This window comes from Peromyscus eremicus, unplaced genomic scaffold, assembly GCF_949786415.1.
Source record: "Peromyscus eremicus unplaced genomic scaffold, PerEre_H2_v1 PerEre#2#unplaced_218, whole genome shotgun sequence".
Lineage (NCBI taxonomy): Eukaryota > Metazoa > Chordata > Mammalia > Rodentia > Cricetidae > Peromyscus > Peromyscus eremicus.
In genome coordinates this window covers 43078-187256 of record NW_026734454.1, presented here as the reverse complement: position 1 = coordinate 187256, position 144179 = coordinate 43078, and the positions used below count along the sequence as shown (strand labels likewise).

Here is a 144179-nt window from a genome sequence, read left to right as displayed (position 1 = left end):
CAGAAAGCACTGACACCTGTACCTCATGATGACAGAGGAAAAGACATACAGTGGTACTATCACCAACCCTGCCCTAATAGAGAAAAAGGTCCTGTTCTCAGGAATCACCAAGTACAGTATTAGATGATGCTACCTGTGTCTAGAACTCTACAGTATACTGAGCCTATCAGCCTTGACCAGCCAGTTAGTGACATGGGAAGGGACTCTGACATTCCAGTGTTGGTCACGGTACAGTCTTGGAAGCTTCTTTCAATCCAAGGAAAGAGAACACATCATGAGTGTTCTTGTACCTTGAACTCACACCAAGACTATAAACACACAGCATGTCCATCCTGGGCCAACAAATGCTGACCTACAAGGGCTCATGTAGATGTTCCACTTACTGCAAGAATAAAAACCACAGTTGTTGTCAATGCCCAGTAATACCTTGTAGCTCCTAGTCACAGGTGAGGAAGTCCCAACCCTGAACCACCTATTTCAAGACTTGAAGGTCTTTCCAATAGCTCTCTACTAAGGAGAGCCACAGATGGAATTTGACTGAATGCAGCTGAATTCTCATTTGCCAGAGTGTGAGATAAGGGAAAACCTGAACCAGAGGATGGAAGAGGTCAGATTTAGGGTAAGAATGAACCCAATGCCCATCTTCCCAAGAGGAATACCCAGGAGTTTATCACCAGTGGCCCAAAAATGATCCGTCCTAGGCCAGTTGAGAGACTGATAGTCCAATGTCTCTCTGATATCCAAAGATGGAGAAACCGGTATCACTGTGTGCCCTGGACAAAAGCTTAGGCTGTGTTCTTTCAGTATGACTTCCTCTTGGGCTCTGTGAGCACTTGGAGGGCAGTAAAACTGCTGCTGTAGTGCACATTTCTCTCTCTCTCTCTCTCTCTCTCTCTCTCTCTCTCTCTCTCTCTCTCTCCTCCTAGAAAGATCTGCTGAGCTTTCAGTCATAGAAGATGAGCCCAGCAGATGTAGTCAGAATTCTGGACACACAGATGTCACTTGGAAACTCCAGATGGTGATTGACCATAATAAGGCTTGGATTCTTGGAGAGAGAAAGTTTGAAGAACAGAGTGATGGAAGTAGGAAAATAATAACAGATAAGGAAGTCCTCAGAAACAGCCCATGGTAAGATGGCTGAGGAAACTTCAGAAGCTATTTGAGTACCCTTCTTCTCTCTCACATAGTTCTTCATAAAGCCTTCTCAAATGGTTCAAATGGCATGCCTCTTCACTTATTCTCAGGTCAAGAAAAACAGCTGCTCATGAAATCCATAGAAAAGAGACACTACAGCCATGTGGCACACTGGGCATAACAACTCACAGGGGTGCAAAGAAAGCAGGGTCTGGGATAAGAATATCTCCTTAGAAACAGATATAATGAAATACTTGGGACATATGCACAGTGTGAGAGTTTTATAGGAAGTATATTTGATCCTGTTCACCACAAACTCTAGAGGACTTTTTATTTACTTTGATGAGACAGGGACTGATCTAGCCCAGGCTGACCTCAAACTCATTGCATAATAAGAACTTCCTTTAACTTCCTATACTCTTAGCTCTACTCCTGAATGAAGTTAAAAGACATGAGCCACAACATCATATTTATACAATACTGGGGATCAAACCCAGACACAAGTACTCTACCAACTGATCATTTTTCTGATTCAGTAAAGGAAATATACAGACAGACTTAAAGTATGATAATTTTTCATATTGACATTGATACGAAGAGGAAATTAAGAATGTGTTTGGGGTTCATTGACAAAAGGAAGAAATGCTCAGTAACACCTGTCTCTTTCTCCATGTGACAAACAAGACATGTGTGTCCTGGACCCATCCTGTGAGGTGATGCTAAGTTAGAGAATTTCTTCATGTGACACATTCCTAGCATGGGGTCATTACTGAAGAGGTTGAAATATTTTAAAACCCAGACATGGTGATGATGACAATAAACCCTTTTCTAGACAATGCAGAATAGTCGAACATCTGAGCCCACAGTGGTTGTGATGACATCTACAAGCCTCATGTTAGCTCAATGCAGAACAAATCTAGTATAGGGATGGGAGATGGGCACAAAGTCCCACCCATAGATGAAGAACTACTGGCATTTCATGCCTATTGGAAGAGGGAGAGTCAGTTTTCATTAATGTTGTGTGACCAAGACAATGGGAGGTACAAATTGAGCTGCATGAGAGAAAGAGAACAGAAATTTATGTGTATAAGGAAAAGCAGTGGACTTTCTACAACTCGCAGGTCACAGAAGGAATCAAAAAGCAAATCAGGTCAGTGAGCAGGGAACCAGCAAGATATGGTTAAGGGACAAGGGGAGGTTGGAAGGGTGGACTCCATCAAAACGCAATACACACTGCTAGGACAATTTCAAACAATTAATACATTAAGTCCATGGCCAGGTTTGGTGGCCTAAACCTTTAATCCAAACACTTGGGAAACAGAGGCAGGAGGATTTCTGTGAGTTCCAGCCCAGCCTGGCCTACATAATGAGCTCCAATGAGAGAGCCTGTCTCCAGTAAATAACAAAAGTTATTAAACCCATAAACATAAAAAATATAGAAGATGAAGAATGGATAAATAAAATGTGGTACATATACACAATGGAATACTACTCAGCAGAGAAAAACAATGACATAATGAGGTTTGCAGGCAAATGGATGGATCTAGAAAAAAATCATCCTGAGTGAGGTAACCCAGACTCAGAAAGACAAACATGGTATGTACTCACTCGTAAGTGGATACTAGATGTAAAACAAAGGATGACTAGACTGCTACTCACAACTCCAGGGAGGCTACCTAGCAAAGAGGACCCTAAGAAAGACACAGGGATCACCCAATGACAGAGAAATAGATGAGATCTACATGAGCAAACTGGACGTGAGGAGGGGTAATGAAGGGCAAAGGTTGGGGGAAAGAGAGCTTAGGGGAGTGGGAGATCCCAGATGGATCAAGAACAGAGAGGGAGAACAAGGAATAAGAGACCATGATAAATGAAGACCCCATGGGAATAGGAAGAAGCAGAGTGCTAGAGAGGTCCACAGAAACCCACAAAGATACCTCCACAATAGACTACTTGCAATGGTTGAGAGAAAGCCTGAACTGACTTACTCTGGTGATCGGATGGCCAAACACTCTGTCGTGGTAGAACTCTCATCCAATGACTGATAGAAGCAGATGCAGAGATCCACGGCCAGGCCCCAGGTGGAGCTCTGGGAGTCCAATCGGCAAGAAAGAGGAGGGATTGTATGAGCAAGTGATATTGAGAACGTTATTGGGAAAAGCACAGGGACAAATAGCCAAACTAGTAGAAACACATGAACTATGAACCAATAGCTGAGGAGCCCCCAACTGGATCAGGCCCTCTGGATAAGTGAGACAGTTGATTAGCTTGAACTGTTTGGGAGGCATCCAGGCAGTGGGACCAGGACCTGTCCTTAGTGCATGAGCTGGCTTTTTGGAGCCTGAGGCCTATGCTGGGACACTTTGCTCAGCCTAGGTGAAGGGAGGAAGGGACTGGACCTGCCTCGACTAAATCTACCAGGCTGAGCTGAATCTCCAGGGGAGTCCTTGTTCTGGAGGAGGTGGGAATGGGGGGTGGATTAGGGGGAGAGGGTGTGAGGAGGAAGGACAGGGGAATTCGTGGCTGATATGTAAAATTAAATTAAATTATAAAATTTAAAAAAAGAAAAATATAGAAGATTGAAAAAAATTAAAGATAAGAAATTTGCAATTGCAGGATAATGTGTGTGTGGCTCAGGAGTGTAGTATGTCTCAAGGGTAGTAGAATACTGGAGGCTTTGCCATCAATCCCTTGCACTAAAGAGAAGAGAAAATAAAATATTTTTACTGAGCTCTCTTTCTCTTCAACTAGGTGGCTGAACAGACACCAACATACAGGTCTTTGGTAAAGTCTTGATGGGCAAGACCATTACCCTCAAGGTCTGGCCCAGTGAGTTACTCCATCAAGAATGGCAAGGTTGAGATTCAAGACAATGGAGGCATCCCACCTGACCAGCAGCAGGTAGTATTGCTGCCAGCAGATAGAGGGTGGCTGCACCTTGGCCAACAACAAGGTCCAGAAAGAGTCTCACACTTCAACTGATGCTGTGCCTGTGTGGTGGCATCAAAAAGCCATTCCTTTGCCAGTTTCTCCACAAACACAACTGTAACAAGGCCATGCACTGCTGCTCACAAATGCTGTACATGCCTGCATCCCTGTGTGGTCAACTGCTTCAAAATGTGTGGCCACACCAACAGCCTGCACCTAAAGAATGTCAAATAATGCTGGGACCTTGTTTGGTCCAGGACCCATGGGGTATCATTGGATATTTTTTGCTTGGAGTAGAAGGGCTAAGGAAAGTGATGATGTCGAGATTGGACTAGTGACATGGATTAGTGTATGAGTGCTGCTGCCAACTTTAGTCCTGACTCTGATCTACATTGTGCAAGGAGAAATCTGCCTTCTACACTTGTCCTCTGTCCTCCACGAGTGTCTGCAGCACATTTCAATATACGCACATAAAGAAGAAAATAAGTGTAATTTATTATTATTAAGTGATTGTAATTAAATGAATGTGATTTAAAGTTGTAATAGAAGTACATACATCAAAAAGGAACAAACAACCAGAAATAGTGATGTACATTTGTAAGCCAGCACTTGAGGCTATGAAGAAGACAATTATAAAGTTTATTCCAGGCAGATGTACACAGTGAGACCTTCACAGAAACCTTCAAACATTTTGAATATGAAGAAGAATTTTACATAAAAAGTGTGAAAAGGAATAAAGCAAACCCACACATAAATTTGTATTTAATATGGGTAATGTTCATACATGTCTGCTACCACCTGGTCCCAACAAGGATGAGGATAGATGAGACAGACACTGATGGGATTATGGAAATGTCATCCATCAAAGAATTGACTGCAGAGAGCCGGGCAGTGGTGGCGCATGCCTTTAATCCCAGCACTCGGGAGGCAGAGCCAGGCGGATCTCTGTGAGTTCGAGGCCAGCCTGGTCTCCAAAGCGAGTTCCAGGAAAGGCGCAAAGCTACACAGAGAAACCCTGTCTCGAAAAATCAAAAAAAAAAAAAAAAAAGAATTGACTGCAGAGTCTACTAACTGACCTAGCCACAGCCTTGGGGAAGTCAGAGCCTGGTGCCTGAGGAGGGCACTTCCGCTTCCTTTGAGGCTACTGCAATACAACCAAATCATGGGGAGTGCCCAGCCTCCAGATGCCACACCCTGTGTTTCTTGTCTCTCCAGACAGTCTCTGTAGCTCTGCCCATAAGCACAGTTGCAGCCTCCAGGAGGAGATGCCATGACCTTCACCTTCACAGCCCTGATCTATATGGGTGAGATGTGGAAAGGTGGACCAGACACTGTGGGCTAAGAATAACGATGCCCCACAGCCCAGCATTGGTTCACTGGGTAACCGCAGGATCTCAGGAGGTTTTGAAGAGGGGAGGAACTGCTTAAGCTTCAGGGACAAACCTCTCACAGGGAACTCTCTTCCAGGATTGACTCTGGGCCTCAGGACCCCAGTGCTGGCAGGTGAGTGAGTGTCTGCAGCTGTCCTGACCTTCACTTCTCATCATTCCTGCAGCCATGCCTGGGCAGTGAGGATGGAGAACAACACATGTGTGCTGCCCCTGGGGATGGCTGGAGGGTTGGGGTTGGGTCTGCAATCAGATGATTATTGTCCTAGGTCCTAGCTGCTCTTTTCCTTGCAGGAGCCCTCCCTAAGCTTGTCCTCAGAGTACAGCCAGGCTCTGTGGTCTCTGAGAATATGACAGTGACCTTCTTGTGTGAGGGGACCACAGGAGCAAAAGAGTACAGTCTCTACAAAGATGGACACAAATATTTAAGACACACAGAGATTGCACAGACTCCTAAGGACAAGGCTGAATTCTCAATCTCAAAAATAGACCACAAACATGCAGGACGATATTGCTGTCACTACAGGACCTGTGATGGATTGTCAGAGTTCAGTGACTCCCTGGAGCTGGTGGTGACAGGTGAGAGGACTCAAAGGGTCTCTAGCCTGAGGCTTGACTGGCATGAAGTGGGTCTGATAACAGAATGGCTCCCACCTCACAACCCAGGAGAACAATGAGGCCTTGAGGACATTTAACTGATTCCTCCTTCTCTCCTAGGAGCCTACAGCAAACCCAGTCTGTCAGCCAAGCCTAGTCCTGTGGTGACTGAAGGAGGGAATGTCACCCTCCAGTGTGTCTCAGGGCAGTCATATCACAGTTTTGTTCTGATGAAGGAAGGACCACAGAAGCTCTCCTGGATGCTGGACTCACAGTATAACCGCCATACTAGACAGTTCCAGGCCCTGTTCTCTGTGGGCCCTGTGACCCCCAGTCAAAGGTGGACATTCAGATGCTACAGCTTTAAGAAGAACAGACCACAGGTGTGGTCAGAACCTAGTGACCCCCTGGAGCTCCTGGTCTCAGGTGAGGAACCCTAGCTTTTCCCTAGAATAACGTTGAAATTATGCATATGTTCAGGGAGGCCTTTGTGTGTGGTGTGTGTGAGGAACCATGGCTCCTGAGTCATTGACACAGTACATAGCAGACATAAGATACAGAATCCAAGGCAGAAAGTGACAGCAGCGTCCAGGAGGTCCAGGACAGAGATGAATCCTTATGGGGTCTTCTGTTTCTCTGGATCAACTCATTTAACATCCACAATAGCTCTGGGGACCCACCAGAAGAGAGGGGGAAGGGCTGCAGGAACTGGAGTCTTCAGGACATCAGGAGAACACGGCCCACGTAATCAAGTAAGCAGGGATCATGAGGGCTCACAGAGACTGAAACAGTGAGCGCAGAGCCTGCATGGGTCTGCCCTAGGTCCTCTGCACACAAGCTGTGGTTGTTTACATTGGATGTTTTGGCTTGGTTTGGTTTGGTTTGGTCTTTTAGAGTTCCACTATGTAGTGTTATCTGGTCTGGAACTCACTCGGTAGACCAGGATGGTCTTGAATTCACAGAGATCTACCTGCATCTCTTTCCTGAGTTCTGGGATTAAAGGCATGCACCACCACTGCCTGGCTAGCTTGGGGTTTCTGTTAGATTCATAACAATGGGAGTGGGGATGTCTCTGACTCTTTTGCCTGCACATGGGATCTTTTCCCTCCTACTGGGTTACCTTGTCCAGCCTTAATATGAGGGTGTGTGACTAGTCTTATTGCACGTTGTTATTCTGTGTTAAGTTGATAGCACCAGAAAACCTGTTCTTTCTGAAAGGAAACAGAGGAGCAGTGGATCTGGGGGAGAGGGCAGGTGGGGAGGCTGCTATCAGGATGTATTGTATCAGAGAAGAACAAATTAAAAAGAAAAAAGTGCCATCTGCCTGTGTGACTTTATCTGTGCCACATTCAGACAGACCCAACTTCTTCTCTCCTACTTCCTTGCAGGGACCCTCAACAAACCCACCATCAAGGCTGAGCCAGGCTCTGTGGTCACTTATGGAAGTGCTGTGACCATCTGGTGTGAGGGGACCATGGATGCAGAAATATGTGTTCTGCATAAAGAGGAAAGCCAGAAAACCTGGAGCACACAGACCCCAGAGAAGCCTGAGAACAAGGCCATGTTCTCCATCCCTTCTGTGACACAGCAACATGGGGGACAATATCACTGTTACTGTTACAGCTCAGCTGGCTGGTCAGAGTGCAGTGACACCCTGGAGATTGTGGTGACAGGTGAGGGGACAGTCAGCATCTCCATACTAGGCTCTGCTCTTATGTTTTTCCCCTCCCAAAGCCTAGCCCTGGAGCGCATTGTGGCTGTGTGATCCCATGCGATAGTCTGTTTCTCTCTCTCCTAGGAATCTACTACAAGAAACCCCACCTGACAGCCCTGCCTAGCCCTGTGATATCCTCAGGAGGGAATATAACTCTCAAGTGTATCTCATGGGTGGGATATGACAAGCTCATTCTCACCAAGGAAGATCAGAAGTTCCTCAGCTCTATGAACTCACAGTATATACACAGTATTAGGCAGTACCAAGCCTATTTCTTCATAGCTTCTATGACCCAAGATCAGATAGGGACATTCCAATGTTATGGCTACTACAATGATACCCCACAGTTATGGTCAGTACCTAGTGACCACTTGAAAATACACATCTCAGGTAAGTCATCCCCATCATTGATCAATCATTTCTTGACACCCTAAGCCCTTTGCCATGGACCTGTCCCACTGGGTAGTTGTTGGTAGATAGTGGTAGAGGAAAAGCCTAGTGGCTGAGCCAGAGGCCTACTCCTGGGGAGAAGCAGTGACATGTGCAGGGCAGGATGGAAGGGGATAAGTATTTGGTAAAACCAGCTCCTCAATCACTAACCTGTCACCTTCCCTCTAGGCCTGTCCAGGAAGCCCTCCTTGCTGACTCACCAAGGCTGTATCCTGGACCTTGGAAAGAGCCTCACCCTTCAGTGTTGCTCTGACATCAACTATGACATTTCTTCTGTACAAGGTAGGAGAAGACAACCTGACTGAGCACTGGAACCAACAAACCAAGACTGGCTTCTCTTTGTCCAACTTCACACTAGATTCTGTGAGCAGCTCTACTGGAGGCCAATACAGATGCTATGGTGCAAACAACCTTTCCTCTGAGTGGTCAGCCGCCAGTGACCCCCTGGACATCCTGATCACAGGTGAGGAACCAAGAAGTTTCAATCAGGTACTTAGCCTCTGCATAGGCTGTCATGGGGAAGTCTAATAGCTGATGCCTGGGATAAATGACAGAGCTCTTATTAGGGAACAGATGCAGATGTATGGGAGCAGGAAATGGGCTCAGGCAGAGAAAAGAGACAGAGTCCCAGGTGCTCAGGGCAGACCCAGGTGAGGTGTCAGCTCAGAACATTGAAGGCAGCCTCTCATCCTCCCTCTTCTCTTTAGGACAGCTTCCCTTCAGTGCTTCCCTCTCAGTGAAACCTAACTCCACAGTACACTCTGGAGACAATGTGACCCTGCTGTGTCTGTCAGTCAACATACAAAGTGGACACTTTCATTCTGTCCAAGGAGGGAGCAGACCACCAACCCCAGCGACTAAAATTAACGTTTCAAGTTTGAGAGTTCCAGGCAGAATTCTCCATGAGTGCTGTGACCTCTGAGCTCTCGGGCACCTACAGGTGCTATGGTTCTTGGGACTCATCTCTCTACCTGTTGACACAAGCCAGTGACCCTTTGGAGCTCACGGTCTCAGGTGAGGTGACCCTCAACTCTCAGGGTGACTTACAGTCCAAACCCTACGACAACCCTTGACTTGGGTGGGATTAAGGGGACAATAGGAAGGTTAGTCAGAAGGCATTTTCCCTGCCAGAGAAGTGGATGCCAGCAGTGGTCCTTCTACTAATGTCCACTTCATCCTCTATTGTAATCTTGGTTTGGCGTAGACAGCATGAGAGTTGTGGGGATGTTACAGAGCAGATGTAAAAGAGTGAGCAGAGGCAGGTCTCTCGGTTAGCATCTAACTTTCATCCTACACTTGTTCTTTTCCTAGAATCCATTAGACCTTCCAGCCTACCACCCTCAAGGCCTATGCCAACACCTGGTGAGTATCAAGCCCTTTGGTGCAGGGTGTATGCTCCATCTCCAGGGATCCTACTGGCTCATAGGCCATAAAAGTCCTCATGTCTCTGTCGCTTCAACTTCTGAGTGTGGGAGGCAAACAGATCCCCACAGAGACCCCAGAATCTCAGGGTTTAGTTTGTGCTATAGAAGGTGCCATCCAGAGAGAGAAAGATGTTTAGGCTCAGTCTGGAGGATGGACCAGGAGGGTAGGTAGAGAACAGGAAACCCGGACACTCACCTCCCCACCCCTCCACTAAGATCCTGAGAACACAACTCTCAGCCACGTGCAGTCAGGCCCCAGAAGGCTATATAAAGACCCTACTAGAGTGAGTGGCCCTGATGGACAATAGATACTTGTGGACTTGACACAGCTCTTTCTGGAGATGATAAATTGGGCAACTTCTTCCATTTCTGGACTGCTGCTTCTCTGCATATAAAAGGTAGAAGTGTGGCCCACTTTAAGTTGCTTCAGTGCTGGCCTTGGCAGTGACTTCTCCTGACAGAAGAATCCTCCAGAACCTTATTCTGCAGTGTATCTCTCCCACAGTGGCTATGGTATGTTAGGTACCATATGGTTATGGTATGGTTAAGTACACAGCCATGGCAGGGCATCCAGGCTATCTTCTTTCTAGATTGTGAGCATATTTCCAGTATTCTCCATGATTTCTGTGACCTCCTGTCTCAGTAGCACCTACAGGCATTACGGGATATGTCAACTCATCTCTGTACCTGTTGTCATGTGCCGTTATCCTTGTGGAGTTCATGATCCCAGTTGAGGTGGTCCAGGTATTTCTGAGATAAAGAGTTATATCAGCATTCTTCATTTAAAACAATTGTTGACGGGCTGGAGAGATGGCTCAGAGGTTAAGAGCACTGACTGTTCTTCCAGAGGTCCTGAGTTCAATTCCCAGCAACCACATGGTGGCTCATAACCACCTTTAATGAGATCTGGTGCCCTCTTCTAGCCTGCAGTCATACATGCTGTATACATAATAAATAAATAAATGTTTAATAAACAAAACAAAACAAAAAAAAACAATTGTTGACTAGGATTGGGTTACAAATGCTGCAGAGATTCAGTCAGATGGATACTCACCTTCATGATGGTGGAGGCCAACATGGATATTCCTAGGAATACTCACTACAGTCCCTGTTAATGGAATTCAAAAGGTATCACATAGTCTGAAAGAGCATCTTTTAGAGGCCACAGTCAGATATAGGCTACTAAGCAGAAACTGGTCCCCAGGGACAACCTCTGCTCATCACCCTTCAGTTGTCAGTATTCACAGACCCTTACTGTCAGGGCATGTATGACCCACAGTGTCTCCAGTGGAGGATGTAGCTTTGTTGTAATAAGTACAGGTCCTGCTATATTTCCCTTTTGTTCAAAACAGATCCACAGCCACAGCTCAACCTTATCAGATAGAATTTGTCATGAGAACCTGAAAATAACAATGATCACATTAAGCAAAATAAAATCCCGAAGTCTCAATCAAAACCTGCTCCTTTGTGGAGTCTGCAACATTTCACTTCAGGGTGAAATAGAGAAACTGAGACAAATGGATTCGCCTTCTTTTGAGAGGTGACAGCTAAGAAAGTCTTCTGCCTGCCCTTGGTGTGCTCATCTGAACAAGAAGTTTGGGGATAGAGCTGCCAGGGGCTGTACACAACTTCCCCTGACTCTCCTAAAGTGATGAAAGAGCTGCACCACACTCTCCTCACACTACAGCCATCCTGTTTGTCTCAGTAACTACTATTTGTAAAGATGACAAAAGTAATGTTTAGATATGTCAGTCTTGGCATCTATACTTAGTATGGGCTAGCCATGCCTTTAGGAGAAATACTAAGTGAAAGCCCAGTGGCTTCCCATCTACTATCTTTACTGGTTCACACACACACACACACACACACACACACACACACACACACACACACACATCTTCTTTTGAGAGCCAGGATTGCAAAACACTGCATGGCACTCCCCCACACCTTGGTCCTGCATTTTGGAAGTGATATGTGAAACAAAAGAGATGGATAACAATCTACATCAGAAGGATGTGCTCCTACCTGAACTGGACATAGAGAAATTTCTTGGTCTGATGTGGTGAGAAACATCTGGGAAAGTTTGTTAACAAGACACAGGATCTCAACCTTAGTAGAAACCATATCTCATCTCTGGGGCAATAAGGTAGTTCCTCCTCAACCACCCCTTCATGGTCTCTGGGTACTCAGAAGAGATCAGGGGAATGCTCAGGTCACAGGAGATATGGGAGAGTCTAAGTGTGACAATGGAAAAAACACTCGGCAAAAACACCCATTTAGGAAATCATCCCAGACTGAGGATGTGAGTCCACATAACCTCTGCTGAGTTCACCACAGACACCACACTCAGAATGGTCTGTGGCTGCTCAGTGCAGTGACTTGGGATCAGGGCCAGAAATGTTTTAATAATTTATTCTACTCTGAATTTGACGTTTTCACTGGTGTTTGCACAGTGGTGCTAAACAACAGTAACTAGTAAGAATAAGGGAGGGAACCCAGCTTTGCCAGGGGAAAGAGCTGTTCCAGAACTTCATGAGTTTATAGGATGAGAATGATGGGTATTTTACAGTAAATGAGCAGAATGCAGATGAAACACTCAGGTCTCCTAAGCATAAGCACATCTTACTCCTCTTCTTCTGTTCTCAGCATCAGTTGAGACTATCAGCCCATCCTAGGACATTCCCAATCTCAAGAGAGTTGCATAAAGAGAATTCAAAGTCATAGCACTGAAAACAGAGGGTCAAGTTCTGTCCAATGAAGACATGATCCCTAGCTGGACATTTAGTTATCTTTGGAACATTTAGTTATCTTGGGGAATTTTAGTTATCTTGAGAAAGTTTTGACTGTCCCTAACCTCTGTAACTTCTTTGTCCACAACCACAGCCTCAGAGAACCAGGATCACACACTGGAGAATCTCATCAGGATGGGGATGGCTGTCATGATCCTCATAGTCATTGGGATTCTCATTTTTGAGGGTTGGTAGAGCCATAGACAGGCCCAACATGTAGCTGGGATATAATCAGAAGACAAAGAAGTACATCTCACAAGGTTCCAGAGCATGGAAAATAAATCTGATGATCCAAGTTTTCTGTACAAAAGTCCATTTCTTATGTTGAGGAACTGTTGTGAGAAAATGTCCAGGGAGCAAACGTGATTTGGATGCAGAGAAAGGTGTGAGGGTTGTGATGAGATGCTTCCTAGGCAAAATCACATCCCTCCAACTACTATGGGCATTTGCTGACTGACCCAATTGTTTTCTGAATCTGTAAAGTGAGGGAATATCTGTCTCATCTGCTGGGCATGGGTCCTCAATTCTGTACATTTCCCCTTCCCTCTCATATGTCATTTTCCATTCTTATACATTGCCACATTCTCCATGGAAGGAGGCTCTGTCTGTTGGAAACAAGGTGCCTCAATACCAAAATGATAAGTAAAATCAGAGCCCAGAATTCAAAGTTACTCTGCCTATGATGCCCCAAAACTCTCTATGACCCTCCAACCTTTCAGTCTTCAACAGTTAACCCTCATACAGTTTCTCTTGAATATAAAGCCAGTGTTACCACACTGTTGGAATAAAGACTGTCTGTCAAGGTAGTATAGGCACAACTTTGAAAGCATATTCTTAACCCTGATATGTGGCATTTGCTGACAACTCTATATAACCCCATGAAAGACACCTTCACAACAGCAATGTAACATCACGGGTGTGATGGTGGGAGAGTTGCATGAAATTTATGTGTTTGTCATTTCATTCCCCACTGCCTATTTTTTTCGTATATGTAAGAGAAATTGGCATGCTGGTCAACCATCCCAGAATCAGCTTGCTAGGATGAGTTATCATACAATGACTCATAATTTATTCATAGACACCATGTGATATACAAACAACAATAGAGGTATCTCTCTCTCTCTCTCTCTCTCTCTCTCTCTCTCTCTCTCTCATATATTGAAATGCTCTTTTACTTTACTTCTGTTTCTGTACTAACTAAATCCTCAAGTGCAATGCTGGAAATGTGTGAAGAGAGGAGATTCTAGAACCTTCTTCAAGATTTAATACAAAATTTCTGCTTTGTTACCATTCACTATGATGCTACCTTTAGAGGTTTGGCACATGAAATAATTCTGATGCTGGAAGTTCTCTGTTCTAATTTCTTCAAAGTGTCTATGATGAATGGCTCTGGGACATTGACAAATGCTAACTCTTCCTCCAAAGCTGTCTCCATTATGTATGCTTCTAGTTTTAACCTTGTTATTATGATCAGTAACATCTGGTTTTCAACGCTGGATAGAATTTACAAGATTGGATAAATTTTACTTTTTCGTGAGGGGTTCTTTTCATTTTCTAATACATTCTCAATACTAGCTGCAGGATATGACCAAAGAATCTCATTTAGTAAATGTTTATCATGGTGTTAACATCATGGAATACTTAGTAAAGTCTCATGAATATGATGTCACAGATTATGTGCTCTTCAGGACTGTCTTTAAAAGCTGGATGGGGATGACATGCTGCGTTCCCTGTAGTAGACCCCTAAGAGGAAAGGAGCCAGTGTGTTAAATGAGCACTCAACTTGTACATTCACAGCCAGTGTTGGGCTGTAATAGTGGACACTCATAACTGAAGATGTCTTTTCTGAAAGGAAATCCTGAGAGTGGGAACCATGGGTGTTATTTCACCTGTCCCCACTAGATCCAAGGAATTTCTGAAAACAGAACAGCTAACAATGGTTTAGCTCCCTACATGGCGCCATTCAATAATTGGAATGGAAAAGGAGCATTGCTCCTATGTTCCAGTGGGGTCTATCTGCACCATAGATCTGAGCTACCAACGTTACAGAGATGATATTCCTGGAATTCTGTTGTCCTCTCACAAAAGATTGTCACTTCAGTCCCCCCCCCCAGGGAACCACAGAGCTTGTCTCAGTTCTGAGAATGAGTTTAGGGGGGTTTACTGCTTGCCCTCTGCCAAAGGACCTGGGTAACATTTCTAGGATCAGCCCACACTGGCTATGCACAATCTGTACTGCCCAGAAGTGGCTCCTGGTCAACAGTTAGAACAAAGCAACCTGGGACAACTAGAAATGCACTCACTCATCAATACCATGGTCCTGGAGTGTAGACTCAGCCCTAAAATAGGGTGCCCTATAAGATGTTTTTTCCTGAAGTCCAGTCAGGTTTCCTTCTTGTCTAGAGCCTCCTGGATTCTGCAGGTTTTTCTGATGGACCAGTGATAAACTATGGGCTGATTTATCTCACAGACCACAAAATCTTTTACCTCCTTCACATCTTATCTAGACAGTGCAGGCTTGTGAATGTAGAAGTCATGGTGTCTCTCCACGGAGCCACAATATTTGACTGGATGAACAGGCATACAAGAAAGTGAGAGAGGCTGCTGAAACTTGTCCTGTGGCTGTCCTTACAGCAGCCCCACAGGGAGGTACATTTCACTCCCTAGACATCTGGTTCTCATTTCCTTAGTGCTCTGATGAGTACCGCCTCCAGACTCCCTATTCATTTCCTCCAGAAATGCCATTTCCCTCATGGTTGCCCAAGATGCTGAGAATAAATGATGGTTGGTTGATAAGCCATAAAGAAGACCTTTACAGCACAACAAGGAACATGGTGGGAAGAAGAGCAGAAATATCACAAGTACCTGCATTACAAGTATTACAAGAAATATTACAGACATGGAAGAGAGTTGTGAAATTCTATCTTCTGAGAATGGCACAGCTATTACAAACATGAACCTAGAACTGCTGTGGTCACTTACTCTAACCCTGAATAAGACTGTCAACAACCAGTCATAGATGGGAACGTCTTTTGGAACCCTACCCCTGATGAACTATTGGCTACTGACAGATTTTGGGAAGTGTATAGTTTTTATCTTCAGTTGTGTACCCACCCATTGGTGAACGCACTACTTTCATGGATGGTTCTAAACATTTGGTTACACAAATGGATCTGAGAGTCACAAAACAAAACAAAAAGACAAGAATGCAGAAATTGATTTATAGAGAATAATAGAATTTGACAGAACTAGAAGAGAGAAAAGGGGGGAGTTACTTAGAATGCATTATATACAAGCCTGAAATGATAAAAGAACAAATTTAATTAATAAAACCATTAATGAGATATTGCAGAGAGAGGTCAGTACTTAAGAGCACTGGCATCTCTTGTAGAGGACCTCAGTTTCTTTCCACACATTGAATGAAAATAAATCTTACATTCAAGGAGACTGAAAACTTTTACTGGTCCTCACAGATGGAGTTAATAATATCACTCTGTGTTGGACACCTGATAAAGCAACTCATGCATGAGAGAGACTAATTCTCCCTCTTCTAATGGTCATTGGTTGACTGTAGTTCTCTGTCTACATGTGGAACACAATGAAGATACACCTTTTCACATTAATATGTTCACTGAGAGGGCATTGTTCAGGTCTTGTTTATTTCAGTGAAAAGTAAATTAGACATTTCTTTGGCCCTTTCCAGGAGAAACTGTTTTCAAGACTTCCTGATATTCTAGCTCTTACAATCTTCCTGTGCCTTCTTCTGTAATATTCCCTGGGCCTTAGACGCAGGACCTCTGATGTTGAAGTATCTTTTGGAGCCTATCCATAATTCATGGATTTTTGCTCTTGGGTCCCATTGTGGTTTTCTGTGATGGCCTCCATTTGCTGTAAGGACAGGCTTTCTTGATGAGGGTTTGATACTCTGAAACAATATACACACAAACAACATAAACAGACTGACTCAGCAGTGTCTATATTTGTGTAAACACGTGAACATATACATAATGACAATGAGAAGCAAATCAAAAGAGGTTATCAATCTGAGAGTGGGAGGCACATGAGACCTTGAAGGGAGGGGCTAGAGGAGTTAATAATATCACTCTGTGTTGGACACCTGATAAAGCAACTCATGCATGAGAGAGACTAATTCTCCCTCTTCTAATGGTCATTGGTTGACTGTAGTTCTCTGTCTACATGTGGAACACAATGTGTTCCTAGGAGGTGCTAGAGGGCAGAAATAGAGAGGGGGAACGACATAATCCTGTGTCAATTAAAAATGTATTTTAAGAAGGATTATAAAGACCATCCCCTCATCCACAATGGGCATTTCTTATCTCAGTTGACCCTATGGTAATTGCATCAGAGTTTGATGACGTCTATGAAATCAAAGAAATTGGCTTTCTCTTTGAAGGGAATCATATGAAGACAGGAAGGAGAGAATAACAGAAGCTGTTGGTAGGATAACTGACCTGATGAGTGGTGCTATGCATTTCTTTCATTTGGGTATAGCCATGGGAAGAGATTCATGGTAGATATCGTTGCACGTGCACATCATGGAAGAGGAAGAAGAAAGAATATAAAAGCCAAAATATTTGGATAATGGTGGCCAAATGTTATCTTCTTGGCATAACACAGCCATTGTAAATGTGAACTATGCAGCCTGCCCTGGTACTATAAAAGACTGATCCTGTCAGTGATCAATTGTGGGTCAGGTAAGGATTCATGTGTTTCTGCTCACATGTTATTGACTAGTGATGAATTCTGGGTGGAGATTGATTGTCTTCAGCTGTGTACTCACCAGTGAGCCCATCAAATTTCTTTAGTACAACACCCATTAGCTTAAAATCAGTGAGAAATAACAAGACAAAAAGACACAGATGGAGGAGTGGGATTTATAGGAATGATATGTGAACTGCTATAGACAGGAAAGAAATAGGGTGGGATGAGAATAATCAGAATACATTATATACACATATGACATTGTAAAAGAATACATGCATTTAATGAAAAAGAGAAATAACTAGGACAAATGTAGAACTTGCTACAGAAAGAGAAGTGTTGTGAATGGATCTAATATCTTTGCTTCACTCAAGTTGCTGAAAAGAAATTTCATCTTTTCCCATCTTCGCATGCCTTTGAGGTCAAAGTGATGATATTTAAAAGGTAAAGCTGTGAGGAGGTAGATCTGTGCCTGGAATGATGTTCTCTGAAGGGAAAGTCTTGGCTTCCATATGAATATCAATGATACTTGATGCCCAACTCAATCCAATCCCAGACATCAATGTGGCCATGAGACTGTCATGTGTGTTAAAATTAACACTCTCACACACTCCTAGACTATAAGTTAAATGCTCTCAGAAGTCAGTCTCCTGACAATACGTTAGCCTGGACTCTTTTTCTTAGTTAGGAACTGTGGTTTCTATAAATTCTCATTGTGATTAACTGCAAGTGTGCTTTCTTGTCACATACCTTTTCACATTTCCCAAATCCAGGTCTATGTTCATTGTGGGTTTTATAATTTGCTGAGAAGTGTGTGAGCAATAATTGAGGAAAAATTTAAAGGGCAGATTCCAAGTTAGAGCAGATGAACCTTCACACCCTCCAAGTCATGGTCCTGTAGCTAGAGATACAGCCTTGTCACCCAAGGAAACTGGGATACAAACACCCATCAATCTCAGCCTCAACACTTTGCAGGTAGCCAATAAAGTGAGGCAAGATAGGTTGTGGATATATACTTCTGTTTTTCTGAAGGAATAAAGCAATAAATGACTCTAAGCAACATTCTGTTATAGTCATATATCAATGTCTTGCTATGCCATCATCAGAAAAGCTTCCTTCTGAAGGAGATGGAGCTAATACAAGACCCAGAACTGGACAATGTGCACAGAGAGGCCTTGGAATCCTTAATAGAATATAGCAATCAAATCCCTCCCCTTTGGGTTCAAGGAACTCTAAGAGGAGAATGAAAGATTGGAAGAGCCAGAGGAGATGGAACAGGCTAAGAAAACACTGCCACTTAGACACAACAACCTAATGCAAATATGGACTCTCAGAAACTGTGTCAGCATGCACAGGGCCTACAAAAGTTTCAACCAGATCGCGTCCCAGTTCTGGGAGGGGATGTGGACACAGGACCACATCCTTCACCCAGAAGATATTTGGAATTGACAACCACTTGCATAAGATAAGTCGTTTTTTTCCAATGGAGTATCACGGTATATTAACCACACATAAGGGGAGACCGCATGCGAAGCAGTAGATTGGAAACACAAAGTACATTCAGTGGTATTTGTTTTTTTCTGAAGTTTATGTCATAATGTTTCTCTGGAGATGTTTTTATGTTTCATGTCCGTTGCTTACATATTATGATTTCCTGTTTTCTCTTTTTTTATATTTCTATGTGTGAAAATATGTGTGTCTCTGTGTTACTATGTATTTCTTATACTTATTCTTTGACACATATTTCTGTTTGTTTTAACCTATTATTGTTTGCTGTATTTATTTTTCTCACCTTATTTTACTATACTTACTTTGTAAAGGACTTTGTTTCCTAATGAGAGACAAAAAAACAAGATATGGTGTGGGATGGTTGGTGTGGGGTAGAGGAACTGGGAGAAGTTGGAGGAGAGAAAATCATAATTAGAATATACTGTATGAGAAAAGTCTATTTTCAATTTAAAAATGTAAAAATGAACAAAAAAGGTAAAAGCATATATGATAATTTAAATAAACTATTATCTGTACTATCAAAAACAAAAATCACAAGTCTCAGCTCTTTTTTGGTGCACACTTTTATTTATTTATTTATTTATTTATTTATTTATATCTAATTAAGCAGTTTTTTAATTCATTTTACATACCAATCACAGAACCCCTTCTCTTCCCTCCTCCTGCCCCTCAAGCTTTCCCCCACCCAAACCACCCCCCATTCCCTCTTCTAACAAGTTAAGGCCTCCCATGGCGAGTCAGCAGAGCCTGGTACATTCAGTAGAGGCAGGTCCAAGCTCCTTGCCCTGTATCAAGGCTGTGCAAGGTGTTCCACCACAGGTAGTATGCTCCAAAAAGCCAGTTCATGTACCAGAGATGGATCCTGGTCCCTACTGCCAGAGGGCTCCTTAAGCAGATCAAACTACACAACTATCTCGCTTATGCAGAGGTCCTAGTCCAGTCCCATGGATAATCCACAGCTGTTGATCTAAAGTTCATGAGTTCCCACTACTTTGGTTTAGTTGTTTCTTTAGATTTCCCCATCATGATCTTGATGCCCATTATGCATAAAATCCCTCTTCCCTCTCTTCTGCTGGACTCCTGGAGCTCAGCCTGGTGCTTAGCTATGGGTCTCTGCATCTGCTTCCATCAATTACCGGATGAAGATTCTATGATGATAGTTAGGATATTCACCAATCTGCTTACTGGGGTAAGCCAGTTCAGGCACCCTCTCCATTATTGCTAGTAGTCTAAGCTGGGGTCATCCTTGTGCATTTTTAGGAGCTTCCCTAGCACCTGGTTTCTCCCTATCCCCATGATAAGCCTCAGCTCTTGATGTGGATCTCCTTAGCAGAACACAACCTGCATAGGTTTTTAACAAGCTCTGCCTTTTAACAGGGAATTCACATGGCTGTAAGGATCCTGCCTATGTTTCCTGCAAATCTGTCCATGACACAGGTATCTGATGACAACCCCTGTGCACTCATTGACACCACATTTCATGGGAGCATCCAGAGCTTTAGGCAATCATAGGTGAAGCACATTGCCAGTTTAACCAGGTTCTCATCTGGCTGTAGCAACGACAGCACAGCCCTCATGGAGAATGAAGAAGGGGTCTGGGAAAAATGGAAGAAGATGCAGATTCAACCCAATGCTAGATCTGAGGACAGACCATGGCTGAGATCTTAATCAAGAAGCCACATCAATTTCAACCCAGAGCTCTGTTAACCTGTGCTCAGTATCATATTACTCAAGCAAAAGATGGATCTGGAGTTGGAAGGCTTGTATAGCTTAGAGTTAGTTTATTATGGACAACTGATTAACTTGATAAAATCATTCCATTAAAACTGAAGGGTAACTGGAGTGTTGGCAGATATTTCAAGTTAGTTTCATCACTAGAAAAAATAAAGTTCACCATTTTCATTCCTCAGCTCTCAATCTCTGAGACTGATACTGTTGACATCATACTCCACTGGAATGTAGTTTTTCCCTTGGTGTGTTCAACAAGGGGCATCTCAAAATCCAAAGACACATTATCCTCTCTAATTCTCAAGTCTAAAAACTTCATCAAACATTGTTCATTGGTTGTCCTTGTCTCTTTTACATAATACTACCGTGTAAGATATTACCATCTCTGGAGCTTATCTTTAATTATAAGAAACAAGTAATAGAAAACTCCTATAAAAGGCTTCCTTCATGAAATTTTAACTTCACATGACATAAAGATAATCTTCATGTTTCATGGTGAGACCCAGGATTCAGGACAGCTCACCTGTTTCAGGAAAGAGGGTCAGCCCTCACTGAACCCTCATGGACATATGCATGTCTATGTAGAGATTTTTCATTAGCCCCAACAAACAGAACCACCTAGGCTCCCATCTCCTGTATTACAATGAAATCCCCAAAACAGTGAGCATAAAATCATTTCTGGAGATGAACAGCTCCATGCCTACAAATCAGCTCTTGTGATGCCTGGTCTGTGGCCCTTGAAATCCATATATCGTAGCAAATTAATTACTATCACAAGTGCCTAACTTTCTTGTAGGGGAAAGCACTGTGTGCTTGCTAGATTTACATGATGTAATAATGTATTAAGGACGCATTACATCTTTTATTTTCTTAGGTGCTGGCAAAGTTATTTGTCTTGGTTTCCAAAGGGAACTCAGGGCCCACTCTGGGAGCAGGGCATGCTCTGTGATGAACAGCTAGAACTTAGGGCAATCAATGTTGCTGATATAACTTAGAACCAAATTAATGTGACATACTGTTGTTACTTCTACTTAAAATATTTAGTGTTCCCCAAAACAGTGAAATTTCTGCCAAAATATTCATTATTTGACTCTCTCCTGTTAAATAAGAGACCTTCAGAGAGAACTTGCAATGAGGTATAAAAATTCCAAAGTCAAGATTAGAAATTTTTTCAGGAGAATACAAAGGCCAGCTATGGTGGCTCATCTTGGCTAATAATTTGACTGGGTCTGGAATCAACTAAGAAAAAAAGCAGATGAGCATATCTAGAGGGGATATTTTTCAGAATTTTTAAATGTAGTTATTTAATATTACATATACTGGTGTTTTTTCTTCGATGTACATCTATCCTGGTGTCTGTGGAGGGAAGACAAGGGCATCAGATGCACTGGGACTCTTGTTGAGCGTGGTGAGATAAATAAAATGGTTGCTGGAAACTGAAACAGTATCCTCTGGAAGAGCAGCCAATGCATTTAACCACTGAGGCAGTTCTCCAGCCCTTGACCTGGTTTTTGAACTGTGGGAATATACTATAGGTATAAGTAGCAACTTCCCATGGCAGCCAGACAAAAAGGTGGTTATGAGGAAAACAAAGATAGTGAATATGGATGGAGAATGTCCTAGGACATGGCCTCTGATTCAGTGAAAATTAAGGCCCCCAAAGAATAATTCAGCCCGAGTCATACACTATCGTACCTGTGTGGAATCCATAAACCTCTGGTGTCTGGAGATTCTGGAAGTTACAATCATACATACCTTAGAGAAGGAAATTCAAGGTTTAGGGCAAGAAAGCTGAACATTAGGACAAAAACTACATTAATAATCCTTTTTATGACAGATCATATAAAGATCTATACCAATGTTTCCATCATACAAGTACTGTCTTGTTAGAGAGCAGTGGTACCTGTAGCTCATGATGACAGAGGAAAGGGCACTCAGTGGTCCATCACCAACCCTGCCCTAAAGAAAGGGTCCTCTTCTCAGGAGTCCCCATCACAGTCCAGTACCAGCTGATGTTGCCTCCTTCTCTAACTCTACAGTGCACTGAACCTGTCAGCATTGTCCAGCAAATTGGTGACTGTGAAGGGACTGGAACCCTCCAGTGCTGATCACAGTACAGTCTTGAAAGATTTATTCTGTGCCATGGAGGAGAACACATCATAAGTGTTCTTGTACCCTGAATGCACATCAAGTCCATAGACACACAGAGTGTTGATCCTGGGCCAACAAATGCCAACCCACAGGAGCTCCTGCAGGTGTTCCACTTACTGCAAGAATAAAACCACAGGTGAGGTCCATGCCCAGCAACACCCCTCAGCTTCTAGTCACAAGTGAGGAAGTCCTAACCCTGAACCAATTATTTCAAGAACTGTAGGTCTTTTCAATAGCTGTGTATTGTGGAGAGCCACAGATGAAATGTGACAGACCGGATCTGAGTTCTCCTCTGCCAGAGTGTGAGATAAGGGGAGGTCTGCATCAGAGGATGGGAAAGGGAAGATGTAGGGTAACAATGAACTCACTGCTCATCCTCCCAAGAAGGGTATCCAGGAATTCATCCCTACTGGCCAAGAAACCATCTGTTCTAGGCTATTTGAGAGACTGACAATCCAATGTCTCTCTGATTACAAAAATGGAAAAACAGATATCCCCGTGTTCTCTGAACAAAAGCTTAGACTGGGTTCTCTAAGTATGACTTCCATTGGGCTCTGTGAGCAGCTGGGGGTTGGGGATGGGCGAAAACAGTACAATGAATACAGCTATAGTGTTCTCTCGGCCCCCGGTGAGCTGCTGAACAATCTACCATGGAAGATGAGTCCGGCAGGTATAGTCAGAAGTCTACACTTGACACAGGTGCCACTGGAGGATTCCAGGAGGTGATAAGCACAGTAAGGGTTGGATTCCTGGAGGGAGAAAGTTAAAGAGGAGAGTGATGGGAGTGGGCGAGTGATATGAGACACAGAAACACGAGTCCTCAGAGGCTGGCAGTGGTGAAATTTTAGCTGAGAAAAATATAGAAAGGTCTTTGAACATCCTCCCCTCTCACACCTCTCTCTATACAACCTGCTCTGTTGGTGCAGCCAGGCCTGATGATGTCCTTAGGAAAGAACAGGACTCTGATCATTCCATCATGAAGCTGGGTGGGAATTTCTTCCCATCTAGTGATAGACTAAAAATCATGGACTACATATTAGCAGGAAATACATCCTGGCATGTAGATGGAATGATAGACATGATCAACACGAGCTTATTCCAGAAAACAAGGTTGGGTTAAAAATGTAAAACTTCAAACTCATGTGTGCATCCATGTTCATATGTGACAGGGTGTGGGTGGGTGTGCTTCATTCACAGGTAATAAATAATGGGAAATGCGTTCTCTCAAATTGAAAAACAATTTGATCAAAAGTCAATAATCAAGATCTGAACATACTGGGAAAAGAATATAAATCACTTACTGCCCAAAACAGAAAAACACTAGATAGATGCATTGTGACTGCGTAGGGAGTCAAACAAACACACAGCCTGCCACTTAGACTCTGCCCAGTACTGAGGTGGATTAGACAGAGTCTCCTGCATTCCACCATGAGCTGTTTGTGGAAAGCAACAGGAACTGTCCTCAACAGGGCAAACTCTGATGGACACCCAGGTTTACAGGACTCACAGAGTCTATCTGGCCATTGGTCAGTAACTGTGGTCCACGTGGAGTGCTGTGGATAGAGGCCACGGGGCAAAGTTGGAGAAGACTCATGACCCTGCATCCCAGGGAGTTCATATCCACCAGCAAACAAGATGCCTCTGTTGGTTTCACACAGGTCCATGGAGGACACAGGGTCACTCCAGGGAGAGTTTTGGCTTGTGCAGAGGCAGGGGAGATGATTTCTGGTGAACTGACTGACTTTTGCTTCAAAAATGCTTTTTTTAATTGTTATTCAGTTTACACCTTAGCAAGTCAACTTCCCCATGCCAAAATCTCTTGTCTGAATCTCCCCAAAGGAGACAAAAGTCAAAGCAATTAATTCTCAGTCCCAGGACCTGTCTAATTTCTGAGAACTCACAACCTAGTTATGCATAGGTTTGAACCTTTCAGGAAAAAGTCAGATAAGATTTACATACTTCAAACAGAGGGTAATAGACACAAAGGTAAGGATCACAAAATGCAGATCAAAGCCAAGGCGTTAAACTCCACAATACAAGCCAGCTGTAATGCTCTTCAGTAACTTCCCCTACATAACCAGGAGGGAGCAGCACCTATTTTCACTGACAATGATGCCTGTTGAGAGGTAGGTGTGAATAAGCTCACAGCAGTCAGTAAAACATTGACTGGTTCAAATGGCATGCCTCATCACTTATTCTCAGGTGAGTAAAAACAGCAGCCCATAAAATCAATACTAAAGAAACACTATAGCCATGTGAAATGCTGGATTGATAACTCATAGGGGTGCAAAAGACACAGGGGCTGGGATAGGAATATCCCCCTTAGAAATGGAGGAAAAAAGAAGAATTGAAGGGAAACATAAAAATGTATATAATAAAATACGTGTGACATATCCACAGTGTGGGAGCTTTACAGTAAATATACTGTCATTATTTCTTTGGAGATAATTACATGCATAAAATATATTTGATCATGTTCACCACATACTCTAGGGGACCTTTTCTATCCTTTGATGAGATAGGACCTGACATAGCCCAGGCTGACCCCAAACTCATTGCATAGTAAGAGTTTCCTTAAACTCCTATTAATCTTAGCTCTACCTCCTGAATGATGTAGTCAAAGACTTGAACCACAACATCAGATTTATGCAGTACTGGGGATTAAACCCAGACATCTAAGAATAGTCACATAAGCACTCTACTAATTGAGGATTTTTCTGATTTTGTAAAGGACATACACAGCAGACTTACAAAAAGGTGATTATTCATATTGACATTGATACAAAGAGGAAATTACAGATGTCTTTTGGGCTCAGCATCAAAAGAAGGAAATACTGAATGACATCTATATCATTCCATCTCCATATGATAAATAGGAGATGTGTGTGTCCTGGACCATCCTTTGAAGTGATGCTAAGTTACAGAATTTTCCCCATGTGACACAGTCCTAGCATAGGATCATTACTGAAGAGGAGGCTGAAAATTTTTAAGACCCATACATGGTAGATGATGACAATAATCTCTTTTCTAGACACTGCAGAACAGTTGAACATCTGAGTTCACAGTGGTTGTGATGACATCTACAAGCCCCATGTAAGCTCATTGCAGAACAAATCCAGTACAGGGATGTGAGCTGGGCACAAAGTCTCACCCAGAGATGAAGAGCTATTGGCATCTGAAACCTACTGGGAGTGAAAGAGTCAGTTTTCTTTAATGGTGTGGACCCTGGATATATGACCAAGACTATGGGAGCACAAATTGAGCTGCATGGGAGGAAGAGAACAGAAGATTAGGTGTGTAAGAAAAGGCAATGGATTTTCAACAACTAATGGGTCACAGAAGGAATCAAAGAGGAAATCAGGTCAGTGAGGAAGGAACCAGCAAGAGAGGATGAGGGAGAAGAGGAGGTGAGAAGATGGATTCCATCTAAACACAATACATACTGTTAGGACATTTTGAAATATTTAAGGTATTAAATCCATTGCTGGGTTTGATGTCTCACACCTTTAATCCAAACATTTAGAAAGCAGAGGCAGAAGGATTTCTGTGAGTTTCTTGCCCAACCTGGCCTACATAACCAGCTCAAAGAAAGCCAGGCATCCACTGAGAGCCTGTCTCAAATCAACAACAAAATAATTAAACCAATAAAGTATATGAAAAAGATAGATGCAAAAAAATTAAAGTAAGGTCAGAAATTTACAATTACAGGATAAGGTGGGTGTGGCTCAGGGGTGGATGGAGTATGGCACACGTGTAGTAGAATACTGACCTTCCTGTCATCAATTTCTAGTACCAAAAGTAAAAGGAAATATTTTTACTGAGCACCCACTCTTCAACTAGATGGCCAAACAGACAGCAACATACAGATTTTGCCAAGGTCCTGAAGGGCAAGACCATGACCCTAGAGGTCCAGCCCAAAGAATGTCTCCATCAAGAATGGCAAGGCCAACATCTAAGACAAGGAAGTCATCGCACCTGACCAGTAGCAACAGGTATTTGCTGCCATCAGAAAGAGGGTAGTTGTACCCTGGCCAACAGCAAGGTCAAGAAAGAGTTCCACCCTTCACCTGGTGCCATGCCCGTGTGGTGGCATCGAAAAGCCATCCCTTTGCCAGTCTCTCCATACACACAACTGTGACAAGGCCACGCACTGCTGCCCTCAAGTGCTGCACACACCCGTAGCCCTGTGTGGTCATCTGCCTCAAGAAGAAGAGGGGCCACACCAACAACCTGCACCACAAGTAAGTCAAATAATGCTGGGACCTTGTTTGGCCCAGGACTCCAGGGAGCCAATGACAATGTTTGAATTGAAGCAGAAGGACTAAGGAAAGTGATGATGCCAAGACGGGGCGATTGGCAAGGATCAGTGTATGAGTGTTGCTGCCAACCTTCAGCCCTGACTCTGATCCACACTGGGCAAGAAGAAATCTGTCTTCTGTACTTGTCCTCTGACCTCCATGCATCTGCTGTGGCACCTGTGAATGTACACACATAAAGAAGAAAATGAGGATAATTTATTATGACTAAATAAGTGTAATTTAAAGAAATAAGTGTAAATAAACAAATATATGTAATTTAAAGTTGTAGTGTAAAGTACATACATCAAAAAGAACAAAAGAAAAAAAAACAGAAATGGAGGTGCACATTTGTATCCTGGGACTTGAGACTATGAGGAAGAGGATTATGAACTTCATTCCATGCAGATGTACACAGAGAGACCTTTCACAGAAATATTCAAACATTTTGAATATGAAGTATTTCACATAAAAAATGTGAAAAGGAATAAAGGAAATCCATATGTAAATTTGTGTTTCTTATGTATAATATTCAGACTTGTCTGCTAATTTGTCAGTTCCAATTGGAACTGACAGAGATGAGGACAGATGAAACAGACAAAGAATTGATTGCAGTCTATTACCTGACCTAAACACAGCCTTGGGGAAGAGAGAGCCTGGCGCCTGAGGAGGGCACTTCCTCTTCCTGTGGGGCTGCTGAAGTACAACCATGTTATAGGGAGTGTCCTGCCTCCAAAGGCCACACCCTGTGTCTCCTGTCTCTCCAGACAGTCTCTGTAGCTCGGCCCATGAGCACAGTTGCAGCCTCCAGGAGGAGATGCCATGACCTTCACCGTCACAGCCCTGCTCTGTCTGGGTGAGATGTGCACAGGGGGAGGGGATACTGTGGTCTAGGATTGATGCTGCCCCACAGCCCAGCAATGGCCCATCGGGAAAATCCAGAGTCTTAGAAGGTTCTGCAGAGGGGAAGACCTGCTCAAGCTTCAGGGACAAACCTCTCACAGGGAACTCTTTTCCAGGACTGACTCTGGGCCTGGGAACCCCAGTGCTGGCAGGTGAGTGAGTGTCTGCAGATGTCCTGACCTTCACATCTCATCATTCCTGCAGCCATGCCTGGGCAGTGAGGATGGAAAACAACACATGTGTGCTGCCCCTGGGGATGGCTGGAGGGTTGGGGTTGGGTCTGCAATCTGAGGATGGCTGTCCTGAGTCCTAGCTGCTATTTTTCCTTGCAGGGGAGCCCCCTAAACCTATCCTCAGAGTACAGCCAGACTCTGGTTTACAAGCAGACTACAGTGACCTGCTTCTGTGAGGGGACCATAGGAGGCAGAGCATATAGACTCTACAAAGGAGAATATGAAAAAATAAGTCACACAGAGATTCCAGAGAATCCTAAGAAGAAGGCTGTCTTCACAATCTCAAAAATAGACCAGCGGCATGCAGGGCAATATCGCTGTCAATATGAGATCCATAGTGGATGGTGGTCAGAGTTCAGTGACTCCCTGGAGCTGGTGGTGACAGGTGAGAGGACACACAGGGTCCCCAGCCTCAGGCTTGACTGTCAAGAAGTGGGTCTATTAACAGAGCCACCACCACCACACAGCCCTGGAGGATAATGAAACCTGATATATTTAACTGACTCCTGTTCTTTTCATAGGAGCCTACAGTAAGCCCAGCCTGTCAGCCCAGCCCAGCCCTGTGGTGACTGAAGGAGGGAATGTCACCCTCCAGTGTGTCTCAGGGCAGTCATATCACAGTTTTGTTCTGGTTAAGGAAGGACCACAGAAGCTCTCCTGGACACTGGAATCACAGTATAACTACTCTACTAAAGAGATCTAGGCCCTGTTTTCTGTGGGCCCTGTGACATCAAGGCAAAGATGGACATTCAGATGCTACAGCTTTAACAGGGACAGCCCACAGGTGTCGTCAGAACCTAGTGACCCCCTGGAGCTCCTGTTCTCAGGTGAGGAACCCCAGCCTTTCCATAGAATGATGTTGAAATGATACAATACAGATGCTCAGGGAGGCCTTGGTGTGTGCTGTGTGTGAGGGGCCAGGGCTCCTGAGCCCATGACACAGAGCATGGGAGAGAGTGGGACACAAGATACAGAATCCAAGGCAGAGAGTGACAGCAAATCCCAGGAGGTCAGGACAGAGATGAATCCTTATGGGGCCTTCTGTTACTCTGGATCAGCTCATGCACCATCCACAACAGCTCGGGGAACCCCACAGAAGAGAGGGGGAAGGGGTGCAGAAGTCAGAGCACTCGGGACATCAGGAGGACATGGCCCACACAATCAACTAGGCAGGATTAATAGCAGATCACAGAGACAGAAGCAGCAACCAAGGAATCTACATGAGTCTCCCCTAGGCCATCTGCGCATATGCTGTGGTGGTTTACCTTGGATTTTTGTTTTGTTTTGTTTTTAGAGTTTCACTGTGTAGTCCTGTATGTCCTGGAACTCACTCTGTAGACCAGGCTGGCCTGGAACTCACAGAGATCTGCTTGAATCTCTTTTCTTAGTGACAGAATATAAATACATGCACCACCACCACCTGGCATGCATGGAGTTTCTGTTAGACTATAATATTAGGAGTAGGGATATTTCTGACTCTTTTGCCTGAACATGGGATCTTTCTCATCTTACTGGGTTCCCTTGTCCAGCCTTAATATGATGGTGTAACTAGTCTTATTGCATGCTGTTATGCCATATTCAGTTATTATCACTGGAAAACCTATTCTTTCTGAAAGGAAACAGAGGAGCAGTGGATCTGGAGGAGAAGGGAAGTGGGGAAGCTGCTGTTGGGATATATTGTATGAGAGAAAAAATAAAAAAATAATTAAGTGCCATCTACAAGTGTGACTTTCTCTGTGGCACTTTCACACAGACCCACCTTCTTCTATTCAATCTCCTTGCAGGGACCCTCCACAAACCCACCATCAAGGCTGATCCAGGCTCTGTGGTCATCTCAGGAAATCCCATGACCATCTGGTGTCAGGGGACCCTGGATGCAGAAATATGTTTTCTGCATAAAGAGGGAAGCCAAAAACTCTGGGGCATACAGACCCCAGAGAAGCCTGAGAACAAGGCCAAGTTCTACATCCCTTCTGTGACACAGCAACATGGGGGACAATATCGCTGTTATTGTTACAGCTCAGCTGGCTGGTCAGAGCACAGTGACACCTTGGAACTGGTGGTTACAGGTGAGGGGACAGTCAGGGTCTCAGCCCTAGGCTCTGCTCTCAGGAGTATTCCCCTCCTAAAGCCTAGTCCTGGAGAACACTGTGGCTGTGTGAGTCCATGTAACAGTCTGCCTCCTTCTCTCCTAGGAATCTACTACAATAAAACCAGCCTGACAGACCTGCCCAGCCCTGTGGTGACCTCAGGAGGAAACATGACTCTCCAGTGTGTCTCACAGGATGGATATGACAAGTTCATTCTCACCAAGGAAGATCAGAAGTTCCTCAGCTCTCAGAACTCACAGTATATACAAAGTGTTAAGCAGTATCAAGCCTTCTTCTTCGTAGATCATGTAACATCAGACCACAGAGGAACATTCAGATGTTATGGTTACTACAATCATACCCCTCAGTTGTGGTCAGTACCTAGTAAGCCCCTGGAAATACACATCTCAGGTGAGCCAGCCCCATCATTGACCAATCATTTTTTTGTCACCCTGGGCTTTTTGCTATGGACCTGTCCCACTGTGTAATTGCAGGTAAAGAGTGACAAAGAAAGAACCTGGTGGCTGAGACAGAGCCCCACCCCTAAAGGGAACCAGTGACATGTGCAGGGCAGGATGGGAGGGGATAACTGTTTAGTAAAGACCAACTCCTCAATCCCTAGCCACCTTCCTTCTAGGTCTGTCTAAGAAGCCGTCCTTGCTCACTCATCAAGGCCATATCCTGGACCCTGGCAACAGCCTCACCCTGCAGTGTTGCTCTGAGAACAACTATGACAGATTTGTTCTATACAAGTTGGGTGGAGCTGACTTCACCCAGTATGATGGCCAGTGGCCCCAGGCTGGTCTCTCCTTGGCCAACTTCACACTGGGCCCTGTGAGCAGCTCTACTGGAGGCCAATACAGATGCTATGGTGCATACAACCTCTCCTCTGAGTGGTCAGCCTCCAGTGATCCCCTGGATATCCTAATCACAGGTGAGGGGCTAAATAGATTCCCTCAGGTACCTAACCTGTGCATGGGTTCTCATGGGGGAGTTAAGATGGAGATGGCTGGGATGAAGGACAAAGACCTTATTTGAAAACAGATGCAGATATGGGGACCAAGAAAGGAGCTCAGTCAGAGAAAACAGACAGAATCCCAGGTGCTCAGGGCAGACCCAGGTGAGGTGTCAGCTCAGAACAATGAAGGCAGCCTCTCATCCTCCCTCTTCTCTTTAGGACAGCTTCCCTTCAGTGCTTCCCTCTCAGTGAAGCCTAACTCCACAGTACACTCTGGAGACAACGTGACCCTGCTGTGTCAGTCACCATACAAGGTGGACACTTTCATTCTGTCCAAGGAGGGAACAGCCCACCAACCCCAGCGACTAAAATCAAAGTCTGAAGCTTGGTATTTCCAGGCAGAATTCTCCATGAGTGCTGTGACCTCTGACCTCTCAGGCACCTACAGGTGCTATGGATCTCACAACTCATCTCCCTATCTGCTGACACAAGCCAGTGCCCCTGTGGAGCTCACTGTCTCAGGTGAGGTGATCCTGAACTCTCAGGGTGACTTAAAGTCCAAACACTAGGAGAGCCCTTGACTTGGATGGGATTAAAGGGACAATAGGAAGGTTAGTCAGAAGGCCCTTTTCCTGACAAAGAAGTGGATGCCAGCAGCAGAGTCTAGTAATGTCCACTCCACCCTCTATTGCAATCTAGCTTTGGGGTAGACAGCATGAGAGTTTTGTGGAAGTTTCAGGGAAGATGTAGAAGAGAGAGCAGAGGCAGGTTCCTGGGTTAGCATCGAAACCTCACCCTCCTCATGTAATTTTTCCTAAATCCAAGCTGAGCCTCCAGCACTTCAGCCTCAAGGCCTATGCCAACAGCTGGTGAGATCAGGCACCTCAGTGCAAGGAGTGTGCTCTATTCCCAGGCTGCCTGGCAGTTTTTAGCCCAGAAAACCCTCATTTCTCTGTCACTTCAGCTTGGGAGTGTGGGAAGCCAGCAGAGATCCCGGAAGCCCAGGGTTTAGTTTGTGCTACAGAAGGTGGCTTCCAGAGAGAGATGTTTAGGCTCAGCATGGAGGATTGGACAGCTGGGTAAGGTGGAGAACAGGAAACCCAGACACTCACCTCCCCCATCCAGCCACTAAGGTGGTGAGAACACACTCCTCAGCTGCATGGAGTCAGGCACCAGAGGCTATGTAAAAACTCTGTTGTCATGTGGTGTTCGGGTGGACAACAGCTAGTTATCGGCTTGATACAGCTGCTTCTAGAGATGCTGATTTGGACAAATGCTTCTGTTTCTGGACTGCTGATAATCTTAGTATAAAAGGGAGAAGTGTGGTCCACACCTTTAAATTTCTTTCAATGTTGTCCTTGGTTGTGACTTCTTCTAACAGAAGAATCATCCAGAACTTGATTCTGTGGTGGATCTGTCCCACAGTGATAGAGACATGTGCAAGGGTGAGGCACAGGGCCATGACAGGGAATTCAGGTTTCTTCTGTCCATATCATGGGGCATAGATCTAGTATTCTCTGTGAGTTCTGTGACCTCCACTCTCAGTGGCATCAGTAGGTGCTCTGGAGACCTCGACTCATCTCTTTATCTGTTGTCATGTGTCATTGCCATTGTGGACAGCTCTTGGTCGCAAGTAAGGTTATCCAGAGCATTCTGGGCTGAAGGGGTTATGCATCATCCTCCATTTACAACAATTATTAGTTGGATTGGGTCGTGAGTGCTGTAGGGGACCAGTCAGATAGATACTCACTTTCACGATAATGGAGGCCAACATGGATATTTCTAGGTGTGCTCACTACAGTCCCTGCTAATGGAACCCAGAAGGTTTCAAGTAGTCTGAAAGAGCATCTTGGGGAGGCCACAGACAAAAATAGGCTTCTAAGGAGAAACTAGTCCCCAGTGACAACCTCTGTCATCACCCTCCACTTATCATTATTCACAGACTCTTTCCCTCATGTGAATCCATGGCTTTCAGTTTCTCCATGGGAGGATGTAGCCTTCATGTAATAAATACAAATCTTGCTATACTCTCTTTCTATTCAAAACACATCCACATCTATAGCTCAAACTTACCAGACAAAATTCATCATGAGAACCTGAACATTACAATGATCACATTGAGCAAAATGAAATACAGCAGTCTCAATCAAAACATATTGTTTGTGAAGTGTGCAACATCTTACTTCAGGGTGAAATAGAGGAACTGAGACTGTATGGGTTCAGCTTTCTTTTGAGAGGTGACAGCTAAGAATATCCTGTGCCTGCCCTTGATGTGCTCATCTGAACAAGAGAAGGTTTAGGGATAGGACTTCTAGGGATGATCCACCACCACCCTTGAGTCTCCTAAAATGATTGGAGACATGTGTCACTCTCTCCTTACACGAAAGCTATCCTGTTTGTATCAATAACTATTATTTATAGAGATGACTAAAGTAATGGTTAGATCCGTCAGTCTTGGGATCTATACTTAGTGTGAGCTAGCCATGATATTGGGGGAACTATTAGGTGAAACCTCAGGGGCTTACCATTTCCTGCCTTTCCTGGTACACACGAACACACACACACACACACACACACACACACACACACACACACACATACACACCACAGACACACGGGGGGGGAGTCACTTCACACTTTCTTTTGAGAGCAGGACGGCAGAACATTCTGCATGACACTGCCCCTGCCCCACATCGTGATCATGCATTGCCCACATGATATGTGCAAGAAGAGATGGAGGACATTCTACATTAGAAGGACGTGCTCCTATCTGAAGTGGACATAGAGAAATTTCTTGGTCAAATATGGGGAGGAATAAATGGGAAATTTAGCAACAAGACACAGGTTCTTAACCTTAGCAGAAATCATACCTCATTTCTAAGACTGTAAAATTGTTTCTCCTCAACCACCACTATGTGTCCCTGGGTACTCAGAAGAGATATGGTGAATGCTGAGATCCAAGGAGAGATGGGAGTGTCTAAGTGTGACAATGGAATAAATACTCAGCAAAAAACCCATTTAGGAAATCATCCCAGACTAAGGATGTGAGTCCACACAACCTCTACAGAGTACACCAGAGACACAGACACCACACTCAGAATGGTCCTCTGACTGCTCAGTGCAGTGACTCAGGATCAATGCCTGTAATGTCTTGACAATTTATTCTACCCTGAATTTGCTGTTTGAAGTGGTGTTTTAACAGTGGTGCTGAAGTAACTAATAAGAATAAGAGAGGGAATCCAGCTATGCCAGGGAAAAGATTCATTCCAGAACTTTGTGTTCATTCCAGAACTCCATAGGATCAGAATGATGAGTATTTACAGTAAATAAGAAAGTAGAACTCAGAAGAAACAACCAGCATGCACACATCCTACTTCTCTTCTTTTGTTCTCTGGATTAGCTGAGATTATCAGTCATTCTAGAACATGCCCAAACACAAGAAAGTTGGAAGAAAAAAAAAGAGAACTCAAAGTCAGCACTGAAAACAGAGGGGCCAAGTTCTATCCAGTGAAGGCAGGGGCCCGGGTGGACATTTAGTTATCTTAGTTACATTTAGTTATCTTGAGTGTATTTTGACCATTACTAACCTCTGTAACTTCTTTGTCCACAACCACAGCCTCAGAGAACCAGGATTACACAGTGGAGAATCTCATCTGGATGGTATTTTCTGTCATGATCCTCATAGTCCTCGGGATTCTGGTCTTTGAGGCTTGGGACAGCCAGAGACAGACCCACCATGTAGCTGGGTTGTAATCAGAAGAGAAAGAAGTACATCTCTCAACATACTAAAGTATGAGAAATAAATCTTATGATCCAAGATTTCTATTAAAAAATCCAGTTCTTTTTTGAATTTTTTTTATTCATTTTACATACCAAATACAGATCCCCTCTCATCTCTCTTCCCCCTCCCCACCTTCTCCCCATGGCCAAAACCTTATCCCTGCCTCCAAAAGGCTAAGTTCTCCAGTGGGGAGACAGCTAAGCCTGGTACATTCAGTTGAGGCAGGAGGAAACCACTCCTGGATGCATCAAGGGTGAGCAAATTGTCCGACCATAGGTAATGGGATCTAGAAAGCCTGCTCATGCACTGGGGATAGATCCTGATTCCACTGCCAGGGGCTTCTCAAACAGACCCAGCCTCACATCTCTCTCCCATATGCAGAAAGTCTAGTCTCATCCCATGCAGGTTCTACAGCTGTTAGTCTAATGTTTGTGAGTTCCTATGAGCTTGATTTAGTTGTCTCTGTAGATTTTTCCATCATGATCTCGACACCCCTTATTCGTATAATCCCTCTTCCCTCTCTTCAACTGGACTCCCAGAGCTTAGCCTGGTTCTTGGTTGTGGATCTCTGCATCTGCTTCCATCAGTTACTGGAGGAAGGCTCTATGATGACAGTTAGGGTATTCACCAATCTGCTTACCAGTGTAGGCCAGTTCAGGCACCCTCACCACTATTGCTAGTAGTCTAAGCTGGGGTCATCCTTGTAGATTCCTGGGAATTTCCCTAGTACCAGGTTTCTCCTTTACTTCGTAATGTCTCCCTATATCAAAATATCTCTTGCATTGCTCTCCCACTCTGTCTCTCCCTAGCTCAACCATCTCATTCCCTCATGTTCTCATCCCCATCCCCACCCTTCTATTGCCCCCCCCATCACCAGTTTGCTCATGGAGATCGCTTCTTTTTCCCCTTCCCAGGGTGATCCATATATCCATCTTAGGGTTCCCCTTGTTTCCTAGCTTCTCTGGAGCTGTCGTTTTCTATTTAAAAAAAAAAAATTCTTACATTGAGGAACTGTTGTGAGAGAATGTCCAAGGAACAGCTGTGTTTTGGATATAGAGGAAAGTATGCATATTGTGATGAGTCCTTCCAAGTAAATAAATTTACATCTCCCCTGCTACTGTGGGCATTTGCTGACTGAGCCCACTATTTTCTGAATCTATAAAGTGAGAGAATATACTATCCCATCTGCAAGGCATGGGTCCTCATTTCTGTACAATTTTTTCTTTCCCTCCCTCTCATGTGTCGTTTTACATTTTTATACATTGCTTCATTCTCCATAGCAGGAGGCTCTTTGTTGGACTAGAAATAAGGAAGATACCAGTATAACAAAAATGATGAGTAAAATCAGGGCCCAGAATTCAAAGTTACTCTGCCTATGATGCCCCAAAACTTTCCCTATGACCATTCAACCTTTCAGTCTTCAACAAACATTCTTCATGGAGGTTCTCTTGAAATATAAACCCAATGTTAGCACTCTGGTGAAATAAGGACTATCTATATGTCAAGGTACTCTGGGAATGAGTTTGAAAATGTTTTTTAACACAAAGTCCTGATTTGTGGCATTTCCTGACCACTCTACATAACCCCATCAAAGACACCTTCACAACAGCAACGTAACATCACAGCTTTGTGGGTAAGGAGATTTGCATGAAATTGATTTGTTTTTTATTTCATTCTCCACTGCCTATTTTTCATACATGCAAAAGAAATTGGCATGCAGATAAATTATCCCAGAATCAACTTCTAGGATGACTTATCATACAATGACTCATAATTTCTACATAAACAATTAAATTATCTCAAACAATGAGAGTTGTATTTATTTCTCCATCTCTCTATTTTTGTTTATATTGAAATGCTCTTTTACTTATGTCTGTGTTTGTACTAGCTAAGTCTTCAAATACAAAGCTCAAAATGTGTGAAGAGAGGCGACTCTGTTACCTTCTTCAGGATTTAATGCAAAATTTCTGCTTTCTTGCCATTCAGTATGATGCTCTCTTTGGTGTTTTAGTACATGAAGTTATTCTGACTCTGGAGGTTCTCTGTTCCTAATTTCCTGTGAGTGTCCACAATGAATAGTTGTGGGACACTGACAAATGCTAATTCATTGTCAAAAACTGTCTCCCTTTTGTATATTTTTACTTTTAACCTTGTCACCATCATCAATACCAAATGGTTTTGAATGTTAAATACAATTTACATTACTGGGTATATTCTACTTTTCCATGAGGTGTTCTTTTCATTTTATAATACATTCTCATGGCTAATAGCAGGATACAGTCTGAATAATTCACATTTAATAATGTTTTTCACAGTGTTAACATTACAGAACACTTAGCAAAGTCTCATGAATATGATGTCATACTTTACTTGCTCTTCAGGACTGCCTTGCCATGGTGCATGAATGATATTTTTTATAGATTTTGCAGCTGTGTTCATGGGAAGTTTTAGCCTATAATTTATTTCATCTAATTTCTTTTTCTTGATTTACAGTTAGGTGATGTTGGCTTTAGAGCATGACTGATGTTACTCGTTCCATTCTATAGATCTGAAAGTCCAGTAATTTAGGTAGCTTGTACTCAATTTCTCCCTCTACCTGAGCAGATCTTTTTGCTTTGTTTTTCTTCTTTTGTTTGGGGTTTTTTGTTTTGTTTTATGTTTTGACAATGTCTCTCCACAGAGTCTTGACAGTCTTGGTTGGTCTTAAATTCATAGATATCCACCTTCCCTGCCTCCAAAGTGCTGGATGTAAAGGGGTGTGTAACCACAACTAGCAGCTGAGCAGACCCTGGGAGACTACACTTGTCCAGACCATCAGTATACCACCTTACTCTAACCTTATGGAAGACATTATCTGGCCCTGTCATACAGTCATATGATTCTTGTAGGCACATGGAGGGAGAAGATATGTCCCCCTCCTGAAACATGCTGACTAAAGTGAATCCAGCAATTGACGCTCTGATAGTATATTAGAGGTCAATGAAATGGGTATAAGAAGCCAAATGATACCACACAGCCCAGATGCTCTAGGTACTTTCTATGCAGTGCACATTACTAGTTCAGAGGAAGTCATGAAACATGGTCAAGGGACCAGATTGATGATGGAAGTGTGAGCAGAATCTGTTGTCTCTGCCTCAGAGAATAAATGGTTTTTCTAACTTCAACCATTACCAATACTCCCTAACACTTCAGACACTTCTGCATGAAGCTGTGGGAAGAGGAATGAGCAACACCAATGTGAACCAGAAGAGAAAGGGCCAGATGGATCCAACAGGATTACCCAGTATCTGTGAAATTACAGACCCTCCTCCTATACCTAAGTCAGCAAATTACATGCTGGCATCAGGGAATGGAAATGACCATGTCAGGAGTTCCAAACCTTGCTTCTATGTGTTATCCTCTGAGAGGGCTAGCATTTAGCATCGTTAATCATGGAAGTGCCCCACAGACATGAATACAGTCTAATCTGATCAAATCATGACTTCAGGTGAGGTGCCCTATTGTCCCAATAACTTTGGTCTACGTCAAGATGACGAAAACTAACCAATGCACTCTCCCACCCCAAGTCATATTCTCAGAAAAAGAAAACCATATTTGAACCCTCCCATGACACCAGACTAAATGATTCTCACACTAACACTGAAAGAGAGGTCATTGCCATCATTGTACCCCAAGGAAGTGCAGAGGGAAATTATTACCTGCTTCTGTCATTACCAGTAAATGACATTCTTTTTAAAATTTTTTATTAATTTTAAATACCAACCGCAGATCCCCCTCTCATCCCTCCTCCCACAGTCCCAGCCTTTACCTTGAACCACACCCCAACCCCTCCTCCAAAAGAGTAAAGTCTTCCATGGGTACATTCAGTTGAGACAGTTTCAAGCCCCTCCCCCTGCATCACGGCTGAGCAAGTCACCCCACCATAGGTAATGGGCTCTGAAAACCAGCTCACGCATCAGATATAAATCTTGATCCCACTGCCAGTGGCTCCTCAAACAGACTAAGCTAAACAATAGTCTCCCATATGCAGAGGGCCTATTCTGGTCCCATGAAGGTACCACAGCTGGTCTAAAGTTTATGACTTTCTGCTAGCCTGGTTCAGCAGTTGTCTCTGTAGATATCCCCATCAGGATCTTGACCCCTCTTGCTAATATAATCCCTCTATCCTAACCTAAAATGGACTCCTGAATGGAGATTGACCAGGTACTTGTGGAACTCTGCATCTACATGCATCAATTACTGGATAAAGGCTCTAGGTTCTCTGGAACTGTGTGTTGTAGTCTGGTTATCCTTTGTTTTACATCTAGTATTCAATTTTGAGTGAGTACATACTTGTCTTTTTTACTTCACTCAGAATGATATTTTCTAGTTCCATCAATTTGCCTGCATATTTCCTGATGTCATTGTTTTTTGCAACTGAGTAGTATTCCATTCTGTAAATGTACCACATTTTCTTTATCCATTCTTCAGTTGAGGGCATTTCAGTTGTTTCCAGGTTCTGGCTATTACAAATATTGCTGCCATGAACATCATTGAGCATGTGTCCTTGTGGTATGATTGAACATCCCTTGGGTATATGCCCAAGAGTGGTATCATTGGTTCTTGAGGTAGATTGATTTCCAATTTTCTGAGTAACCACCATACTATTTTCTAAAGTGGATGTACAAGTTTGCAATCCCACCAACAGTGGAGGAGTGTTCTCCTTGCTCCATATCCTCTCCAATATAATCTGTCATCAGTGTTTTTTATCTTAGCAGTACTGACAGGTGTAAGATGGTATCTCAGTGTCATTTTGATTTGCACTTCCCTGATAAATAAGGATGTTGAGCAGTTCCGTAAATGTCTTTCAGTCATTTGAGATTCTTCTGTTGAAAATTCTCTGTTTAGCTCTGTAGCTCATTTTTTGATTGGTTTGCTCAGTATATTAATGTTTAGTTTTTTGAGTTCTTTATATATTTTGGATATCAGCCCTCTGTCAGATGTGGGGTTGGTGAAGATCTTTTCCCATTCTGTAGGCTGTCATTTTTTCTTATTGACCATGTCCTTTGTCTTACAAAAGCTTTTCCGTTTCAGGAGATTGCATTTATTAATTGTTTTCAGTGTCTGTGCTACTGTTGTGATATTTAGGAAGTGGTCTCTTGTGGAAATGTGTTCAAGACTATTTCCTACTTTATCTTCTGTCAAGTATCAACTAGATTTATGCTGAGAACTTTGATCCACTTGAACTTGAGTTTTGTGCATGGAGGTAGATATGGATCTATTTGCAACCTTCTACATGTTGACATCCGGTTATACCAGCACCATTTGTTGAAGATGCTTTCTTTTATCTGTTGTACAGTTTTGGCTTCTTTGTCAAAAATCAGGTGTTCAAAAGTGTGTAGATTAATGTCAGGATCTTCAATTCATTTCCGTTCATCCACATGTCTATTTTTATGCCAATACCAAGCTGTTTTTATTACTATAGCTTTGTAGTAGAGGTTGAAGTCTGGGAAGGTGATGCCTCCAGAGGTTGCTTTATTATAGAGACTTGTTTTAGCTATCCTAGGTTTTTTGATTTTCCATATGAAATTGAGTATTGTTCTCCAGGTCTGTGAAGAATTGTGTTGGGATTTTGATGGGGATTGCATTGAATCTGTAGATTGCTTTTGGTAAGATTGTCATCTTCACTATGTTAATTCTACCTACCGATGAGCATGGGAGATTTTTCCATTTTCTGATATCTTCTTCAGTTTCTTTCTACAGAGACTTAAAGTTCTTGTCATACAGGTCCGTCACTTGTTTAGTTAGAGTTACCCAAAGTATTTTATATTATTTGTGGCTATTGTAAAGTGTGATGTTTCTCTGATTTCTTTCTCACCCCATTTGTCATTTGTATATAGAAGGGCTACTGATCTTTTTGTGTTAATATTGCATCCTGCCACATTACTCAAGGAGCTTATCAGCCTTAAAAGTTCCATGATAGAGTTTTTGGGGTCACTTATATATACTATCAGATTGTCTACAAACCGGGAGAGTTTCATTTCTTCCTTTCCAATTTGTATCCTCTTGATCTCCTTTTGTTGTCTTACTGCTCTAGCTAGAACTTCAAGTACTATATTGAATTGATATGGGGAGGGAGGTGGACAGCTTTGTCTTGTTCTTGATTTTAGTGGAATCACTTTGAGTTTCTCTCCATTAAATTGGATGTTGGCTATCAGCTTGTTGTAAATTGTCTTTATTATTTTTAAGTATGTTCCTTGTAATGACGATCTCTCTAAGACCTTTATCGTGAAGGGGTGTTAGATTTTGTCAAAGGCTTTTTCAGCATCTAATGAGATGATCATGTGGTTTTTTTCCTTTCAGTTTGTTTATATGGTGGATTACATTGACAGATTTTCATATGTTGCATATACAGCCTTCTCTGTACGTGCAGCCAGGCATGATGGTGTCCTTAGGAGAGAATAGAACCCTGCTCATTCCATTATGAAGCTGGGTGGAAAATTTCTTGCTCTTTAGTGATAGACAAAAAATCCTGAACTAAATTTAAGCAGGAAACATATCCTGGCATACGGATGTAGTGATAGACATGATCAACATGTGCATAATCCAGAATTCAAGTTTGGGTTAAAAGGTAATGTTTCAGACTCATGTGTGTGAGTACATGTGCATGTGTGGCAGGATGTGGATGTATGTGCTTCATTAACATGGAATAAATAATGAGAAATGTGTCCCCTTGAACTGAAAAATAATTTTATCAAAAGTAAATAATCAAGATCTGAACATATTTGGAAAAAGATAGAAAATCACTCACTGCCAAAAAGAGCAAAACACTAGATACAGTGTGACAGTATAGAGTCAAACAAACACAGAGCCTGCACTCAAGATCCAACCACTTAGATTCTCCCCAATATTGAGGTGGAATAAAGACAGAAACTTCCCTACATTCCAACACTCACGTTTATGAAAAGGAACAGGAACTATCCTCAGCTGGGCACACTCTCATGGACACACAGGTTTAAAGGACTCACCCAGCAGAGTCTATCTGGCCATGTGGTCAGTAACTGTGGTCCATGGAGTGCTATGGATGGAGGCCTTGGATCAAAGTTGGAGAAGAATCATGACCCCACATCCTGGGGAGTTCATATTTACCAGCAAGCAGGATGTCTCTGCTGGAACTCTACATCTAACCATCTGTGTCAGAGAGGACGTATGAGATGCCATGTGTGGATATCAGTCATCTAAGGTAAGTTCCTCACAAGAGCTCATCTCACCAAGACAAGTGTGGATGTTCAGTTTCTCACGGGACCATGGAAGAAACAGGGTCACACCAGGATGAATTTTAGATTTTTCCAGGGCATGGGAACCAGCTTCTGGTGAACTGACTGATGTTTGCTTCTCATAAGTTTTTTTTTTTATTGTTATACAATTTACACCTTAGCAAGTCAATTTCCCCATACCAAAACCTCTTATCTGAAGCTTCCTAAAGAAGACAAATGACAAAGCAATTCTCAGGCCCAAGATATCTCAGTTTTCTGAATCTTACTGCAACCAAGTCATGTATATAGGTTTGAACCTTTCAGGAAGAACTCAGATAAGAGTTACATACTTCAAACAGTGGGTATCCAACACAGAATAACAATTACAAAGGGCAGATCAAAGCCTAGTGCTAACACTCCAGAATACAGGCCAGCTGCAAGGCTCTGCAGGAACTCCTGCTACACAACCACCAGAGGGCAGCATGTCTTCTCACTGACAAAGATGCCTGAGGGCAGGCTTGTGTGAATGAGCTCACAACACTCAATGAAACCATGACTAGTTCAAATGGCATGCCCATCACTTCTTCTCAGGTCAGGAAAGACAGCTGCCATGAAATCAATAGGAAAGTGACATTCTAGCCATGTGACATGCTGGACATGACAACTCACAGGGGTGCAAATGATGCAGGTGCTAGGATAGGAATATCTCCTTAGAAATGGATGTAATGAAACACTTGGGACATATCCTTAGTGTGGGATCTTTATAGTAAATATATTTCATTATTTTTTAAGATAATTACACCCATGTAATGTGTTTGATCATGTTCACCATATACTCTAGGGGACTTTTCTTTCCCTTTTAGGTGATAGGGCCTGATATAGTCCAGGCTGACCCCAAAATCATTGCATAATAAGAATTTCCTTAAACTCCCAGTATCCTTAACTCTAACTCCTGAATGATGAAGTCAAAAGACATGAGCCACAATATCATATTTATACAGTACTGGGGATCTAAGAATGTTACACAAGTACTCTACCAACTGAGGTTTTTTTGATTTAGTAAAGGACATACATAGGCAGACTTACAAGATGGTAATTATTCATATTGACATTGATACAAGGAGGAAATGGAGGATGTCCTTTGGGCTCAGCAACAAAAGGGGAAAATACTCAGTGACCTCTATCTCATTCTCCATGTGTGTGTCCTGGACCCATCCCTTGAAGTGATGCTAATTTAGAGAATTTTCCCCATGTGACACATTAATAGCATGGGATCATTACTGAAGAGGAGGTTGAAAAATAAACTCTTTTCTGGACACTGCAACAGGGTTGAAAATCTGAGCTCATCTTGGTTGTGATGATATCTACAAGTCTACAAGCCCAATGTAAGCTGAATGCAGAACAAATCTAGTATGAGGATGGGAGATGGACACAAAGTCTCACCCACAGATGAAGAACTATTGGCATCTGATATCTACTGGGAGAAGGAGAGTCAGTTTTCTTTAATGGTGTGGACCCTGGTAATATGCCTAAGAATATGAGAAGCACAAATTGAGCTGCATGGGAGGAAGAGAACAGAAAGTTAGGTGTGTAAGGAAAGGCAGTAGATTTTCAACAACTAGCGGGTCACAGAAGGAATCAAAGAGAAAATCAGGTCAGTGAGGAAGGAACCAGCAAGGGAGGATGGGGGAGAAGAGGAGGAGCGGGAGGGTGGATTCCATCAAAACACAATACACATTGATATGATATTTTCAGACAATTAAAAAATTAAAACCCAAAAATGGATTATTAATGCAATATAGAAATGAAGGAGAGTGTAATGTAATGTTTTCACAATAAATAATTTTAAAATATATCAAAAAATTAAACTTATGACCAGGTTTGGTGGTCCACATCTTTAATCTAAACACTTGGGAAGCAGAGGCAGGAGGATTTCTGTGATTTCCCACTAATCCTGGTCTACATAACTTGCTCTAGGACAGCCAGGATTCCACAGAGAGAGCCTGTCTCATATCAACAACAAAAATAATTAAACCCATAAGCATAAGAAAAAGATAGCAGATGAAAAATTTTAAGATCAGAAAATGAAAATTGCAGGATAAAGTAGATGTGGCTCAGGGGTGGAGTATGGCTCAGGAGTAGGAGAACACTGGAGGTCCTGCCATCAATGTCTAGCACCAAAAGTAAAAGGAAATAAAGTATTTTAACTGAGCTCTCTTTCTCTTCAAATAGGTGACCAAACAAACACCAACAGGCAGATCATTGGCAAAGCCCTGAAGGGGAAGACCATCACCATCAAGGCTGAGCCCAGTCACTCCATGGAGAATGGCAAGGCCAAGATCCAAGACAAGGGAGGCATCACACCTGACCAGCAGCTGCTGGTATTTGCTACCAGCAGATAGATCATGGCTGAACCCTAGCCAATGGCAAAGTCCAGAAAGAGTCCAACTCTGCACCTGGTGCTGCCCCTTTGTGGTGGCATCATAGAGCCATCCCTTTGCCTGTTTCTGCAGAAGTACTACTGTGAAAAGGCCATGCACATCTGCCCAAGTGCTGCCCACACCTGCACCCTTGTGCGGTCAAATGCCTCAAGAAGAAGGGTGGCCACATCGACAGCCGGTGCCCCAAGAAAGTCAAATAAAATGGGTACTTGTTTGGCTTAGGAAGCCTGAGATCTGGTGATTTTTTTTAACTGAAGCAGAAGGACAAAGAAGTGATGATGCTAAGATTGGACCTAGTGACACAGAGCAGTGTGTAAGTGCTGCTACCAACCTTCAACCCTGACTCTGATCCGTACTGTGTAATGAGAAAACTGCCTTCTGTACTTGTCCTCTGACCTTCCTGTGTGTGCTGTGGCACATGTGAATGTACACACATAAAGAAAACGTAAGTGTGATCTAAAGAAATAAGTGTAAATAATGAATAAGTGTAATTTAAAGTTGTAATGGAAAGTACACACGTCAAAAAAGAACAAACAACCAGAAATAGAGGTACACATTTATAACCCAGCCCTTGAGACTGTGAGGAAGAGGATTATACATTTTAGTCCATAAAGATGTACACAATGAGACCCTTCACACAAACCTTCAAACATTCTGAACATCTATAAATATTTCAAATAAAAAAGTGAAAAGGAATAAAACAAACTCATACGCAAATTTATATTTCTGTTTTTTTTTCTTTTGAGACAGGAATTCTCTGTGTAGTTTTGGTGCCTTTCCTAGATCTCACTCTGTAGAGCAGACTGGCCTCGAACTCACAGAGATCTGCCTGGCTCTGCCTCCCAGTGCTGGGATTAAAGGTGAGTGCCACCACCACCTGGCAAAATTTATATTTCTTATGTGTGATATTCATACATGTCTGATACCACCTGGCCCTCACAAAGATTAGGACAAAATGAAATAGAAACTTATGGGGTTATGGAAATGGCATCCATCAAAGAATTGATTTCAGAGTCTACTACCTGACATAGCCACAGCCTTGGGGAAGTCAGAGCCTGTTGCCTGAGGAGGGCAGTTCCCCTTCCTGTGGGGTTGCTCCAGTATAAGTATGTCATGGGGAGTGTCCTGCATCCTGAGACCACAACCTATGTCTCCTGTCTCTCCAGACAATCTTCTGTAGCTCTGCCCACGAGCACAGTTGCAGCCTCCAGGAGGAGATGCCATGACCTTCAACTTCAAAACCCTGCTCTATCTGGGTAAGATGTGGAGATGGAGAGGGGATACTGTGGTCCAGGATTGATGCTGCCCCACAGCCTAGCACTGTCCCATCAGGAAACCCCAGGGTCTCAGGAGTTTCTGCAGAGGGAAGGAACTCCTCAAGCTTCAGGGACAAACCTCTCACAGGGAACTCTCTTCCAGGACTGACTCTGGGCCTGGGGACCCCAGTGCTGGCAGGTGAGTGAGTGTCTGCAGATGTCCCGACCTTCACTTCTCATCATTCCTGCAGCCATGCCTGGGCAGTGAGGATGGAGAACAACACGTGTGCTGCCCCTGGGGATGGCTGGAGGGTTGGGGTTGGAAGCTGCAGTCTGAAGATGGTTGTCCTGAGTCCTAGCTGCTCTTTTCCTTGCAGGGGCCGTCCCTAAGCCTGTCCTCACAGTACAACCAGACTCTGTGGTCTACAAGCAGACTACAGTAACCTTCTTGTGTGAGGGGACCAGAGGAGCCAAACAGTACATACTCTATAAAGAGGGACACGGATATCTACGGAGTACAGAGATTCCACAGAATCCTAAGAAAAAGGCTGAATTCTCAATCTCAAAAATAGACCGCAATCATGCAGGGCGATATCAATGTGGCTATCAGACTCAAGATGGATGGTCAGAGTTCAGTGACTCCCTGGAGCTGGTGGTGACAGGTGAGAGGACACACAAGGTCCCCAGCCTCAGCCTTGACTGTCAAGAAGTGGGTCTGTTCACAGGGTTAACCCCACCTAGAGCCAAGCAGGATAATGAGGTCTGATAGATTTAACTGATTTCTTCTTCTCTCCTAGGAGCACACAGTAAACCCAGCCTGTCAGCCCAGCCCAGCCCTGTGGTAACTGAGGGAGGACATGTAACCCTCCAGTGTGTCTCAAAGCAACGATACTACAGGTTCATTCTGACTGGGAAAGGAACACAGAATATCTCCCAAATGCTGGATTCAAAGTATAACTACTCTATTCAGCACTACAAGGCCCTGTACTCTGTGGGCCCTGTGACCTCCAACCAAAGGTGGACATTCCAATGCTACAGCAATTACCCGAGAAGCCCACTGGTGTGGTCAGAACCTAGTGACCCTCTGGAGCTCCTCTTCTCAGGTGAGGAACCTCAGTCTTTGCCTAGAATGATGCTGAAATGATAGAGATGCTCAGGGAGGCCTTAGTGAGTGGTGTGTGGTGTGTGACACGTGTGAGCAGTCAGGGCTCCTTAGCCCATTGACACAGAGCATGGTAGAGAGAGTGGGACACAAAATACAGAATCCAAGACAGAGAGTGACAGCAAAGCACAGGAGGTCCAACAGAGATGAATTTTTATGGGGTCTTCTCTTACTCTGGATCAGCTCATGTACCATCCACAAGAGCTTGGGGAAATCCACAGAAGAGAGGGAGGACGTGTTGTAGGAACCACAATGGTTAAGGACACCAGGAGAACATGGCCCACAGAATGAATTAAGCAGGGATCATAACAGCTCACAGAGTTGAAGCAGCAGCCTTGGAGGCTGCATGGGTCTGCCCTAGACCCTCTGCACACATGCTGTGGTGGTTTACCATGGGTTATATTTTGTTTTGTTTTTTAGAGTTTCACTGTGTTGCTCTGTCTGTCCTGGAACTCACTCTGTAAACCAGAATGGCCTTGAACACACAGAGATCTCCCTGCATCTGTCTCCCCAGTGCTGGCATTCAAGGCATGTGCCACCACAGCCTGGCTAGCTATGGTTTTTATTAGACTCATAGCAATGGGATGGGGAAATCTCTAATTCTTTGCCTGCATGTGGGATACTTCTCTTCCTATTGGATTGACTTGTGCAGCCTTAATATGAGGGTGTGTACCTAGTTTTATTGCATGCTGTTATGTATGTTTGGTTAATATCACTGGGAAGCCTCTTCTCTACTTAAAAGGAAACAGAAAAGCAGTGGATCTGGGCAAGAGGGGAGGTGAGAAGGCTGCTGTCGGGATGTATTGTATGACAGAAGAAAATTTAAAGAAAATAAAAGTGCCATCCACAAGTGAGACATTTTCTGTGCCACTGTCAGACACACCCACCTCCTCTCTCCTACTTCCTTGCAGGGACCCTCCAGAAACCCACCATCAAAGCTGAGCCAGGCTCTGTGGTCAGCTTAGGAAGTCACATGACCATCTGGTGTGAGGGGACCCTGGATGCAGAAATATATGTTCTGCATAAAGAGGGAAGCCAAAAACCCTGGGACATACAGACCCCAGAGAAGCCTGAGAACAAGGCCAAGTTCTCCATCCCTTCAGTGACACGGCAACATGTGGGACAATATCGCTGTTACTGTTACAGCTCAGCTGGCTGGACAGAGCACAGTGACACCCTGGAACTGGTGGTGACAGGTGAGGGGACAGTCAGGGTCTCAGCCCCAGGCTCTGCTCTCAGGAGTATTCCCCTCCCACAGCCTGGCCCTGGAGAACATGGATGCTGTGTGAGTACATGGAACAGGCTGCCTCCTTCTCTCCTAGGAATCCACTACAACAAACCCAGCCTGAGAGACCTGCCCAGCCATGTGGTGACTTTAGGAGGGAACATGACTCTCAAGTGTGTCTCACAGGATGGATATGACAAGTTCATTCTCACCAAGGAAGATCAGAAGTTCCTCAGCTCTCAGAACTCACACTTTATACCCAGTATCAGGCAGTGGCAAGCCTTGTTCTCTATAGATCATGTAACACCAGACCACAGAGGGACATTCAGATGTTATGGTTACTACAACCATACCCCACATTTGTGGTCAGTACCCAGTGAACTCCTGGAAATACATATCTCAGGTGAGTCAGCCCCACCATTGACCAATCCTGTCCCACTGGGTAGTTTCAGGTAGAGAGAGGTAGAGGAAGAGCCTGGCGGCTGAGCCAGAGCCCCACTCCTGGGGAGAAGCAGTGACGTGTGCAGGGCAGGATGGGAGGGGATAAGCGGTTGGTAAAAATCAGCTCCTCAATCACTAGCCTGTCACCTTCCCTCTAGGCCTGTCCAAGAAGCCCTCCTTGCTGACTCACCAAGGCCATATCCTGGACCCTGGGAAGAGCCTCACCCTGCAGTGTTGTTCTGACATCAACTATGACAGATTTGCTCTGTACAAGTTGGGGGGAGCTGACTTCACCCAGCATGTTTTCCAGTGGACCCAGAGTGGCCTCTCCTTGGTCAACTTCACACTGGGCCCTGTGAGCAGCTCTACTGGAGGCCAATACAGATGCTATGGTGCATACAACCTCTCCTCTGAGTGGTCTGCCTCCAGTGATGCCCTGGACATCCTGATCACAGGTGAGGGCTAAACAGATTCCCTCAGGTACCTAACCTGTGCATGGGCTCTCATGGGGGAGTTAAGATGGAGATGGCTGGAATGAGGGACAGGGATCTTATTCAGAAACAGATGTAGAGGCAGGAGAACAGGAGAGGGCCTAAGTCAGAGAAAAGAGACAGAATCCCAGGTGCTCAGAGCAGACCCAGGTGAAGTGTCAGCTCAGAACATTGAAGGCAGCCTCTCATCTTCCCTCTTCTCTTTAGGACAGCTTCCCTTCAGTCCTTCCCTCTCAGTGAAGCCTAACTCCACAGTACACTCTGGAGACAATGTGGCTCTGCTGTGTCAGTCAACACACAAAGTGGACACTTTCATTCTGTCCAAGGAGGGAGCAGCTCAACAACCCCAGCGACTAAAATCAAAGTCTGAAGCTTGGGACTTCCAGGCATAATTCTCCATGAGTGCTGTGACCTCTGACCTCTCGGGCATCTACAGGTGCTATGGATCTCAGGATTCATCTCCCTACCTGCTGACACAAGCCAGTGCCTCTGTGGAGCTCACAGTCTCAGGTAAAGTGACACTGAACTCTCAGAGTGACTTACAATTCAAACCCTAGAAGAGCCCTTGACTTGGATGGGATTAAGGGGACAATAGGAAGGTTAGTCAGAAGGCACTTTCTCTGCCACAGAAGTGGATGCCAGTAGCGGTCTTTCTAGTAATGTCCACTCCATCCTCTACTACAGTCTAGTTTGGGTAGACAGCATGAGAATTTTAGGGAGTTTACAGGGCAGATGTAGAAGAGCATGCAGAGGCAGGTCCCTGGTTAACATCTAAACCTCACACTCCTATTCTTCTTTTTCCTGGGATCCATTAGAGCCTCAATTCCACCACCCTCAAGACCTATGCTAACAGCTGGTGAGTATCAGGCACCTCAGTGTAGGGAGTATGCTCTATCCCCAGGCTGCCTGACAACTCTTAGCCCAGAAAAGTCCTCATGTCTCTGTCACTTCAGCTTGTGAGTGTGGGAGGCAAACAGAGATTCCCAACAGAGACACAAGAAGCCCAGGATTTAGTTTGTGCTACAGAAAGTGACATCCAGAGAGAGATTTTTAGGCTCAGCATGGAGGACTGAACAGCAGTGTATGGTGGAGAACAGGAAACCCAGACGCTCACTTCCCCATCCTGACACTAAGGTCTTGAGAACACACTCCTCAGCTCTATGGCGTCAGGCACCAGAAGGCTATGTAAAGACTCTGTTGTAATGTGGGATCCTGATGGACAACAGCTAATTATGAACTTCACACAGCTGCTTCTGTAAATGCTGACTTGGACAAATCCTTCTGTTTCTGGACTGCTGATAATCTTCATAAAAAAGGGAGAGTGTGGCCCACACTTTTAAATTTCTTTAAGTGTTGTCCGTGGCTGTAACTTCTGACAGAAGAATCCTCCAGAACTTGATTCTGCATTGGATCTGTCCCACAGTGGTAGGGACAGGTTCAAGGGTGAGGCACAGGGCCATGGCAGGGAATTCAGGTTTCTTCTGTCTATATCTTGGGGCATAGATCTAGTATTCTCCGTGAGTTCTGTGACCTCCGCACTCAGAGGCATCTACAGGTGCTCTGGATACCTCGACTCATCTCTTTATCTGTTGTCATGTGTCATTGCCCTTGTGGACAGCTCTTGGTCCCAGATGAAGTAATCCAGATCATTCTGAGCTGAAGGGGTTTCTCAATATTCTCCATCTACAACAATTATTGGTTGGGCTGGCCAGTGGTGGTGCACGCCATTAATCCCAGCAGTTGGGAGGCAGAGCCGGGTGGGTATCTGTGAGTCTGAGGCCAGCCTGTTCTACAGAGCAAGACCCAGGACAGGCACATACACAGAGAAACTCTGCCTTGAAAAAATTATTGCTTGGACTGGGTTATAACTGCTGCAGGGAATCATTCAGTTGGTATTCACCATCATGATGCTAGAGGCCAACATGAATATTTATAGGAATGTTCACTATTGTTCTTGCTAGTGGAATCCAGAAGGTTTCAGTTAGTCTGAAAGAACACCTTGGGGAGGCCATGGACAGATATAGGATACTAAGCAGAAACTGGTCCCCAGTGACAACCTCTGCTCACCACTCCACTTATCAGTATTCACAGACCCTTGTACTCGATGTACCCATAAGCCACTGTGTCTTCAGGGGATGAGGAAGCCTTGTTGCAGTAACTACAAGGCCTGCTGTACTCTCCTTCTGTTCAAAGCAGACTCACATCCGTAGCTCAACCATACAAGATGTAATTCATCATGATGATTTATTATGAAGTCTTCAGAATTTCTCTTCAGGGTGAAATAGAGGAACTGAGACTGTATGGGTTCAACCTTCTTTTGTGAGGTGACAGATATGAATGTCTTTTGCCTGCCCTTGGTGTGCTCATCTGAACAAGAGAAGGTTTAGGGATAGGACCTCCAGGTATGATCCACCACTGACCCTTAAGTCTCCTAAAGTGATTGAAGACATGAACCACTCTCTCCTCACACTATACCCTGTCTGTTTGTCTCAATAACTATTATGTGTAAAGATGACTAAAATAATGGTTAACTATGTCAGTCTTGGGATCTATGCTTAGTGTGAGCTATCCAAGCTATTGGGGAAACTATTAGGTGAAACCCCAATGGCTTACTATCTACTGCCTTTCCCGGTACACACACACATATGTACACACACACAGGCACACACACACACACACACACACACACACACACATGCACGCACACACACAAATACACACACAGAGTCACTTCACATCTTCGTTTGAGAGCCAGGACTGCAGAACACTCTGCATGACACGGCCCCACACCTTGATCCTGCATTTCTCACATGGTATGTAAGAGAAAAGAGATGTAGGACAATCTACATCAGTAGGATGTGATCTTAACTGAACTGGACATAGAGAAATCTCTTGGTCTGATGGGGCGAAGAACATCTGGGAAAGTTTAGCAACAGTAGTCTGTATCTCACCTCTGACTCTATATGGTAATTTCTCCTCAAGAACCCCTATGTGGTCCCTGGATACTCAGAAGGGATCTGGGGAATGCTCAGATCACAGGAGAGATAGAGGGGTCTAAGTATGACAATGGAACAAACACTCAGCAAAAACACCCCTTTAGGAAATCATCCCAGACTGAGGATGTGAGTCCACACAACCTCTGCTGAGTTCACCACAGACTCCACACTCAGAATGGCCTGTGGCTGCACAGTGCAGTGACTTAGGATCAAGGCCAATAGTGTTTTAATAATTTATTCTACTCTGAGTTGATATTTTCACTGATGTTTGAACAATGGTGCTAAAAAAATCTAGTAAGAATAGGGGAAGGAACCAGCTACACCAGGGGAAAGATTCATCCCAGATCTTCCTGAGCTCATAGAATGAGAATGGAGGGTATTTACAGTAAGTGAGAAAGTGAAACACTCAGGTCTCCTAAGCATGCACCCATCCTCTTCCTCTTCTTTTGTTCTTGGTATCATTTGAGACTATCAGTCCATCCTAGAACATGCCCAAACTCAAGACAGTTGAACAAAGAATTAAAATCATACCACTGAAAAAAGAAGGGCCAAGCTCCACCCATGGAAGGCGTGATCTCTGGTTAGATATTGAGTCATCTTGGGAACATTTAGCAATCTTGGGGGTACTTAGTTATCTCGAGGATATTTTGACTGTTCCTAACCCCTGTAACTTCTTTGTCCACAACCACAGCCTCAGAGAATCAGGATCACACAGTGGAGAATCTCATCAGGATGGGGATGGCTGTCATGATCCTCATAGTCATTGGGATTCTGGTCTTTGAGGGTTGGGGCAGCCAGAGACAGATCCACCATGCAGCTGAGAGGTAATAAGAAGAGAAAGAAGTACATCTTTCAAGGTTCCAGAGTCTGAGAAATAAATCTGATGATTCAAGCTTTCTGTAAGAAAATCCATTTCTTATGTGAAAGAATTGTACAGGATCTAAATGTGATTTGGATGAAGAGGAAGGTGTGAGTGTTGTGGTGAGATCATTCCTCAGCCAATTCATGTCCCTCCACCTGCTGTGGGCATTTGCTGACTGAACCAACACTTCTGAATCTATAAAGTGAGGGATTATGCTGTCCCATTAGTCTGGCTTATGTCCTCATTTCTGTGCATTTTTTTTCTTTCCCACCTTCTCATGTGTCATTTTCCATTTTTATACATTGCCACATTCTCCATGGAAGGAGGCTCTATCTCTTTGACAAAAACAAGAAAGGTGCCTCAATACCAAAATGATGAGTAAAATCAGAGCCAGGAATTCAAATTACTCTGCCTATGATGGCCCAAAACCGTCTCTGTGACTTCCCTTCCTTTCAGTCTTCAAAACCTATTCTTCATGGAGTTTCTTTTTAAATATAAAACAAATAATGCCACACTGGTAGAATAAGGATTGTCAAGGTAGTGTAGGCACAACAAAGAAAGTGTTTTCCTAACACGATTTCCTGATTTGTGGCATTTGCTGACCATTCTATATAACCCCATCAAAGACACCTTCACAACAGCAATGTAACATCACAGATGTGATGTTGAGAGAGTTGCATGAAGTTTATGTGTTTTTCATTTCATTCCCCACTGCCTATTTTCATATATGCAAAATAAATTAGCATGCTGATCAACCATCTCAGAACACCTGGCTAGGATGAATTATCATACAATGATTCATAAGTTCTACATAGAAAATCATGTTTTATCTTCAAACAATGATAAGGTGTTTATTTCTCTCTCTTCTTTTTACCTGTATTGAAATGCTCTTTTACTTTTCTGCCATTTCTGTACTAGCTAAGGCTCAAGTACAATGCTGGAAATGTGTGAAGAGAGGAGACTCTCTTACCTTCTTCAGGATTTAATGCAAAATTTCTGCTTTCTCACCATTCAGTATGATGATAACTTTGGTGTTTTGGCACATGAAATAATTCTGACACTGGAAGTTCTTTGTTCCTAATTTTTTCTAAGCGTCCATGATGAATGGCTGTGGGATATTGACAAATGCTGACTCTTCCTCAAAAGCTGTCCCCATCATGTATATTTTTAATTGTAACCTTGTTACTATCATCAATACCATATGGTTTTGAACGTTGAATGGGATTCCATGACTGGGTAAATTCTATGTTTTTGTGAGGTGTTCTTTTCATTTTATACTACATTCTCATGGCTAAAAACAGGATATGTTCTGAAGAATACACATTTAGTAAATGTTTATCACAGTGTTAGCATCATAGAATACTTAGCAAAATCTCATAAACATGATCTCACAGATTATGTGCCCTTTATGACTGTCTTTACATGGTGAGAAATAATAATTTCTGCATACTTTGCAGCTGTGTTCATGGGAGGTTTTAGCCTATAATTTGTTTCATCTAGTTTCTTTTCTTGATTTACACTTCAGTGATGCAGGCCATAGAGCATGTCTTAGGTTACATATTTCATTCTCTAAACCTGAGAGTCCAGATATTTGGGTAGGCTGTACTCAATTTGTCCCTCTACCTGATAAGATCATTTTGTTTTGTTTTTGTGTTGTTGTTGTTTTGAATCAAGGTCTCTCTACAAAGCCCTAGCTGTCCTGGAATTCACTATGTAGACCTGGTTGGTCGCAAACTCACAAATATCCACCTTCCCCTGCTTCTAAAGTGCTGAATTTAAAGTGATGTGCCACCACAACTAGCAGCTGAGCAGTCCAGAGGAGACTACACTTGTCCACACCATCAGTATACCACCTTATTCTGTCCTAATGAAAAACATTAACTGGACCTATCATACGTTCATATGACTCCAGTAGGCACATGGTAGAAGGAAACATTTACTGGTCCTGATTTATGATGTCTAGAGTGAACACTAGAAATGGTTTCTCTGATAGTTACTACATGGAGGTCAATGAAAGGGCTAAAAGGAGCTGGGATGCCACATGACACCACCCAGCCTAGATGTGCTAAGTCCTTTCCACTCTGTACACAACACTAGCTCACAGGAATTCATGCTGAGGTCTTTGATCTACTTGGACTTAAGTTTTGTGCATGGGGACAGATGTGGATCTATCTGCAGTCTTCTACATGTTGACATCCAGTTATGCCAGCACCATTTGTTGAAGATGCTTTCTTTTTTCCATTGTACAGTTTTGGCATCCTTGTCAAAAATTAGGTTTTCATACCTGTGCAGATTAATGTCAGTGTCTTCAATTCCATGCCATTAGTCCACATGTTGGTTTTTATGCCAGTACCAAGTTGTTTTATTACTGTATCTCTAGAGTAGAGCTTGAAGTCAAGGATCATGATGCCTCCAGAGGTTGTTGTGTTGTACAAAATTCTTTTAGTTATCCTGAGTTTTTTGCTTTTCCATATGAAGTTGAGGATTGTTCTTTCCAGGTCTGTGAAGATTTGTTTTGGGATTTTGATGGGGATTGCATTGAATCTGTAGATTGTTTTGGTAGGATTGCCATTTTTACTATGTTAATCCTGCCTATCCATGAGCATGGGAGATCTTTCCATCTTCTGACTTCTTCTTTAATTTCTTTCTTCAGTAAATTAAAGTTCTTGTCATACAGGTCCTTCACTTGCTTACTTAGAGTTACTCCAAGGTATTTTATATTATTTGTGGTTATTGTAAAGAGCGATGTTTCTCTGATTTCTTTCTCAGCCCTTTTACCATTTGTATATAGGAGAGCTACTGATTTTTTTAGTTAATCTTGTATCCTGCCACATTACTGAAGGAGTTTATCAGCTGTAGGAGTTCCCTGGTAGAATTTTTGGGGTCACTTATGTACACTACCATATTGTCTGCAAATAGTGAAAGTTTGACTTCTTCCTTTCCATTTTCTATCCCTTTGATCTCCTTTTATTGTCTTATTGCTCTAGCTAGAACTTCAAGTACTATACTGAATAAATATGGGGAGAGTGGGCAACCTTGTCTTGTCCCTGATTTTAGTGGAATCCCTTTGAGTTTCTCTCCAGTAATTTGATGTTGGCTGTCAGCCTGCTGTAAATTGCCTTTATTATGCTTAGGTATGTTCCTTATATTCATGATCTCTCTAGGACTTTTATCATTAAGGGGTGTTGGATTTTTTTTGTCAAAGGCTTTTTCAACATCTAATGAGATGATCGTGTGTTTTTTTGTCTTTCAGTTGGTTTATATGGTGTATTACATTGACAGATTTTCGTTTGTTGAACAATCCTTGCACCCCTGGGATGAAGCCAACTTGATGATGGTGGATAATTTTTTGATGTGTTCTTTGATTCTGTTTACCAATATTTTATTGAGTATTTTTGCATCAATATTCATGACAGAGATTGGTCTGTAATTCTCTTTCTGTGTTGCATCATTGTGTGATTTGTATATCAGGGTACCTGTAGCCGCATAAAAAGAATTTTGTAATGTTCCTTCTGTTCCTACTGTGCGGAAAAATTTGAAGAGTATTGGAATTAACTCTTCTTTGAAATTCTGGTAGAATTCTGCACTGAAACCATCTGGTCCTTGACATTTTTGGTTGGTAGACTTTTAATGACTGTTCATCAAAATCAACAAAATCAGAAATGAAAAGGGAGACATAAATACAGACAATGTAGAAATCCAGATAATCATCAGGTCGTACTTCAAAAACCTGTACTCTACAAAACTGGAAAATCTGAAAAAATGGACAGTTTTCTGGATAGGTACAATGTGACAAAGTTAAATCAAGGCCAGATAAACTATGTAAATAGGCCAATAAACCCTATTCATAAAACATGATGAAAGGAAGAAGTTCTATATGCTCAGAGGAGTGTATTTTCTGGCTGCTCTGTAATGTACAGGAATATAATTTGCAGACTTTCAAACTGAAGCTGGTAATAATATCCCTCTTCCCTTCTATCCTCTGATAGAAGCATGAGCAGGGACTATTGCCCCTGCTTGGGGGAAAAATGGTTGTCCTAACTTCAACCAGTACCAATACTTAGTTACACTTCAGACACTTCTGCATGAAGCTGTGGGAGGAGGAATGAGCAACACCAAAGTGAACCAGAGGAGAAGGGGCTGGATGGATCCAGCAAAGATGTCCAGTGTCTGTGAAATTACAGATCCTCCTCCTCCTATACCTAAGTCAGCAAACTATATGCTGGGATCAGGGAATGGAAGTGCCGTCTCAGGAGTCCCAAACTTTGCCCCATGTATCCTCTTAGAGGTGTAGCATTAGATTCTGATGTATCTTAGAATAATTAATCAAGAAAATGCCCTACAGTCATGACAAAAGTCTTATCCAATCAAAGTATATCCTCACTTGAGGATCCCTATTTCCCAAGTGACTTTAGTCTACTTCAAGATGAAAAAAATTAACCAATGCACTCTCTCACCCCAATACATATTCTCAGAAATAAGAATTCATAAATGAACTTTGGCTGTTACAGAGTTAGTTGATTCTCACACTAACCTGTAAGAGAAGTCATTGTCCTCATTGTACCCCAAAGAAGGGCAGAGGGATATTATTACCAGCTTCAGTTTGAAAGTCTGCAAATTATATTCCTGCACATTACAGAGCAGCCAGAAAATACGCTCCCCTGAGCATTATTGCTGATGGAATTGAGAACTGTCGTATCAGGAACTGTGGTCCAGAGAAAAAGGGAACAGAGGGAAAAATCCCAGTGAGGAGGTTTGGAAGAAGAGGAGGGAGTAGGAGGGACTTCCTGTGACAGAAAAGAAGTCAGAAGAATAAGGAAATTATCAGTTACAAACAACAAGCCCAGGCAAAGAGGGAAGTCAGCTTCCCCAGTGAGTCACCTAGAACTTGCAGAACTCTTTCTAAAACTTCTGTGTCACTATCTGTGATGGTCATGTTAGATACTCCAATCAACCTCAGGAGTGAAGAGCCTTCCTCGGTTTCTCCATCCTTCCATTCTCATTCTGATACCAACTTAAAACCAACATGAACTGTTTCTACCACTGTCCCCTGGACATCAGCACAGCTCAAGTGCAGTGAAGACTCAAGACATCTGTATGTTCTCTTAATCCTTCCACATTCAGCAGGACTCCAGGCCTCTTTCCCCCTTCATCTATTCCTTTAACCCTGCCATCCATCTTCAATCATTCTACTCTAGTCCTTAGCCTCATCTATGCAGAATCCTTACTAAGGGATCTGCTTCCTGCAGTATCACAGAAGCCCTTTCTGATGTTCAGAGTGAGCACAGGTAATCTCTCCCACAAACACCCATTTTTCCCTCAAGGCAAATTCAATAGAGGACACGAGATGCATCTGATACACACACACACACACACACACACACACACACACAGAGAGAGAGAGAGAGAGAGAGAGAGAGAGAGAGAGAGAGAGAGAGAGAGAGAAATATGACCTGTCTATCAGTAAAATGCCTGTAACACTCAAACTAGCTTTCCTCTGACAATCAGAAACTAGGCCATACTACTGCAGCCTCTGAACACTGATATTGGCAAAGAAATGTGCTTATGTTGACCCACTGAATGGCAATATATTAATGAGTTCAGGTCCTTATTAGGGGTACACTGGATTCTCACGTACAACTTACTACAATGATGGACATGTTGTCTGGGTTCAGATTACTACTAGAGATTAACAGAATTTAATGCAAATGAGTTCATTCAGCTTTCCATGACAATTGACATCCTACAGCAGCAACAACTCAAATATTCTGTTGCCTAGAAATTTCCCTTATTTAAAGAGGAAAGCACAGATCATATCCATTGCACAAGAGAGAGATGGAGTCACAGCACCCTATGAGAGTATCACTTCCCAGAATCGTTGTTGGTCTTCCTTTTTGGTTTTTTTATTAAGGAATATTTATTAGTTTTACATACCAACCATAGATCCCCCTCTCTTCCATCCTCCCACCTCTCTAGCTTTCCCTCCAAGCCCATCCCCCATTCCCTCCTCCAACAAGGTAAAGCCTCCCTCCCATGGGGAGTCAGCAGAGCCTGACATATTCAGTAGAGGCAGGACCAAGTACCTCCCCCTGCATCAAGGCTATGCAAGGTGTCTCACCATAGGTAGTGGACTCCAAAAAGCCAGCTCATGCACTAGGGATAGATCCTGATCCCACTGCTAGGGGCCCCTTAAACAGACCAAGCCCCACAACTTTCTCACTTATGCACAGGGCATAGTTCAGTCTCATGCAGGCTCCACAGCTGTTGATCTAATGTTCATGAGTTCCCACTAGTTTGGTTTGGTTGTCTCTGCAGGTTTCCCTATCATGATCGTGATGCCCCTTGCTCATAGAATCCCTCTTCTCTCTCTTTGATTGGACTCCTAGGGCTTGGCCTGGTGCTGGCTATGGATCTCTGCATTTGCTTCCATCAGTTACTGGATGAAGGCTCTATAATGACAGTTAGGGTATTTACCAATCTGATTACTGGGGTGAGCCAGTTCAGGCACCCTCTCCACTGTTGCTAGTAGTCTAGTGTGGGGTCATCCTTGTGGATTCCTGGATACTACCCCAGCACACAGTTTCTCCCTATTCTTATGATGTCTCCCTCCATCATGATATCTCTTTCATTGCTCTACCCCTCTGTCCCTGTTCCAGCTCAACCATTCCATTCCCTTATGTTCTCATCCCCCATCCCATACCCTCTATTGGTCCCCCTCATCCCAGTGTCACTTTTTAGAACCTCTGATGTCAAGTGATTTCTGTGCAACCAAATTTACTCACTTACTAGCATAGATGGATACATATTGCATTGCATAAAACTATGATCTAAGCAATCACTTTCACATAAGTATGAGTCTCCTACTTTCACTGGAAGAAGTTCCCTTGAGCTCTTCTCTGTCAGTCATTGCCTGGTCTCTGCTTCAGGGAAACCACTTTCTGATGGTACACTTTGAAAACTGCATATAATTTAGAAACATCAAAGTCCTAGCTATCCTGTCTCAGAAAAGGATTCCTATGTGACTGGTCCTGTTACTGAGTAAGAGGTCTTTAAGATTCAAGTGTGCTGTATTTGGTTAACAGTGTCATTCCATACATGCACACAACACATTTTCCCCATTTCCTACTTGATGCACACCTGAGTGACCTGATTTGACTACATTTATTGAAGCTATTGTAAAATTTGGAAGTATGAGATTCTGTAACTGGTGTTTTCAATTCCTTAAACCAAAGACCTAGGAGTAGAACTATCAATAATGGGATAAATGTGTTTAGCTTTCAAAGGAACTGTCTAACTGTCATCTATAATGATCATATCATTTTGTATCTCCTCCAGTGGTATATAATAATGCCCGTACCTCCATGTCTTTGCCAACACTTGCCATTATGGGTCTTAAACCTTATTATATTGAACAGAGATATAGTAGTATCTCATTGAAGTAATTTTCATGGACTTGAGCTTCTACACTCTACTCTCCCTATATGTCTGTCTGTCTGTCTATCTATCTCATCTCATCTCATCTCTTTTCTGCATTTTTATTATTATTAACAGAGTTTCTATTCATTTTACACAGCAACCACAGATCTTCCCTTCTCCTCTCTTAAAGCCCCCCAGCATTCCTCCCTAACCCCCTCCCCATTCCCAACTCCTCCAAGACAAGGTCTCCCATGGGGAGTCAGCAGAGTGTGGTACATTCGGTTGAGGCAAGTCCAAGCCCCTATCCCCTACACCAAGGCTGTGCAAGTTGTCCAACCACAGGCACTGGGCTCCAAAAAGCCCACTCATGTACCAAGGATGGATCCCCTTGCCTGAGGGCCCCCCAAATAATTCAAGCTAAACAACTATCTTGCCTATAGAGAGGGTCTAGTCCAGTGCCATGGGGACTCTACAGTTATTGGCCCATAGTTCAGGGGTTTCCACTAGTTTGGCTTGACATCTCTGTACATTTTCCCATCATGAAATCAATGTTCCTTGCTTATAGAATCCCTCCTGTCTCTCATATATTGGAATCCTGGAGCTCAGCCTGGTGCCCAGGTGGACCTCTGCACCTACTTCCATCAGTCAATGGATGAAGGCTCTATGATGATCATTAGGGTATTCTCTAATCTGTTTACTGAGGCAGACCAGTTCAGGCACACTCTCAACTACTGCTAGTAGTCTAAGGTGGGGTCATCCTTGTGGATTCCTGGGAAATTCCCTAGAACCCAGTTTCTCCTTATTTCCATGATGTCTTCATTTATCATGGTATTTCTTTCCTTGATCTCCCATTCTGTCCCTTTTCCAGCTCGAACCTCCCATTTCTGTGTGTTTTCATACCCCATTCCTTGCTTTCCATTACCCCCCTCACCCCAGTTTGGTCATGTAGATCTCATCTATTTCTCCTTCACCAGGCTATCTATGTGTTCCTCTTAGGGCCCTCCTTGTTAACTAGCTTCTATGGGGCTGTGGGTTGTACTCTGGTTATCCTTTGCTTTATATCTAGTATCCACTTATGAGTGAGTACATACCATGTTTGTCCTTCTGAGTCTGGGTTACTGTTGCTGGAGAATTTCTCTCCAGCTCCCGCCACCAAGACCCGCCAGTCCCAGAGCCCACTTATAAAATAAACACACAGACTCTTACATTATTTAAACTGCTTGGCCATTAGCTCAGGCCTGTTATTGTCTAGCTCTTACTCTTATATTTAGCCCATTTCTATTAATCTTTACTTTGCCACATGGCTCATGGCTTACTGGTACCTTACATCTTCCTTGTCCTGATGGCGGCTGGCAGTGTCTCCCTCTCAGCCTTCCACTTCCCTGAATTCTTTTCCTTGTCCCGCCTATACTTCCTGCCTAGCCAATGGCCAATCAGTGATTTATTTACTGACCAATCAGCAACACACTTGACATACAGACCATCCCACAGCACTTCCCCTTTTCTTTTCTTAAAAAGGAAGGTTTTAACTTTAACATAGTAAAATTACATATAACAAAACAATTATCAAGCAAGAATTACAGATACAATATTAAAGAAGAGATCCTATCTATCTTATATTTGTGAGTTTAAGGTTTTATATCTAACTTATCTTTTATTATAACTAAGGAAAATTGTAAGTATCTAGTCTTTAACCACATCAAAGACCTCAGAAGGATATAACACTGCCTGAGAAATGGGAGAAGGATGCAAGCAACTTTTGGGAGTCTTGCAGGGTAGACAGAGACAGCTGAGCCTGGACAGTCATGCAAAGTTTTCTTGTAAAGTTGGGGCATCTGTCTTCAGCCCACAGGCCTAGAGTCTCTTATTCACTTTTTTCTGTGTCTTGTAGAATGTCTGGCAGTTTTCTCTGCAAAGCAGGAACCTGAAGGACCGTTTTGTCAAGCAAAGTTCAGTGGTCACCTTTCTATGGGTCCTGCATGTCCAGTTGATCAAGCAGTCCAGGCAAGAACAGTTTCTTGCCCAAATGGCTATTTTTGTCAAGGTGAAGATAAACTCCATATGGAGTGTCTTCGATGCCCATCCTCCTCTCTGAAGTAAATCGGTGCTGTCAGGAGCAGACATGTCTCACTGTCCAAAAAGTCTAAACTTTTAAAACATTTTAAATGCCATATTCTGTAGGTCTTTGAAGTGTTTGAAGACTACCTATCTATCTGAAATATATCTATGTATACCTAGAAGACTTAACTAACATGGCTACAAATATTATCATAGATGACTAACTATTAATCTATTTTTTAATTATCCATTACAATTTTAAATGAGTTACATAAACATAATACCTCAAACAAGAATAGAAATATATATACAGTATAACAAAATTAAGTTTAAACTTGTATCAATAAACTAAAATCTATAGCGATGTAAAACATTTTAAACAAGTTGTTACTCTTTAAAAGTAGGTTCATTAATCTACCCTTTCATCCTATCATATCTAAACTATCCCCTTTTTTTCTTTAGAAAGAGATTGTATTTATAATCAACCTGCTTTAAATAAAAATATTGGTTTTTGTCTGTCCCACACCAGAGGGCTCTTCTGATTTGGGACATAAGAATCTCTTAACCATTTTTTTTTTGAGCAATATGTCTGGGTTTAGAGGGGGAGTGAGCCAATTCCATCTCTAAAGCCAGCTTGGTATATTTGGGAATTTGGGCGTAGCTTCTCTTACTACTTCCTGCTGGAGGGGGGCGCTGTATCTTATGGGGACACGAAGAAAATTTTAGGATCATGGAGTAGTCCATGAGGCTGTATCGTCTGAGCCAGTTGACTTGAAACCATTCTGGATGTTGAATCATCTGGGCCATGGTGTCATTGGAGACCTTTCAGGGGGTCTTGGCTGGTCAAATCTGATGTATCTTAATCTTGAACAAATCCATAGCCTCTGGCTTTCTGTGGGAACAAAAGAGACTCTTTTCCAAAGCAACATATCCTTATATCCAAATTTTGAAGTCAAGGTATCTTTAAAATATACATTTTGGCATAACTCAACAGCTTTTACAATCAAATGTTTTTCTGCAGTTAAAAATCCCAAAGACAACACAATCCAGATTCTCTGTGTAATATCCATTTTTACGTGGCTTATTTTTTATACTACCTTTACTGTCTCTTTAATGACTTTATTTTTTTTTAAACTATGTATTTGTTTCTATAACTCTATATATCACCTTTTTTGTCTCTTTCAAACCTACGTATCTTTTACACACATTGTAAACTATTACATCTGAATCTGTCTTATTGTGAATCTCTTGCCTTAAACTGCAGCAGCTGTGGCTGCTGGCTCCGCCCACCTCAGCTTCCCAACATGGCGGTGGTCCGCTTTCCGCCAGCTCTAGGAGCCGTAATTCTCAGAAATAGTGGGTCTACATTTTTACCAAAGTAGCGTGTAGCCCAGAAACCTCTTTTTTTGTTTTGTATTAGCAAAGGCTAAATCCACCACACAGTTTAATGTGCTACTTGCAGAGGCCTCATTCCCACCATACTGCAGGTCGAGTGCGCACGCTAGGAACCCGCCAGTAGCTCAAACCGGCAGCTGCCGCTTATTTGAGAGAGACAATTAGGAAGCTGTTTTTAGGTCCGTTTTAGAATCTTTTTTCTAAGTTTTTAGGTGGAAACTCTTGCCCCACGTTGGACGCCATTTGTTGCTGGAGAATTTCTCTCCAGCTCCCGCCACCAAGACCCGCCAGTCCCAGAGCCCACTTATAAAATAAACACACAGACTCTTACATTATTTAAACTGCTTGGCCATTAGCTCAGGCCTGTTATTGTCTAGCTCTTACTCTTATATTTAGCCCATTTCTATTAATCTTTACTTTGCCACATGGCTCATGGCTTACTGGTACCTTACATCTTCCTTGTCCTGATGGCGGCTGGCAGTGTCTCCCTCTCAGCCTTCCACTTCCCTGAATTCTTTTCCTTGTCCCGCCTATACTTCCTGCCTAGCCAATGGCCAATCAGTGATTTATTTACTGACCAATCAGCAACACACTTGACATACAGACCATCCCACAGCAGGTTACCTTGCTAAGGATGATACTTTCTAGTTCCATCATTTGCCTGTAAATTTCATGATATCATCATTTTTTTATTACCAAATAGTACTCCATTGTATATATCTGCCACATATAAAAAAATGGATATTTTCTTTATCCATTGTTTGGTTGAGGGGCATCTAGGTTGTTTCCAGGTTCTGGCTATTACAAAGAAAGTTGCTATGAATATAGTTGAGCATGTGTCCTTGTGATATGATTGAGCATTCCTTGGGTATATGCCCAAGAGTGGTATAGCTGGGTCTTGAGGTAGATTGATAACCAACTTTCTGAGAAATGCCCATAGTGATTTCCAAAGTAGCTGTACAAGTTCTCATTCTCACCAACAGTGTAGGAATGTTCCCCTTGCTTCACATCCTCCCAAAATGAGCTGTCTTTAGTGATATTGATCATAGCCATTCTGACAGGTGTAAGATGGTATCTCAGAGTCATTTTTGATTTGCCTGATGATTAAGGATGTTGAGCAATTCCTTAAATGTCTTTCAGCCATTTGGGATTCTTTTTTTTTTTTTTTTTTTTTTTTTTGGTTTTTCAAGACATGGTTTCTCTGTGTAGCTTTGCGCCTTTCCTGGAACTCGCTTTGTAGACCAGGCTGGCCTCACACAGAGATCTGCCTGGCTCTGCCTCTCGAGGGCTGGGATTAAAGGCGTGCGCCACCATCGCCCGGCCATTTGGGATTCTTATGTTGAGAATTCTCTGTTTAGATCTGTAGCCCATTTTTTAATTGAATTGTTTGGTATTTTGATGTCTAGTTACTTGAATTCTTTATATATTTTGGAGATTAGCCCTCTGTCACATGTGGGGTTGGTGAAGAACTTTTGCTATACTGTAGGCTGCCGTTTTGTCTTATTGACCATGTCCTTTGCCCTAAAAAAGCTTCTCAGTTTCAGGAGGTACCATTTATTAATTGTTGCCTCAGTGTCTGTGCTACTGGTGTTATATTTAAGAAGTAGTCTCCTGTGCCTATTCATTCCAAACTACTTCCTGCTTTCTCTTCTATCAGGATCAATGTAACTGGATTTATATTGAGGTCTTTGATACTTTGGACTTGAGTTTTGTGCATGGTAACAGATAAGGATCTATTTGCAGCCTTCTACATGTTGACATCCAGTTATACCAGCACTACTTGTTGAAGATGATTTCTTTTTTCCATTTTACATTTTTGGCTTCTTTGTCAAAAACCAGTTGTTCATAGGTTTATGGATTAACATAAAAGTCTTCAATTTGATTCTGTTGGTCCACATGTCAGTACCAAGGGGTTTTTAGTACTATAGCTCTGTAGTAGAGCTTGAGGTCAGGGATTGTTATGCCTCCAGAGATTGCTTTATTATACAGTATTCTTTTTCTATCCTGGCTTTTGTTTTTCCATATGAAGTTGAGTATTGTTCTTTCTAAGTCTGTGAAGATTTGTGTTGGGATTTTGATGGTGATTGCATTGAATCTGAAGATTACTATTGGTATGATTGCCATTTTTACTATGTGAATCCTGCCTATCCATGAGCATGGGAGATCTTTCCATTTTCTGATATCTTCTTCAATTTCTTCAATTTCTTTCTTCAGTGACTTAAAGTTCTTATCATACACATCTTTCACTTGTTTAGGTAGAGTTACCCCAAGGTATTTTATATTATTTGTGGCTATTGTAAAAGGTGATGTTTCTCTGATTTCTTTCTCAGCCCTTTTATCATTTGTATATTTGAGGACTATTGATTTTTTTTTTAGTTAATCGTGTATCCTGCCACATTACTGAAGGAGTTTATCAGCTGTAGGAGTTCCCTGGTAGAATTTTTGGGGTCACTTATGTATACTAGCATATCATCTGCAAATAGTAAAAGTTCGACTACTTCCTTTCTAATTTGTATCCCCTTGATCTTCTTTTGCTGTCTTATTGCTCTAGCTGGAACTTCAAGTACTATATTGAATAAATATGGAGAGAGTGGACAGCCTTGTCTTGTTCCTGAATTTAGTAGAATCACTTTGAGTTTCTCTCTATTTAATTTCATGTTGGCTATCGGCCTGCTGTAAATTGCCTTTACTATATTTAAGTGTGTTCCTTGTATTCCTGATCTCTCTAGAACCTTTATTGTGAACTGGTGTTGGATTTTGTCAAAGGCCTTTTCAGCATCTAATGAGATGATCATGTAGGTTTTTTCTTTCAGATTTTTTATATGGTGTATTACATTGACAGATTTTTGTATGTTGAACCATCCTTGCATCCCTGGGATGAAGCCTACTTGGTCATGTGGATGATTTTTTTGAGTGTTCTTGGATTCTGTTTGCCAATATTTTATTGAGTATTTTTGTATCAATGTTCATGAGGGAAATTGGTCTGTAATTCTCTTTCTTTGTTGCATCTTGATGTAGTTTGGGTATCAGGGTGACTGTAGCCTCATAGAAAGAGTTTGGTGATATTCCTTCTGTTTCTATTGTGTGGAACAATTTGAAGAGTATTGGTTAATTGGCTTTTCTTTGAAAATGTGGAAGAATTCTGCATTGAAACCATCTGGTCCTGGTCTTTTTTATGGTTGGGAGACTTTTAATGACTGTTTCTATTTCCTTAGAGGTTTAGGTCTATTTAAATAGTTTATGTGGTCTTGATTTAACTTTAGTATGTGGTACCTATCCAGGAAATTGTCCACTTCTTTAAGATTTTCTAATTTTATGGAGTACAGGTTTTTTTTAAGTATGATCTGATGATTCTATGGGATTCCTCATTTCTGTTGTTATGTCTCCCTTTTCATTTCTAATTTTGTTAATTTGGATGCTCTCTCTTTGCCTTTTGGTTAATTTGGATAAGGACTTGTTTTTTTGTTGGTTTTCTCAAAGAACCAAATCCTTGTTTCATTGATTCTTTTTATTGTTCTCTTTGTGTCTATATTATTGATTTCAGCCCTCAATTTGATTATTTTCTGGCATCTGTTCTTTCTGCATGAGTATGCTTTTTTGTTCTAGAGTTTTTAGGTGTGCTGTGAAGTCACTTGTGTGAGATTTCTCCATCTTCTTTATGTGGGCATTTAGTGCTATGAGTTTTCCTCTTAGCACTGCTTTCATAGTGTCCCATAAGTTTGTGTATGTAGAACATTTATTTTCACTGAATTCTATGAAGTCTTTAATTTCTTTCTTTATTTCTTCCTTGACCCATTGGTGATTCAGTTCGGCATTATTCAGTTTTCATGAGATTGTTGGTTTTCTGTAGTTTTTGTTGTTGTTGAAATCTAACTTTAAGCTATAGTAGTCCAATAAGATACTGGAGGTTATTCCAATTGTTTTGTGTCTGTTGAGATTTGCTTTATGACCAAGCATGTGGTCAGTTTTATAGAAGGTTCCGTGGAGTGCTGAGAAGAAGGTATGTTCTTTTTTGTTAGGGTGGAATATTCTGTAAATATCTATTAAGGCCATTTGAGTCATGATGTCTGTTAATTGTCTTATTTCTATGTTAAGTGTCTGTCTGGCAGACCTGTCCATTGGTGAGAGTGGGGTGTTGAAGTCTCCCACTACTATTGTGTGAGGTTTAAGGTGCAATTTAAGCTTTGTAATGTTTCTTTTACAAATGTGAGTGCCCTTGTATTTAGGGCATAACTGTTCAGAATTGAGACTTCATCTTGTCGGATTTTCCTGTGATAAATATGTAGTGTCCTTCCCAAACTCTTTAGATTTTTTTTTTAGTTTGAAGTCTATTTTATTGGAGATTAGGATAGCTATACCAGCTTGCATCTTAAGTCCATTTGATTGCAAACTCTTTTCCCAGCCTTTTACTGCGAGGTAGTGTCTGTCCTTGAAGTTGAGATGTGTTTCTTGTATGCAGCAAAAGGATGGAACCTGTTTTCATATCCATTCTGGTAGCCTGTGCCTTTTTATAGGTGAATTGAGTCCATTGATATTGATGGGTATTGATGACCAGTGATTGTTAACTCCTGTTATTGTTTGGTGGTAGTGTTGCATGTTTCCCTTCTTTGGTATTTGCTGGTGTGGGATTATCTCTTGCCTGTGTTTTCATGGGTGTATTTAAGTTCTTTAAGTTGGAATTTTCCTTCTAGTGCTTTCTGTAGGGCTGGATATGTGGATAGATATTGTTTAAATATGCTTTTACCATGGAATATTTTGTTTACACCATCTATGGCAATTGAGATTTTTGCTGGGTATACTAGTCTGGGTTGGCATCCATGGTCTATTAGTGTCTGCATAACATCTGTCCAGGACCTTCTGACTTTTAGAGTCTCCATTGAAAAGTCAGTTGTTATTCTGATTGGTCTGCCTTTATATGTTACTTGGCCTTTTTCCTTTGCAGCTCTTAATATTTTTTCTTTATTCTGTATGTTTGGTGGTTTGATTATTATGTTGTGAAGGGACTTCTATTTGGATCCAGACTATTTGGTATTCTGTAAGCTTCTTGTATCTTTATAAAAATTTCCTTCTTTAGGTTGGGAAAGTTTTCATCTATGATTTTTTTAATATATTTTCTGTGTCTCTGTGTTGGTATTCTTCTCCTTCTTTTATCCCTATTATTCTTAGGTTTGGTCTTTTCATGGTGTCCCAAATTTCCTAGATGTTTTGTGTTATGACTTTTCTGGCTTTAGTGTTTTCTTTGACTGACCAATTTATTTCTGCTATTGTATCTTCAATTCCAGAGATTCTCTCTTCCATCTCTTGCATTCTGTTGGCTATGCTTGCATTTGTAATCCCTGTTCGTTTACTCAGATTTTCCATTTCCGGCATTCCCTCAGTTTGTGTCTTCTTTATTTTCTCTATTTCAGTTTTTAAATCTTGAACTGTTTCCTTCACCTCTTTAACTGCTTTTTCTGGCTTTCTTTAAGGGATTCATTGATTTCTTCCAATTTTTTGTTTGTCTTTTCCTCAATTTCTCTAAGGTAATTTTTTATTTTATTTTTTTAGAATAAAACATTATTTCCATTAACTCACAAAAAAACAATACAGTTGATTCAAGGAGGCCATCATTTTCCAGTCCCAACACTACAAGCCTCAGTTAGAACTCTTTCATGGCTATTCTGAAGCAATGGATCTATTAGAAATAAGGTTTCATCAGGGTCCTTACTTGCACTCTCAATGTAGAGCCCATATCAATTTCTTCAGTTTGAACTTTTTGATTACATTAAACCATTTGCAATTCTGCACTGCCACAACACTTCGTTGAAGCCCTCAAAGAGCTTGACTGAACTCTGATTCTGGGCACACTCCAGAAACTGATCTCAAGAGAGCAAGGCCCATAAGATTGCTGGTCCAGTGGCTGAGATCTGTTGGGGCTCCTGATGAGTGATGTCAGGCCTTGTGGGCTCAGCATTACCACCTCCACTGAAGCCCCCAGTGATGACATGACCCAGTGTGTGCCCCACTGCAGAGCCCACAGCCACATCAGCTGCAGTGGTTGACATCTGGGCCATCAGGCCTGGCTGCCTGTGTGCAGAGGTGAGTCAACTGCAGATGGTGCAGCTGCTGCTGGAGGATGAGCTGCAGGTCCTTGTCTGGGAGCAGCCCTCATCAGAGGGGCCCTGCTGGCTGGACGGGCCACCCGGGAAGAGTGGGTTCAGCTTCCATGAGGCTTCCTAAGTGCTCACACACTCAGAGTCAGAAAATGACTAACTGTGAAACGCCCCCTGGTAATTTTTCATTTTTTCTTTAAAGGCCTCTATCATCTTCTTAAAGTCATTTTTAAGGTCAATTTCTTCTGCATTCGGATGTTCAGGTCTTTCTGATATAGAACCACTAGGTTCTGATGGAGTCATATTGGTCTTTATGTTGTTGACTGTATTTTTGCACTGGCATCTACCCATCTCTTTCTCCACTCAGTGCAAGTGGTTTCTGTGTCTGAGGGAGCCTTTCTTCGTCTGATCGATACTCTTGGTCCATTGGAGGCTCTTGATCTAATCAGAGCTCTTGGTCCAATCAGGGCTGGTGGGCTTTGTGTCTTAGGGAGCAGCTGTTAGTCCAATTGGTGCTGGCAGACTCTGTCTGAGGGAGCAGCTGCAGTCTCGGAGGGTCAGTGGAATTTGGAAGGAGTGGGGCTTGTGGTTATAGGGTCCGGTGGGGGATAGTGTTAGTCCAACCTGTCTGCAGGAGACCTGCCTACTGAACTGAAACTGGGACTGCAATGGGTGGTGGTGTAGGGGTGCAGGGTTGTGCCCCTGGGCCCAAAGCCTATAGGCTGGGGTGTTTGGCTATAAGGACAAAGACTCACTCACCTCTTAGTCCAATCGGGACTGGCAGAGTCTATTCAGGGAGCAGTTTCAGTCTTGGAGGCTGGGTGAGTGCTGGTCTTCCTTAATGGGTAAGCAATCCTAAGTGTGTCTTACCCTCTGATCGGGACTAGACCACACCCATCTTCATTGCAGCCTCAACACTAGATCTGACTTCCACTGTTAGAGATACTCAACTTCCCTTCTATGTACTTCCCTCATGTGTAGAAAGCAGCCACTCATTTACCCATTATTGGTACCTTTGCGAAGATGCTTCTTCAGTATCAGAAAGGAACCAGTTAGAAACACCAGTCACCTTCTGGCCTAGGACTAAGTGGATGTAACGTGCTCTCAGTGGTTAATAATCACTGCATGGGTATTAGAAGGAAGCAATTCTTGAATTAAACAGAAGTGTCAGAGAAAGGGCTTGGCTCCATAAGGAGTGTAGTCATGTGCTCAATGTGTCTCTGTGGTTTACAAGCCCTGGATCTTCACAAAAGCATCTTCAAGGCCAGGAAGATAACTAGTTGTAATAAAAAAGAGCTGTGTAAATGGACAGGTTGAAGAAATGAAGGACAGACATGCAGAGATTCTGAGAGAGAAGGAGCAACCACCTCTCCTACCCTGGGGAGATTTGAGTCTCCTCAGATCAGGGAAGAGGACACTAGGGTCAGAGGAGGTTCTGACTGTGGGAGCAGCTGGACTTATTTTTGCCTTAATTTCCTTCAGAATAAGTCAGAGTAACTTATCGCTAAGTTCCTTTCCCCAGGATACTTTATTTCCACTTCACATATCAGCACAAGTCAGATTTGTTAGGAAAGAGACACTTTACAGCCACTCACTGAGCATGTCCCATAATAAACAAACACTCAACTCTTGATGTGGTTTTCTTCATCTGTGCCCAACCTGCATAGGTTTGTTTCAAGCTGTGCCTGTTACCAGGGAATTCATGGGGATATGTTCCATATTACATGTGAAAAATTACAAATCAGAGTCCACTGATAACAGGCCCTGTCCACACATTGGTGCTACATTCCCTGGGAGCATACATGTTTTTAGACTATCATGGGTGGAGCATGTTGCCAGAGTGACCAGAACTTCATCTTGCATTTATCAAATACAGTTCAAATGTCACTCACGATGAAGAAGAAGGTGTCTGGAATAACATGGAAGAAGACACTGATCCAACACAAGGGCAAATATGAGGATAGTCTGTGAATGAGATTCTCATCATGAATTAACACAGAGGCCTTTTATTGAAAATAGATTGTTTTCCCATATCATGTATCCTGGTTTCCCCTACCTCATTTCTTCATAGAACCTCCTTCCTTCCCCTTTCATCTGGATCTACTCCCTTTCTTTATGTCATTAGAAAAGGATAGGATTCTAAGAGATAATATTAAAATAAAACAAAATAAAATACAATGAGATTTGTTTCCCAAGTCCTAATTGGTCTTATTAAAAAGTCAGAGCCATATATTGGGGTAAATACTCAAAGGCCAGAGAGACAAAGGAACAAACCACTAGAGAAACTTCTCACCACTCCTGAATCCTCAGGCCAAAAGGGGAGGCAAGATCCTCTTTCCATGAATCCTATGACTAAATGCCTCTGAGTCCTCAGCCAAAAGAGCCTTGAGTTCCTGTCTACTCATGCCTTATATGCCTTTCTCTGCCCAGCCATATCACTTCCTGTCTCAATCTTCCCAGTGCTTGGATTAATGGTGAGCATACTTCCCAAATAGTAGTAGCAGAGGTCTGAGATCTCAAATGCTGGTGTTAAAGGTGTGTGCCACCACTGCCTGGCTCTGTTTCTTTTAGACTGGATTAATCTCATGTAATCTAAGGTGGCCTTGAACTCATAGAGATCCAAACAGATCTCTGCCTTTGCCTCCTGAGTACTAGGATTAAAAATGTGTGCCACCATTGCCTGACGTCTATGGGTAACTGTATGTCGAGCTCTGCTCTCTGATCTTGAGTCCAATTTTATTAGTGTGTGACAAAATATTACCATAGAGATTAAAAAAAAGACTTTCACATCAAATTTGGATGGACAAATAAAGAGAAGGAAAAGAGCCAAAAAGAAGGCACAAGAATCAGAATCCCACTCATTTGAATACTCAGGTATCTCACAAAAAACAGGAAACTGGAATCTATAATATATAAACAGAATTAGATTTACTCATTTTATTTTATGTGTGAGTGTTTTACCTATTTGTGCATATGTGAAAAGAGAGCATCATATCTCCTGGAACTGGAAGTATGGATGCTTATGAACCACCATTTATGGCCCAGGAATTGAACCTGCGTCCTCTGTAAGGACAAAAAGTCTTCTTTACTCTCCAGCTCCCCTCCCAACACAAGCTTTTTGTGTAGTGAATTTTTTTTCTCCACTTGGAATATATATCTTTTTTTCTCCATCTGTGTGGTTAGAAAAATGTTTATATTTTAACAAGATATGTGGCACATTATCAAAATGACTTTGATGTGAGGGAACAGTCCTCCAAAAAGGCAGGAAGGAAAGCATGGAATCAAACAGCTCCACAGTTAACCATGTGATTGCAGTTTAGATGACAAAAGACATCGTTCAGTGACTCTTCATCCTTGCTAAAAGGCATGATGACCACTATTTCTGCTATAATTTTAAGGTGAAAACTTCCCTTTCCCTACATTGGTAGCATTTGTTTTCCTTATATTTGGACCTTGATTTCCCAGATCCTTGTCCATGCCCACCGTTATTAGTGTGGATTGTCATAGTTAACAGTCAGCCTCTGGCTTCTGTTTTGCTTTGTTTCTTCCTAAATAGACATGTTACACCTCTCTCCATAGATTTTTTAGGTCCTTACCCTTTTGTCACTCAGTTCTTTTAAACAATTTTACTATGTCTGGCCACTGATAGTTACACAGTGTAATTTTAGCATCTCTTTACTAATGTCTAATCTCAACCACTTTTCATATGATCCTTTAGCCTTTCTAGGAACATGATAGGCCACTTTTCTTGTTGTTCATTAGGCCTTCTCAGTTTCTTCTCTGCATTTTGATGAAGCAAATTCCCTAGCCATCATATTCAGAACACAGAAATGGAACCCTGAGGCTTTTTTTCATCAAGTAGTCTTTATTGTATACTAGCATAGTATGCAGGATTTCTCCACAAAGTCAGAGAACCAAATATCTGGAACAAGATGTTTTATACATCCTTTGCTTCTTTGTCATTCACATAGAGTAACTTATATCCCTATTGGGTACTTTACTATAGAATGTTTAAAAGCTAGAATGGGGAAAGAGGGAAAGGAAAGGTTGCTGCAGAAGGAAAAGGGTGTGGTTGCTCCTAGAGTCAAGGACCCTGACCAGATAATATGGCTGTTTCTTAATTTTCTTATTGGCTATTGGGAATCCCTACAATATGACCTGTTATCCTGACATTCTGATCATTGTTATCTTGTCTCCAATCACACAATATGTCTTCCTGCTTGAGTTATTTGCCTCTGCTGTGTCTTCTGCCTACAGTTGCTGGTTTCTTAGATATCTCTGTGGACTTCTCCATCCAGGCTTCCCCTCAGAAGACACCTCTCAGTGTCTTCCCTGGTGATTCACACTGGCCCACTCTGGCCCACATAGTCAATGCCTTTACTCTGCTTTGTTTCCTCCAAACATTTTGTGCTGCATACACTCTGCATTTATTAACATGTTGTCTCAGCCTGGCTAAGGAATTTGCCCTTTGCTCTAACTTTAACCTCCTCAGAGTGCCTAGCCAAAAGGATGTCTCTTGTGACAGCTTAGTGAATGGGTGGTGGTATTGGGAACATCAAGACTCATTTAGTCACATGACCTTCTGAGATCCTAGGAGCATGTTAAAAACCAGAAAGATGCCAAGGACCCACAAAGGGAAAAGGAGGGAGGAGACATGTGGGTCCAAGAAAACCAGCATAGAATGAGACCATAGCCCACAGGAGGCAGGCGTTTGCAGAAGGGAAGGGTCAGCTGTGGACATTCCTGAGGGTCTAGATGGGGAGAACAAAAAAGGCCCTCTGGACTAAATAGGGGCCCTAGTTCTTAGCACTGCCAATGGGGCCAGGGAGTTCACTCAACTCTCAAGCTCCGCACTGTCCTCAGACTAAATTTCTTCCAATGAAGCACAAGATAAAGACAGAAAACAGGCAGTGTGGTAAAGTTCTGGGTTTAATTCCTCAGAATGTTGACCCCAGATCCTATCCACTATCCCTCTGATACTGAACTGATAACTGCCTGGGTCTAGTCTCAGCTCAGGTACAGGTCCTTAGGTCAGGAAGGGACATCTGCACAAGGAAAAATAATGATCACCAAGTGGATTGCACTCAAGTGGCCCCAAATAACTTAAACTGTCTATCTATACTTTAAAAAATTTACCTGTTTTGCCTACACAAACAGCTTTATAATTGACTCCTGTTTTTTGCTTTTAAGAAGTAAACCACATTTTAAGAAAAACATCACAATCACCATGAAAAGCCTTCATTGTTCCCCTTTATACTTCCCCAAATACACTTTCCCACATTCTACATAACCTTATTCTAAACATAGAGTTCAGCATTTTTGCAGACTTAACTAAATATTGAGCAAGACGTATCCTGCTCTTGCAGCATTGATATCAACTGACAGCTACTTGCAGTTGCAAAGTTAAAAAATAACAGACAATGCTTTGAGGACAAAAATATTCAAACACAAACAATTCTTTCATATCTGCAACATATGCTTTTATAAAGTTTCCTTTTCTTTTTTTTAATTTTTATTTTGCAATACAATTCAGTTCTACATATCAGCCACGGATTCCCTTGTTCTCCCCCCTCCCACCCCCCTCACCTTCCCCCCAGCCCGCCCCCCATTCCAATCTCCTCCAGGGCAAAGCCTTCCCCGCAGACTGAGATCAACCTGGTAGACTCAGTCCAGGTAGGTCCAGTCCCCTCCTCCCAGGCCCAGCCAAGCGACCCTGCATAGGCCCCAGGTTTCAAACAGCCAACTCATGCACTGAGCACAGGGCCTAGTCCCACTGCCTGGATGCCTCCCAAACAGATCAGGCCAATCAACTGTCTCATCCACACAGAGGGCCTGACCCAGTTGGGGACCCCTCAGCCATTTGTTCATAGCTCATGTGTTTCTATTCGTTTGGCTATTTGTCTCTGTGCTTTATCCAACTTTGGTCTCAACAATTCTCGCTCATATAAACCCTCCTCATTCTCGCTAATTGGACTCCCAGAGATCCACCTGGGGCCTAGTCATGAATCTCTGCATCCAGATCCCTCAGTAGTTGGATGGGGTTTCTAGCACGACAATTAGGGTGTTTGGCCATCCCATCACCAGAGTAGGTCAGTTCGGGCTGTCTCTTGACCATTGCCAGCAGTCTGTTGTGGGGATATCTTTGTGGATTTCTGTGGGCTTCTCTAGCACTCTGCTTCTTCCTATTCTCATGTGGTCTTCATTTACCATGTCTCCTATTCCTTGTTCTCCCTCTCTGTTGTTGATCCAGCTGGGATCTCCTGCTCCCCCAAGCTCTCTTTCCCTCGACCCTCGTCCTTCACTACCCCCACTCATGTCCAGGCTGTTCATGTAGATCTCATTCCATTTCTCTGTCATTGGGTGATCCCCGTGTCTTTCTTGGGGTCCTGTTTTCCAGGTAGTCTCCCTGGTGATGTGAGTAGCAGTCCAGTCATCCTTGTTTCACCTCTAGTATCCTACTATGAGTGAGTACATACCATGTTTGTCTTTCTGAGTCTGGGTTACCTCTCAGGATGATTTTTTCTAGATCCATCCATTTGTCTGCAAACCTCATGATGTCATTGTTTTTCTCTGCTGAGTAGTATTCCATTGTGTATATGTACCACACTTTGTTTATCCATTCTTCAGTTGAAGTGCATGTAGGTTGTTTCCATGTTCTGGCTATTACAAACAATGCTGATATGAACATAGCTGAACAAGTGCTCTTGTGGTGTGGTTGAGCATTCCTTGGGTATATGCCCAAGAGTGGTATAGCTGGATCTTGGGGGAGATGGATTCCCAATTTTCTAAGAAAGCGCCATATTGATTTCCAAAGTGGTACAAGCTTGCAGTGGAGGAGAGTTCCCCTAGCTCCACATCCTCTCCAGCATGAGGTGTCTTCAGTGTTTTTGATCCTAGCCATTCTGACAGGCGTAAGGTGGTATCTCAGAGTTGTTTTGATTTGCATTTCCCTGGTGATTAGGGATGTTGAGCAATTCCTTAAATGTCTTTCAGCCCTTTGAGTTTCCTCTGTTGAGAATTCTCTGTTTAGTTCTATAGCCCATTTCTTAATTGGACTGTTGGGCATTTTGGTGTCTAATTTCTTGAGTTCCTTATATATTCTGGATATCAGTCCTCTGTCAGATGTGGGGTTGGTGAAGATCTTTTCCCATTCTGTAGGCTGTCGCTTTGCCTTGTTGACCGTATCCTTTGCTTTACAAAAGCTTCTCAGTTTCAAGAGGTCCCATTGATTGATTGTTTCTCTCAGTGTCTGTGCTACTGGTGTTCTATTTAGGAAGTGGTCTCCTATGCCAGTGCGTTCAAGACTACTTCCTACTTTCTCTTGTAGCAGGTTCAGAGTAGCTGGATTTATGTTGAGGTCCTTGATCCACTTGGACTTAAGTTTTGTTCACGGTGATAGATATGGATCTATTTGCAGCCTTCTACATGTTGACATCCAGTTTTTCCAGCACCATTTGTTGAAGATGCTTTCTTTTTTCCATTGTGCACTTTTGGCTTCTTTGTCAAAAATTATATGTTCATAGGTGTGCGGATTAATGTCAGGGTCTTCAATTCGATTCCATTGGTCCACATGTTTGTTTTTATGCCAGAACCAAGCTGTTTTTATTACTGTAGCTCTATAGTACAGCTTGAAGTCAGGGATCGTGATGCCTCCAGAGGTTGTGTTATTGTACAGGATTCTTTTGGCTATCCTGGGTTTTTTGTTTTTCCATATGAAGTTGAATATTGTTCTTTCCAGGTCTGTGAAGAATTGTGTTGGTATTTTGATGGGGATTGCATTGAATCTGTAGATTGCTTTTGGTAAGATTGCCATTTTTGCTATGTTAGTCCTGCCTATCCATGAGCATGGGAGATCTTTCCATTTTCTGACATCTTCTTCAATTTCTTTTTTCAGGGACTTAAAGTTCTTGTCATATAGGTCCTTCACTTGCTTGTTTAGTGTTACCCCAAGGTATTTTATGTCATTTGTGGCTATAATAAAGGGTGATGTATCTCTGATTTCCTTCTCCGCTTCTTTGTCCATTGTATATAGGAGGGCTACTGATTTTTTTGAGTTGATCTTGTATCCTGCTATGTTGCTGAACGTGTTTATAAGCTGTATCAGTTCCTTGGTGGAATCTTTGGGGTTGCTCAAGTATACTATCATGTCATCTGCAAATAGGGAAAGCTTGACTTCTTCCTTTCCGATTTGTATCCCCTTAATCTCCTTATGTTGTCTTATTGCTCTGGCTAGAACTTCAAGTACTATATTGAATAAGTATGGGGAGAGCAGACAGCCTTGCCTCGTTCCTGATTTTAGTGGAATTGCTTTGAGTTTCTCTCCATTTAATTTGATGTTGGCTGTTGACTTGCTGTAAATTGCCTTTATTATGTTTAGGTATGTTCCCTGTATTCCTGATCGCTCCAAGACCTTTATCATGAAGGGGTGTTGGATTTTGTCAAATACCTTTTCAGCATCTAGTGAGATGATCATGTGGTTTTTTTCTTTGAGTTTGTTTATATGGTGTATTACATTGACAGACTTTCGTATGTTGAACCATCCTTGCATCCCTGGAATGAATCCTACTTGATCATGGTGGATAATTGTTTTGATGTGTTCTTGGAGTCTGTTTGCCAGTATTTTATTGAGTATTTTTGCATCAATGTTCATGAGGGAGATCGGTCTGTAGTTCTCTTTCTTTGTTGTATCCTTGTTTGGTTTAGGAATCAGGGTAATTATAGCCTCATAGAAGGAGTTTGGTAATGTTCCTTCTGTTTCTATTGTGTGGAACAATTTAGAGAGTATTGGTATTAACTCTTCTTTGAAGATCTGGTAGAATTCTGCACTGAAATCATCTGGTCCTGGGCTTTTTTTGGTTGGGAGACTTTTAATGACTGTTTCTATTTTGTTAGGGGTCATTGGACTATTTAAATAGTTTATCAGGTCTTGATTTAATTTAGGTATGTGGTACCTATCCAGAAAATTATCCATTTCTTTTAGGTTTTCCAGTTTTGTGGAATAGAGGTTTTTGAAGTATGACCTGATGATTCTCTGGATTTCCTCAATGTCTGTTGTTATGTCCCCCTTTTCATTTCTGATTTTGTTGATTTGGATGCTCTCTCTCTGTCTTTTGGTTAGTTTGGATAAGGGCTTGTCTATCTTGTTGATTTTCTCAAAGAACCAACTCTTTGTTTCATTAATTTTTGTATTGTTCTCTTTGTTTCTATTTTATTGATTTCAGCTCTCACTTTGATAATTTCCTGGCATCTATTTTTCCTGGGAGACTTTGCTTCTTCTTGTTCTAGAACTTTCAGGTATGCTGTTAAGTCCCCAGTGTGAGATTTCTCCAGCTTATTTATGTGGGCATTTAGTGCTATGAATTTCCCTCTTAGTACTGCTTTCATAGTGTCCCATAGGTTTGGATAGGTGGTGTCTTCATTTTCGTTGATCTCTAGGAAGTCTTTAATTTCTTTCTTTATTTCTTCCTTAACCCATTGGTGATTCAGTTGGGTATTATTCAGTTTCCATGAGATTGTAGGTTTTCTGTAGTTTTTGTTGTTGTTGAAATCCAACTTTAGACCATGGTGCTCTGATAGAACACAGGAGGTTATTCCAATTGTTTTGTATCTGTTTAGATTTGTTTTGTGGCCAAGTATGTGGTCGATTTTAGAGAAGGTTCCATGGGGTGCTGAGAAGAAGGTATATTCTTTTTTGTTAGGATGGAATGTTCTATAGATGTCAATTACGTCCATTTGAGTCATGACATCAGTTAAGTCTTTTATTTCTCTGTTAAGTTTCAATTTGGGAGATCTGTCTAGGGGTGAAAGTGGGGTGTTGAGGTCTCCCACTATTAATGTGTGGGGTTTTATATGTGATTTAAGCTTTAGTAATGTTTCTTTTACATATGTGGTTGCCCTTGTGTTTGGGGCATAAATGTTCAGAATTGAGACTTCATTTTGGTGGATCTTTCCTGTGATGAGTATGTAATGCCCTTCTTGATCTCTTTTGATTGATTTTAGTTTGAAGTCTATTTTGCTGGATATCAGGATGGCTACGCCTGCTTTTTTCTTAAGACCGTTTGATTGGAAAGTCTTTTCCCAGCCTTTTATTTTTAGGTAGTGTCTATCTTTGAATTTGAGATGTGTTTCTTGTACGCAGCAGAAAGATGGGTCCTGCTTTCGTATCCATTCTGTAAGCCTATGTCTTTTTATAGGTGAATTAATTTCATTGATATTGAGGGATATTAATGACCAGTGATTGTTCATTCCTGTTATTTTTTGGTGGTGATGTGTGTGTACTTCTCTTCATTGGGGTTTACTGCTGTGGCTTTATTTATTGCCTGTGTTTTTGAGGGTGTATCTGACTTCCTTAGGTTGGAATTTTCCTTCTAGTGCTTTCTGTAGGGCTGGGTTTGTGGATAAATATTGTTTAAATCTGGCTTTGTCATGGAATGTCTTGTTCACTCCATCTATGATGATTGAAAGTTTTGCTGGGTATATTAGTCTAGGCTGACATCCATGGTCTCTTAGTGTCTGCATTACATCTGTCCAGGTCCTTCTGGCTTTCAAAGTCTCCATTGAGAAATCGGGTGTTATTCTGATAGGTTTACCTTTATTTGTCACTTGGCCGTTTTCCTTTGCTGCTCTTAATATTCTTTCTTTATTCTGTACGTTTAATTATTATGTGGTGAGGGGACTTTTTTGGGGGGTCTAGTCTGTTTGGTGTTCTATAGGCTTCTTGTATCTTCATAGGCATTTCCTTCTTTAAGTTGGGAAAGTTTTCTTCTATGATCTTGTTGAATATATTTTCTGTGCCCTTGAGTTGGTATTCTTCTCCTTCTTCTACCCCTATTATTCATAGGTTTGGTCTTTTCATGGTGTCCCAAATTTCTTGGACATTTTGGTTCATGACTTTGTTGGCTTTAGTGTTTTCTTTGACTGATGAATCTATTTCTTCTATTGTATCTTCAACGCTAGAGATCCTCTCTTCCATCTCTTGCATTCTGTTGATTATACTTGCATCTGAAGTTCCCAATCATTTGCTCAGGTTTTCTATTTCCAGCATTCCCTCTGTTTGTGTCTTCTTCATTTTTTCTATTTCCCTTTTCATGTCTTGGACTGTTTCCTTCATTTGTTTCATTGCTTTTTGTTGATTTTCTTTCAGTACTTTATTGTTCTCTTCCAGGACTTTATTGATTTCTTCTAATTTGTTTGCCCTTTCCTCTAGTTGTTTATAGCGTTCTTCCCATTTTTTTGTCTTTTCCTCTACACAAGCCTCTAGCTTCTTCATGATGTCATTCATAAGGCTATTTTCTTCTGCTTCTTCCAATTTCTGATGTTCAGGTCTAGGTGTTGGAGGAGGGCTAGGGCCTGGTGATGCTGTATTGCTATTCATTTTGTTGTATGTGTTTCTGCCTTGATGTCTGCCCATCTCCTTGTGGTTCGTTCTTGGCCTTATCCGCACACTTGGTTCAGACAGAGCTGACAGATTCAGGAAGTCTCTCTCTCTTGTCCAGATGAGAGCTCTCTTTTCCAAATTGGAAGTCCGGGACAGGATGGGAGCTCTTGTCCAGAAGGGAAGTCCAGGGCAGGATGGGAGCTCTTCTCTCACTCTCTCTCTCTCTCTCTCTCTCTCTCTCTCTCTCTCCTCCAGAAGGTAAGTCCGGGGCAAGATGGGAGCTGTGGGCTGGCCTCTAAGTCTCAGGCAGAGGCTTGGGGCATGGGCGGATGGGCGTGGGTGCAGGGCGTGGAGACTGCAGGGTCTGCCAGGGGTCTTGGAGAAGGAGATCCTTCCCGGTGGGGCTAGAAGGGAACCTTCCCGGTGGCCAGAACCTGGGGCCAAGATGGGCAGGTCTTCCCCAGAATGGCTGGTGCCCAGGGATGGGGTCCGTGGCAAGCTGGGGGACTCACCTGTGCTCCAGAAGGGAAGTCCGGGGCAAGATGGGAGCTGTGGGCCGGCCTCTAAGTCTCAGGAAGAGACTTGGGGCTAGGGCAGATGGGCGTGGTGGCAGGGCGTGGAGACTGCAGGGTCTGCCAGGGGTCTTGGAGAAGGGGATCCTTCCCGGTGGGGCTAGAAGGGAACCTGCCCGGTGGCCAGAACCTGGGGCCAAGTTGGGCAGGTCTCCCCCAGAGTGGCTGGTGCCCAGAGATGGGGTCCGGGGCAAGCTGGGGCACTCACCTGTGCTTAAGAAAGGAAGTCTGGGGCAAGATGGGAGCTGGGGGCCGGCCTCTAAGTCTCAGGAAGAGGCTTGGGGCTCAGGCGGATGGGCGTGGGGGCAGGGCGTGGAGACTGCAGGGTCTGCCAGGGGTCTTGGAGAAGGGGATCCTTCCCGGTGGGGCTAGAAGGGAACCTGCCCGGTGGCCAGAACCTGGGGCCAAGTTGGGCAGGTCTTCCCCAGAGTGGCTGGTGCCCAGAGATGGGGTCCGGGGCAAGCTGGGGCACTCACCTGTGCTTAAGAAAGGAAGTCTGGGGCAAGATGGGAGCTGGGGGCCGGCCTCTAAGTCTCAGGAAGAGGCTTGGGGCTCAGGCGGATGGGCGTGGGGGCAGGGCGTGGAGACTGCAGGGTCTGCCAGGGGTCTTGGAGAAGGGGATCCTTCCCGGTGGGGCTAGAAGGGAACCTGCCCGGTGGCCAGAACCTGGGGCCAAGTTGGGCAGGTCTTCCCCAGAGTGGCTGGTGCCCAGAGATGGGGTCCGGGGCAAGCTGGGGCACTCACCTGTGCTTAAGAAAGGAAGTCTGGGGCAAGATGGGAGCTGGGGGCCGGCCTCTAAGTCTCAGGAAGAGGCTTGGGGCTCAGGCGGATGGGCGTGGGGGCAGGGCGTGGAGACTGCAGGGTCTGCCAGGGGTCTTGGAGAAGGGGATCCTTCCCGGTGGGGCTAGAAGGGAACCTGCCCGGTGGCCAGAACCTGGGGCCAAGTTGGGCAGGTCTTCCCCAGAGTGGCTGGTGCCCAGAGATGGGGTCCGGGGCAAGCTGGGGCACTCACCTGTGCTTAAGAAAGGAAGTCTGGGGCAAGATGGGAGCTGGGGGCCGGCCTCTAAGTCTCAGGAAGAGGCTTGGGGCTCAGGCGGATGGGCGTGGGGGCAGGGCGTGGAGACTGCAGGGTCTGCCAGGGGTCTTGGAGAAGGGGATCCTTCCCGGTGGGGCTAGAAGGGAACCTGCCCGGTGGCCAGAACCTGGGGCCAAGTTGGGCAGGTCTTCCCCAGAGTGGCTGGTGCCCAGAGATGGGGTCCGGGGCAAGCTGGGGCACTCACCTGTGCTTAAGAAAGGAAGTCTGGGGCAAGATGGGAGCTGGGGGCCGGCCTCTAAGTCTCAGGAAGAGGCTTGGGGCTCAGGCGGATGGGCGTGGGGGCAGGGCGTGGAGACTGCAGGGTCTGCCAGGGGTCTTGGAGAAGGGGATCCTTCCCGGTGGGGCTAGAAGGGAACCTGCCCGGTGGCCAGAGCCTGGGGCCAAGTTGGGCAGGTCTTCCCTGGAGTGGCTGGTGCCCAGGGATGGGGTCTGGGGCAAGCTGGGGGCCTCACCTGTGCTCCAGAAGGCAAGTTTCCTTTTCTACAAGAGGGCCCCATGTCTCAGTCTCTCTGTATAAGACAGATTTAGATAAGGCACTCTTTTCCCATCCCTCTATACCACACTTCTTCCACCAATATAAGCTCCTGTGTATGGTAAAGACAGATCTGTCCATCCCATATTTTACATTGCATTTTTTCCATTGGTTCATACTAGGCCCTATCATTGATTCTATTGGCTTGGTGTCTAGGGAACTTACTCTCGACAGGTGGCACTATGTGTATTCCCTAGGCATTTTCCATATTCTGTGTATGCATATCTTACTCTCCTTTCCAGAACTGTGAGGCAATGTTCCATGTGTTGTTTTCTCATATGTGCCTAACTATCTCTATTGAGTTAGGGAAGTTCCCAGGATTAGGAGTTGTAGTTAGTAGTTCCAGATAAGAGAATTAAGAAGCACTAGCCCCCTGCTGGATCTTAAGGCAAATATTTGAGAAATAAGTGAATTTCCATTGAAAATTAGAGCTACTGCATGTAAGACTGACAAAGAAAATTAAAAACTACCCAAAGAATCACAAATATAATGAGAAAAAGAGAAGAGCCTGCAAGCCACATGAATTCTGCAAATTTCTAAGCTGTATTGTGGCCTACTGGTTCTTGCTAATTAAGAGTCCACTTCCATGGGTGCTTTACCCTAAGAAAATCCATTGGGCATGTACTCATATGCTAATCCAAGCAGAGGCTGCAGAGAACCCAACAGACACCTTGGATCTCTCTCTCTCTCTCTCTCTCTCTCTCTCTCTCTCTCTCTCTCTCTCTCTCTCTCTCTTCTGCCTTCTTCCTCACACACAGGGTTCCTTCATAGATGGCAGTAAATAACCAGAAACTAGGGAAACAAAAGGCTGTTATTTGGAACTGAGCACTATCCAGCAGACGGGTGTTTGTGACTCTGGGCAAAAATTACCTATTCTGAGGGGCCTCTTTCCCTAGTAACTTGCTCCACAGGTTCTGAAAAAGTGTAAGCAGTTGTCTCTCTCTAGACTGAAATAGAGGAAAGAGTCTCAGCCAGGATGACAGAGACCCTACAAGCCAGGGTACCTGCAGAGAAATGAAGGTATCTTGGAAACTCATGGGATAAATTTCTGGAGTTGGAAAATTGCACAGAATGCTTGACACCTGCACAGACACTCAGATCACATTTTCACAGAAGTGTTTCTAAGTTTGTTGGCAAAGTTTTGGTGGTTTCCTGGGCTTGGTGCCCAGAGAACCTGACTGGATTGCACATAGGGAAGCCCAGCACCTTCTGAGCCCCGGGTCACATATCCTCTCATCCATTCACTTTCACACTCCTTCCGGAGTTTGTCTTCTTGACTGCATCAGAGAAAAGGGAGGGTGAGAAATGAGAGAAACAGAAGGAAATCCACAGATACCTCAATGAGAAATTTAAGTAACTCTCCAGCCCTGGGGCACAGATGACATCAGGAATGAGAGAAGGCTCTGTCATTGGTATGCAAAAATGAATTTAAAAATTCTTAATAAAAAAGAAGACAACATGACCCTGCTCATTCCACTATGAAGCTCGGTGGAAAACTTCTTCATGTCTAAGGAGACTAAAAATGCTGAACACCAGCAGGAAACACATCATGGATAGTGGTATGATCATGAGTGTACTCCAGGATTCAAGGTTGGATAAAATATGTAAAACTACAAACTCCTGTGTGTGCTTGCACGTGCATGTGTGCTGGAGTGTGGATATGTGCTTTGTTCACAGGGAATAAATAGTGTGAAATATGTTCCCTCGAATGGAAGAAGAAAAAGAATTTAATCAAAAGTTAGTAAGATTTGAACCTTGCTGTGGGATATCGTTTAGTATGCTGTGAATGTGTGTTGTTCTGATTGGTTGATAAATAAAGTGCTGATTGGCCAGTAGCCAGGCAGGAAGTAAAGGCTGGGTGAGCAGATGGGGAGAATTCTGGGAAGAGAAAAGGCTGAGTCAAGGGTCACCAGCCAGACACAGAGGAAGCAAGATGTCAAGGCAGAACTGAGAAAAGGTAACAAGCCTTGGGGCTAAACATAGATAAGAATTATGGGCTAATTTAAGTGTAAGAGCTCGTCAGTAATAAGCCTGAGCTAATGGACAAGCAGTTATAATTAATATAAGCCTGCCTCTGTGTGTTTACATGGGGGATGAGAGTGGGAGAGATTTGTCCTAACCGCTTGCTGGCCAGGACACAGGAAAACTTCTGACCACATTTGGTGTACCAATGTGGGGCTCTCGAATTTCCATAAGGCCTAAAAGAGTTTAAAAAGGCTTCTAAACACACAAAAACAGAGCTAAAAACAGCTTCCTATTTGTGTCGCAGGCCAGCCATGAGCTACAGTATGGTGGGTTCATGGCATTCGGGCTTGAGCTACAGCATGGAGGATTCCCACTGAGTTACACAGAGGTTTCTCCAAGCCATGCACAGCACACAGCATGGCAGATTTAGCTTTTGCTGGTACAGACAAAAAAAATTGTTTCTGGGCTACACGCTGCTTTAATGGAGGCATAAACCCACTGCTCCTGAGAGTTGGTAGTAGCATGGCTCCCACGGCTGGTGGTAAATATACCACCACCATGTTGAAAAACTGAGGTGGGAGGAGTCATCATCCAAGGCTGCTGCTTCTGTTCTAACCACTCTTCATTTTAAAGCAATATATTCACAATAAAAGAGATTAGGATAGAATAAACCTCTAAACAGTTTACAATGTGTATAAAAATATACATAAGCTTAAAAGAGATTGGAAAAGGAATATAGATGGTTATATAAAGGAATAGTTAGTTTTAAAAAAAATAGGGTCTTTAAAAGGAAAGTAAAAGTAATATAAAAAATAAGCCACATGAAGATAAAAATAACACAGAGAATCTGGATTGCATTGTCTTTGGTATTTCTACCTGGAGAGAGACATTTGATTATAAAGGTTGCTAAGTTAAACCAATATATGTATTTTAAAGGTATCATGACTTAAAAATTTGGATCTAAGTTATGTTGCTTTGTAAAGGAGGCTCTGCTTTTGCACAGGAAATGAGAGGCTATGGATTTGTTCCAGGTTAAGATGGATCAGATTTGATTAAGAGAGACCTACTGAATCTTAACAGATGGTACCTATCAACAAAGGTTATAGCTGGTCTTCCCAGGACTTGACCATTATCTCAAATTTTCCAGGATCCCCAAAAGACAACCACTGCCCCCTGTCAGCAGGAAGTAGCCTAGAAAACTGTGCCCATATCCTCAAAAACTGGATTATGGATATTTGTCTTTGTTTAGAAATTGATTACAAATTGTTAATGGTCATAGTCAATATCTTTCTAAACAAAAAAAGGAATAGAGATATGAAAAGATAAAAGGGTAAATTATTGAATCTACATGTAAAGAGCAACAACTTGTTTGAAATGTCTTACGGTGCTATGGATTTTGGTTTATTGATACAAATTTAAAGTTAATTTTGTTATATTGTATATATATTTCTACTCTCAAGGTATTATGTTTATGTAACTCATTTAAATTATAATGGATAATTAAGAAATACAGATTAATAATTAGTCATCCATGATAATCAAATTTATAGTCATGTTAGCTTAGTCTTCTAAGTATACATGGATATATTTCAATTAAGTAGGTAATCTTCTAACACTTCAAAGACCTATAGAAAATGGCATCTAAATGTTTTAAAAACTTAGACCTTCTGGACAGTGAGACACTTCTGCTCCTGGCAGCACTGATTTACTTCAAAAAGGAAGAGGGACGTCGAAGACACTCCATATGGAGTTTATCTTCTTGGCAGAAATAGCCATTTGGGCAAAAAAACTGCTCTTGCCTGTGCTTGCATTGGAACTCCACCTCAAGCCCTGGCACCCTAGTATCCCTATACCCAAAGAGTCTGGAATGTTTGGGTGGGAGATCCACCTCATACAGCTCCTCCCCAAACCTGTCCCTTCAGAGCCCATCAAATACAAGACTTCTCCCACAGGGGATATATAAGTGGCATCCCAGAAAACAGACTTGTGGTCCTTCGAGTTTTGTCCCCTTCTCCTCTCTGTGGATGACTGGGGAATCTCCTGGGAGCGCTTTACCCATTTAACCTGGACTTTTCCTGATTTAATCTGATTCATTTTGTCGAGACAGTGAAGAGGCCTTCAGGGGGGCCTAAAACTTATCATCTGGAGGTTCCACAGAGGAGGGGTGGATTTTTCCCCACTGGCCCAGAGCCACTTGGTGGAAAAACACCCCTCTCCCCAACACCTTCTCTCTGTCAGACTGAGATCAGCTCCTGGCTAGATAAGTTTCCTTTTCAAGTCATTGCCTAGGAGGCCCAGGGCCTCTTCATTTTTCGGAGTGTCTTGCCAGAGACACAGCCACGCCAGGCCCCTGACCCTTTCTGGAGCACAGGACTGCCTCCGTTCCACCTGACCCTTTCCAGTGTGGTGGGCTGCCTCTGCTCCACCCCAACACATTCCAGAGTAAAGGGCTGCCTTTGTTCCATGGGACCCCTTCTCTAGAAGATGTTTTCTTGAAGGGAATTTCCCACACCTCCCTGGTTTTTTTTTTTTTTTTGACCCAAGATTTACCACAATGGATGCATTGTGCTAGGCTTTGGGTCCCTGGCATAGACTTGAGAAACAGCACTTGCCATTCAAAGCCTGATCCCCAAATGCCCACGGGGTCTTTTACAAAATTTATTCAAATTGGGGCTATCTGAGATAATTGGACAGCACTGCCCTATGTCCACGGTTTTGGGGTTCTGTGTTCCTGCCCTCCCTACAGGGGCCAGTGTCTCACTGTACTGGTCCATTCACTGCTGGAGACACTGACCCCTCCTCTCCCCTTCCCCACTTCCCTCAAACTCTACCTACTCAACCTTCTCCTCCAGGGCCACAAATCTAAGACCAAATGCCTTCTCCTTACCCTCCTTTCTGTCCTCCCCTCCCCCCACTGCTCCCCCATCTCCCAATGCCTCAACCTACACACTGGCCTAATGCCCCCAAATATTCCCCGGTTTCTTCTTATACTCGGTCTTGCCAGACTCCTGCCTTCCCACCCATTTCATTTCTCAGTCAGCGTCAGATATTACAAAAAATTAAAAAAGGCTGAGGAGGATCCCCAAGCTCCCTACAGGAATTGGTGAAAATTGCTCCTAAAGTTTTTAATGCTCGAGGATGACAGCCAAGTCAACCTGACAAACAAGGCTGCAACAGAATACACCCCAAGCCCAAGACTTAGCAACTGCTCTGAGGCCATTAGTGTCCCCCACAAGGGATACAAGGGAAGCTGGCCATGAGGCTCCATCTCACTGGAGCTCAGCCCAAGTCAACTCTGCCAAAAACCTGCTTCAAATGCAGCAAACAGGGCCACTAGTCATGGTATTGCCCTGACCCCCAGCCACCCAGGAGGCCATGGCCTGTCTGCCAACAGCCTAGGCACTGGAAATCAGAATGCCCCCATGCAAGCTGGTCCTCTATGTCATGCCATGGAGGTCCAGCCTGACCAACACTGGCAACTGAGAACTCCTAAGCCTGGTGGAGAACTGATGTGGCCTAGACCTGATGACTCCCATTGCCCTTTCTGAGCCTAGGGTGACACGGCAGGTAACGGGTAAGTCCATTGACTTTCTTTTGGACACAGGAGCTACCTATTCTGTTTTGACATCTCACTCAAGTCCTACAGTTCCCTTACCAATTTCTGTCATGGAGGTAGACAGGATCCCTTCCTTCTCACTTAAGACCCTGACACTTCCCTGCATTCTTGCATGGTGATTCTTCTCACACTCTTTTTCTGGTCATACCTGCTTACCTTTCTGCTTGGTCACAATGTGATCAGCCTTTTTGAGGTCATACTCACATTAGCCCCCACATTCTCCTGAGTATTTCACAGGTCCATTCACAGGAGCCCTCCTGATATGTCAGCATCTGCACAAGCTTCGAGGACACCAATCAGGTGAGGATTGGCAGGTGGACTTCATTCATATGCCCACACCTAAAGAACTCTGTTACCTCCTAACTATGGTTGACACCTTTATCCTCAGGAAAGGTTGAGAAGGCCAGTGGACTCATCAAACAACATCTCACCAAGCTCTCCATTGAACTCAGGTTATCTTGGCCCTCCCTTCTCCCCATTGCCCTTACCCACCTCCAGACTACCCCATGCTCTCCTACAGGTTTGAGCCCTTTTAAGCTTCTTTATGGAAGGCCCTTCCTACTCAATCACCACCTCCCGGCCTAAACTCCCCCACCAGCTGGGTATCTCCCCTACCTCTCTCTTCTGAGGTCCCTACTCCTTTCACAAGCTGACAGCCATCTCCAAGCCTCAACACCAACAGACCCAACTGCCCCTGAGCCTGCCCTACTCTTCCCAGGGGACACAGTACTTATCAAACAGCTAGCTCCTGAGTTTCTTGAGGCCCGATGGACAGGATATTATACTGTGTTATAATGTGATTCTCACCACGCCCTTGACTGCCAAACTCCTGGAACATCCATGCTGGTATCATCTCTCCAGGCTCAAATGGGCACCTATTCAGGATATGTGGTCTGTCCAGCAGCTGGGACCCACCAACCTCCAGTTTTCCAGATGCCTTTATAAAGGGCCTATCTGCTCTTCTGCTCTGTACATTCATCTTTACAGTACAACTAGGGCAGATGTTAGTGATCTATTTTTTCCTAGAAACTTGCCTTCTTTGCTTCCTTAAAAAACAGATGCCTGAGGTCTCCAGGATGACAATTAACCAGATGCCCCTCCACTGACATCTCCTGCTGAATGTAGGATCATCAATTCCCGACTCCTCTTCCCCACATCGCCTCATGTCTGCAGAAAGTAGTCAGACTTGAACCAGCGTCCATATACCCAAAGAGTCTGGAATGTTTGGATGGGAGCTCCACCTCAAGCCCTGGCACCCTGGAACCCTGGCATCCCTATACTCAAAGAGTCTGGAATGTTTGGGTGGGAGATCCACCTCATACAGCTCCTCCCCAAACCTGCTCCTTCAAAGCCCATCAAACACAGCTCCTCCCCCAGTGAGGCTAAAGACCACTCCCACAGGGGATATATAAGTGGCATCCCAGAAAACAGACTTGTGGTTCTTCCAGTCTCATGTCCCTGTCTCCTCTCTGAGGGGCTGGGGAATCGCCCCGGAATGATTCACCCATTAAACTTGGGCTTTTCCTGATTCGGTCTGATTCAGTTTGTTGCAATGGTGGAGAGGTCTTCAGGAGGCCTAAAACTTATGAGCCTGGACTGCTGATAATATGTTGTATAAAATGGACATGCAAGACCCATAAGAAGGTGACCACTGAACTTTGCAAGATGAGATGGCTCTTCAGGTTTCTGCTTCACAAAGGACACTGTCAGATATCCTACAGGACACACAGAGAAGCAACTAAAAAACTCTAGACCTATTGGCTGAAGATGGATGCCCCAACATTACAGAGGAAATTTGGATGACTGTCCAGGAAGGCAGCTGTCTCTCTCATTCAAAAGATTTTTGAAAGTTGCTTACAATACACTTTCTGTTTACTTAGGTAATATTATATTCTTCTGAGGTCTTTGATGTAGTTGAAGACTAATAGTTATAATTTTCCTTGGTTATGATAGAAGATAAATTAGATATGAAACTTTAGACTCACAAATATAAAATAGACGATAGAATATTTTCTTTAATTTTGCAAAATACAAATAGACTAAATGCCCCTGTGAGGGCTTGTCCTCTATGCCATGCCATGGAGGTCCAGCCTCACCAACTCTGGCAACTGAGAACTCCTAAGCCTGGTGGAGAACTGACACAGAGAGCTGGAACTGTAATTCTTGCTTGGTAACTGTTCTATTATATGTAATTTTACTGTGTTAAAGTTAAAACCTTCCTTTTTGATTAGACAGAAAATGGGATGTGCTGTGGGATACCTTTATGTATGTTGTGAATATATGTTGTGTAGCTAGAGTTTTCCTGCCTTGCCCACAGTCAGGACAAATCTCTCTCACCTGCCAGTCCCACAGCCACTCAGACCCGACCAAGTAAACAACGAGACATATTGCTTACAAACTATATGGCCATGGCAGGCTTCTTTCTAACTGTTCTTACAACTTAAATTAATCCATTTCTATAAATCTATACCTTGCCATGTGGCTCGTGGCTTACTGGCATCTTCACATGCTGTTTGTCATCATGGCAGCTGGCAGTGTCTCTCTGACTCAGCCTTCCACTTCCCAGCTTTATTCTCCTCCTTGTCCTGTCTGTACTTCCTGCCTAGCCACTGGCCAATCAGTGATTTATTTATTGACTAATCAGCAACACATTTGCCATACAGAACATCCCACAGCCGTGTTGCTCTGATTGGTTGATAAATAAATGCTGATTGGCCAGTAGCCAGGCAGGAAGTATAGGCGGGATAAGAAAACAAAGAGAATGCTGGGAAGAGGAAGGGCTGAGTCAAGGGTTACTAGCCAGACACAGAGGAAGCAAGATGACAAGGCAGAATTGAGAAAATGTACTAAGCCATGTGGCTAAACAAAGATAAGAATTATAGGTTAAGTGTAAGAGCTAGTTAGTAATAAGCCTGAGCTAATGGACAAGCAGTTATAATTAATATAAGCCTGCCTCTGTGTATTTACGTGGGGCATTCAAGTGACAGATTTGTTCCAACTGCCAGCCGGCCAGGACACAAAAAACTTCCAACTACAAAACCTACTTACAAAAGGATAGACAATCACTCACTGCCTCAAAAGGCAAAACATAGATACAGTGTGGCTGCACCAGGAGTCACAAAAACACAGCCTATACTCAAGATCCAGTTACTTAGATTCTGCCCAGTACTGAGCTGGATTCAAGCCAGAGACTCCCCTGCATTCCACCACAAGCTGTTTGTGAAAAGCAACAGGAACTGACCTCAACTGGGCATACTCTCATAGACACACAGGTTTAAAGGACTCACCCAGCAGAGTCTAACTGGCTATGTGGTCAGTAACTGTACTGCATGTGGAGTGATGTGGATGGAGGCCGTGGATCAAGGTTGGAGAAGAATCATGACCCTACATCCTGGGGAGTTCATATCCACCAGCAAACAAGATGCCTCTGCTGGAACTCTACATCTGACCATCTGTGTCAGAGAGGACGGATGAGATGCCATGTGTGGCTGTCAGTCATCTGAGGCAAGTTAATCTCATGGAGCTCATTGCACCATGTCAAGTGTTGGTGTTTCTTTTCATACAGGTCCATGAAAAAAACAGGGTCACTCCAGGAAGAACTTTGGCTTATGCAGAAGCAGGGGAGCTGGTTTCTGATGAACTGACTGACTTTTGCTTTATAAAAGGTTTTTTATTGTTATAAAATTTACACCTTAGCAAGTCAATATCCCTATACAAAAACCTCTTATCTGAAGGTATCCAAAGGAGACAAATGCCAAAGTCACAAGTCTTCTCAGTATTTTGAGTCCTCCTACAACCAAGTTTTGCATAGGTGTGAACCTTTCAGGAAGAACTCAGATAAGATTTACATGCTTCAAACAGTGAGTATCCAACACAAAAGGTAAGAATCACAAAAGGCAGATCAAAGCCTAGATGCTAAGACTCCTAAATACAAGCCTGCTGCAATGCTCTAAAGGAACTCTTGCTACATGACCAGGAGAGGGGAGCACTTATTCTCAATGATAATAATGCCTGTGGGGAGGTAAGGGCGAATGAGTTCACAGCACTTGGTGCAAATCTGACTGGTTCAAATCGAATGCCCAATCACTTTCTCTCAGGACAGGAAAAAGAGCTGTCCATGAAATCAAGATCATGATGATGAAACCTACAGAGACAACTGAACCAAGCTAGTAGGAACTCATAAACTTTAGACCAGCACCTGTGGAGCCTGCATGGAATTGGACTAGGGCCTCTGCATGAGCGAGACAGTTGTGTAGCTTGGTCTTTTTCAGGGCCCCTGGCAGTAGGATCACAATCTATCCCTGGTAAATGAGCTGACATTCCGGGGCCCATTACCTATGGTGGGACACCTTGCAAAACCTTGATACAGGGGGAAGGGTTTGGACTAGCCTCAACTGAATGTACCAGGCTTTGGTGACTCCCCATTGGAAGCCTTGCCTTTTTGGAGGATAGGATAGGGGTCGGGTTGTGGGGAAAGCTGGGGGAAGAGGAAGAAAGAATGAGAGGGGGATCAGTGGTTGGTATGTAAAATGAATAAAAAAATTCTTAATAAATTTGAGAATGAAAATGAAAGATGGTCATAAATGAAAATATAGGCAATATTTATATATGAACTCATATATGCCCAAGGTCAAAATAATTCTGAAAATAAATGAATAAGTAAATAAATTTTAAAAAGAAATCAATAAGATAGCCATGTGACATGCTGGACATGACAACTTGCAGGGGTGCAAAACAGAAAAGAGCTGGGATAGGGATATCCCCTTAGAAATGGATGTAATGAAATACGTGGGACATATTCCCAGTGTGGGAGCTTTACAGTAAATGTATTTTCATTATTTCTTTGAAGATAATCACATGCATAAAATGTACTTGATCCTGTTCACCACATACTCTAGGTGTCTTTTTCTTTTTTTTTTTTTTGATGAGATGGGGCCTGATATAGCCCAGGCTGACCCCAAACTCATTGCATAGTAAGAGTTTCCTTAAACTCCCAATACTCTTAGCTCTGCCTCCTGAAAGATGAAGTCAAAGACTTGAGCCACAACATCAGATTCATGGTGTAATGGGGATTAAACCAAGACATCTAAGAATGTCATACAAGTACTCTACCAACTGAGCATTTTCTTATATAGTAAAGGACAAATACAGACAGATTCACAAGATAGTAATTATTCATAATGACATAGATACAAAGAGGAAATTAAGGAAATCTTTTGGGCTCGGCAACAACAGGAGGAAATACTCAGTGACCTCTATCTCATGCCCTGAACCCATGCTTTGAAGTGACACTAAGTTAGAGAATTTTCCCCATGTGACACATTCCTAGCATGGGGTCATCACTGAAGCGGAGGTTGAAAAATTTTACCACCAAGACACAATGGATGATGACAATAAACTCTTTCTAGACACTGCAGAACAGTTGAACATCTGAGCTACAGTGGTTGAGATGACATCTACAAGCCCCATGTAAACTCAATGCAGAACAAATCAAGTAGAGGGATAAGAGATAGGCACGAAGTCTCACCCAGAGATGAAGAGCTATTGGCATCTGATACCTACTGAGAGAGAGAGAGAGAGTCATTTTCTTTAATAGTGTGGCCCCTGGATATATGATCAAGACTGTGGGAAGCACAAATTGAGCTGCATGGGAGAAAGAGAACAGAAAGTTAGATGTGTAAGGAAAGGCAGCGGATTTTCTACAACTAGCAGATCACAGAAGGAATCAAAAAGAAAATCAGGTCAGTGAAAAGGGAACCAGAAAGGGAGGGTGGATTCTACCAAAACATAATACATACTGATATGACATTTCCAAACAATTAAGTTAATAAGACCTGGTTTGGTGACCCACATCTTTAGTCCAAACACTTGGAAGCAGAGGCAGGGGGATTTCTGTGAGTTCCAGCCCAGCCTGGCCTACAGAACCAGCTCTAAGGACAGCCAGGGATCCACTGAGAGAGCCTGTCTCAAATCAACAGCAACAAAAATAATTAAATGCATAACCATAAGAAAATGATAGCAAGTGAAAAAATTTAAAGTAAGATCAGAAATTTACCATTACAGGATAAAGTAAGTGTAGGTCAGGGGTCGAGGGTGTTCTTAGAATACTGGAGGCATTGACATCAATCCCTGGCACCAAAAGGAAAGGGGATAGTTTTTTTTTTTTTTTTCATGGTCCGTTGCACTTTTGACATTTTTATTTGTAACATCGCTACATAAAAGGAATATTATTTCTTTTTTTTATTTTTTATTTTTTTTTATTTTGCAATACAATTAAGTTCTACATACAGGCACAGATTCCCTTGTTCTCCCCCCTCCCGCCCCCCTCACCTTCCCCCCAGCCCGCCTCCCATTCCAATCTCCTCCAGGGCAAAGCCTTCCCCACAGACTGAGATCAACCTGGTGGACTCAGTCCAGGCAGGTCCAGTCCCCTCCTCCCAGGCCGAGCCCAACGACCCTGCATAGGCCCCAGGTTTCAAATAGCCGACTCATGCAATGAGCACAGGACCCAGTGCCAGTGCCTGGATGCCTCCCAAACAGATCAGGCCAATCAACTGTCTCACCCACTCAGAGGGCCTGATCCAGTTGGTGACCCCTCAGCCATTGGTTCATATTTCATGTGTTTCCGTTTGTTTGGCTATTTGTCTCTGTGCTTTATCCGACCTTGGTCTCAACAATTCTCTCTCATATAAACTCTCCTCATTCTCGCTAATTGGACTCCCAGAGATCCACCTGGGGCCTAGTCATGATCTCTGCATCCAGATCCCTCAGGAGTTGGATGAGGTTTCTAGCACAACAATTAGGGTGTTTGGTCATCCCATCACCAGAGTAGGTCAATTCGGACTGTCTCTCGACCATTGCCAGCAGTCTGTTGTGGGGGTATCTTTGTGGATTTCTGTGGGCCTCTCTAGCACTTTGTTTCTTCCTATTCTCATGTGGTCTTCATTTACCATGGTCTCCTATTCCTTGTTCTCCCTCTCTGTTGTTGATCCAGCTGGAATCTCCCAGTCACCCAAGCTCTCTTTCCCTCGACCCTCGCCCTTCACTACCCCCACTCCTGTCCAGGCTGTTCATGTAGATCTCATTCCATTTCTCTGTCATTGGGCGATCCCTGTGTCTTTCTTGGGGTCCTGATTTCCAGGTAGCCTCCCTGGTGATGTGAGTAGCAGTCCAGTCATCCTTGTTCCACATCTACTATCCTGTTATGAGTGAGTACATACCATGTTTGTCTTTCTGAGTCTGGGATACCTCACTCAGGATGATTTTTTCTAGGTCCATCCATTTGTCTGCTCAAGCTTCAGCACAAACCTCTCACAGGACACTCTCTTCCAGCACTGACTCTGGACTGGGAACCCCAGTGCTGTCAGGTAAGTGAGTGTCTGCAGATGTCCTGACCTTCACTTCTCATCATTTCTGCAGCCATGCCTGGGCAGTGAGGATGGAGAACAACACATGTGTGCTGCCCCTGGGCATGGCTGGAGGGTTGGGGTTGGAGCTGCAATCTGATGGCTGCCCTGAGTCCTAGCTGCTTTTTTCCTTGTAGGGGCCCTCCCTAAGCCTGTCCTCACAGTACAGCCAGGCTCTGTGGTCTACAAGCAGAGTATGGTGATCTTCTTGTGTGAGGGGACCACAGAAGCCAAAGAATACAGATTCTATAAAGGACAACAATGGCACACAGAGAATCCACAGAATCCTAAGAACAAGGCTGAATTCTCAATCTCAAAAATAGCCCATCACCAAGCAGGACAATATCACTGTCAATATCTTACTCGTGATGGATGGTCAGAGTATAGTGACACCCTGGACCTGGTGGTGACAGGTGAGAAAATGCACAAGGTTCCCAGACTCAGGCTACACTGTCAAGAAGTGAGTCTGCTCTTAAGGGTGCCCTCCCCACATCACAGCCCTGGAGAATAATGAGGCCTGATACATTTAATTGATTCTTCCTTCTCTCCCAGGAGCCTACAGTAAACCCAGCCTGTCAGCAAGGCCCAGTCCTGTGGTGACTGAAGGAGGGAATGTCACCCTCCAGTGTGTCTCAGGGCAGGCCAATCACAGTTTTGTTCTGGTTAAGGAAGGACCACAGAAGCTCTCCTGGACACAGGAATCAGAGTATAACTACTCTATTAGACAGTTCCTGGCCCTGTTCCATGTGGGCCCTGTGACCTCCAGCCAAAGGTGGACATTCAGATGCTACAGCTTTAACAAGAACAGACCACAGGTGTGGTCAGAATCTAGTGACACCCTGGAGCTCCTGGTCTCAGGTGAGGAACCCCAGCCTTTCCACAGAATGATATTGAAATGATACAGATGCTCAGGGAGGCCTTGGTATGTGGTGTGTGTGAGGGGCCAGGGCTCCTGAGCCCATGACACAGAGCATGGGAGAGAGAGGGACACAAGATACAGAAACCAAGACAGAGAGTGACAGCAAAGCCCAGGAGGTCCAGGACAGAGATTAATCCTTATGGACCTTCTGTTACTCTAGATCAGCTCATGTACCATCCACAACAGCTCGGGGAACCCCACAGAAGAGAGGGGGAAGGGCTGCAGGAGCCAGAATGGTTAGGGCACAGGGAGAACACAGCCCACAGAATCTACTAGGCAGGCATCATGAGGGCTCACAGAGATTGAGGCAGCAGCCATGGAGCCTGCATGGGTCTGCCCTAGGCCTTCAGCACAATGCTGTGGTGGTTTACCTTGTGTTCTTTTTTGCTTTGTTTCTTTTTTAGAGTTTCACTGTGTAGCTCTGTATGTCCTAGAACTCACTCTGTAGACCAAGCTGCCCTTGAATTCACAGAGATCTCCCTGCATCTGTCTCCTGAGTGCTGGGATCAAAGGCATGCACCAGCACAGCCTGGCTAGCTTGGGGTTTTTGTTAGACTCATAACAATAGGAATGGGGATGTCTCTGACAGTTTTGCCTGCAAGTGAGATCTTTTTCCCTCTACTGGATTGCCTTGTCCAGCCTTAATATTGGGGGTGTACCTAGTCTTGTTGCATGTTGTTATGTCTTCTTCAGTTAATATCACTGGGAAGCCTTCTCTAACCGGAAAGGATACAAAGGAGCAGTGGATCTCGGGGACAGGGCTGGCAAGGAGGCTGTTGTCAGGATGTATTATATGACAGAAGAATAAATTGAAAAGATAATAACAGTGCCATCCACAGTGAGATTTTCTCCATGCCACTACCAAACATACCCAACTCCTTCTCTCCTATTTCCTTACAGGGACGCTCCACAAACCCACCATCAAGGCTGAGCCAGGCTCTATGGTCTCTTCCAGGAGTGCTGTGACCATCTGGTGTCAGGGGACCCTGGATGCAGAAATATGTGTTCTGCATAAACAGGGAAGCCAAAAACTCTGGGACATACAGACCCCAGAGAAGCCTGAGAACAAGGCCAAGTTCTCCATCCCTTCTGTGACACAGCAACATGGGGGACAATATCGCTGTTACTGTTACAGCTCAGCTGGCTGGTCAGAGCTCAGTGACACCCTGGAACTGGTGGTGACAGGTGAGGGGACAGTCAGGGTCTCAGCCCCAGGCTCTGCTCTCAGGAGTATTCCCCTGCCACAGTGTAGCACTGGAGAACACTATGGCTCTGTGAGTCCATGTAACAGGCTGCCTCCTTCTCTCCTAGGAATCCACTACAATAAACCCAGCCTTACAGCCCTGCCCAGCCCTGTGGTGACCTCAGGAGGAAACATGACTCTCAAGTGTGTCTCATATCATGGATATGACAAGTTCATTCTCACTAAGGATGACCAGAAGTTCCTCAGCTCTCTGAACTCACAGTTTATACACAATATTAGGCAGTATCAAGCCTTGTTCTCTATAGATCATGTAATACCAGACCACAGAGGGACACTCAGATGTTATGGTTACTACAATCATACCCCACTCTTGTGGTCAGTACCTACTGAGCCCCTGGAAATACACATACCAGGTGAGTCAGTCATATCACTGACCAATCATTTTTTGATACCCTAAACCATTGCCATGGAGTGAATGCCAACAGAGAATCATCAAGTAATATCCATTTCATTCTATATTGCAATACCAGTTTGGAGTAGACAGCATGAAGATCTTGGGGAGGTTGCAGGACAGAGGTAGGACAGTGAGCAGAGGCGGGACACTGGGTCAGCATCTAACTCTCATCCTCCTCTTGTTTTTCCTAGGACACATTACAGCCTCCAGCCTGCCAACCTCACTGCCCATGCCAACAGCTGGTGAGTATCAGGCACCAAAGTGCAGGGAGTGTGCTCCATCCTGAGGCTGCCTCTCAGCTCTTAGGCCAGAAAAGTCCCCATTTCTCTGTCACTTCAGGTTATACGTGCAGGAAGCAAACAGATCCCAACAGAGATCCCAGAAGCACAAAGTTTGGTTTGTTATACAGAAAGTGGCATCCAGAGACAGATGTTTAGGCTCAGCATGGAGGATGGGGAAGGTAGGTGAGCTGGAGAACAGGGAATCAAAACACTTACCTCCCCATCCTACCAGTAAGGTCGTGAGAACACATATCTCATCTGCATGGAGTCAGGTCCCAGAGGGAAACCTAGACACTCACCTCTCCATCTTGCCACTAAGGTCATGAGAACACACTTATCAGCTGCATGGAGTCAGGCCCTAGAAGGATATGTAAAGACCATATTGAAATATGAGGCCCTGATCGACAGAAGCTGGTTATGGGCTTGAAACAGCTGCTTATGGAGATGTTGACTTGGATAAATCCTTCTGTTTCTGGACTGCTGCTAATCTTCATATAAAACATACAAGCGTGGCCCACACCTTTAAGTTTCTCTCAGTGTTGGCCTTGCCTGTGACATCTCTTGACAGAAGAATCTTTCAGAATGTGATTCTGCAGTGGATCTGTCCACAGTAGTACTGACATGTGCAAGGGTGAGACACAAGTCCATGGCAGAGCAGTCAGAATTCTTCCCTCTAGCTCACGGAGCATAGTTCTAGTATTCTCCATGAGTACTGTGACCTCCACTCCCAGGGGCACCTACAGGTGCTATGGATACCTCAACTCATCTCTACGCCTATTGTTGTGTGCCAGTGGCCATGTGGAGCTCATGGTCCAAGGTGAGGTGATCCAGATCTTTCTGAGCTAAAGGGTATATCAGTGTTATACATTTACAGTTGTTGGATACGATTGGGTTACCAATGCTTCAGAGGGTCAGCCAGATGGATATTCACCCTCATGATGGTGGAGGCCAACATGGATATTTCTGGGAATGCTTACAACAATCCCTGCTTATGGAACCCAAAAGAGTTTGAGATAGTCTAAAAGAGCATCTTGTGGAGGTCACAAACAGATACAACATATTATGCAGAAATCAGTCCCCAGTGACAACCTCTGCTCTTCACCCTCCACTTATCAGTATTCACAGACCTTTGCTGTCAGTGAAGCCATGGCCCTCAGTGTCTCCATGGGAGAAGATAGGCTTGCTGTAATAATTACAAAGCCTGGTACACTTTCCTTCTTTTCAAAACAGATCCAAATTCATACATCAACACTACAAGACTGAATTCTCAATGAGAACCTGAATATAATGATGCTCACATTAAACAAAATAAAATCCAGCAGTCTCAATCAAAACCTATTACTTTGTGAAGTCTGCAACCTTTCACTTCATGGTGAAATAGGAAAACTGAGACATTACGGGTTCAACCCTCATTTGAGGGGTGATAGCTAAGAATGTCTTCTGCCTGCTCTTGGTGTGCTCAACCTAACAAGAAATTTGGGGGATAGAACTGCCAGGAATATACACAACTTCCCCTTGACTCTCCTAATGTGATGGAAGAGCTGTACTACTCTCTGCTCACACTATAGCTGTCCTGTTTGTCTCAATAACTATTATTTGTAAAGAGGACAAAAGTAAGTGTTAGATATGTCAGTCTTTGGATCTATGCTTAGTGTGAGCTAGCCATGCCTTTGGGGGGACTATTGGGTGAGAGCACCCTTGCTTAACATCTACTCTCCTTCCTGGTTCACACACACTTGCACACTCACTTCACACCAGTTTTTGAAAGTGACTACTGCAGAACACTCTGCATGACACTGCCTCACACCTTCGTCCTGCATTTCCCACATGATACGTGCAAGAAAAGAGATGGATCACAATCTACATCAGAAGGATGAGCTCCTACCTGAACTGGACATAGAGAAATTTCTTGGTCTGATATGGGGAGAAACATCTGGGAAAGTTTAGCAACAAGACACAGGTTTCAACCTTAGCAGAAACCATATTTCATCTCTGGGGCAATAAGGTAGTTCCTCCTCAACCGCCCCTTTGTGGTTCTGGGTACTCAGAAGAGATCAGGGGAATGCTCAGATCACAGGAGACAGACATGGAAAGGTATAAGTATGACAATGGAACAAACACTCAGCAAAAACATCCTTTTAGGAAATCATCCCAGACTGAGGATGTGAGTCCACACAACCTCTGCTGAATTCACCACAGACACAGACACCACATTCAGAATGGTCCTGTGGCTGCTCAGTGCAGTGACTTGGGACCAATGCCTGTAATGTCTTGACAACTTATTTTACCCTGACTTTTCTTTTTTCACTGGTGTTTCCACAGTGGTGATGAAGAAACTAAGAGTAAGAGAGGGAGAAGGAACCCAGATATGCCAGCAGAAAGATTCACCCCAGACTTCATGAAATTATAGGATGAGAATGATGAGTATCTACAGTAAATGAGAACGTAAAACTCAGATATCTTAAGCATGCACACATCTTATTGCTCTGTTCTCAGGATCATATGTGATTATCAGTCCATCTTGGAACTTGCCTAAACCCAAGATAATTGAATAAAGAAAATTGAAAAACATAGCCCTGGAAGTAGAGGTTCCAAGTTTTGTTCAGGGAATTCAGGTGTCCTGGGTGGACATTTAGTTATCTTGGGAAAATTTAGTTATCATGAAGAAATTTGGGCCATCACTTAATTCAGTACTTCTTTATCTACATTCACAGCCTCCTCAGAGAAGCAGGAATACACAGTGGAAAATCTCATCAGAATGGGGTTTGCTGCCATGATCCTCATAGTCCTTGACATTCTGCTGTTTGAGGCTTGGAGCAGCCAGAGGCAGGCCCACCATGCAGCTGAGAGGTAATCAGAGAAGAAAGAAGTACATCTTTCAAGGATCTAGAGTCTGGGAAATAAATCTGATGATCTCAAGTTTTCTGCAAGAAAATCTAGTTCTTACATTGAAGAACCAGTGTGAGAGAATGTCCACAGAGTAAATATGTTTTGTGTGCAGAGGAAGGTGTGAAAGTTGTGATGAGATGCTTCCTCAGCAAATGAATTTACATCCCTCCACCTACTGTGGTCATTTGCTGGCTGAACCAACTCTTTTCTTGATCTATAACGTGAGGAAATGTGCTGCCCTGTCTATCTGGCATTGATCCTTGTTTCTATACATCTTTTCTTTCCCTCCCTCTCATGTGTCATTTTCCATTTTAATAAATTGCCACATTCACTATGGCAGATGCTTCTCTCTGTTGGACTAGAAACAAAGATGTTGCCAACATAACAAAAAGAAAATGAGTAAAGTCAGAGCCCAGAATTCAAAGTCACTCTGCCTATGATGTCCCAAACTCTCTTCATGACCCCCACCCTTTCAGTGTTCAACACATGTTCTTCATGGAGTTTCTCTTGAAATATAAAGCCAATGTCACCACACTGATGGAATAAGGACTGTCTCACAAGACAGTTTGGGCAGCACTTTGACAGTGTTTTCTTAACACAGATTTCTGATTTGTAGCATTTGCTGACCCTTATAAACATCCCCATCAAAGACACCTTCACAACCGCAATGTAACATCACAGGTGTGAGTTTGAGGAATGTTGCGTTAAATTGATGTGTTTTTCATTTTATTTTCCACTATCTATTTCTCAAATATGCAAAAGCAAATGGTATGCTGATCAATCATCCCAGATTCACCTTGCTAGGAAGACTTATCATACAATGATTCATAATTTCTACATAGAAAATCATGTTATATTCAAACAATAATAGTGGTATTTATTTTTCTCTCTCTTTTATAAACTATATTTCTGTTTCTGTATTAGCTAAGTCTTCAAGTACAAAACTCAAATGTGTGAAGAGATGTGACTCTTAATTTCTTCAGGATGCAGAGTTCCATGGCCGAGCCCCAGGTGGAGCTCTGGGAGTCCAATCGGTGAGAGAGAGGAGGGATTGTATGAGTGAGAGATATCGAGACCATGATTGGAAAAAGCACAGGGACAAATAGCCAAACTAGTGGAAACTCATGAACTGTGAACCAATGCCTGAGAAGCCCCCATGGAACTGGACCAGGCCCTTGGATAAGGGAGACAGTTGATTAGCTTGAACTGTTAGGGAGGTCCACAGGCAGTGGAGCCGGGACCTGTCCTTGGTGCATGTGCTGGATTTTTTGGAGCCTGGGGCCTGTGCTGGGACACGTTGCTCAGCCTTGGTGTAGGGAGGAGGGGACTGGACCTGCCTTGGCTGAGTTTACCAGGCTGGACTGACTCACCAGGGGAGAGCTTGCCTTGGAGGAGGTGAGAATGGGGGATGGATTGTGGGGGAGGGCTGGGGAGTGGGAGGAGGGATAACAGGGGAATCCGTGGCTGATATGTGAAATTAAGTTAATTATAAATTACAAATATTTTTTAAAAAAGAAAATCATGTTATATTCAAATAATAATAGTGGTATTTATTTTTCTCTCTCTTTTATAAACTATACTTCTATTTCTGTATCAGCTAAGTCTTCAAGTACAAAGCTCAGAATGTGTGAAGAGAAGTGACTCTTAACTTATTCAGGACGTATTGCAAAATTTCTGCTTTCTCAACATTCAGTATGATGCTAACTTGGGTGTTTTGGTACATGAACTGTGTTTTGGCATACTGACTGTGGAGGAAATCTGTGTCTAATTACCTGTGACTGTCCATAGTGAATAGCTGTGGGACACTGACAAATACTGACTCTTCATCAGAAACTGTCTCCATTTTATACATTTTTAATTTTAATCTTATTACTATAATCAATAACATGATTTTGAATGTTGAACAGGATTTACATGACTGAGTAAATTCTACTATTCATGAGGTGTTCTTTTCATGTTATAACACATTCTCATGGCTAGCATCAGAGTATCACCTAAAGAATTCACATTTAGTAAATGCTTTTCATGATGTTAAAATTATAGAATACTTAGCAAAGTCTTATGAATATGATGTCACAGATTACTTGCTCTTCAGGACTGTCTCTACAGGGTGCAGGAATTTTATTTTTGTAGATATTGCAGTTGTGTTCATGGGAGATTTTATCCTATAATTTGTTTCTTCTAATTTCTTTTTCTTGATCACAGTTAGGTGATGCTGGGCTTACAGCATAATTAAGGTTACACATTCCATTCTCTAGACCTGAGTGTCCAGTGATTTAGGTAGCCTGTAGTCAATTCCTCCCTCTATCTGAGCAGATTGTTTTGTTGTGTTGTGGTTTTTGCTTTTTCAAGACAAGGTCTCTCTGAAGATCCCTGGCTGTCCTGCAACTCACTATGTAGGCATGGTTGGTTTTAATCTCACAGATATCCACCTTCCCCTGGCTTAGAAGTGATGAATTTGAAAGGATGAGCCACCAGAACTAGCAGCTGAGCAGATCTTAGGAGACTACACTTGTCCACGCCATCAACATACCACCTCCCTCTGTCCTCATGAAAAATGTTACATGGTCCGGTCCTGTCATACTTTCATCTGAATCTCATATGTTCATGGAGGCAAGAGGTATATTCTGGTTCTGAAACATGATGCCTAGGATGAATCTAGGAATTGACACTCTGATACTTACTTCATTGGAGGTCAATGGAAGAGGTACAAGGAACTAGGATGCCACATGACACCACCCAGCCCAGAAAACTAAGGTCCTTTACACTCTCTGAGCACCACTAGTTTACAGGAAGTCATGCAACATGGTGAGGGGAACAGGTTGCTAATGGAAGCGTGAGCAGAATCTATTGTCACTACCTCAGGGGACAAATGGTTGCTCTAACCTCAAAATTACCAATACTTAGCAACACTTCAGACACTTCTGCATGAAGCTGTGGGGGGAAGAATGAGCAACACCAAGTGAACCAGAGGAGAAAGGGCTGGATGGACTCAGCAACGATGCCCATTATCTGTGAAAACACAGACCCTCCTCCTATGCGTAAGTCAGCAAACTGCATGCTGGGATCAGAGAAAGGAAGTGACCACGTCAGGAGTCCCAAACTTTACTTCCATGTGTTGTCCTCTAAGAGTGTAGCATCAGGTTCTGATTTCTCTTAGCATCATTAATCTAGAAAGGGCCCCACAGACATGACTAAATTATAATCTGAGCAAAGCACATCATCAGTGAGGTTCTTGATTTCCCAAGTGACTTTAGTCTACTTTAAGATGACAAAACCTAATCATTCCACTCTCCCATCCCAATTCATATCCTCAGAAATATGAATCCGTACATGAACACTTCCATGTCACACGACTACTTGATTCTCACACTAACCCTGAAAGAGAGGTCATTGCCCTCATTATGCACCAAAGGATGGCAGAGGAATATTATTACCAGCTTCAGTTTGAAAGTCTGCAAATGATATTCCTGCACATAACAGAGCAGCCAGAGAATATGCTCCCCCTGAGCATTAGTGCTGTGGGAACTGAGAAAGGATCTGCAGTGTTATATCAGGAACTGTGGCCCAGATGGAGAAGGAATAGAGGGAAAAAACACAGTGAGGAGGTTTGGAAGAAAAGGAAGGAGTAGGAGGGGCTTCCTGTGACAGAAATGAAGAAGTTAGAGGAATAAGAAACTTATCAGTTACAAACCACAAGTCCAGGCAAAGAGGGAAGTCAGCTTCCCCAATGAGTCTTCGAGGGCGTGCACGACTCTTTCTGTATCTTCTCTGTCACTATCTGTGATGGCCACATTTGATACTCCAATCAACCTCTGCAGTAAAGATCCTTCCTCAGTTTCTCCATCCTTCCATTCTCATTCTGATACTAACCTCAAACTGTCCCAACCTTAACTGTTTCTTCCACTGACCCGCGGACATCAGCACAGCTCCAGTTCTGTGAAGACTCAAGATATCTGTATATCCTCTTGATCCATCCACCTTCAGCAGCACTCCAGGCTCCTGTCCCCACTTCATCTAATCCTTTAAACAGTTCTGCCCATCTTCAGTCATTCTGCTCTGGTCCTTATCCTCATCCATGCTGAATCCTTCATAAGAGATCGTCTTCCTGTAATATCTCAGAAGGCCTTGCTGATGTTCACAACCAGCAGAGCTAATCTCTCCCCAGCAAACACATTCTTCCCACAAGGCAAATTCAGTTGAGGACACAAGATGCATTTTATACACACACACACACACACACACACACACACACATATACACACAGAGAGAGAGACAGACAGAGAAAAAGACAGAGAGACAGACACAGACAGACAGACAGACAAGAGAGAGACCAATATGACCCTTCTATTACTAAAGTTCAGTAACTGGGTTCAGATTACTAGTGGACATTTATCACAATTGATTGCAAATAGGTTCCTTCTACCATAAGCTTTCCATAACAATTGACTCCTTAGAGCAGCAACAGGGTCAAATATGCCTTTGCCTGCTGTGCGGTAGTGGCACATGTCTTTAATCCCAGCACTGGGGAGGCAGAGGCAGGCAGATCTCTGTGAGTTAGAGGCCAAACTGGGTTACAGAGTGAGTTCCAGGAAAGGCATAAAGCTACACAGAGAAACCCTGTCTCCAAAAACAAAAAATAATATTTCTTTGCCTAAATATTTGACTATTAAAGGTGAAAAAACAGATCATGTCCATTGCACAAAGGTAAGATGGAGTCAAAGCACCCTGTGAGATTTTCACATTACAAAACAACTGATGGTCCTCCTTGATGGGTAAGAACCCTAAGTGTGTCCTATCCTCTGATCAGGCCTGGACCCCACCCATCTTCAATGCAGCCTCAACTTCCACTGTTAGACACACTGAATTTCCCCTTCTACGTAGCTCCCTTGTGTGCAGAAAACAGCCACTATTTTGTCCATCATTTGCACCCTTGTAAATACGTCTTCTTCAGTCCAACGAAGGAATCAGTTGGTGACACCAGTCACTCTCTGGCCCGAGACTAAGTGGATGTGACGTGTTCTCCGTGGTAATAATCACTACATGGGTATTAGGAGGTAGGAACAATTCTTGTACTAAACAGAGTTCTAGAAGGAAGGGTTTGTCTCCACATGAACTGTAGTCATGTGATCAGTGTGTCTCCATGGCTTTCAAGCCCTGGGAAAGCAACAGCCTGTAGCTTCACAAAAGCATCTTCAAGACCAGGAAGATAACTAGTTGTCCTAAGAAGCCAAGTGAACTCTAAATGGACAGGTTGAAGAAATGAAGGACATATGTGCAGAGGTTCTAGGACAGAAGGAGCAACCACCTCTCCAACACTGGAGAGATTTGATCCCCTCAGATCATGGAATGAAACACTTGGGTGAGATTACGTTCTAATGTGGTATGTACTCATACTAGATGTGGAACAAGGATGACTGGACTGCTACTCACATCACCAGGGAGGCTACCTGGAAAACAGGACCCCAAGAAAGATACGGGGATCACCCAATGACGGAGAAATGGAAGAGATCTTCATGAACAGCCTGGACATGAGTGGGGGTAATGAAGGGCGAGAGTCGAGGGAAAGAGAGCTTGGGGGAGCAGGTGATCCCAGCTGTTCCAACAACAGAGAGGGAGAAAAAGTAAAAAGAGGCCATGGTAAAAGAAGACCACATGAGAATAGGAAGAAGCAAAGTGCTAGAGAGGCCCACAGAAATCCACAAAGATACCCCCACAATAGACTACAGGCAATGGTCGAGAGACAGCCCTAACTGACCTACTCTGGTGATAGGATGGCCAAACACCCTAATTGTCATGCTAGAAACCCCATCCAATGACTGAGGGAACCGGATGCAGAGATCCACAGCCAGGCCCCAGGTGGAGCTCCAGGAGTCCAATTAGCAAGAAAGAGGAGGGTTTGTATGATAGAGAATTGTTGAGACCAAGGTTGGATAAAGAACAGGGACAAATAGCCAAATGAATGGAAACACATGAACTATGAACCAATGGCTGAGGGGCCCCCCAACTGGATCAGGCCCTCTGAATGGGTGAGACAGTTGATTAGCTTGATCTGTTTGGGAGGCATCCAGGCAGTGGGACGGGGTCCTGTGCTCATTGCATGAGTTGGCTGTTTGAAACCTGGGGCTTAAAGAGGGTCACTTGGCTCGGCCTGGGAGGAGGGAACTGGACCTGCCTGGACTGAGTCTACCAGGTTGATCTCAGTCCGCGGGGGAGGCTTTGCCCTGGAAGAGGTGGGAATGGGGGGTGGGCTGGGGGGAAGGTGGGGGGTGTTGGTGGGAGGGGGGAGAACATGGGAATCCATGGCTGATATGTAAAATTAAATTATAAAATAAAAATGGGAGACATAACAACAGACAATGAGGTGTAGCATGAATCTTAAAAGTTCTTATTAATAAAATCAAACCTGAAGTTAAGTATTGGGATGAATGCTAGAAGATCAGAGAAAAGAACAAGCCACAGCCACCTCACCTTGCCAATTCCTCAGCTGATCCTGTTTCCTCAGACTGGATGCCTCTCAGCTGAACTGTGCTGCTCAAAAGCCTGAAGGCTTAACTAGCTCTAGGTCCTCGTCTTCACACCTTAAATACCTTCTGCTTCTTTCATCTCTTCCTGGAATTAAAGGTGTGAATCACCATGCCTGGCTATTTCCAGTGTGGCATTGAACTCATAGAGATCCACATGGATCTCTGCCTCCCAAGTGATAAGATTAAAGGCATGTGCACTACCATTTTCTGGCCTCTATATCTAGTGGCTGTTCTGTTCTCTGACCCCAGATAAGTTTTTTAGGGTCATACAATATTTTGGGGAACACAATACCACCACAATGAGGAAATCCCGAGAATTATCAGGTCATACTTCAAAAACCTGTACTCCACAAAATTGGAAAATGTGAAAAGAAATGGACAATTTTCTGGATAAATAACACATACCAAAATTAAACCAAGACCAGGTAAACTATTTAAATAAACTAATAACCCTTAAGGAAACAGAAAAAGTCATTGAAAGTCTCCCAACCAAAAAAAAAAAAAAAAAAAAAAAGCCCAGGACCAGATGGTTTCAGTGCAGAATTCTACCAGATTTTCAAAGAAGAGCTAATTCCAATACTCTTCAAATTGTTCCACACATTAGAAACAGAGGGAACATTACCAAATTTTTTGTGAGGCTACAGTTACCCAGATACCCAAACCACACAAAGATTCAACAAAGAAAGAGAATTACAGACCAATCTCTGTCATGAATATTGATGCAAAAATACTCAATAAAATATTTGTAAACCAAATGTAAGAATACATTTTAAAAAATTATCGACCATGACAAAGTTGACTTAATCCCAGGGATGCTAGGATGGTTCAACATATGAAAATCTGTCAATGTAATACACAATATAAACACACTAAAAGAAAAAACCACATGATCATCTCATTAGATGCTGAAAAAGCCTTTGACAAAATCCAACACCCCTTCCTGATATAGGCCATAGAGAGAAGAGCAATACAAGGCACATACCTAAATACAATAAAGGCAATTGACAGCAGGCCAACAGCAGACATCAAATTAAATGGAGAGAAAATCAAAGCAATTCCACTAAAATCGGGAAAAGACAAGGCTGTCCATATTTATTCAAATAGTACTTGAAGTTCTAGCTAGAGCATTAAGACAATAAAAGGAGATAAAAGGAATACAAATTGGAAAGGAAGAAGTCAAACTTTCACTATTTGCAGATGATATGATAGTATACATAAGTGACCCGAAAAATTCTACCAGGTAACTCCTACAGCTGAAAAACTCCTTCACTAATGTGGCAGGATACAAGATTAACTCAAAAAAACAAAAACAAAACAAAAAAACCAGTAGCCCTCCTATATACAAATGATAAAAGGGCAGAGAAAGAAATCAGAGGAACATCACCATTCACAATAGCCACAAATAATATAAAATACCTTGGGATAACACTAACTAAACAAGTGAAGGACCTTTCTGATAAGACTTTAAATCTCTAAAGAAAGAAATTATCAGAAAGTAAAAGGATCTCCCGTGCTTATGGATAGGTAGGATTAACATAGTAAACGGCAATCTTCCCAAAAGCAATCTGCAGATTAAATGCAATCCCCATCAAAATTCTAACACAATTCTTCACAGACTTGAAAAGAACAATACTTAATTTTATATGGAAAACAAAAAATTGATAGCTAAAAGAATCCTGTATAGTAAAGCAACCTCTGGAGGCATCATGATCCTTGATCTCAAACTCTACTATAGAGCTACAATAGTAAAAACAGGTTGATATTGGCATAAAAACCAACATGTAGAACAATGGAGTCAAAATGAAGACCCTGACATTAAACAGCACCCCTATAAACATCTGATTTTTGACAAAGAAGCCAAAACTGTACAATGGAAAAAAGAAAGCATATTCAACAAATGGTGCTAGCATAACTGGATGTCAACATGTAGAAGATTGCAAATGTATCCATATCTGTCTCCATGCATAAAACTCAAGTCTAAGTGGATCAAAGACCTCAACATAAATGCAGGAATGTAGGAAGTAGTCTTGAACACATTGGCACAGGACATCACTTCCAAATATAACACCAGCAGCACAGACACTGAGAGCAACAATTAATAAATGGGTCCACTTGAAACTGAGAAGCTACGTAGGACAAAGGACACTGTCAATAAAACAAAGTGATACCCTACAGAATGGGAAAAGCTCTTCACTAACCCCACTCCTGACAAAGGACTGATATCCAAAACATATAAAGAACTCAAGAAACTAGAGAAAGAGGAAATATAGCCCTACATAGTTTATCAGACCAGGAAATAATTATTAACAAAACTTGAAAAAGAAAACCTAGATTTTACCCCTTTAAGAAATTAATGAACCTCCAACCAGGGAGCCTCCATGGGACTGGTATACTCCCTCTGCATGCATATTAGAGTTGTGTAACTTCGTCTTATGTGTAGATGTCACCATCTTATTACATAAAAAACACAGAGCCAAATGCAGAGTTAAAAGCCCAAGAGGTCCAAGCAGTAGCTAAGAGCTCATACAAAAAGAAAAAAAACAACAACCCTTTCTTGCCCTTCACTGCCACTGCCGTCCTTCCCCTCAGAAAGAGAACTACTTCCTGTGTATCTGTCTTTTTATTGACTTTCTGTTCTGCCTTCTCATTGGTTGTAAACATGACCTCCTTGTCACTGCCTGTCTATACAGACCTCCAGGTCTTCTATGGTTGGTTTTGAGAGTGAAGGAATGTGTCTACATGCTGGCTATATCCTTGAACACATAGAGATCTGCCTGTCATGTGATCAGGATTAAAGGTGTGCATCACCACCGCCTGGCTTCTGCTATGGCTTGATATTAGCTCTGCCCCCCAGGCAACTTTATTTATTAACATACAAATAAAATCACATTTAATTTAGGTATGTGGTAACTATCCAGAAAATTATCCATTTCTTTTAGGTTTTCCAGTTTTGTGGAATAGAGGTTTTTGAAGTATGACCTGATGATTCTCTGGATTTCCTCAATGTCTGTTGTTATGTCCCCCTTTTCATTTCTGATTTTGTTGATTTGGATGCTCTCTCTCTGTCTTTTGGTTAGTTTGGATAAGGGCTTGTCTATCTTGTTGATTTTCTCAAAGAACCAACTCTTTGTTTCATTAATTTTTTGTATTGTTCTCTTTGTTTCTATTTTATTGATTTCAGCTCTCACTTTGATAATTTCCTGGCATCTATTTTTCCTGGGAGACTTTGCTTCTTCCCGTTCTAGAACTTTCAGGAGTGCTGTTAAGTCACTAGTGTGAGATTTCTCCAGCTTATTTATGTGGGCGTTTAGTGCTATGAATTTCCCTCTTAGTACTGCTTTCATAGTGTCCCATAGGTTTGGATATGTGGTGTCTTCATTTTCGTTGATCTCTAGGAAGTCTTTAATTTCTTTCTTTATTTCTTCCTTAACCCATTGGTGATTCAGGTGGGTATTGTTCAGTTTCCATGAGATTGTAGGTTTTCTGTAGTTTTTGTTGTTGTTGAAATCCAACTTTAGACCATGGTGGTCTGATAGAACACAGGAGCTTATTCCAATTGTTTTGTATCTGTTTAGATTTGTTTTGTGACCAAGTATGTGGTCGTTTTAGAGAAGGTTCCATGGGGTGCTGAGAAGAAGGTATATTCTTTTTTGTTAGGATGGAATGTTCTGTAGATGTCGATTAAGTCCATTTGAGTCATGACATCAGTTAAGTCCTTTATTTCTCTGTTAAGTTTCGATTTGGGAGATCTGTCCAGTGGTGAAAGTGGGGTGTTGAGGTCTCCCACTATTAATGTGTGGGATTTTATATGTGATTTAAGCTTTAATAATGTTTTTTTTACATATGTGGGTGCCCTTGTGTTTGGGGCATAAATGTTCAGAATTGAGACTTCATCTTGGTGGATCTTTCCTGTGATGAGTATGTAATGCCCTTCTTGATCTCTTTTGATTGATTTTAGTTTGAAGTCTATTTTGCTGGATATCAGGATGGCTACACCCGCTTGTTTCTTAAGACCGTTTGATTGGAAAGTCTTTTCCAAGCCTTTTATTTTTAGGTAGTGTCTATCTTTGAATTTGAGATGTGTTTCTTGTATGCAGCAGAAAGATGGGTCCTGCTTTCGTATCCATTCTGTAAGCCTATGTCTTTTTATAGGTGAATTAAGTCCATTGATATTGAGGGATATTAATGTCCAGTGATTGTTCTTTCCTGTTATTTTTTGGTGGTGATGTGTGTGTACTTTTCTTCGTTGGGGTTTACTGCTGTGGCTTTATCTATTGCCTGTGTTTTTGAGGGTGTATCTGAATTCCTTAGGTTGGAATTTTCCTTCTAGTGCTTTCTGTAGGGCTGGGTTTGTGGATAAATATTGTTTAAATCTGGCTTTGTCATGGAATGTCTTGTTCACTCCATCTATGATGATTGAAAGTTTTGCTGGGTATATGAGTCTAGGCTGACATCCATGGTCTCTTAGTGTCTGCATTACATCTGTCCAGGACCTTCTGGCTTTCAAAGTCTCCATTGAGAAATCGGGTGTCATTCTGATAGGTTTGCCTTTATATGTCACTTGGCCTTTTTTCTTTGCTGCTCTTAATATTTCTTTCTTTATTCTGTACGTTTAATTGTTTAATTATTATGTAGCGAGGGGACTTTTTTGGGGGGTCTAGTCTGTTTGGTATTCTATAGGCTTCCTGTATCTTCATAGGCATTTCCTTCTTTAAGTTGGGAAAGTTTTCTTCTATGATCTTGTTGAATATATTTTCTGTGCCCTTGAGTTGGTATTCTTCTCCTTCTTCTACCCCTATTATTCGTAGGTTTGGTCTTTTCATGGTGTCCCAAATTTCTTGGACATTTTGGTTCATGACTTTGTTGGCTTTAGTGTTTTCTTTGACTGATGAATCTATTTCTTCTACTGTATCTTCAACGCTAGAGATCCTCTCTTCCATCTCTTGCATTCTGTTGATTATACTTGCATCTGAAGTTCCCAATCGTTTTCTCAGATTTTCTATTTCCAGCATTCCCTCTGTTTGTGTCTTCTTCATTTTTTCTATTTCCCTTTTCAGGTCTTGGACTGTTTCCTTCATTTGTTTCATTGATTTTTCTTGATTTTCTTTCAGTATTTTATTGTTCTCTTCCAGGACTTTATTGATTTCTTCTAATTTGTTTGCCCTTTCCTCTAGTTGTTTACAGCGTTCTTCACATTTTTTTGTCTTTTCCTCTACACGAGCCTCTAGCTTCTTCATGATGACATTCATAAGGCTATTTTCTTCTGCTTCTTCCAATTTCTGATGTTCAAGTCTAGGTGTTGGAGGAGGGCTAGGGCCTGGTGATGGTGTATTGCTATTCATTTTGTTGTATGTGTTTCTGCCTTGATGTCTGCCCATCTCCTTGTGGTTCGTTCTTGGCCTTATCCACACACTTGGTTCAGACAGAGCTGACAGATTCAGGAAGTCTCTCTCTCTTGTCCAGATGGGAGCTCTCTTGTCCAAATTGGAAGTCCGGGGCAGGATGGGAGCTCTTGTTCAGAAGGGCAGTCCAGGGGAAGATGGGAGCTCTCTCTGTCTCTGTCTCTGTCTCTGTCTCTGTCTCTCTCTCTCTCTCTCTCTCTCTCCTCCAGATGGGAAGTCTGTGCTGTGCTGTGCTTCAGAAGGGAAGTCCGGGGCAATATGGGAGCTGGGAGCTGGGGGCCGGCCTCTAAGTCTCAGGAAGAGGCTTGGGGCTCAGGCAGATGGTGTGGGGGCAGGGCGTGGAGACTGCAGGGTCTGCCAGGGGTCTTGGAGAAGGGGATCCTTCCCGGTGGGGCTAGAAGGGAACCTGCCCAGTGATCAGAACCTGTGCTTCAGAAGGGAAGTCCAGGGCAAGATGGGAGCTGGGGGCCGGCCTCTAAGTCTCAGGAAGAGGCTTGGGGCTCAGGAGGATGGGCGTGGGGGCAGGGCGTGGAGACTGCAGGGTCTGCCAGGGGTCTTGGAGAAGGGGATCCTTCCCAGTGGGGCTGTGCTTCAGAAGGGCTAATTTTTTACTCTATTTATTTGGTAAAAATATCCATTCCAATATAACATCTTCCCTCTGCATTAAAATTCCTGTAGGAGAATGCTTAGAGTGTAGATTAACCAAAATGCTATCAAGCTATGGATCCACATGATCCACATGTTCGGATAAAGCACAGAGACAAATAGCCAAACAAACGGAAACACATGAAATATGAACCAATGGCTGAGGGGTCACCAACTGGATCAGGCCCTCTGAGTGGGTGAGACAGTTGATTGGCCTGATCTGTTTGGGAGGCATCCAGGCAGTGGCACTGGGTCCTGTGCTCATTGCATGAGTTGGCTGTTTGAAACCTGGGGCCTATGCAGGGTCCCTTGGCTCGGCCAGGGAGGAGGGGACTGGACCTACCTGGACTGAGTCCACCAGGTTGATCTCAGTCTGTGGGGAAGGCTTTGCCCTGGAGGAGATTGGAATGGGGGGCGGGCTGGGGGGAAGGTGAGGGGGGCAGGAGGGGGGAGAACAAGGGAATATGGCTGATATGTAGAACTGAATTGTATTGCCAAATAAAAATTTAAAAAAAAACAAATAAAATCACATTTCGGTACAAATGAAATATCACCATACTTATGGGTCTCATAAAAGGGAGAGCAGGGGCTATCTCTGACTCTGATGCCTGCTTTGGGGACCCATTCTTCCTACTGAATTGCCTCATCCGGTCTCAATAGAAGAGGAGGTGCCTAGTCTCATTGCAACTTGATAAACCATGGCTGGCAGACATCCATGGGAGGGTCTTCCATTTTCTGAAGTGAAACAGGAGAAGGAGGTTATCAATTTGAGAGTGGGAGCCACGTGAAACCATGGTGAGAGGGTGCCTTGAGGGGTCTAGAAGGTGATTATAGAAGGGAAAAGTGATGTGACTCTATTTCAATTAAAGACATATTTAAAAGGAACTAACCCTTCATCCACAGTGGACATTTCTAACCTCAGATGAACCTATGGTAATTGCATCAGAGTTTGATGAACTCTATGAATTTAAAGAAATATTTTGATTTGGCTTTCTATTTCAGAGGAGTCATATGAAGACATGAAGGAGCAAGTGACAGCAGCTATTGATTGCTGTGGGATAATGCTTTTGTACACTAGTTTAATAAAAAGCTAATTGGTGAGTAGCCAGGCAGGAAGTATAGGTGGGATAAACAGACAAGAAGAATTATGGGAAGAGTAAGGCTGAATCAGGAGATGCCAGCCCAACATCCAGGAAGCAGCATGTAATAGCACACAGTTAAAGCCCCAGAATACATGGTGACATATAGATTAACATAAACGGGCTGAGTTTAAGTCTAAGAGCTAGTCAGTAGTAAGGCTGAGCTAATGGATGAGTGGTGTAAATTAATTTTAACCTGTGTTTGTTTACTTGGGAGATGCAAGTGAGAGAGAATTGTTCCAACCAACGACAGGCCGAGACACAGGAAAACTTCCAGCTACAGTTGATAGGGTAACTGACCTCGTGAGGGATGACATGGATTTCTATCATTTGGGTACAAGCATGAGAAGAGATTAGTGGTGAATATAACTACATATGTACATCATGGAAGATGAAGAAGAAAGAATACAAGAGTCAAAAGATTAGGATAATGGAGGCCAAATGTTATCTTCTGAGCACAACACAGCCATTGCAAATGTGAACTATGCAGCCTGTCCTGGTCCTATAAAAGACTGATCCTGTCAGTTGTCAATTATGTGTCATGATTTATTGACTAGTGATGAATTCTGGGTGGAGGAGACTCATTTTCTTCAGCTGTGTACTCGCCAATGAGCCCACCATACTACTATAGTACCATGCTAATGTTCATTAGTTTAAAATCAGTGAGAAGTAACAAAACAAATGACATAGACTGAAGAGTGGGATTTGTAGGAATGATACATGAGCTGCTATGGAGAGCAAAGAAATAGAATGGGGGTGAGAATAACACAAATACATTATATACACATATGATATTGTGAAAGAATACATGCATTTAATAAAAAACTTGGAAAAGGGTAGAATTTTCTACAGAAAGAGAAGTATTGTAAGTGGATCTAATGTCTTTGGTTCAGTCTACTTGTTGAATAGAAATTTCATGTTTTCCAAGCTTCACATGCCTCTGAGCTTCATATGATGATGTTTAGAAAGCAAAGCTGTGAGGACGTGGATGTGTGGCTGGAATGATGTTTTCTGAAGGAAAAGACTTGGCTTCTATATGAATATCAATAGTACCTGAAGACCAATTCAATCCAATCCCAGACATCAATGTGGCCATTAGATTGTCACGTGTGTTAAAATGAAACTCATGCACACTCTAATAGGTAAAATTCTTGCAGAACTCAGTGTCCTGCCTGTGCATTCAGCCCGGCCTCTTTTTCTTAGTTAGCAACATTAGTTTCTATAAATTCTCATTGTGGTTAACTGCCAGAATGCTTTTTTATTGTATACATTTTTCACATGTCCCAATCCATATCTATGTTTGGTGATAAATTGTATACGCTAATAACCTTGCCTGGGGATCAGAGGACAGAGCCGGCCACTAGATAAGACTTAGAGGCCAGACAGTGGTAGCACACACCCTTAATCCTGTCACTTGAGAGTCAGAGATCTGTCTTGATCTTTGTAAGTTCAAGGCCACACTAGAAACAGAGCCAGGCAGTGGTGGCACATACCTTTAATCCCAGGAAGTGACATGGCTGGGTAGAGAAAGATATATAAGACATGAGGAAACAGGAACTAAAGCAGTTTAGATGAGATCCTTTTTGGTGAGGACTCAAAGGCTTTCAGTCTGAGGAAACAGAATAGGCTTGGGAGTTGGTAAGATGAGGTTGGCTGTGGCTTGCTTGCTCTGCTTCTCTGATCTTTCAGCTTTTACCCCAATATCTGGCTTTGGGTATTTTATTAAAAGACTATCTAAGTTTAGAACAACATCGTGTTCATTGTGGGATTTATAATTCCCTGAGAACTAGCAAGTCAGAAAAGGAATCAAGAAGAAAAACAGGCCACTGAGGAGGGAACCAGCAAGGGAGGGTGATGGAGAAGAGGAGAGTGTGGAAGGTGGATTCCATCAAAACACAATGCATACTGATATGACATTTTCAAAAATTAAGATATTAAGCCCAGGGCCAGGTTTGGTGGCCCACACCTTTATCCAAACACTTGGAAGCAGAGGCAGAAGGATTTCTGTGTGTTCCAGCCCAGCCTGGCCTATGTAACCAGCTCCATGACAGCCAGGGCTCCACAGAGAGAGCCTGTCTCAAACCAACAACAAAATGATTAAATACTTAAGCATAATAAAAAGATATCAGATAAAAAATATTTAAAGTAAGATCAAAAATTTACAATTACAGGATAAGGTGGGTGTGGCTCGGGGGGGAATATGGCTCAATGGTAGTGGAATGCTGGAGGTTCTGCCATTAATCCTATCACTAAAAATAAGAAGAAATAAAATATTTCTACTGAGCCCTCTTTCTCTTCAACTAGGTGGCCATACATACATCAGCATACAGTTTTTGGAAAGGTCCTGAAGGACAAGACCATCACAACTGAGGTCCAGCCCAGTGACTCACTCCATCAATAAATGCAAAGCTGAGATCCAAGACAAGGAAGGCATCCCACCTGAGCATTGGCTGGTATTTGCTGCCAGCAGATGGAGGGTAACTGCACCCTGGCCAACAACAAGGTCCAGAAAGAGTCCCACACTTCACCTGGTGTTGCACCTGTGTGGTGGCATCAAAAAGCCATTCCTTTGCCAGTTTCTCCAGAAACACAAATGTGACAAGTCCACGCACTGCTGCCCACAAGTGCTGCCCACACCTGCAGCCCTGTGCCATCAATTGCCTCAAGAAGCGTGGTCATACCTACACCCTGCCCTCCAAGAAAGTCAAATAATGCTAGGATCTTGTTTGGACCAGGACCCACAGGACCCAATGAGTATTTTTTTTTTTTTTGCCTAAAGCAGAGGACTAAATAGAGTAATGATGCTAAGATTGGACTAGTGACATGGATCAGCGTGTAAGTGCTGCTGCCAAACTTTCCCCTTGACTCTGACCCACATTGTGCAATTTGAAAATGTCTTCTGTCGTTGTCCTCTGACCTCCATGCATGTGCTATGACATATGTGAGTGAACACACATCAAGAAGAAAATCAGTGTAATTTATTAATATTAAAAAAGTTTAATTTAAAAAATAAGTGTAAATAAACAAACATGTGTAATTTAAAGTTCTAATGGAAAGCACATCCATCAAAAAGAACAACCAACCAGAAATAGGGGTGCACATTTGTCTCCCAGCACTTGAGACTATGAGGAAAAGGATTACAAACGTTATTCTATGCAGATGTCAACGTGAAACCTTTCACAGAAACCTTCAAATATTTTGAACATGAAGAGGTATTTCACAAAAAATGTGAAAAGGAATAATGCAAATGCAGATTTTAATTTGTGTTTCTTATGTGTAATATTTATGTCTGCTAATTTGTCAGTTCCACTTGGAATTGACATAGATGAGGACAGAAGAAACAGACAAAAAATTGATTGCAGAGTCTACTACCTGACCTAAACACAGCCTTGGGGAAGTCAGAGCCTGGTGCCTGAGGAGCGCACTTCCCCTTCCTGTGGGGCTGCTGAAGTATAGCCATGTCACAGGGAGTGTCCTGCCTCAAGAGGCCACACCTTGTGTTTCTTATACCTCCTGGCAGTCTCTGTAGCTCTGTCCATAAGCAAAGTTGCAGTCTCCAGAAGGAGACTGCAACTGTGGACATCTCACCCAGAGAGCCATGCTATGTCTGGGTGAGATGTCCACAAGGGGATGGGATACTGTGATCTAAAATTGATGCTTCCTCACAGCCCAGCACTGATTCATTAGGAAATCCCAGTATCTCAGGAGGTTCTGCAGAGGGAAGGACCTGCTCAAGCTTCAGGGATAAACCTTTCATAGGGAACTCTCTTCCAAGACTGACTCTGGGCCTCAGGACCCCAGTGCTGGCAGGTGAGTATCTGCAGATGTCCTGACATTCACCTCTCATCATTCCCAGGAGCCATGCCTGGGCAGGCAGATGGAAGATAACACACATGTGTGTATGTGTGTGGTGACCCTGGGGTTGGCTGGAGGGTTCGGGTTGGGGATTGAAATCTGAAGATGGCTGTTTTTGGTCCTAGCTGCTCTTTTCCTTCCCAAGGGCCCTCCCTAAGCCTATCCCCTCCCTAAGCCTATCCTCAGAATACAGCCAGATTCTGTGGTCTACAATCAGACTACAGTGACCTTCTTGTGTAAGGTATTCTATAATGAGGAATACAAAATTCCAAGTCAAACAGTGATTCCCCAGAATCCTAAGGACAAGGCTGAACTCTCTGTCTCAAATATAATCCATCACCATGCAGGGTAATATTGCCATCAATATCAAACCCCGTGATGGATGATCAGAGTACAGTGACTTCCTGGAGCTGGTGGTCTCAGATAAGAGAACATACAGGGTCCCTAGTCTCAGGCTTGACCTGACAAGAAGTGGGCCTGTTCACAGGCCTGCCCCCATGTCAATTCATGAAAGATAATGAGGCCATGAGGACATTCAGTTGATTTCTCCTTCTCTACTAGGAACCTAGAGGAAACCCAGCCTGTTATCCCAGTCCAGCCCTGTTGTGATCTCAGGAGGGAATGTCATCATCCAGTGTTTCTCAAGGCAGAAATATGACAGGTTTATTCTGACTAAGGAAGGACCACAGAAGTTCTCCTGGATGCTGGGTTCAAAGTATAGCTACTATCCTCAGCAGTTTCAGGCCCTGTGACCTCCAGCCAAAGTGGACCTTCAGATGCTACAGCTTTACAAGAACAGCCCACAAGTGTGGTCAGAACCTAGTGACCCCCTGGAGCTCCTGGTCTCAGGTGAGGATCCCCATGTTTTCCATAGAATTATGTTGAAATGGTACAGGTACACAGGGAGTCCTTGTTGTGTGGTGTATGTGAGGGGCCAGGCCTCCTGAGCCCATTGACAGAGGGCATGGGAGACAGTGAGGCATAAGATACAGAATCCAAGGCAGACAGTGACAGCAAAGCCCAGGAGGTCCAGGACAGAGATGAATCCTTATGGGGCCTTCTGTTACTCCAGATCAGTTCATGTACCATCCACAACAGCTCAGGGAACCATGCAGAAGTGAGTGAGGAAGAGTTGTAGGAGCCCGAGCATGCAGGACACCAGGAGAACATGACTCCCAGAATAAACTAAGCAGGAATCATAAGAGTTTACAGATGCTGAAGAACCAACCACAGAGCCTGCATGGGTCTGTCCTGGGCCCTCTGCACACATGCTGTGGTTGTTTACTGGAGTTTTTTGTTTTGTTTTGTTTTTCAGTGTTGAACTGTGTAACCCTGTCTGTCCTGGACCTCACTTTGTAGACCAGGCTGGCCTGAAACTCACAGAGATCTTCTTGCATCTGCCTCCCAACTGCTGTGGCTAAAGGCATCCACCACTACTAGTAGAGTCCTTGAGGTTTTTGTTAGACTCATAACAATAAGGCTGGGGATGTCTCTGACTCATTTGCCTGCACATGGGATCTTTTCCCTCCTACTGGATTGCCTTTTCCAGCCTTAATATGAAGGTATGTGACTAGTCTTATTACATGCTGTTATGCTGTGTTCAGTTAGTATCACTTGTGGTGATATTTTATTTGTCCTGAAATGTGGTGATATTTTATTTGTATGTTAATAAATAAAGTTTTCCTGGAGATCAGAGGTAATAGCAAGCCAATAACACAAAAGATAGCACACGTCCTTAATCTGATCACTTGGCAGGCAGGGTCTCTGTATGTTCAAGGACACACTAGGCAATAGCTAAGCATGGTGACATATGCCTTTAATCCCAATACCAACCCTAAAGACCTGGAGGTCTGTACAGACAGGTAGTGACAAGGAAGTAAGCTAGATGGAGTAAGAGCCAATGAGAGGCAGAACAGCAAGGCAATAAAAGCCAGGGCAGACAGGAAGTAGCTCTCTTGGGAAGCTATGGTGGCATGGTGAGTTAAGGCTAGCTGATGGCTCTCACTATTACCCTGATCTCTAAGGCTTTTACCTCTATATTTGGCTCTGTGTTTCTTATTTAATAAGACCATTTAGAAATTCACCTACAATTGGTGCTCACAGGGCAAGAATTTATTAAACAACTGTTGGTGGCCTTACAGGCCAGAAGTTACAGGCCCCCCAGCTTGGCCAGAGCTACAAGTGATCCTGCTACATGCAATTGGAGCTGCTTGTGGCCAGATCTCCAACTCACATGGCTGGAGCTGCAAGGGGCTGGAGCTGCAAAAAGCCAGACTACTTGTGGGTTTACAGAGCCTCTGGCTCAGGTCAAAGCACATGGCTGCACTTTCTTTAGATTTAGTTTTTAGTAGGTGTTTTCTCTCTCTCTCTCTCTCTCTCTCTCTCTCTCTCTCTCTCTCTCTCTCTCTCTCTCTCAATTCCCATCTTGAACTGCCACCAAGCTAGGTAGCTTCTTTGAAATTCCCTCAGACTTCTACTGTTCTACACAGACTAAGTAAGTCAATTAAGATATCAGATATCTTAAAGGGAGAAACTAGTTAAAAGAGAAAATTTTCCCACATTAAAAATGGGAAATATCTTTACAATGGAATGTGGTGATATTTTAATTGTGCTGAAATGTGATTTTATTTGTATGTTAATAACTAAAGTTTGTCTGGACATCAGAAGTCATTATCGAGCCAGGAATAGCAGTCAGGTGGTGGTAGCCCATGCCCTTAATCTAATTACATGGCAGGCAGAGTCTCTGTGTGGTCAAGGACACAGCCAAGCATGGTGACCCTTGAGTCTTTAATCCCAGTCCAACCATGGAGACCAGGAGGTCTGTATAGACAGGCAGTGATGAGGAAGTCATGTGGCTGGGTTTAGAGCCAATGAGAAGTCAGAACAGGAAAGCAATAAAATGCAAGACACAGGAAGAAGGTCTCTCTCTCAGGGGAAGGACAACAGTGAGTGGTAAGCTAAAGGGAGTCATGGCTCTTGCTCTGATCTCTTAGGCTTTAACTCTGTATTTGGCTCTGTGTTTCTTATTTAATAAGACCATTTAGAAATTTACCTACAATGGAAGGAAAATGGTCTTTGTTTGATAACACATTAGGCAGTCTGAAAATGGAACAATTAAATGAGAGGATAATTAATGTTGATGGGATGTATGTAACATCAATTATGCATACTATTTGTTTAATTATCCTTATTTTAGTATTAAAAAGGTTGGTCACTTTAAGTGCTAATATAAAAGCTTTAGAAAAAACTTTTAAAATGAACTATAGAAAAATTCAGACCCAGACAGAAAAATTTAAAAGTGAAATTATTTCAGGATTGAATTATACGGTTACAGAGAGACAGCCTGTTTTTAAACAATTGAACTTAATTTATCCAGTAGCCTTACAGGAACTACCTGCTCAACGCATATACAAGCTAATTGGACTCCAGTGGAAATGTTTGATTTAAGGAGATTTAAGGAAGCCAGAGTATCATATTGTATCCATTCCCCATTTGTAAAGCAAATGTTAAACTCGTGATCAACTTGTAATAGGATTATTCCTCAGAACTGGAAAGAATTAGTAACATCTGTCCTGGAATCTGGAGCACAATTACAACAGCAAACCTGGCTTAAGGGGGAGGCTAAGATAATAGTACACCAAGGTAGAAATAAAGGTGTGGAAATTCCCCAGGATCAGCTTCTTGGAAAAGGCGAATATGCTGATATACAAAGACAATATTTATATGATAACCAAACCTTAATTTTATGTTACATGGCAGCCATGAGTGCATGGGACAGAATTGAGGAAGCAGGAAATAAATTGAATCATTCACAAAAGTTATACAGGGCCCCAGAGAATCCTTCATGGATTTCTTATAAAGGCTGTATTCAGCAGTAAATAGAATGATACCAAATTCAGAAGCTAGACTGATAATAATTGAATTTTTTTGGCTTTTGAGAACACAAATGCAGCTTGCAAAGGAATAATCAGGCCTTTAAAGGCAAGATCAACACCCTTGGAAGATTTGATCAGGGACACAATTAATACTGAGTCTCATGACCATGATGATATGTGGATAGGAGAAGTAATTTCAAGAGCTTGGAGAAAAAATGTCAGATGTTTTGGGTGTCTAAAGCAAGCTCATTTGAAAAGGGAGTGTAAACAGGGAGTTCCAAGAAAGAATGTTTATTCTAGGAACAATGGCAACAGAATGCCCCTCACTTCTGGATTATGCAGAAGGTGTGGTAAGGGTAAACACTGGACCAACAAAAGTACATCAAAAAGGGACAGACAGGGGAATCTTTTGCCTCTGTCCTTGGGAAACTCCCAGAGGGTCTTCATGCAAACCCCCACAGCAAATTCAGTTAAGACTTTTCCTGCCATCATAGAAGAAACCCCTTCTCAGAGCAACTAAAAAGCCAAATGCCTATTGGAATAAACCAGGTTCCTTGGGGTGATAGAACAGCTCTAGCAGAGAGAATATAAAATTTAGGAGAAAACATAAAGCAAATTCTTTGTCAAGCTTCTAAAAATGAACAAAGACCAAAATTAAAAATATGAATAAATGATGTTTTCTTGGAAGGTTTAGTAGACACAGGTGTGGATGTGACAATAATTGCACCAGAATTTTGGCATCCAAATTGGCCTCTTCAGGAGGTAAATGTTCAGCTTTTAGGGAATGGAATATTATCTCAAGTGAAACAGAGTGCAATATGGCTCAAATGTATAGGTCCAGTAGGACGGAGAGGAAAATTAAAGCCATATGTGGCTAATATAGCTATGAATTTATGGGGCTGTGATCTATTACAACAATGGGATACTCAGATTAACATTCCTTCAACCTCAGAAACAAATCATAAACTCACACATGTTTCTGGGAGAAATATTAGAAGGTATTATTCTAAAGAGTGGTCACCAGCCATCCATATTATACAAGAACAGGGCACAACAACTGCTGATCTTCCAAAGACACCAACAGCTTTACCTTTAAAATGGTTAATAGACAAGCTTTTATGAGTTCAGCAATGGCTTTTAACAACAGAGAAACTCCAGGCTTTAGAAGAGCTGGTACAAGAGCAGTTAAATGCTTAGCATATTGAAGGATCAACCAGCCCTTGGAATTCTCCTGTATTTGTTATTAAAAAGAAATCTGGTAAAAGGAGATGGATAACAGACCTAAGAGCAATTAACAAAGTAATTCAGCCAATGGGCTCTCTACAACCCGGAATTCCTTTACCTACTCTGTTACCTAAAGGATGGCCTCTTATTGTTATTGATTTAAAAGACTGTTTCTTTTCAATACCCTTACAAGAAAAAGACAGAGAAAGATTTGCCTTCACAGTGCCTACTTATAATACTCCTCAACCAGTTCAGAGATATCAATGGAGGGTTCTCCCACAGACAATGTTGAATAGCCCAAACCTGAGACAATATTTTCGACAACAGCCATTGGAAGTAATAAGTAAAAAATTTCCTAAATCTATAATTTATCATTATATGGATGATATTTTACTAGCTGATTCAAATGCCAATACATTAGAAAGAATGTTTGAAGAAGTAAAGAAAATTTTCCTTTTGAGGGATTACAAATTGCTCCTGAGAAGATACAAAAAGGAGATTCTATTAATTATTTAGGATATAAAATAGGTCTACAAAAAATTAGATCCCAAAAGGTGCAGATTAGGAGAGATCAATTACAGACTCTTAATGACTTTCAAAGACTATCAGAGACATTTCCCATATATGAGCTATTGTTGGGGTAAAAGATGATGAACTGAATAATTTGTTCAAAACCTCAGATGGTGACAAGGACTTAAATAGTCCAAAAGAATTATCACCTGAAGCTGAGAAATAATTGGCCTTGGTAGAAAACAAAGTACAGGAAGGACAAGTGGATCATGTGGATCCAAAGCTTGATTGCATTTTGGTTATTTTACCCTCTAGGCATTCTCCTACAGGAATTTTAATGCAGAGGGATGATATATTGGAATGGATATTTCTACCAAATAAACGAATTAAAAAAATTAAAAACTTATGTGGAGAAGATCTCTGACTTGATTTTAAAAGGAAAATTGAGACTTTGTCAATTAGTGGCAACAGACCCAACAGAAATTGTCATACCTTTCACTAAGGAGGACATTGACAAATTATGGGCAGAAAATGAACCTTGGTAAAGAGCTTGCTGTGATTTTTTGGGGAGAGTTTAACAGCAGATATCCCAAAAGCAATAGAATTGAACATATAAAGAGAGCTAATTGGATTTTACATAGGCTTGTGTGGGAAACACCCATATCTGGAGCTTGTACATTTTATACAAATGCAAAAAAAACAAGGAAAGGTAGGTTGCAAATCAGAAAATTTAAGTAAAGTGGTTCAAAGTCCTTATAATTCAGTTTAAAAATCAGAATTGTATGCTATTCTGTTGGTATTAATGGATTTTTCAGAAACTCTCAACATAGTTACTGACTCTCAGTGTGCTGAAAGAATGGACTTATATATTGAGACTGCAGAATTTATCCCTGATGAGTCATAATTAACCTCAATATTTATTCAGTTACAAGATATAATCAGGAATAGGCAGCATCCCTTATATATAACTCACATCTGATTCTATACAGGTCTGCTAGGCCCTCAAGCACAAGGTACTGACAAGATTGATAAATTATTGATAGGAAATGTGCTGGAGGCTTCTGAATTCCATAAAAAAATTCATGTCAATAGTAAAGGTTTAAAAAAGGATTTTCCACAACCTGGCAACAATCCAAAGAAATTGTAAGGAAACATCCTACTTGTTCTTTTTACAATCAGACTCTGCTCCCAGCAAGACGTAACCCAAAGGGTACTCAGAAGAATGAAATCTAGCAGATGGATATGTTTCACTTTGCAGAACTTGGAAAACTGAAATATGTACACCATACCACTGATACTTATTCAGGATTTCAATGGGCAACTGCTTTGAGTTCTGAAAAAGCTGATTCTGTAATTTGCTAGAAGTTGTGGCCATTATGGGTATACCTGCACAAATTAAAACTGACAATGCTTCAGCATATGTCTCTGGTAAAATGAAACTTTTTTTTGCTTATTACAACATAAAGCATATTACAGGTATATCACATAATCCTACAGGCCAAGCAGTTACAGAAAGATCAAATAGAACTCTAAAGGATATGCTAATTAAACAGAAAGGGGTAACAAACCCCCCCCCAGAAATAGATTATATAATGCTCTATTAACTTTGAATTTTTTCAATGCTAATGAGAAAGGAACAACATCGGTAGAGAGACACTGGATAATAGAAAAAACTACAGAATTAAATCAGCCTGTATACTTTAAAGATGTGCTGATTTCAGAATGGAAACCAGGACATGTGTTACACTGGGGACAAGGTGTTGCTTTCGTTTCTACAGGAGAAGATAAGCTGTGGATACCATCAAATTGTTAAAGGTTCAATTTGAACAAGAGAGACCTCTTAATTAGAACAGGTGATAGTTCATCAACTAGCATGATCATCCAATTTAAACTAATTTATACCACTAACAAATGCTTTTCATTTAATCAGATATAACTTGCCAAAAGGAAACCTCCTCAAAGTTAGGCTTGAGGAATGGTTTTTGTTTTTTGTCTTTCAGGAGAATGAAGGATAAGGAATCTGAAAAACACTGACAAATGAGACAACTGAAGAAAAAGAACAAATCATCTAGAAAAAAATGTCCCAAGAAAAGGAGTGAATTGGACTATTGGTATATCACCTAGAAATTTTCATAAGGCTTCCTAAATGTTTGTTTCTGCTCTTCTCTACAGACACTTAACACAAATGGTCTTCTTGTAGTACTAGTTCAATTAAAAATTAAAGTTGGCTTTGGAGTTGGAGAATTACTGTCTCCTCTAAACCCAAGCACGTTGTTAAAAGGAAAATGCAAAATCTCTGTATCATATAAGAAGAAAGAGCCATCTTCTGATATGGGACAGAAGAAAATGAAAAAAATTAAGGGACTATTCTATTGCCACTAATCTCAATTCTTTGGTTCTATTTTGATTCTTTAAACTTTTCTTAAGGCATGAATTTTATATCAAAATTTGAATATATATATATATATATATATATATATATATATATATATATATATAGTCTTGATACTAATGGTCATATAGAGTACTTATTAATTCTAGAAAAAAAGGTTTCATTTAGCTGCCTACACTTGTTTCTGTGTTATAGTCTCTATCAGTTTTCTGCAAGGAATCATGCTCAGGCCTAACAGTGAATCCAGAAAGATAATGGGGACCCACAATGACGATTCCACATAGACAATTATAATACCACTAAGCTGACAAATATCACTAAAAGATCAGCTTTGGACTATAAAACTGCTCAGAACAATTTCCAGATGACTAGCTGAGATGATCTAGCTTCACAGACTACTCAAACAAGGACTTGAGATAAGCCCTGCACTTTGGCATTATTAGGAGACTAGACAACAAATGGTATAGCTAACTCTCCCAGAACCTGACAATTAATTCAAAAAAGTTTCCTTTCAAGATCCCCTAAAGATGTCTTTGCCCACAAACAGCAGGAAGTAACTTTAAGAACACAATGCCCACATTCCCAAGAGGTGAGGTGGGGTCGGTGGTTTTGGGTCTTGCATGGGTTTTGGGTTTGGGAATGTTGTCATTGTTTAGGTTTGGTTGTAAGTTGTGGTTGTTGTTAATGGTCAGGAAAAGGGATAAACAATGGAGATTAGATTTAAGGTTCTTGTTTTAAAAAAAGAAAAATAAGAAAAGAGGATATAGATAAGAGGTCGATTATTGAATCTACTCTGAAAAAATGTAGAAATGATAGAATAAAGGGTAGATTATTTTATCTACTCTGAAAAAAAGAGAGGATATAGATATGATATAGATAAAAAGGTAAATTATTGAATCCACTTTTAAAAGACAACTAGTAGTTTTAAATACTTTACATTGGATTTATATATTGTATACAAATTATGTATATTGAGTTTGATATTGTTTGAAAATGCTGTACATATATTTCTAATCTTGTTCAGGATATTGTACCTATACAGTTCATTTAACAATGTAATGCAATTTGCTAATCCTTGAAAGTTATTATTATCAACTATTAAGATATAGAGACATGAGAATTAGCAGTTAGTCACTACAACTGATCTTTTATTCACATTAGGTGTTTTCAATATTAAACAGAGATATATTTTAGATAGACAGGTCATTTTCAAAACCTTCAGAGATCTACAGATTATGACATTTAAAATGTTTTAATAACTTAGAATTTTTTTTTATGACTATGAGACATGTTGGCTCCTGGATGCACCAATCTACTTCAGAGAACATATGGGCGTATGGAGTTAACTTTCATTGTGGCAAAAGTTAGCCACTGGGCAACAAAGTGCCCTCACATCGCCGGGCGGTGGTGGTGCACGCCTTTAATCCCAGCACTCGGGAGGCAGAGCCAGGCAGATCTCTGTGAGTTTGAGGCCAGCCTGGTCTCCAAAGCGAGTTCCAGGAAAGGCGCAAGGCTACACAGAGAAACCCTGTCTCGAAAAAAACAAACAAAAAAATGTCCTCACATCGACTGTTGACAGTATGCTATCCAAAATGGACAAATAGGACACAAAACAAATGACTACCAATCCTTGCCAAAATAAGTGTGGTTTCAGCTTTAGCAACAGGCATCATCTGAGGCCAGGACAATATGGCACCAACGCTGAAGTGGCTTTGTAATCTGGAAAAGGTATAGTGTTCTTTTCTTCGAAGGCAGCTGAACAGGCAATGGACTGATGGCTTCTGGTATGCAGTGGAACAGTAGCTGTAACAATTATTCTTGAAAGAATAACTAGGCCGATGGAGTCTAACCTCTCAATTGTAGAGTGGCATTTAATAAAAGAGACAAAGCCACCCACAAATCAAGAAGAATGGGATGAGGAGAAGAATGGGATGCTGAGATGAAACCACCCACAAAACCCAAGAAGAATGGGATGTGGAGAAGAATGGAATGCTGAGATGAAGCCATCCACAAGCCGAGAAGAATAGGCAGTCAAATTCCAAAAAGACCAGCAATTTCCAGAATTTAAAATCCTGAATCATGACAGGACACTGGTGGAATTCAAGATTATCTGATACATGGAATACTTGCACCAAATGTGAAGTTGAGCTGTAGGCCTTGTGTACTTCCTACTTCACAAATAAGTCTGTCAGATACACTAAGTTTGTAGGCTGAAGATGATGCCCCAATGTTGCAGAGAAACCTCAAGTGATTGTCCAGGCAGCTGGCTGTTTCTGTCAACTCACATTCTTTTTGGAAGTCACTTGTTTGTACTTCCTGTTTTACTAGGTAATATTATTTCCTTTTTGGGTCTCTGAGGGAGTTGAAGATTAGATAGTTCTAGTTACAGTTTTCCTTGTTAAGAAATTTCAGAAAAGAAACTCACTAAGGAGGTATAAAATGTAAGAGTTTGAGTGACATCATAGGGTAGTTTTCTGTTGATAATACAAGTTAAAATAGAAAGTGAGTTAGGTACATTTTGTACTTACCAAAGTAGAATTGATAATGGAATATTTCCTCTGAATTTGTCAAATGCAAATTGACTAGACAAATTGTTGGTGTATTTATTGCTTGTATATACTGTATATAGTTTTTATACTTATTGTATATAGTTTTTCTTATACTAGTTATAACTTTTTTATTCTTTTTTATTTTATTTAGATAAAAAGGGGAAATGCAGTGGTATTTTATTTTTGCTGAAATGTGGTGATATTGTATTTGTATGTTAGTAAATCAAGTTTTCTTGGAGATCAGAGGTAATAGCAAGCAATTAACACAAAAGTCAGGCAATGGTAGCACACGTCCTTAATCTGATCACTTGGCAGGCAGGGTCTCTGTGTGTTCAAGGACACACTAGGGAACAGCTTAGCATGGTGACACATGCTTTTAATCCCAGTATCAACCATGGAGACCTGGAGGTCTGTACAGACAGGCAGTAACAAGGAAGTGAGGTAGATGGGCTAAGAGCCAATGAGAGGCAGAACAGCAAGGCAATAAAAGCCAAGGTAGACAGGAAGTAGCTCTCTTGAGAAGCTATGGTGGCATGGTAAGTTAAGGCTAGCTGGTAGCTCTCACTATTTCCCTGATCACTAAGGCTCCCCGCCCATATTTGGCTCTGTGTTTCTTATTTGATAAGACCTTTCGGAATTTCTCTACAGTCACTCAGAAGCCTGTTCTTATCTGAAAGGAAATGGATGAGCATTGGATCTGGGGGAGAGGGGAAGTGGGGAAGCTGCTTTTAGGATATATTTTATGAGGGAAGAATTGATTTAAATGAAAAAATAAATGTCATCTGCAAGTCTGACTTTGTGGCACTTTCAGACAGACCCACCTCCTTCTCTCCTACTCCCCTGAAAAACCATCAAAGCTGAGCCAGACTCTGTGGTCACCTCAGGAAGTCCCATGACCATCTGGTGTCAGGGGACACTGGATGCAGAAATATATGTTCATTATAAAGAGGGAAGACAAAAACCCTGGGGCACACAGACCCCAGAGAAGCCTGAGAACAAGGCCAAGTTCTCCATCCCTTCTGTGACACAGCAACATGGGGGACAATATTGCTGTTACTGTTACAGCTCAGCTGGCTGGTCAGAGCGCAGTGACACCCTGGAACTGGTGGTGACAGGGGAAGGGACAGTCAGGGTCTTAAGGCCAGGCTCTGCCCTCAGAAGTTTTCCCTTCCCACATGCTATCCTTAAAGAACATTTGGGTGTGTGAGCCTGTGAAAAAGGCTTTCTCCTTCTTTCCTAGCAATCCACTACTATAAACTGAGCCTATTGGCCCTGCCAGGCCCTGTGGCAACCTCAGGAGGGAACATGACTCTTGAGTGTATTTCATTGTGCGTATATGACATGCTAATTCTCACCAAGGAATATGAGAATTTCTCCAGCTCTCTGGACTCACTATATATATATATAAATGAGTACTACGAAGCCATGTTCTCTATGGGTCCTGTTACCCCAGTCCACAGAGGGACATTCAGATGTTATGGTTACTACAAGGATATCCCACAATTGTGGTCAGTACCCAGTGAACCCCTGGTAATACATGTCTTAGGTGAGTTATCCCCAACACTGAACAATCTTATTGAGACCCTAAGTCTTTGCCAGGATCTTGTCCCCTGGAAAGTAACTGGTAGAGAGTAAGTAAAGGAAGAATCTGGTTTAAGCCAGAGCCCTACAGCTGGGGAAATGCAGTGACATGTGCAGGGCATAAAAGGAGGAGATAGGTGTTTGCTAAAAAGCTATTGCTCAATATCTCTCGCTCATACAATCCCTCCTCTCTCTTGCCAATTGAGCTCCTGGATTGGAAAAAGCACAGGGACAAATAGCCAAACTAGTGGAAACGCATGAACTGTGAACCAATGGCTGAGGAGCCCCCATGGAACTGGACTGGGTCCTCTGGATTAGTGGGACAGTTGATTAGCTTGAAGTGTTTGGGAGGTCCCCAGGCAGCAGAGCCAGGACTTGTCCTTGGTGCATGGGCTGGATTTTTGGAGCCTGGGGCCTATGCTGGGACACTTTGCTCAGCCTTGGTGTAGGGAGGAGGGGACTGGACCTGGCTCAGCTGAGTCTTCCAGGCTGGACTGATACCCCAAGGGAGACCTTGCCTTGGAGGAGATGGGAATGGGAAAGTATTGGGGGGAGGGCTCGGGGTGGTAGGAGGGAGAATGGGGGAATCCATAGCTGATATGTGAAATTAAGTTAATTATAATATACACATATGCTGTTGCTCAGCCATTAGCCTGTCACCTTTCCTCTAGGGCTATCCAAGAAACCCTCCCTGTTAATTCAACAAGGCCATAATCATAACCCTAGAAAGAGTCCCACACTGCAGTGCTGCTCTGACATCAACGATGATAGATTTGTTCTGAACATGACGAGCAAACCTGACTTCACCCAGAGCCATGGCCAATGGTCCCAGGCTGGTCTCTCATTGGCCAGCTTCACACTAGGTTCTGTGAGCAGATTTACTGGAGGCCAATACAGATGCTATAGTGCACACAACCTCTCCTCTGAGTGGTCAGCCTTCAGTTACCCCTGGATATCCTGATCATAGGCAAGAAACCAATGACATTTTTTCAGGTAACAGCTTCTGCATTGGCTTTCACTGGGAGCCTAAGATGTGATGGCTGCAACTAGAGACAGAGGACGTATGCAAGAACAAATGTAAAGACAGGAGAGCAGGAGAGGAGTGCAGTCAGAGAAAAGAGACAGTGTCCCAGGTGCTCAAGGAAGATCCAGGTACAGTTTCAGCTCATAGTGATGGCTGTCTTTCATCCTCTCTCTTCTCTTTAGGACAGCTTTCTGTTACTCCTTTCCTCTCAGTGAAGACTACCTCAACAGTACATTGAGGATACAATGTGATCCTACTTTTTTGGTGAAGAAACCCAGTGGAGACTTTCATTCTGTACAAGGAGGAGGCAGTCCATCAACCCCAGGGACTAAAGTCAAAGTTCTAAGATTGGCAGTACCAAACAGAATTCTCCATGAGTGCTGTGACCTCTGCCATTTCGGGAAGCTATAGGTGCTATGGTTCTTGAATCTCATCACTATACCTGTTGTCATATGCCAGTGCTTCTGGGGATCTCATAGTCTCAGGTGAGGTGACCCTGAACTGTCAGGCTGACTCACAATTCAAACCTTAGGAGACTTCTTGGCATGGTGGTCAATAGGAAGGTTTAGTCAAAAGACACTTTCCCTGGCAAAGAAGTAGATACCAGAAGGTGTCCCTTAAGGAATGTCTACTCCATCCTCTATCGCAACCTAGGTTTGGGGTAGGTAGCATGAGGATCATGGGGAGGTTACAGGACAGATGTAGGACAGGGAGAAGAGTTGGGACCCCTGTGTTAGCATGTAACAGTCATCATCTTGTTGTTCTGTTTCCTAGGATGCACTGGAGCCTCAAGCCCACAACACTCAAGGCCCATGACAACAGCTGGTAAGTATCAGGCACTGCAGCGCTGGTACTATCTATGCTCCATACCCAGGGAACTGCTAGCTCTTAACCCAAAAACACATTCTCATTTCTCTATCACTCTAGCTTTTGAATGTGGGAGACAGGGATCCCAACAGAGGCCCCAGAAGCCTGGGGTTTAGTTTGTGCTAGAGAAGATGGAATCCAGAGGGAGATATTTAGGTTTAGTCTGGAAGATGGGCCAGGTGGGTGAGGTGGAGAGCAGGGAACCCAAACACTCACCTCCACATCGTGCCACTAAGGTCCTGAGAACAAACATCTCAGCTGCATGTAGTCAGGCTCCAGAAGGCTATGTAAAGACTTTATTGGAATGTGGGCCCTGACAGAGAGTAGCTAGTTATGGGCTTGATACATTGGCTTCTAAAGATGCTGAATTGGACAAATCCTTCTGTTTTTGTACTTCTACTTCTCTGTGAATAAAAGGAAGAGTGTGGGCCCACACTTTTAAGTTTCTTTCAGTGCTGGCCTTGGGTGTGACTTCTCCTGACAGGAGAATTCTCCAGAACCTGATTCTGTGGTGGGTCTGTCCCACAGTGGTAGTGACATGTGCATGGGTGAGGCAAAGGGTCATGCCAGGGCATTCAGGCTCCTTCACTCTAGATCATGGGGGTTGGTCCTACTATTCTCCATGAGTTCAGTGACCTCCACTCTCAGGGGCACCTACAGGTGCTATGGATAGCTCAACTCATTTCAATACCTATTGTCATGTGCCAGTGGAGTGGTGGAGCTCGTGGTCCAAGGTGATGTGATCTAGATCTTTCTGAGCTATATGGTATATCAGCATTCTTCATTTATATTAATTATTGACTAGAATTGGGTTACAAATGCTGCCGAGTGTCAGCCAAATGGATATTCACCCTCATGATGGTGGAGACCAACATGGATATTTCTAGGAATGCTCACTACCATCCCTGCTTATGGAACCCCAGAAGGGATTCAGGTAGTCTAAAGGAGCATCCTGGGAAGGCCACAGACAGATATAAGATATTAATCAGAAACTTATTCCCAGTGACAACCTCTGCTCATCACCAGTATTTACAGACCCTTGATCTAAGTGAATACATGTCTATCTCCATGGGAGGAAGAAATCTTGCTGTAATAAGTATAAATCCTGCTACACCCTCCTTCTATTCAAAACAGATCCACATCCATAGGGCAACTTTACCAGATAGAATTTGTCATGAAATCCTGAACATAACAATGAGCACAATTTTGCAAAATAAAATCCAGCATTCTCAATTAAAACCTACTGCTTTGTGAAGTTTGCAACATTTCACTTCAGGGTGAAATAGAGGAACTGAGACTGTATGAGTTAAGCCTTCTTTTGTAAGTGGTAGATAAGAATGTCTTCTGCCTGCGCTTGGTGTGTTCATCTGAACAAGAGAAGGTTTGGGGATAGGACCTCCAGGGACAATCCACCACTGACTCTTGAGTCTCCTAGAATGATGGAAGAGCAGCACCTCTCTCTCCTCACACTATAGTTGTCTTGTTTGTCTCAATAACTATTATTTGTAAGGATGACAAAAGTAAGGATTAGATATGTCAGTCTTGGCATCTATACTTAGTATGCGCTAGCCATGCCTTTGGGGAAAATATTAGATGAAAACTCAGTAGTGTACCATCTACTCTCTTTCCTCGTTCTCTCTCTCCTCTCTCTCTCTCTCTCTCTCTCTCTCTCTCTCTCTCTCTCTCTCTCTCTCTCACACACACACACACACACACACACATACACACACACATACATCATACTTTTTTTCAGAGAAAGTACAGCAAAACACTCTGCATGACTCTACCCCACACCTTTATACTGACAGCATTTCCCAAATGATATGTAAAAGGAAAGAGATCAGGGACAATCTACTTCAGAAGGATGAGCTCCTACCTGAACTGGACATAGAGAAATTTCTTGGTCTGATGTGGGGAAGAATATCAGGGAAAGTTTATCAACAAGACACAGGTTCTCAACCTTAGCAGAAACCTTTTCTCATTTCTAAGATTCTATAAGTTCTTTTCTCCTTGACCATCCCTAGGTGGTCTGTGGGTACTCAGCACATATCAGAGGAAGGCTCAGATCACAGAAGAGATGGGAGGTCTAAGTGTGACAAGGGAACAAACACACAAGAAAAACTTATACTAGACTGAGGACCTGAGTCTGCAAAACATCTGCTGAGCTCACCAGAGACACCACACTCAGAATGGTGCTGTGGATGTTCAGTGCAGTGACTCAGGGATCAATTTCTGCAACGGCTGGTCAATTTATTCTACTCTGAATTTACTATTCTCAGGGGGTGTTTTCACAGTGGTGCTGAAGAGTCTAATAAGAACACCTAGGGGGAACAGGGGCTGTCACTAACTCTTTTACTGTCCTATGGGACCCTACTTCTCATACTGGGTCTCCTTGCCAAGCCTTAATACATGGGGAGGTTCTTAGTCTTACTGCAAATTTAGATACTATGTTTTGTTGATACTCATGGGAGACCAGCCCATTTCTAAACAGAACGGAGGAGTGGATTCATGGGTGGGAACAGAGTGTGGTGGGGGCAGTGACTGGGAGGAGAGAGGAGGGAGGGGAAACTGTGGCTGGAGTCTAAAATAAATAGATGATAGATAGATAATAGATAGATAGATAGATAGATAGATAGATAGATAGATAGATAGATGATAGGTAGATAGGTAGGTAGATAGATAGATAGATAGATAGATAGATAGATAGATAGATGATAGATAGATATTAGATAGATAAATGGTTTTTGAAATGAATAAGATAGGGAACCCAGCTATGCCAGTGGTAAGATTCATCTCAGGCTTCATGAGCTTATGTGATGAGTATGATGGGTATTTACAGTGAATGAGAATCAGTAAACTAGAAACCAGAAGAAACACTCAGTTCTCTTAAACACACCCATATCCTATTTCTCTTCTTCTGTTCTCAGAATCAGTTGAGATTATCAGTCCATCCCAGAACATGCCCAAATCCAAGAGAGTTGAATAAAGAGAATTCAAAGACATAACACTGGAAACAGAGGCTCCAAGTTTTGTCCAGAGAAGACAGGGGCCCTGGGTGAATGTTTAGTTATCTTGGGGACATTTAGTTATCTTGGGGACATTTAATTATCTTGAGGGAATTTTGACCATCAATAAACTTCTTTGTCCACAACCACAGCCTCAGAGAATCAGGATTACCAAGTGGAGAATCTCATCAAGATGGGATTTGCTGTCATGATCTTCATAGTCATTGGAATTCTGGTCTTTGTGGCTTGGAGCAGCCAGACAGATCCACCATGTACCTTAGAGGTAATCAGAAGAGAAAGAAGTGTATCTCTAGGTTCCAGAGACTGGTAAATAAATCTGATGATCCCAACATATCTGTAAGAAAATACAGTTCTTATGTTGAAGTATGGTTGTGAGAGAATATCCAGGGAGCAAAGGTGTTTTGTATGCAGAAGAAGGTGTGATACTGTGATGAGATCCTTCCTTGGCAAACAAATTTACATCCCTCCACCTACTGTGGGTGTTTGCTGACAGAGCCCACTCTTTTCTGGATCTATAAAGTGAGGGAATATGCTGTCCCATCTGCTGGGCATGGGTCTTTATTTCTCTGCATTTTTTCTTTCCTTCCATCTCATATGTCATTTTCCATTTTTATACATTGCCACATTCTCCATGGCAGAAGCTTCTGTCTGTTGGACTAGAAACAAAGAAGTTTCCTCAATAACAAAAACGATGAGTAAAGTCAGAGCCCAGAATTCAAAACTACTCTGCCTATGTTGCCCCCAAAACTCTTCCCATGACCCTCCAACCTTTCAGTCTCTAACACGTGTTCTTCATGGAGTTTCTGTTATCATACTGGTAGAACGAGGACTCTACGGCAAGATAGTGTGGACAAGACTTTGATAGTGTTTTCTTAACACAATGTCCTGATTTGTAGCATATACTGACCACTGTAGATATCCCCATCAAAGATACATTCATAACAGCAATGTAACATCACAGCTGTGAGGGTGGGGAGTGATGCATGAAATTAATGTGTTTTTCATTTCATTTTCTGCTATTTCTCATATATGCAATAGCAATTGGCTTGCAGATCAATTACCCAGAAGAGAGGAGATTCTGTTGCCCTCTTTGGAATTTAATGCAGAATTTCTGCTTCCTCACTATTTGGTATAATTCTAATTTCGTTCTTTTGGTACATGAACTTATTCTGATCCAGGAGGTTCTCTGTTCCTAGTTATAAGGGAGTGTTCATGATGAATGAATGTAGGAAATTGAGAAATGCTAACTCTTCATCAAAAACTGTCTCCATTATATATATATATATATATATATATATATATATATATATATATATATAATTTTAACATATGGTTTTGAATCTTGATTGGGATTTCATGACTGGGTAAATTCAACTTTTTCATGAGATGTTCTTTTCATTTTGTAATACATTTTCATGGCTAACAACAGGATATGTTCTGAAGAATTCACATTTTATAAATGCTTTTCATGGTGTTAACATGATAAAACACTTAGCAAAGTCTTGTTGACTATGATATCATAGATTACTTGCTCTTTAAGACTGTTTTTATGTGATGCATGAATATTTCTTAACATTTTCAGCTGTGTTTATGGGTGATTTTAGTCAATAATTTGTTTCATCTAATTTCTGTGTCTTGATTTAGAGTTAGATGATGCTGGCCTTACACCATGGCTTAGGTTAAAAATTCCATTCTCTATACCTGAATGTCCAATTACTTGGATATCGTATTCTGAATTTGTCCCTCTACATGAGAAGATCCTTTTGTTTTATATTGCTTTGTTTTCTTTGAGACATGTTCTCTGTAGAGAGCACTTGCTGTCTTGGAACTCACTATGTATATCCACCTTCCCCCGCATCTGAAGAACTAGATTTAAAGAGATGTGTCACCACAACTAGGAGCTGAGAAGCACTTAGGAGACTACACTTGTCCACGCCATCAGTATACCACCTTACTCTGTCATCATGGAAAGTGTTACCTGGTCCTGGCATACATTCATATGACTCTGATAAGGCCAAGGAGGAAATAGATATAACCTGGTCCTGATGCATGATGTCTAGAGTGAACTCTAGAAATCAATGCTCTGATAGTTACCACAGTACAGGTCAATGGGGGTACAAAAATCTGGGATGCCGCATGATACCACCCAGCCCAGATGCTCTAAGGTCCTTTCCACTCTGTACACAACATTAGTTCACATGAAGTCATGCAACATAGTGAAGGGAACAGGTTGCTGATGGAGCATGAGCAGAAACTATTGTTCCCTGCTTCAGGGAAGAAATGGTTTATCGAACTTCAACCATTACCAATACTAATACTTCAGACACTTGTTCATGAAGCTCTGGAAGGAGGAACAAGAAGAGAAAGGACTGGATGGATCCAGGAGAAGTACCCAGTATCTGTGAAATTATAGACCCTCCTCCTATACCTAAGTCAGCAAACTATAAGCTGGGATCAGAGAATGGAAGTGACCGTGTCAGGAGTCCCAAACTTTGCTCTATGTATTGTCCTCTGGAAGGGGTAGTAGCTGGTTCTGATGTCCCTTAGCATCATAATTCAAGAAAGTGCCCAACAGACATGAGTAGAGTCTAATGTAGTCAAATCACTTCCTTAGTTAAGGTTCCCTATTTCCTAAGTGACTTTGGTCTATGTTGAGATGACAAAACTATGGAAAGCACTCTTGCACCCCAAATCATATTATTAGAAATAAGAATCCATATTTGAACCTTCCCATGTCACTGGACTTGTTGATTCTCACACTAACTCTAAAAGATGTCATTACCCTCATTGTACCCCAAGGAAGGGCAAAGGGAGATTACTACCAGCTTCTATTTGAAATTTGGCCAATGATAATCTTGCATCTTATATAGCAGGCAGAATAATTTGATCCCCCAACCATTGGTGCTGAGGGCATTGAGGCAGGATCTGCATTGTAATACCAGGAACTGTGGTCCAGATAGAAAAGGAACAGAGGAGAAAATGCAAAGAGGAGGTTGAGAAGCAGAGAAGAGAGTGGGAGGGACTTCCTGTGACAGAAATGAGGAAGTTAGAGGAATAAGGAAAATGCCACTTAGAAATCACAAATCCAGGCAAGGAGAGAAGTTAGCGTCCCCAATGAGTCACCTGGGGCTTTGTCACCATCTGTGACACTCCAGTCAATGTCAGGAGTGAAGAGCCTTATTCAGGTTCTCCATCCTTCCATTCTCATTCTGATTTTAACTTCAAACAGTCCCAGTCTGAACTATTTCTGTCACTGTCCCTCGGACATCAGCACAGCCCAAGTGCAGTGAAGACTCAAGGCACCTGTCTATGCTCTTGATACATCCACATTCTGCAGCACTCTAGGCTCCTGTCTCCACTCTGTCTATTCCTCTATACACTTCTGTCCCTCTTCTATCATGCTATCTTCCTGCATGCTGCACCTGTCCCAAGGACTCTTCTTTTGGTAATATCATAAAATCCCTTCCCTATGTGTTGTTTCTCATATGTGGATTATACTCCAGACTTCTTCATTGTGTCTTTTGTGGGACTCTAAAGTGGGAAGGGGGATAATATAACATAGTTGAAATGAAAATATAAAGGGGAATTACTGAGTTTAAATGACAAGGGATTATGTGCATAAGGAACACAAGGGTGTTGTGGGAGGAGGATTAACAAAAAGAAAGGATGGTGGGATTTAAAAGTCCACATGGGAACCTATTGTTTTCTAACTCACTTAAAATATGTACAAAATAATTTGAAGGGATATACCAACTATGCCTAGATAATTAAGTTAACAAAAGAGTAAGATACTAAACAAAAAATTTAGTACCATGTGTGGCTTACCTCCATAGGAAATGCTGCTTAAGGAAGCCATAAAGACCACATAGAACAATTTAGGATCTTCTTCTATTGCCAGATTTCCCATGAGAACTAGAAAAGATAACTCTACTGAGGACTATATCACACACCTTGGTTGCAAGGAATAGAAGAAGAAAGCTGAAGTTGAATTAGAAAAGAAATGTCTTCCTTGTTGGCTAATTCTCAAAGTGCTGAATAGTACAGGTTGCTAGTAGTGAGGGGCATCATTTATCTTACTCAGAAGTGATGTCATAAACTACACCACACAGCTAGGTGAGATGTGCCTAATATATGGTGGTGGCACCACTGTTATGGGTATAGCCAATAGTTTTCTCTGACTGGATTTGATGTCTGATCCACAGACGGAATCTAATATCTGGTGTTATAAACCTGCTTCATAAAAAAAAGAAAAAAAACTAAAACCAACACTTGTTTTGTAGATCATAGACCCTATAAGGAAAATTGCTGTATTAACCTAAATAAGTATAACATCAGACTGCTTATAAATATCTATGATCAAATGCTTAGACAAAAACTACTTAATCAGAGATGCCTTTATTTGTGGCCAACAGGAATAAATATAGAGATTCTTGGTTGCCAATGATGCTGAGAATAAGGGACAAATTAAGAGTCATTAAATGTGTCTTTTATAACACTGCCTGTAAGGATCAGGAACACTGTTGAAAAGGGGCCAAAAACAGTATATGAGCCAGAAAATAGAAAGAGATCAGAAAATTCCCATCTACTAGAAACTTACAACCAGTGAAATTACACACTTACAGCAATGATTTCTCGAATCAGATCCATATAAGACAGTGTCTCAGTAGTCAGACAAGGATGTGAGAATGGGGAGGCACATGAGACCTTATATGCTGGCTACTGATTTACTCTGAAATGGTAAATCATTTGTGGACCCATCAGGTTCCAGTGGACAGTTTCAATCCCTAAGACTATACATAGGGCCCTGGTGAAACCCAGAAGGGAAAAAATACAGAAATTCAAGAAAGAGATTAGTAGGGAAATGGGTGATGGATGGATTAGGAGAGAGACACAAATATGAGACAGTAGTGGAGAGAATATTCATAATCTACATGTATGAATTGTCAAGAACAAATTTAATTAATAATGTGTATCAGAGGTCAGACAAGAAACACCATATTGATTTTTGTGTCTTTATATGTTTAAATAGTTTAATCAATTAAACAGTTTAATATTAATTACTTTGCTACTTTTGAAATAGTCTTGTTATTGTTCATGTTAAATAATAGCATTTATGGAACTATCAAATTGAAAATTTTATATTAAAAATATAGCACTACCATAGCCTGTATTTAGACAGGCCCTGAGGAGACCCTATTATTATTACTCTGTTAAAAATCTACAGTAGGAAACAAGTTCCTTAGGCCCTGAGGAGACCCTATTATTATTACTCTGCTAAAAATCCACAGTAGAAAACAAGTTCCTTACCACTATATTCCTAGATTACAGCATCCCTCAGCCCTCATTAGACAGGCTTCTTTTTGCAACAGATAATACTTAACACAGACTTCCAACCTGTCAAGACTGCAGAATGCTCAGTCCTTAATGGAGCATCTGTACCACACACCTTTTCCCAAGGCTCAGTGTCCATTGCAGAAGAACGGCAGAAAGTTTTTAAGAGGCAGATGGTGGATGACTACAAGGAAGCACTGTTTTCTGAATATGTCAGGGCAGCTGCACATATGAACTCAGAACTTAAGACAGAATGAAGGAACCCCTTGCAAGAACAAGTCAGACCAAATACAGGCATGGAGAATAGAGTTGAGCATGAAACCTCACCTGTAGCTGAGGGATTGTTGGGACTTCATAACTTTTTAGAGATAAACACTGAGTTCAAATTAAGGCCATGACCGGAGCCAAATGAACCACACTCCAGTGAAGGCCACACATACCAAAATGCATGGGCAGCACAAACTGATCTTGATCAGTGTTTTAAAAAAAGAAAAAAAAAGAGGACCCAATTTCGGTAGACTTGGAATGGTGTAAGGAAGAGGGATTAGGGAGCTAGTGAATACGATAAAAACATATTTTGTAATTTCTGATAAGAAAAATAACTACTAAAACTGAGTAGAAAACTAAAGAAAATGTCAGGAAAAAACATCCTTTATGTCAGAAAGTTATGTGACAATAGAGGTGAGAAGATATTACTAAAGTTAGGTCTCTGTGTTACCCACATCCTATGAGACAGTCATTTTACCACACATAGGAAACTTTATCATCTCACCAATGAGCTGCAATACAAACCAGATTTATTATCACAAGTTTGTACTGCTGGTCAGAAAATACTAGAATAATCTACCACAATGGAAATGACCATTTTCCTGTTGTTTAGCATAGCAGCCATCAGCAACATGTGCTTTCTAAGCAGGCAAAATATCACATTCATGCAACCTAGAGATCACCATGTTTAATAGCTCAGAAGGACAGTTTCCTTCATCACTGTATGGATTTACTGACTAATTTGGGGAATTACCTAGTATGTACCTGAGTATACCTGTTAGTATTCTCAGAATCCCGTGAGTAGCTGCAGCAAGAACATGATAACAATAAGTTCCCCAAAACTGTATGTGTGAGTGTCCAGCACAGTTTGACATGTCTACACAATTATAATGGGTTGTAGGAGAGTTAGGTATCTGCTAAGGGGCTCTGGTGTTTTAAAGAATATCATACAAGTATTCAAGTATTCATTCTACACTTGTCACTTCGGGTTTTTTATAGAAACACATAAAAAACAAATAGAAACTGAATTGTTCTGGGGTATCTAAGGGAACAGCAGATATAGTGATTTATATTACAAGGGGGTGTTATTGAATAGGATTACATGAAATAGGCTGAGTTGTGCAAAATGTCTCTTTTCCTGTTGGGGAATATAAGCATACACTAGATGTTCAGTTCACAAGCCTGAAGGTCTCAGCAGTTACAATCTGTTAAGGAAGGACTGGGTGATTTCTGTAAAGTTACTGTTCATTAGTCCATGTGGGAATGCTGAAGGAGGTAGGTTATAAAGGGTAATAAAAATGTGAGGAAGAGAAGGAGGAAGAGGAGGAGAAGGGATATCAGAGTGATGGATCAATGGTGAAAGACGAAAGAGGAAGAAGAAACAGAAATGAAAAGAATGCATGTACTCACCAGCAAGGACTGAAGGTGGACCAATAAAATCAGCACTGCTTTTCCATCTGATATCTATACACCTGAGCCGCTGCACAGAGGTGCTTAAAATGGGGGGGGGGAAGATTTACAGCAAGCCAACAGCCAACATCAAATTAAATGGAGAGAAACTCAAAGCAATTCCACTAAAATCAGGAACAAGGCAAGGCTGTCCACTATCCCCATACTTATTCAATATAGTACTTGAAGTTCTAGCCAGAGAAATAAGACAACATAAGAAGATTAAGGGGATACAAATTGAAAAGGAAGAAGTCAAGTTTCCCTATTTGCTGATGACATGATAGTATACTTGAGCGACCCCAAAGATTCCACCAAGGAACTGATACAGCTTATAAACACCT

At 42.6% G+C, this 144179-nt stretch overlaps 2 protein-coding genes and 3 pseudogenes across 2 annotated transcripts; 4 read left to right on the top strand and 1 right to left on the bottom strand.

The window, feature by feature from the left end:
- The first annotated feature begins 5332 nt into the window (after positions 1-5332).
- LOC131901679 (leukocyte immunoglobulin-like receptor subfamily B member 3) lies at positions 5333-12655 on the top strand (annotated as a pseudogene).
- A 14981-nt stretch (positions 12656-27636) lies between these two features.
- LOC131901678 (leukocyte immunoglobulin-like receptor subfamily B member 3) lies at positions 27637-34766 on the top strand. Its single transcript, XM_059252783.1, is given in 10 exon segments — positions 27637-27685; positions 27849-27884; positions 28065-28104; positions 28106-28350; positions 28487-28792; positions 29750-30034; positions 30161-30466; positions 30693-30989; positions 31233-31535; positions 34630-34766. Coding segments are annotated over 10 exon segments (1989 nt in total). The 5' UTR covers positions 27637-27651.
- An 8681-nt stretch (positions 34767-43447) lies between these two features.
- LOC131901677 (leukocyte immunoglobulin-like receptor subfamily B member 3) lies at positions 43448-53734 on the top strand. The gene is given in 10 exon segments (XM_059252782.1): positions 43448-43520; positions 44262-44410; positions 44543-44675; positions 46104-46388; positions 46524-46829; positions 47800-48084; positions 48211-48516; positions 48713-49009; positions 49253-49555; positions 52733-53734. Coding segments are annotated over 10 exon segments (2274 nt in total). The 3' UTR covers positions 52870-53734.
- Positions 53735-69531: 15797 nt separating this feature from the next.
- LOC131901676 (coiled-coil-helix-coiled-coil-helix domain-containing protein 2-like) lies at positions 69532-70291 on the bottom strand (annotated as a pseudogene).
- Positions 70292-71757: 1466 nt separating this feature from the next.
- LOC131901674 (leukocyte immunoglobulin-like receptor subfamily B member 3) lies at positions 71758-137053 on the top strand (annotated as a pseudogene).
- The last annotated feature ends 7126 nt before the right edge of the window (positions 137054-144179 follow it).